The 144,179-nt window shown below is 42.2% G+C and overlaps 1 protein-coding gene, 1 long non-coding RNA gene and 1 other non-coding gene across 4 annotated transcripts; 1 reads left to right on the top strand and 2 right to left on the bottom strand.

Annotated features, from left to right (window-relative positions):
• Positions 1 to 6,496: 6,496 nt before the first annotated feature.
• LOC113911905 lies at positions 6,497 to 39,026 on the bottom strand. Of its 2 annotated transcripts, XR_003516628.2 has the most exons (6): positions 38,904 to 39,026; positions 38,225 to 38,278; positions 36,085 to 36,189; positions 33,878 to 33,937; positions 33,597 to 33,785; positions 6,497 to 6,856 (listed from the first exon to the last, which is right to left on the bottom strand). It is a non-coding gene; the product is annotated as an uncharacterized LOC113911905 (long non-coding RNA). The 2 variants fall into 2 exon arrangements; XR_003516627.2 differs by lacking the exon at positions 38,904 to 39,026 and having other exon boundaries at positions 38,225 to 38,632.
• Positions 39,027 to 62,220: 23,194 nt separating this feature from the next.
• Positions 62,221 to 129,034, bottom strand: SNX10 (sorting nexin 10). The gene is given in 9 exon segments (XM_035723358.1): positions 62,221 to 64,024; positions 64,481 to 64,693; positions 71,486 to 71,553; positions 71,555 to 71,585; positions 72,014 to 72,114; positions 76,091 to 76,177; positions 89,058 to 89,089; positions 91,320 to 91,366; positions 128,701 to 129,034. Coding segments are annotated over 9 exon segments (789 nt in total). The 5' UTR covers positions 128,829 to 129,034; the 3' UTR covers positions 62,221 to 63,942.
• LOC113912114 lies at positions 116,170 to 116,357 on the top strand. Its single transcript, XR_003516728.1, has one exon. It is a non-coding gene; the product is annotated as a U2 spliceosomal RNA (small nuclear RNA).
• Positions 129,035 to 144,179: the final 15,145 nt, after the last annotated feature.

Here is a 144,179-nt window from a genome sequence, read left to right as displayed (position 1 = left end):
ATTCCATGAGAGTGACAAGAAGTTGAAAGGGTGCTGTGAGATCCAGGCAGGGCCATGTCAAGCCAGAGCCACAGCAATGTGACATAGATGGGGACAAATGCCATGTAGCAGAAGCCAGTCAGCAGAGAGAGATAATGGAGCAAAGGCCCAGAGAGAAACAGAGATGCAAGGAAAGACAGAGCCTGTGACCCCATAGAAAGACAGGGATTCCCTGACCTGGGGCACCTTGTGTCCTGACGGTTCCTGTCCCCTGCTCCAGGTGGTAGCTCTGCCTCATTCTGGCCCAAGTTAGCCCTGAGGTCCCTTTTCCATTGTCTCCCCAGGTGAATCTTTGCCCCTGGATTCTTCCTTGCTTGAACCACGCTGAGGGGCGCGTCCATAGGATCCAAGCAGACAGTTTACTCAACTAGGTCACAACTTCTAGCTCTTTGGCATCACCCTTGGCACACAGGGCTTACACATGCTCGATATGTACCTGTTGGGAAAAAATTAAATGAATGAAATTTACATCCACAACAATGGCTGGTGTGGTAATTGGGAGATTGGTTTTCTCACTTATATCAGTTTTAATGGGCACATTCTGCACCATGGCTAAGAAATGGCATTTTCACAGTAGTGAGCCTGGAACAAAAAGTCATGGAGGAAGGGGGTGGAAGGGAGGCAGAACAGAGCAGGTAGAGAGGTCTGTAACACCAATTCGTATAGACCATTTACCTATAAGTAAATATCTACAGGTACCTGTCAATCACTAAATTTGAGGAAGATAGTAGCATAGCATATACAGAGCAATGTGTACCTGGCTTAAGAGTCTACATTTTCTCTATTTAGTTAGTGGTGCCCATTCCTTAGATAAAACTTCTCACTATAATGTATAATTACAATGGTCTGATATGCCATTGTTATTTTTTGTTATTACTATGTTAACTGTGTAGGCCCCAATCAGTGTCCCACTCCATCCTATGAGCACCCTCGGCTTGTAGCAGCCAGAGCTGGTCCCTAGACAGGGTAGAGCTATAATATCTTTAGATGAGACAGGTCCCTCTGCCTCCAATTCCAACTGTCATAGCCACAGAGCCAAATACTTGAACAGTGGCCAGTTAGAGCGCTGGGGTCTTGCCATTAACTGGAGAGAGGGTTCCAGCTGCAGAGAAAAGAATCCAGTGTGTGGTTAAAAAAAAAAAAGAAGAAGAAGGAGGAGGAGGAGGAGGAAGCAGTCTGGTTATCATTTTCTTATCTTATACAAATAACACAAAGCATCCTTCCCTGGCATTTTCTCGTGTTGAAATTGAGGAGGCATATGCATGTGGGGTGAGAAGCAGCTTCAACAAACATCATTTAGCTCTGTGTGACACAGATTCAGGCTCACCAAATATGCACATGCTCCCCTCCATATCTCAGCCTCCCTTGTGGTTGTGGGGCCATGTGACTAGTTCCAGCCTATGGACTGTGGGGAAAATTCTGTGGGCCGTTCCAAGGACAAGGCAGTCCAAAGCCAGCCAGCTACCTCCATCTCTCTCTTGCCCTGCTGGAGTCTCATGGAAGGCCACCTGCTCCCGAGAGCACAGCTGCAAGACAAAACAGGGATGCCTGACACACAACAGGAAATGGACTTTTGTTGCATTCAGTTGCTTAGATTTCATGGTTTATGTGTTAACACGGTTTATGTGTTCCAGCCTGTTCTGGGCCTTCCACTGTGAGATTTGAGGTAGGAAATCCCGACAGGTAAGAAACAGGCCTGCTTTTTGTTTTTTTCTTTTTTCTTTGAGAATGAGAGAGTGAGCACACATGTGCCAGTGTAGGAGAGGCACAGAGGGAGAGAGAGAATCTCAAGCAGACTCCTCGCTGAGCACGGAGCAAGAAGTGGGGCTCAACCTCATGACCAAGAGTTGGAGGTTTAACCAACTGAGCTATCCAGGTGCTCCTGAAACAGGCCTGCTTTCAAGCTGCTTACAGTCCAAATCAGGAGAGTGGGCAAGCAAACATTCCCACGTCAAACATTAAAGCTCAAGCCACAGATGGCAAAGAGATAGAGATATCTTTCAAACAGCCATATAACAGAAGCATGATTTGTCCATGTGAAGTAAAAGGCTGACAGGAAAACAGTTAAAGACCTATGAGATAAAATTCTGTTGAACAGTAGGTGTAAATGTGGTGACTGTGCAATCCTGAAGGGGCATGCTGACTTTTTCTAGCTTTGTAGTACAGAATATTTTATGACATATAGAAAAATAGAGAGCATAGTGCCATGAGCCTTTCTTCTGTTCATCACCCAGTTTGGATCACTGTCATCTACAGTGCGGATTTATCTATTCTGTACGTTTCTTTGCAAGTAGTATTTTTTTCCCCTGTAGAACTTTTTAAGTGATCTAATAACCAGTCCATAGTCAAAAGTCCCCAATTGTCTCAACAAAAAACCTTTTCACAGTTAGTTTGTTCAAATCAGGACCCAGACCAGTTCCAAGCACTGAATCTCATTGGTATGTCTTTAAAATCTGATTTCAGCCCTGATAGCTTACCATTGCACACATTTTTAAGTGCCATTTACACACATCGACTTCATCAATATGAAGTAGTGCATTTTCAAGGCCCTGCCTACTCTGCTGTCACATACAAGCAAAAAAAAAAAAAATGGTAAACATCAGATGAAATGTCATAGGCCACCTAATCATGTTGGGTTTGCAGAGGCCAGACAACAACATGTGGCCAGACCACATGCGGCAAACACACGACATGTGACCAAACAGGGGTCAGATCTGGGCCCAGAGGGGCCCTTCAGAAAGTGCCTACCGCAAGAAGAAAGGCCACACAGAGTGTGTATCCATCTCCTTAACCACTGGGATACACGGAGGCCCCATTCTAAGACTGGGGGAACTATGAGAAAGGTTGTATTTTATCAAAGTGGAAAGTGGCTGTGACTCTGGTCCCTATCTTTGGTTTTTCACCAAGAATAAGTGATTCCCGTGAGGCAGTGGCCAAGAAAGGTGGTCAGCTGAGAATTCTGGAAGGAAGTGACTGATGGTCAACCCAGGTTTGAGCCTGCACCTTTGGCATAATAACTGCAACACCATCAACCAGGAGAGGGAGTATGCCCCAAAGGTATCATGGCCAAATTCCAAACTCAGATGATTACTGTTTACTGTTAGTACAGAATCAGAGAGGATTTTAGAATCTGAGAGAGAGAGAGAGAGACAGAGAGACAAAGAGTGAGAGACAAAGAGAGACAGATAAAGAGGACAAGAGTAAGGAGCGCCCATCCATTCATCCATCCATCTGTCCATCCATCCACACAAAGAAGAAGCAAAGGCAGCAAAAGGGAGCCGAGAAAGGGATAGGCGAGAACAGATGTGAGGCAGAGAGAGGAACAGAGGGAGCCAAACACCATTTCTTCAGGTCTGACAGTTTGCTGAAGAACTCTGCTCCAAAAACTGCAAAAGAAATAAACAGGTAAGCGGCAGCCGGGGCTTTCACTTTCCTGCAGAGCCCGCTGCCCTGCCGGCTTTGTGGAACCCCCTCGCTGTGCTCCCTGCTCCCCTGACAGGGATGAACAACCTGCCTTTGTTCTGTTTTCCCGGCTACAGTGCAAAGGAACGGAGGCAGTCAACACAACAGCATATCAGATGTGGATTACTGGTTTCGAAGGGGACCCAGATCCCAGAAACCCCACCAAAGAGATAATGAAAAGGTCTGAAGAGAAAGCAGAAGGCTGCGGCCGGGGTGATGTGCCAATTAAGAGGGCTTGTTTGGAACCACTTCGAGTGGCAAGGCGAACAGTGCATGTAAATGATCAAAAGCAGGCGGGACCCTCTTCCATCAGTCACAAAAGATGCTTAAGGCCGGTTCCTTTGAATGCTGTTTTAGTAGTGGTCTCATACAATACATCTTAAGGAACATTTATACTGTGTTCACTGTGCATTCAACTGTGGCCACTTCAAAGGTTTAGCCAAGTATTTTATGGCCATGGTAAAGGGTTCTTATTGATTTAAATTACAAGCTTGGCTCCCGTCAGCTCCACTTGAGGGCAAAAATGCAATAAAATATCCCACAGCACAAGAGACAGACATATCGCATTGAAAATCTTAAGAGATCCTTTTCACTATAATCACTCTCAATGATATTTATTTATATGGGCAAGGTTATCAGAGAGATTTGTCTACAATCTTTAAGCTTTGGGGGTTTGTCTTGGTTTGAGGGTTTGCTTTTCAAAAAATGTAGTTCTGAGCCAAAGAAAGGTCATAAGTGCATTCCGCGTCCCCTGGTTTAGCTTTCCACCACTCCCTGACTACTACCCAAATGGTCGTTCCAAAAATAGTGACATTGACATACTGGCCATCACAGCTGAGGGATTATGGTTTTCAGTCCTCCATCATTTGCATATCCAGCAGGCCAGACTCAAATGAATGAGAGGTGTCAAGGCTTGAATGACAAGCCTATCAAGGCGATGGAAGGCTGTCCCAGGATTAACTGTCATGGAGACAAACTCCACTCTGGAGACAGACACGAGCATGCTATTGGAAGACTATAAAATTGAGAGGGGGTGCGAAGCTCTCAATATGAAACACTGTTGATGCTACTCACTAAGCCTTCCATGATCATCAGCACAAAGGAAGACCCCTTATGCTAAGAAAAAGAGAGAAAGCCAAGGCAGCAGGCTCTGGTCTGCTTCATTCCTGGTTCCTTTATAATAATTTGCCTGAAACATACCCAAGACGGAGCTAACCCCTGGACATACACAGAAAGTAGCAAATGACTATTATGTGTCTGACATTTGAAATAACATGTTTCTGGAGGGTTGGCATTACAAGAGTCATTTCACTTCAAAATGTTATTCCTAATGTAATTTTTTAAAATTCATAAGAGGCACTTGCTAGAATTCAGTGTAGCACTAAAGTCACTCAAAAGACAGAGGTCAAATTCATTTCATTTCTTTTATGTTTTCTTCTCTCTGCTAGATGAAATAAATGATTAAGCCTAGAACACTTGGCAGTTCAGCGAATGTGCTCCGTGGCACCATTACAAGATCGATTTTCTCAATACAGGAGTCTTTCTAGGGTGCACATTGCTTAGCTGACATCTGTCGCCGTTGTCATGGTAGCGCTCTCTCCAGCATAGTGAGAGGTCAGGCCTGACAGGGAAGGCCTCGCCAGCTCTACCCCAGTCACTTCAAGGTTAACAGCCAATGGACCAAAGAAATAGGCAATTATAGTACAGTCAATTCCGGTTAAGGAAATATCTGAGAAGTAAATATGTCTGATAAGTGAATGGAAATGAAACAGCCAATGCTATTGATGCAATCCCATAATATCAATATCATTTTGTGGTACAGTTTGGCTGTTCCTTGTAAACCATCCATGCTCAAAAAAATCTAGCAAGAGCGAGCATACGCAAAACTTCGTTATGCTGCCGTTAGCCTCTGTATTTGAAGAATAGAATTCCCACAAATGGACAGATGAGTAGCAGCAGAAGAGCAACTCTTCTTGAAGAAAAAAGTGCAAAGAGGATACCCTGGGTCTCCATCCCCTGTTGGTGTAGTCCTTTGATACTGCCCGCTGCACAGATGCCTGAATAAGATTCCCAGCATCTTAAAGGAAATCAACTTTAAAACAGTATTTCTCATTGCTACCTCGTATTTACCAAATTTATTATTTATCAAGATAAAAGTCTTTTCTACAGTTTCAACGACCTGAAAAAATGTCAAGATTTCCAAGTTACCAACAGGTTGGAATTAATAATTTCTAATGATATACATTTCTATGAAGCATAACTTTTGATAGACAAAGAAAAAGTATTATTATAATAGATATTCTTTGAATAGAATTAGAACAATGACAGGTGGAACTAAAATGTAAAGATTTTCAATTACAAGTTGCATAGCCCAGGAATTCAGTCACTGACAACCTCTGCAGGTTGCAATACTTGAAATTCATTATAGTACACACATTCACATTACCTACTGCTGATTAAATCCTGCGGTTAGTATAAAGAGATCTTCAGATTTCATCAGATGTCTGAAAGAATGGCAATGACTTCTCTTCAGCTGTGAGATTTTGTTACTCACAATGAAGAATGGAAAATTAAGGGTAAAACATATATATATATATATATACACACACACACATACATACACATATACATATATAGTCACTGCGGTTACTTGTCTCATATTTTTGTCAAAATATCCATGGCTACGATCGGTGTAGACCTTCTTCGTGACTGCTGAGGTCTTTGGTCAATCCTTGGTGCATTAAGAGGTGGGATCTCATCCAGCAAATGGTCAAGCCACACTTGCCAACTTGTCTCCCAGAGTCCTTGATAATACACTGAAGCCATTCATGTCTTCAGGGTGAAAGGTGACTTAGCACCTGCACTGGTAAGCTGATGATACTCCCTGCAGCCTGATGGTCTCCCAAGAACGAGTGGCTTCATTTGAAAATTCAGCATTATTTTAGAAGGGTTATGTGTGGGTGCACGAAAGAGTAACAACTCAACTTAGCTTAAGCATAGAGAATTTTATTGTAAAGATGCAACAGGCGATCCTAAAGAGAATGGGAAGCACAGACAGGAAACAAATGAGATATAGGCCAAGTTGGAATTAGAACTGAAACTGGAAAACCAGAAACCAGAGTTATTCCCTCTACATGCATTTCGTCTCAGTCATGTTCTTCTTTCTTCACCTCGCTCTTTCAGTAGGCTTCCCCTGCTTTCAACACGGTTTGCTTGGAACAAACTTTCAGTTCTGGCAGCTCCCTCATCTTACTGATGTCCAAATTTCAAATCCCCATAAGACAGAGCCTGATTAGCTCAGCCCAGGCAATGGATTGGTTCGCCCACAGTTACGTGCCGAGTTGGATTTCACCTGCTGGAGTGGGGGTAAGAGAAGGCAGGGTGACGCAGTTTAGACATGACTGCCCAGGTCCATTCTGTCAGCAAGGGCAAGGCACATACTCCAAACATGTCTCCTATGTCTTCTTCAAGGACCCAAAGTGACATATACATTGAAAATTCCCCACATGCCCAACAGCTTTACTGATGAGCAAGAGTTCTAAAACAAAATGATGCTGACATGGTTATTCAACAATAGGACCATGAATTTGTGTTAGTTGTAATGTTGTCAGAGTCATCCCCATCAGTATAAAATGACCAACCCTGGAAAATACACACACACACACACACACACACCCCTCCCTTGCCTAATCAGAGAAAAAAAACAGACACTCTTGAGCCTTGGCCTTCATGAAAGACTTTGCCAGCACTGCACCCCCTGTCCACTGTAGCCTGCATTTGCCCTGCAGTCCAGCTAACTTGAGCTGTTTTCTGTTCCCTCTGCCGGCCCCACCCTCTCCTTTCTCCATGGCTCCCCGCACACACTGTTTCCCTTACATCTTCTCTCTGGGCCACACCATAATTAAATATAACTAACACATCAAGGCTCTCAAAGAAAACCAGGAAGTAATGAATGGCCCCTGGAAGGGGGGTATTTTCTCAAGCAGGTGGTTTAAATAGACACTTGATGTCATTTGTTAAGAGAAAGCATACAGGGTCTGTCCTGGAGGGCCAGTTCAGATGCCAGCTCCCTCATAAAACCTTCCCTTGACTACCCAGATGAAAAATCAATAATCCCTCCTCCGAGGAAGCATTTATTGTCTCTATCACAGTTTTCCAAATGTAAGAACTTGTGGATCCTTAAACTTATAAGCCCACAGACCTCCATCTGAGAAACATTGCATTAGAAGTTAAACCCTATCACCTGCGGGGCCATTTGAGCCATGGTGAATCATGAACTTGAGACCTAAATTACATGGTGGGTTCTAAGTTGTTAGATTGACTTCCAGATAACCCAGAGTACTTTCCTACTAATGTCTAGATGATCATTAAAATAAAAACACAAATCATCATCATTGAATCTCAGTTTTAATACTCAATTTTCCAGGTCTGTGTAGGCTGGCATACCCAGAAAACTCTGCTTCCAAATCAGTGGGTCCACATGGAATTAACCAGATACCAGCTCTACCATTTGGATTTGACTTTGTAGCTCTGGCTTCTAAAAAACATCAAACATCCTCTATAGCTTAGTAAATTATGTACCTTCTATTTACACTTGATCAAAGCCATAAATCCAGAGCTTGTTTTGGATGGTGATAGATTTCCAACCTGTTCACCTATAAACCTAAAACACCAATCCTGGTCTTTTAAAGACCCTGTGATTTTAGACCCACCATCTGAGCAGAAATGTCTATCATTTGCCAAAACAAGAGAACTGTTTCATATGCTCACAAGCTATTAAAAAAAAATACAGTATTGACTTCATTTGAGGGTTTTCTGCTTTTTTATCATCTCTGGTCCAAACTGAGAATTACTGTGGTAGAGATAGAGATAACTCTTTTTTATCCTTTGTCTTATTCTCTGAGGGTTTTTTTCAGATTTGGGCTGAAGCTTTTTTTTAAAAATCTTTCATCTAATATATAAGATGCCAAGAACCATGCCAGACATCTGAGAATACAAGTATCTAATGCTTTATGAGGAAGACGGATATGTAAATAGATCATGCAATGGGATAAACTCTGCAAATCAAGTGTATATTAAAGGCTATGAGAAAGAAGAAAAATATTAAGACTTACTCAGGAATTTCAGAAGAGTAGTTTTTATAAAAGACCCTGTTTTCACTAACCAAAATTAGTACCTTTTTTCACTAACGTAAAGAAATCTGAAGAGGATTTTCACTTTTATGAAGAAAGCCATCAGTGTATTAATAGTCTTTCATAAAAGTGAAGTGACAAACTTTCAGAAAGCAGGGGATACCTGCATTGCTGCATAACAAATTATCCCCAAACATAGCAGCTTCAAGCCAATTTCTCACAATTTCTGTGGGTCGAGAATTTGAGAGCTAGCTCAAGGTTTCTCATTTGGTTGCAATCAAGATCACTCACATGGCTGTTGGCAGGAGGCCTCAGTTCGTCTTACTGGGCCTCTCTGTCAGGCTGTTTGAGTGTTCTCATAAAAAGGCAGCTAGATTTCCCAAGAATGAGTGAACTGAGAGACCGAGACAGAGACAGACAGATAGAGGGAGTCAGAGAGAGAGGCCCTAATCTTAGACATCATACACCATCACTTCCTGCATAGCCCACTTGTTTAAAAGTTACCCAGGTTAGCCCACACTTAAGGGCATGGCAATTAAGGCCCCATCTTTTGAAGGAAGAAGTATCAAAGACATATTTTGATATCACGAGTATTGAAGAATGAATAGGAGCTTTCTACAGAGAAGCTGAGAGACAGCAATTTGGGCCAAAGGAAGAGATGTACAGGTGTGGGAGAGCATGAACTCCAAGAAAGCAAGGAGTTCACGGGAGGTGTTCAAACTTATCTCAGACTTTTAATTGGACAAAATCTTACAAAGAAGCCCAGTATGCAAAACAAATAAAAGTAGCTCTGATGTGGCTGAAGCTAGGTGAAGAAGGGAGAGAGGGAAATCCCACTCCAAGACAGCCTTTACAAGAACTCCTTGGAGCCACTAGTACTTTATGGAGTTGTCTGAAAACCACTCCTGTGTGCAATAGCTAGTAGTGCTTAGCTACAAGTGCAAGGCATAGTCTCTGTTAATCTTTGTCTTATCAGGTAACAAACTGTGCCCTTGTCCTGTCAGTGACCTGTAACTGGATTTTAAAAATTCTCATTAAGAAGAGAATAATGATCTTGTTGCAGCACAGGAAAATTCCAATTTACTAATGGGTTATATTCCAAGAATTCATTTGAAGAGGATTCTTTAGAATTCTGTGTATCAGTTAGCTATTGCCACAAAGATGCTGTGTAACAAACCATCCCATAACTCAGTAACTTAAAACAACTAGCATTAATTCTCACATATCTGTAGGTCAGCTAGAGATCAGCTAATTTACGCTAGTGCTCAGTTCCATGGCTTTGCTTCAATTTGCAACTCAGCTAAATGGGTAGCAGCTATCCACGGAAAGCTCATCTCATAGAGCAGAAGTGCATAAGGCACAAGATGGCAAGCAGAAAAAGACAAAACCCCTAAAGCCCTAGAGTCAAAACTAGCACACTTTGCCCACATACGGTTGGCCAAAATCAAGTTCCACGGATGACCCCAAAGTCAAGGGATAGTAAAATGCACTCCTCCTACATAAGCCTAAAGCAAGGGAGTGAAGAATTAGAGCCAATCATTCAATCTATTAGCTTGTGAATGCATTTTTCCTTAAAAACAAAATTGTAAATTATAGTTTGTCATATTAGCTCACCAGAACTGATTTAATGCTAAGAGGAATAACATCAGTGGCCTGGAATCAAGTAGTTCTATGATGCAATCACATTTTTTCTTTCTTTTTTTTTTTTTTTTTAAGATTTTATGCATTTATTTTGAGAGAGAGAGAGAGAGCATGAGGGGAGGGCAGAGAGAGAGAGGGAGAGAGAGAATCTCAAGGAGACTCCCCATTGAGGGCAGAGCCTGAAGTGGGGCTCAACCCAGGACCCCGAGATCATGATCTGAGCCGAAATAAATGCTTAACTAACTGAGCCACCCAGGTGCCCCTACAGTCACATTTTTTAAGTAAGCCAAATCTGTCTTCCCAGCTCACTTTCTTTATCCCCTTAACATTGTTCCCATTTCTCCCCGTGCGCTCAGCATCCTCCTGGCTGTCCTAAACCCCTCACCTCTGTGCCTCCACTCATCCTTCATGTCCCTCCTCCCAATTATTTCAGCCACCAGTTTACTCTGAACCCCACACTGTAGACCCCTCCCAACTGGCTGCCAAAAGGAAAACCATCTGATTGATCCAATTCATAGTCACAAATGAGTGGCCCATTGTTTCCTAACAGTCCCCAAGACATTTGACTTTTTAAAGTGGCCTGTCCCAAAGCCCAGTGGTCCTCCCACAGGTGAGATTCAAGACAGTGAATACATCAGTAAAAGTCAAAAGGTCTGGGATATTTTCAGAAAAGGGGAGTATGTCTTAGGCCTTCCAGTTATTCTCATTTTGTGAAGGAAGTGTCATTCACACATGCAGAGCCTGCTGTATTCACTTTATTACTCTCAGTTCCAATATTTTCTTTTCCTCTCTATGCTGCTACAGGGAATTGAACTCACCAGGAGAAGATAAATGTCAGTGTTATGATTTACATCTCATTACAGGACCAGTGTTGTTTCCCATTTTGAAATTTACTCTATAGGCCAAATCTTTAAAGACCTTCTTTTTTATCTTTCAACATTAAAATGACATATTTCAACATGAAATATGCCTACTTTGACTTTGGAGGAGCTTAATGGTTTGGCCCTTGTACACGGTTTTCATACAAACATCCCTATTTTAAGCGAACAAACAAAAATAGAAATTATTGTCTTGACAACATTGCTGTTAATCATACATGAAATAATGTTTACTTTTAAAGATGGATCATAAAAAAGGATTCCAGGTGTTACATTTCAGTAACACCAGTTTTCTACCCTGTTCAAATGTCTGTGTACAGAAAAGGGAAGTGGAGATATCATGTAAAAGACTAATCTGAATAATTTGGATCAAAAAAAAATACAGCTTTATTGATCTTAAGGTATGAATTTATGTATGGTTCTTCATTTCTGCTGATGTTTTCATGACAAAAAATAACAATGCTTATATGCCATGTGACAGCATTATAATGTCATATTTTAGCCATTTGGGCAGCCTTTGTAATAGTCAATATCCTTCCCCTTCATTTTGCCATGCAAACTACAGTACCTAACATCAAACTACCTGAGGATGGGCCAGTAGCAACAATTATTTCTCTTCTTGTCCAGGCAAGTGTCAATAACCATAACATCAACTTCAGGTAGGCTACGCTAGGTTAGGATTTGGGGTGTTGGGTTCAAGAATTCCTTCTCACATTTTTTTTTCTTATACTAGCCAAAGAGGTCATCCAAATTCCATGCTACCCAAGAAAGAATGCTTTTCCTTGCTTTTTAACGATCAAATTCCAATGAAGTCTAAATACAGTCAAAGCTCTTGGTGAGGAGAACTGCAAAAGGCAATAAGGATTATGACTTGAAAGGTAAGCTCCACGCTGAATGGCAGAGTAGCCAATCACTTACCAGACGTGAAGCTGCCCTTATTACTGGCTCATCTAGAGTGAATTCATTGGTTAACGGCTAAAATTAGTTATGGGGTTCAGAGCAATGGTTCAAATTCCAGATCCTACATTTACCAGCCAAATTAATTAACCTTTCTGTGGTCCATTTTTTGTTTTTTGTTTTTTGTTTTTACCTGCAGGTGAGGATAATAGTGTATACCTCTTAGAGTAATTATAAAAATGAAATGAGTCCACATGTGTGAGGTGTTGAGAACAGTACCTGGCCAGCATCATGCCATTATCATCATTATCTGGGGATTCTTCTTAGCCATGCTGGCTCTCTTTCCTCTTAACTCAGATATTGGACAATAGTTGGATCAGCCCATAATTGATTCACATTCTTGAGTTCCTTCTTAAACAGTGCTATTGGGAGTGCAACTTGGACAACCACTCAGATCTTGGCATGATCTAATAAAGTTGAAGATGCTCATTCCCTATGAGCTAACAATGCTACTCGCAGGCATATACAATGGAGAAATTTTTAGACCGAGAGACTAGATTGGATTAGAATATTCACGGAAATATGGTTTGTAATAACAAAAAAATGGAGACACCCAGATGGTCATCAAGAAAAGGATGGATGAATAAGTCTTAGAGTATTCACACAATGGAATAACAAACGGTAATGAGTATGAATAAAGTATGTTACATGTATCAACTTAGACAAATCTCACAAATATAATATTGAGTGAAGAAAAGTAATTCATAGAAGAAGATAACAGTATGATTCCATTTACATACGGCTCAAACATGGAAAGCTTGTTTTTAAAAAGCAGGAGCATGAGAGGCATTCAAATAATCAGGACTTTAAATGAAGCCATAATAGAAAAAAATCACATCATCAACATACAAATAGATGCATATCAGGAGCATAACATGCATAAAATCAGGATAGGGGTTACCTCTGGGACTAAGAAGGGCATTATTGGAGTCTCAGTGGTGGTAATAATGTACTGTATTTCTTAATTTGGGTGGGTAAATGGCACAGACATTCATTTTATCACGAAGACTTCTAATGCATATATATTATGAATTTGTAAGCATTTTAACATTTTATTCAAAAGTTCTTCAATGAAGAAAAAATAAATATAGCCACTACCTTGCTTAGGGTCCCATCCCATTTCTCTCAGGTGGCTCACCCACACACATTCGTGGCAGCACATACTGAGAAGGCCCCAGGTCCCCCTCTTTGGTGCACCAGGGCACTATTCTGCAGATATTTCTAGTTAAGGATACGCAGTAAGGTCAGATCAGAGGGGCACTCTGCCTCTATTTACATATTTGTTTGTTTTCTTAATAGAAGAACGCAGTATCCTGCCAAAATGATATAACACCTCTTCTCACAGAGATTACTGTACCCAGCGCTTCTTAAGGCAGGAGATGGGTTTGCTTTCCCTATTTTGCAAAGAAGGAATGGAAGCACAAAACCACCGCGGTCTACTGGCCAACTGTTACCGTCACTCTCTTCCTTCCCACGGCTTCCATTCTGTTTTATCCCCAAAGGGGCCTTCATGCACTGTTCGCCTCTATATCATACATAAGTTCTTCTGGAAGTCAGAAGCTCTAACTCTTCAATGTAAGAACAACAAGGGAATGGCACCTCTGGGGTTAAAACCCAACTTTCCTGATTACAGGTTCCGCAACGGAACATCCTCTAAATGGGATTTCAATCCATACGTGGTGCTCATTATGCACCACCAGGCCAGATGGGAGCGGGAGAGAGAACAGAACCACGGACAGCTCCGGCCGGTGCTCACCTGCAGTAATGGGGACCAGTCCCTAGCCGCCGGCCCCTCCCTGCAGCCACCAGGGCTTCTCTTGGCATTATTTATTTATTTCTAAGACCTGGGGGTGGGAGAGGAAAGAGACGAAGAAAAGGAAGTGATTTTTCTTCTTAATAGGTTTGCTCTTCTCGCTCTGGGTAGAATCAATGTGAGCGAGTGGAGTTGAACACACTCCTTAACATCCCCTCCCCTTCAAACTGCTTCCTTCCATGGTAAATAATTCAGACAAAATAAAATAATCATGTGCTGGCAATTACCACCCCACCCCAAAAACGAAGGATTGCTGCAATGAGATCCCCCTGGATGCCGCAGGGGCCTTTCATGGTGTCCCTGCTGGTGGCAAGTCGAGGCCGGGATGCAAGGGCGGGTGAGAGTCTGAAGGTGAGGGCAGAAGGGCTGTTGGTTGTTATTCCTGAGCAGAAGGGCCATGAAATGACATCTCTGTGCTTCCATGAAATGGCTGACTTTCTGCTAAGGGGTCTGGAAACAGCACACATTTAAACAGGCTGCTCTAAACCAAATTCTTATTTTTCATTCTAATTTCCATCTTTCTGCATGAGACTAAAGCTTCTGGGAGAGGCTCCACGGCAGCCCCCCTCAAAAAAAAAAGTATGCCTTTTCACCCAGCCTCTCCTCTTCATAGAATTTTTATTTTGTGAGTTTATTTCTTCATGTAAACACCTTGCTCACCTGTGTGGGCCTCACTGATAAGAATTTTTAGGTGAAGAGAAAGTGGTTGTTTTGCTTCGGAACATCAAAAAAGTTCAGGCAGAGATGGCATCAGTTACAATGTGAAAATAACACTCTCGACCCCATAGAACAAAGTGATAGCAACTCATCACAAAAAACAAGTCTCCCCTAACACAACTGTGCATGTGAGCAGTACAAGATAAAGGACAGTGTGGTGGAAGACACCTTATTTGGACACCAGTAATTTACAGGAAAATCTCTACTTAATAATACTTATTCTCTGCAGATTCATCATCTTCATGGAGAATTAAAGAAGCTGTAAACAATAATTTTGAAAACATCATAGATAGGACTGTTATGATCCCAACTGATTATTGTTATGTGGCTGGCATGTGGCCTTTAAATAAAAAGCTGGACAAAGGTAACTGAATGCATAAACATGTAGACAGAATCCTGGCTCTTCTTGCTTGCTCTCATGCACTGCTCTGAAGCTGGTGGGGAAAGCCTTCTGGAGTGGAGGCAAGTGACCTTCGAAGCCTGAGTTTTCCCCAGGCTGCCCCAATACACTGGGAGTAGTAATGGATTCCTTCTCTCTGATACCTTTCTCAAGACTAAGGGTGACAAAGGCCACAAGACCCTAAATCTGACTTGTCCAATATAGTAGCCACTAGCCACGTGTGGCTATTTACACTTACACTAATTAATTTTAAATAATTTAAATAAAATTTAAAATTCAGTTCCTGAGTCACACTAGCACATTTCAAGTGCTCAGTGGCCACACATGGCTAGTGGTGCCACACATACTAGACAGTGCAGACATAGAACATTTCTATCATCTTAGAAAGTTCTATTGGACAAGGCTGTTCTAACATCAGCACACTGTGGTAGACAGATACACTCACTACATGGCGGGGGTGGGAAGGGTCTTTCAAAAGGGAAGGAACAGGATCTCTAACCCTAAGTCACTTCTATATTTGGTGCAACTGTTTAAATAAGTAAGTGTAAATATCCCTGAGAAACAAGTACAACACCCAGTGTTTTAAAAATCCTCTTTCTACCCAAATGAGCCTTAAGATATAACAGCAGTGCGCTTTCAGGTGCTTCGTAAAGTTATCCCTCAGTTTGGTTAATTTCCCTCTTCCATATGATGTTCTTAATAAGACAGTTTTTGGAGAGAGGGAAGAGCACACGTCTTGGGTGAAATGATTTTTTTTTCTATTCTAAAAAGAGAACAGTGATTCTGATGATAATATGACAATTTTGCATTAAAATACTTAGCAGGCTAGATAAGACATTCAGGCCTTTGCTCATTTGGTCATTTTCCCAAGCAGTGTTTACATTGAGGATTGTCATAAGCCCAGCACAAGGGTCAATTCTTTTAAGATTTTGCACTCACAAAGGAGAGAGAAACAAACACAAACATAAAGACAGTGCATGACAATGGCCATCAGAAAAGTGCTGGGAGAGAGAGGGCTTGGGGTTTTAGAAGTAGGGGAGCCCATTTCCTGCTGAGGAAACAGGGCAGCTTCCTGGAAGAAGTGGCCTTTGAGCTGGATCTTAGAGCAGAAAGTGACTGGAGGTGTGCAAATTCAGGGAGACAGGGGAAAGGAGGGGGACTGTGTTTGGAAAACCCTGGGTATCTCAGTTGAGCTGGGTGGTTAGCTAGGTAAAAGGAATTGGGGGAAGAAAGCACCAGAAGGTAGACGACAGATGTGACAGAGGACCTGAACGTTAGACTGGGCCAAAAACTGACCACCCTAACACCACCCCAGCTACCAGTGACATGCAGACTCCAGCACCTGCCTTCATTAATGAAGGATGGTCACTTTATCCGTACTTGTAATTGCTTAGGAGCCTCTGTCCATGACATTCACCCTGTGATTAGTGCTCCGTGTGATGGGAAGTCACTCTGTCGTCAGTTATAATGCCAGGGGCCACCAACACCAGAATCCACTCACATTCCAACTTAGCTCCTCTCCTTTCCTCAAATGTTTACCTGATAGCTCAGTTCATCTTCAGCATGATAGATCTTTTACAAAAGGTACACAGTGACCCCAGGAGAATGAAACAAAGGACGCAATCTCCAGGAGCTGCAAGGGTAGCGGACAGAACCCCGGCCCTGAACTCAGGCCTGGTGCTGTCCTGTAGCAGCCGGGACACTGGGCAAAGCATGTACACGCTGTGACCCTCCGTTCCTTATCTTCCTATAGAGTGGAGGTAACGAGTGATGTCTGCCCTCACTCAGTTACAAAATACTGGGGAAACAGAACCTATTATTTCATTTAGATAAGCGTTCGGAATTGTTAGTATTGATTCATCCTCTGACAAAAATAAATCCAGAATAACTTTTTCTTCATGAATAATGTCCTTTTTCTCTTCAAAGCAACAATTTTCCTTTTAATTGGAAGTTACCATTTCTTTTAAAATAGTTTATATCCACACTGAAGTTATTTTTTCGGATCTTTTTTGATTTGCTTTCTTTCTTAGCTTTTGTCTATTAATTTAGGAGAAAGCAAAGGATTTATTCTGTGATTTAAATTTTGAAACTGGTGGTGAACTTCTTAAAATCCTACTGTGTGCTTAAAGTCATCTTCCTGGCCAGGGAGGATACAGAAGCAGTATTTGGCGGCGGGGGGGGGGGGGGGGGGGGCGGCACTCAGGCCACAAAGACACTATAATCTAATTAGTTACTTAAGGTAATATATGTTGTTATATTTTGTATGCAATTACAAAAACAAAATTAAAGAATTACTAAAGGTCAAGTTGTAGTTGAAATTACATGTGCTTCAGAGCATAGAACAATGGAGAATTCGCCTAAAATGGAGCAGCATAGGAAAGTTTGATGCACTAGGTGAGTTCTGTGGGAGCCCTGAGGGACAGGCAGGATCCGCTTGGAGGGTGGGAGAGGGAGGGTACCCCGGGCACTGAGAAGTCTAGACAGTAGTTACAAGCAGCACTGTGACCTTGGAGCAATGAGGAAAGTGGCCAGATTGAGTGGATGGAAAACGTTGGAAAATCAAAGGAAATAAGGTTGGGTCAGGTTATGAAAGATTCAGAAGCTTAGCTTCTTTGAACAAATGCCTTTTGATAATTTAAGTTACGTGGGATCATATATGTAACTCACCACAATGGGTAGAAGACAAATAAGATGGTCTCTCTGGTTTGAGACACTAGAATTCTAGGACAGAGAACTAAGTCTGACAAATGACTATTTGCACCCACTGATCTAGGGGAGGCAAGGAACCTCCTGGGGAAACCCAAACAAATCAATAAACTTGAACTGTTTTTATAACTGTTGGTCAGACAATCTTGTGCCTGTCTTGAGAGGGGAGGGCATCAGAAGCCAGGTTGAGGAGAGGGTGGAGAGATAGGAACTTACTGTGTGGGCTGGGGTCTGGCAGGACAAGCCAGTCTGTGAAGAGGGCCAGAGAACCACATATGGGTGATGATCCCGGATAACCAACAGGGCCTGGTACCTGGAGCCACCTACCCCAGCAGACCTGATCATGTCTATGTACCTCTGTAGGGACTGAGAGGGGGACCTCAAGATGTTACTTTAACTCCACAGTGCTCAAACAACAATGCTCTGGGACCCCACTCTTACTGTAATGTAATGGAAGAAGCATTTTCACTTCCAAGAAACCACCAAGCAGTCACAGCACCCGTGGGAACGGATCATATCAGTGGGGCAGATCAGTCTTTCTATATTTGCACTTAAGCAAAGGGAAAAGGCTCTGTGGAGCAGGCCAGAAGTAGCCATGTGGGGAGGTAGCAAAGGCCAGAAATATTATGGTTGTATAGATATATGACCAAAAATATGTACTTTATCCCCCCAACCTCTATGCAAAGAGTGTAGCTCCCCACTCCTTGACTTTGGACATGGCCAAGTGAATAGCTCTGACCAAGAAGTGTTAGATTGGGACACAAGCTAAGGCTTAGAATGTGCTTGTGTGGTGGGCCTTGCACTCTAATGCTTCTGCCACCACTCTGAGAAGACTATGTTCCAATTAACCCTTGGTCCAAGTCAAAGCAGACCCAAACCCACAGGATGAAGCAGAGCCAACCCCAGCCAGCCTGCGATCCTTGAGAATAAACAGCGTAATATAAATCACACAAACTGGAAATCCAAATCATACAAATTTCAGAATACAACATTCCACAAACTGGGACTGTCCTTGCCTACCTTAGTGAATGCACCTTTCAATAAACAATAACCTTATTGTGTTATTCACAATAGGAATTGTGAAGAAGGGCCCACACAAAGAGTTTTGTTTTATTGTTTCCCATTGAAAGCACTGATTTACTCCAGCTATGGCTAAAATAAGGCACAAATGCGAACAAAGCCTAAAACCTGCCCAGGCTAGGTTTCACAGTGGCAGCTTTTGGAACTCACACCATTCTTTTTTTTTTTTTTTTAAGAATTTATTTATTGGGGCGCCTGGGTGGCTCAGTTGGTTAAGCGACTGCCTTCGGCTCAGGTCATGTTCCTGGAGTCCCGGGATCGAGTCCCACATCGGGCTTCCTGCTCAGCAGGGAGTCTGCTTCTCCCTCTGACCCTCTTCCCTCTCGTGCTCTCTATCTCTCATTCTCTCTCAAATAAATAAATAAAATCTTTAAAAAAAAGAATTTATTGGGGCGCCTGGGTGGCTCAGTTGGTTAAGCGACTGCCTTTGGCTCAGGTCATGATCCTGGAGTCCCGGGATCGAGTCCCACATCGGGCTCCCTACTCAGCGGGGAGTCTGCTTCTCCCTCTGACCCTCTTCCCTCTCGTGCTCTCTATCTCTCATTCTCTCTCTCTCAAATAAATAAATAAAATCTTTAAAAAAAAAAAAGAATTTATTTATTTATTTAGAGAGATTGCGGGGGGAGGGGCAGAGGGAGAGGAAGAGAAAGAATCTCAGGCAGACTTGGCGCTGAGTGCAGAGCCCGATGCTGGGCTTGATCTCACAACCCTGAGATCATGCCCTGAATTGAAATCAAGAGTCAGATGCTTAACCGACTGAGCCACCCAGGCACCCCCAGAACTCAAACATTCTTTTTTCATTCAGTGCATTTTTTTTTAGTTTTTATTTTGAAATAACTTTAGACTTAAAGAAAAGTTGCAAAAATACTACAGAGAGTTCCCATATTCCCTTCACCCAGTGCTAACATTTATTTGGATTTCATCAGTTTTTCTACTAATGTCCTTTTTCTGTTCGAAGATCCAATCCAGAATCCCACCATGTTTTGTCTCCTTAGTCCCTTCAAATCCATGACAATTCATTAGTCTTTCTTGACATTTCATGTCCTTGACACTTTTGAAGGCTGACAGTTATTTTTCAGAATAGATTTGTCTGATGTTTTCTCATAATTGGAGTGAGGTTATGCATTTTTAGTAAGAAAAAAAACGATGTTGGCTCCCTCTCAGTGTATCATGGGGACAGGGGAGTGGAGGAAATTGATAACTTGATCACTTGGTAAAGGGAGTATCTGCTGGGTTTCACCACTATAAAGTTACTGTTTTTCCTTTGTAATTAATAAAATCTTGAGAATGGTACTTTAAGATTATGCAAATATCCTGCTTCTCTTCAAACCTTCATCTCTGATTTTAGTGTCCATTGGTGGATCTTGCTTGCAACATTATTACTGTGGCATTTGCCAAATGGTAGCTCATCCACCTCAAGCTAAAAGGGAAGCAGCTAATGAACCGTCCCTTCACTTTCCAACCTCAACCCAACCAATAATGAGATTTGAACTAAATGTGCAAAGGGGTAGGAAAGGTCCCGTTCCTGAAACTGAGAAGTCTCAGCCACAATTTCTGGGCTGCTTTGCAGAGTCGACTGAACAGCAGTTGACAGATCTTGCTTAGAAGGCAAAGAGGAGAACAACCAGGGAGCACAGCCAACTTCCATGCTAATAGAACAGAAAACCACAGGATTCTGTTTAACACAACCAAGGACTCAACTTATTCAGCCAACTACCTTGTTTTCCATTTGTAATTAAAGTCACAAAGAAGCAGCTTCCTTGTGTGCTGCCCACAAGCAGAGCCCCAGACAACATCCTCATTTTCAATACTTCTTCCCCTTTATCTCACTCGGCCTGATGCCTAATAAGCTGATTGCTATTTACTTTGGACCAACAGCTAATCTGTTAATGATTGATTTTAAATTTTTACAGTCATTTGTCTCTGGCAGGACCTGAGACTGCAAAAGGCAGTCCTTCCCCACCTGATGAATTGGCTTTTTCTTAGAAAGAAAGAAAAAAAAAGGAAGGAAGGAAGGAAGGAAGGAAGGAAAGAAAGAAAGGAAAGGAAAGGAAAGGAAAGGAAAGGAAAGGAAAGGAAAGGAAAGGAAAGGAAGAAAGCAAAGAAAGCAAAGGAAAGCAAAGGAAAGGAAGCAAAGCAAAGAAGGAGAAAGGAAAGGAAGGAAAGGAAAGAAGGAAGGAAGGAAAAAGGAAGGAAGGAAGGAGAGAAAGAAAGAAAAAAGAAAGAAAGAAAGAAAGAAAGAAAGAAAGAAGAAAGAAAGAAAAGAAAGAAAGAAGGAAAAAAAAAAAAGAAAGAAAGAAAAAAAAAAAGAAGGAAGGAAGGAAGAAGAAGGAAAGAAAAAAAGAAAGAAAGAAAGAAAGAAAGAAAGAAAGAAAAAAGAAAGAAAGAAAAAAAAAAAAAAAAAAAGAAAAGAAAGAAAGAAAGATTGATTTAAGTCAAAAGTCTTCATGGTTGCATTCTGCTGACCAACAATTAACATTTAATGAGAAATTTCAATATAAAAGAACAAACAGTGACTCTTCCTCTAAAATTCATTTGCCTTTGAAATGGTCAGCAAATAATAAAAGTGGACATTTTGCTAATGGTGGCATGGGGTAAAGACCCTCTTCCATATGAAGTAAACTGTAATTGTACTATAAATTTAGAGAGTCTAAAATTCTTAATTAACAAAATCGATGCTCATTGCCCAGCTAGAATGGGCTAGCTAAACTAATACCATTACTGTCTTTTAAAAAGATCTGCATTGCACACCATATGATATATGTCTTTTTTGTAGGATATATGCAGAAAAGTGAATTTTGCTTTCCACACACACACACACACACACACAAACTGTTGAATAGACAATGGTTATTTTAATTGGTACCACATAGCAGTGCCCTGCAATTTAATCAGTGCTTCTAAAAATAAAACCATGGATCACCACGTTCTGTAAAGTAGAGCGAACCCGGTGCACAAGAGTACCACCCGCATTTATAAACCCTGCTTCTTCCAGAAAGTTAAGCCTGCCTCAGAGACGCCATCCCTAATTTTGTATATAAGAATGACCCCCAAGGCTAGTATTCCCATCAACTATTTATTAAAACGCACCCCAAGAGCTCTCATCTCAAAATGGAATTAAGCTCATCCAAGTGTCTCTGAAAAAGAAGAGTGATTTAAAATGTGAACCAGCACTTGCACAAAACGAAAAGGAAGGATCCTGGTACAAAGTGGTGTTTTGGTATGTCTGAGTGGTGGCAGGTCTTCCTGGAGAGACAGTGTTATAAATTAGCAGATTAGACATTTTTGCAGAGCCTCTAAAAGGAAAGGCTAAGCTGTTTGAAGGATAAAAGCCCTAATCTTATTAATATTTTAGATCCTGCAAGACATTGAGGCTCCATCTGCTGTCAGCACTACCTGAGAAAGAATTGAGGCAGCTAGGGGACAGAAACCACGGCCCCCCAAATGGTCTACTGACCTTCCTGAGAGGTAGATATCATGTGACAGCGATTGCCTATCTCAGCAGACATGCTGGAAACAGGAGAAAGTGTTAAATATAACCAGGTAGACAGTGATGAATTGACATACTGAAAAATCGAACACTTCAGTAATCAGCCTAAGGATCTGATATCAACAACATTTTTCAGTTTTGTCCAAATTCATTGAAAGGTGTACTTTAGCAAGTTCACTTCTCATTGGTAAGACCTTTCATCTTTACGCTGCTTTTCTGATTGGATTCTGTGTCATCATTGGTTTGGGTGGCTCTGTGTGCAGGAGGCAGACAGACTGTTTTCCCGGAGAGAAGAAGGCCAGGAATGAACACAAATATAAATGGGTTTTACTCCAACATTAATTTAAAAACTATTAAATATCTATCAAAATGGTTATTTAGAAAGAATTATTAAAGCCATGGTATATGAAAATGCATCAGGTACTGTGTTCTAACAGCACAGTAAACCTGCAATATTGAAATATTGCCCTCTATTTTGCAGTAGGAAGCTTCTATAACTATAATTCTAATTACAGAACTCTAATTAATGTCTACATGGCCTCAGATAATGTCATTAAATATTTGGAATATTTATATTATCCAAAGACAATCTCTATCCATTAGAATAAGGAAATCCTTTAACATAACTTTTTAAAATGCTACTGATATGCTTTTCTTTTTATGAGACACATAAGTCATGCAATTTATTTTAAGGTTTCATTCATCTCTACAGCAGTATTGCAAAAATTCTTTAACTAAAAACCACTTTTGTCCCTGTTACAGACAGAACAAGGCTTTCATCTGAGGTCACTACCTCCTTTGAGATTTAAATAAAAAACTGGCTCAAGTGTTCACCCCACATCCTGTGAGAAGTCTGATGCTCTCCCCTAGATTTCTGAGAATTCTGGAGAACTTGTATTTTCATAGTCACTTCTCTCTCCAGTGACTTTTCTGGGCTGGATTCTTGACCTCACTGACTCTCACATCCGATGGCTGCCCCAGGCCAACCGAGATTTTGAAGGTAACCCCTTTTACTTGATTTCTGCCAAAACACCACACAAAGACAGTATTCATGGACTCTTTATGTCCTTAAAAGTCTATCATCAGGTCCATCGTGTGTGCCACCATCTTGCTTTCTCCCTTACTTAGTCTCTCTCCCCTCTTCTTTCTGCTCTGCTCTCCCACATTCACAATTCCTGCAAGCTTCTTTCACGGAGCAATTTGCTCTCTCCTCCTCTAGCTCCAGACTGTTCAGGCTATCTCGGAGGCCTTATCTTCTTAGCCAAATGCTCCCATTATGGTGGTAGACAGTTTCCTCCCTGAAAGGAATTCCTGGCTAGCTCTTAAAATAACGGCATTTTCCTCTGGGCTGCTCACGTATTACCAGAAAGCTCTGACTCATTCCTGCAAACATTCAGAGAAAGAAATACAAAGGACAACTAATTTTGTGATAAGTACCATAGGAAAACATGGAAGGTCTATAACAGATAGGAATGTTGAATCAGAATTTGGGGGCACTATAATTTGGGGGAAGAACTTTGAGGAGATTCTGCTTTCAAATTCACCCTGGAAAGGGTCAATGAAAGGATTGATTCATAGACATCCAGAGAGTCATGTGGAGCTAGAGATGAACCTCCATGTCAGTATCTTCCTAAGGCCTTAAGCTCCTGGCTTTTCTTAAAAAGTTCCACATGGGAACGCCATAAATGGTGTTCTGTGTATGTCTGATTTCCCCTTGCAGACTAAGCTAGAACCTGAGATGAGACAATGCTTTGCTATATGGATGGGTAGAAAGAATTCCAGAAAGTGACAAGAAGTCAATTGCTTTCCCTTTACTCCCAGCTTGAATATGGGATACAAAGCATCTCTCTAATACCCATAAGCTTCAGGCCACTCAGAACTATATGGATAATAACATATGACTTACATGCCCACATTAGACCAACAGCCTTAGGAGAGTATTAAAGTCCCAGATCCATGAAGATAAACAGAGGATCACTCAATTCATTGGCAAATTCAGACACATCCTAAACCCTATCAGGGTAATTCATGTAGAAGAATTTCACTTTAAAATAGGTTGTTATTCAATTTTCTTTCTGGTTCTCTGGCAAACTAAGGGTAATTTCTAAGCAGATGACAAAAGTAAGTCAACTTGGTTCAAGCCTAAACGGTAATTTTTATCTTAGTTCAGTGCTGGAAGTGTATATTCAATGTTTACTATGTTTAACTCAATGGGCGGCAAAAGTGAGAATGTCCGTCACGATACATTGGAATAAAATCATTGCAAACTGCTTGGGAAGTAACTGAGTAGTTAATTTTATTAAACTCTGTTGCAGCCAATGTCATCCAGCTATAATATGACTGCCCTAACTGAGACATGCTGGACAAAATTTGCACATGCACTGAGGAAAATGTTGCATTTCAAGGGACCTAGAAAGAAAGTGACTTGTAACTGGTCAAATGTTGTTCTTTAAATCACAATAGATATGAATTGATCTATTCATATTGAATTCATATAGTTAAATATGATAATTAATAGAAAACATTTTTATAATACTTTCTGTAAACCAAGCACCATTATAAGAACTTTATATACTAACTCACGTATTCATCACCACAACACTCTAAGATAGGTACTACTATTATTCCCATTTTACAGATGGGGAAACCAAGACATGGAGAGATAGTATAACTCACCTGTGGACACACAGATAAGTAGCCAAACTGGCACCACAGGGGTGGTCTGGTTGCCCAGTCTTTTACACTTGGCTTCTGTGCCCTAAACAGCTTCCACCAAATGTGGACCTATAGCTGACCCTAAGCAACTTTCACAAGAGCAGCACCAGAAGCCAAAGCTAGCTTCCTTTAGTCTAATTACCACTTAGTACCTGAGGTTTGAAGACACAAGAAAAACCCACAAATCCAACCTAACTGCAGGGAGGGCAATGGCCAAATTAAGAGAATTTGCATTACAAAGTATCTTAGAATGTACTGGTTTGGTTAATTCCAAATGCATATAGTACCCTCAACCACAAGCCATTAAATGTGTCAAGTATAGGTTCCAGGGACCTGCTTAAATAAACCAATAAATATTATTTGCATACAAGGTTTCATATGCCAGAATATTAAGAATAATTTAACACATTCCCTATACTCCTACTTGGACTATTCATTTCCTTTGCGAACCATTTCTCCTTTCAAAATACCAGAGTAAATACTAGCTAGCCTGGCCAAGTGAACTAGTGCGTGCTTCGAATTCATTGAGGATGCATTAGTGAGATTATACCGCAGCAGGAAAAGTGGGTCCCAATCTCTAACAATCCATGAGACATTGCAACGCTGCAAAATATATCTTACTCTACTTCATCTTGTATTTAAGCACCCCCTTTGACATAACCAGTTGGCAACCCTAAACGTATTTGTACTTGAATCAAGAAGCTGGGTAGGGTACGTTCCTCTAACTCTCAAAATGCAATTCTCTCTTCACTTATTATCCCAGCCCTTAATTTGCATATAGCATAAACACTTGTTTGTTTGTACACTTGTTTAATTAATTTTTGCTTAATCATTCTTTTTCTTCCCCCTAAGCCTCCAAAGACCAAGTATATCCGACACAGTTGGCTGCCCTCTGTTCTTCCTTTTCGGCAAAGGCCAGAATCCATTCAGATCTCTACCCTTCCCACACATAACTCAGGATTAATCCTAACTGACCCAAGCCAGTGACTGGTTTAGGTGTATAAGTGAGCAAATGTCAGCTGAAGGGTTTCTGGGCTTCTGGACGAAAGGATATCCAAGGAAGAGAGAGGCTCTCTCCATTTCCATTGGATGTTACTGTGTCCAGATATGGTGCCTGGAATGGTAGCAGCCATTTATGACTATGAGATCAGCTAGCCTGAAAATAACAGAACAGAAAGATGAGGAGCTGGGCCAGGCATGATGTTAGTGAGCCATCAAATTAACCAAACACTGAACCTCTCTACATTCTAACTTCTAGCTGTAAGAAATAATAGATGTCCTCACTGGTTCAGCAGGTTGAGTCAGGGTTATCTGCTGCTCAGAGCTGAAAGTCTCCTAAAGGAGACAGCAGAAAACATGACTATATAATTCATTCTAATTAATTTGCTCAACATGTACTAATTGAATATCCACTAGCCCTAGGCGCTGTTCTAAAACTTGGGGATAGACCAATAAATAAAATAGACAAATCCCTGCCTTTATAAACATATGCTGTAGTGGGAAATTCACATTGTATGAGGCATTGCACACTTAGCACAGCACAAAGCAGGAAAAGAGAAGGCATCTCACCCTGGAAGGATGGGAGGAAAGTTGCTTTTATTATCCAGCAGAACACTTTTCAAAGGCTATCTCGTTCAGTTGCCACAGCTGCACACTGGGGTTGGTGTTATAGCCCCGTTTTGCAGATGAAGACGCTGAGGCTCAGAGATCATAAGTGGCAGAGTCAGGATAAAAATCCAGATCTTCAACATCAACCCTGACACTCTTTTGGCTCTTGTGCTACATTAAGCTTGCAGGGTAGCAAGCAGGTCAACAGTAGGAGCCGGACTAGAGACCCACCAGATCCTGGTGTGCTGGCATGGAGACACGTCTCCTATATGGGCTCAGACCGACACAGGGCCATTGTGTGCCCTGTGTTTGTAAACAGGACAAGGCAGTAAAATTCAAGACAATCCCAAACAGATGAACATCTGGCAATCGTGAGATAAGCACTCAGAGCTTTCGATGAATTGGTGACAGTGCAGGAAGGAGTGGAAATGAGGGTTCTGAAGGGTCTGAGATTTCCTGGCCTGTCAGCTCTGAGCCAGGTTGCCCGGCAGGGGATGTGGCCCCACTCTCTGTAGAAGATAAACACAAACAGCTCCGGGATCACTGTTAGGCATACAGAAAGGGAGAGTTCACTCAAGAGCTATATGTTTTGCAATTAATAAGGCATAAAGGAATCCTTCCCAAACTTCTGCTTGGGGTGCTGTTTAGTGACATAATGATGGTAGCTTCCATTTATTAAGCCTTTAATACATGGCAGGCAATGTTCGAAGTCGTTTCTCTGTAGGATCATATTACAAAGTTAATTCTACTCTTACTTTTACAGATGAGGAAACCAAGGCACAGAGCACTTTAGTAATTTTAGTAATTGCTAATTAGGAGGCAAAACTGGATGTGAACCAAGTCTGTCTTCTGATTATTGTCCTATCCTCCCACTGTGACGGTTTATGGAGCTTTCAAGACCCTGGGTGCTTGCATTCTCCACTCTGATCTAGGACAGTGCTTCTCAGCCTGTGCAAAGTGAAGAACTGGTTTGTTTGCTTGTTTGTTTTGTGCAATCTGCCATTAAACAGAGTTCAAATATGCCTATAGATTCCCACCACACAAGACTCAGAACCCAACCTGCTCAATATCCTGTAAGATAATCTTCTGACCACTTCTTGGATGGTGTAGTAAAGTCAAAACACTATGAAATTTTAAGATCTAAACACTTCCTCTCAATTTATGTGTTTTTCTCGTTGTGGACCAGTAACAAACAGTTCACAGACATGCACTGTCCACAGACCACACTTTGAACAGCAGTGATGTAGGACACTTTACGTGTAGCCCCCTAATCCTAAAAGGCAAGAGGGCCACTTAACAATGATTGGTGTTTGTATGTACAGGTACATCTCAGAGAAGGAAAGCCCAACATTAAAAAAAAAAAAAAAAAGCAAAGACATTTATAAAAAGGTAGTTCGCAGACCTAAAAGCATGTTTCATAATATAAATCAGTAAGATGCAATCGTCTAACAGTAGAAGAACAGAACAATAATTCTGGTGAAGCCATTCACTGGAATAGTACACAGTCATTGGAGAAACAGATACAATGCTAAATAGAAAACAAGAGTAAGATATATCCAGTATAATCTTATCCCTAACACACCAATATCTGCTATCAAGAAAGGACTCCAGGGGCGCCCGGGTGGCGCAGTTGGTTAAGCATCCAACCCTGGCTTTTGGCTCAGGTCATGATCTCAGGGTCATGGGATCAAGCCCCACGTTGGGCTCCGGACTTGGCACAGAGTCTGCTTGGGATTCTCTCTCCCTCTACAACTCTCCCCTACACACTTGTATGCACTCTCTCTCTCCAATAAATAAATAAATAAATAAATAAATAAATAAATCTTTTTTTAAAAAAAGGATTCTATAAACTATCTGGTTTTTAATTATAATTTGGTAGATGACTTTAGCTAGCATCAATTTTTTTCCTTAACATACTTATTAATATCTCCTTATTTTAAGAAAGCTGTTATAAATTCGGGGCACCTGGGTGGCTCAGTCAGTTAAGCATCTGCCTTCGGCTTGGGTCATGATCCCGGGGTCCTGGGATCAAGCCCCGCATCGGGCTCCCTGCTCAGCGGAGAGCCTGCTTCTCCCTCTCCCTCTGCCTGCCGCTCTGCCTACCTGTGCTCTCTCTATCGCTGTTAAATTAAAAAAAAAAAATCTTAAAAAAAGAAAACTGTTATAAATTCATTCTAAGTTGTAAATGACTAATAACTCATAATATTTTCCAGGGAGCGTTTGCCTTTTAATGGGAGACATAGTTAGCAAAAAGGCATTAATTGTCAAATTTCAATCAGCGATGCATTAGGAATATTACTTTGAAATCAGGCAACTGAAGAGGCCAACTGGAATCCCTAATATATATGGTATGTACCTCAGAAGCTTGGTCCCAGCGCTTCTCCTTCCAAATGAAAAAACAAGGGTCTTTGCCTACACCAACAAACTATGAGACCAAAATATAGACGGCTGCCTTGGTCACCCACTTAGGTCGTATATATAGGGAGGCTTTTGAAATATTTAGGATTTAAAGGTCACCTACTTCCCAAAAGATTTTTAAAACAATGGATGAAAATTTAAACAATTCAATTAGGGGCACCTGGCTGGCTTAGTAACAAGAGTGGGCAAATCTTGATCTCGGGGTTGTGATTTAGAGCCCCACACTGAGAGTAGAAATTACTTAAATAAAACTTAAAAAAATATATTTAAAAATTCAATTTAAAAAAAGCACAGAATAAAAACAGTTCATAGTGTCTGAAAAATAGATATAAAGATCATGAAGCAATGAATTTACATTTTCCTCCTAGAACACAGCATTATTTTTTACTCAACAAAAACGTACTGATTGTATCTCTCATAGCACTTCCCACAGTAGGTGTTTAAAATGAGCAAATTTGGGGCGCCTGGGTGGTTCAGATGGTTAAGTGTCTGCCTTCGGCTCAGGTCATGATCCCAGGGTCCAGGGATTGAGCTTCATGTCGGGGCTCCTGGTTCAGCGGGGAGCCTGCTTCTCCCTCTCCCTCTGCCTCTCTCCCTGCTCATGATCTCTCTCTCTCTCTGTATCTCTGTGTCTCAAATGAATAAAATCTTTAAAAAAAAAAAAAAACAAGCAAATTTAATCAAAGTACATCAACTTCAGGGTTTAACCATTTCTTCCTAAGAAACTTGTGGAAATCAGTACATAAAGTATGAAGTATTGGGCAAATTCCAAAGCAATAGTATATTCTGATAATTGTTTGATTTTTCCACTTAGCCATTTAAAGCATCTCAGACCTGAAGTACATTATGTACATTAAGTGTTATCGCTTTATAATGTATTTAGAACTCAACAGACTCCCTTTCCCCTCACCTCACCATCAGATGATCCACGTAGGTCGAATTTGGTGTCAAGCAAATTAAAAGTGTTATTTTATTATCCAAAGTAATTGTTTCAGTATTAACAGGCCATTATGCTGAATTGGTTATGCTGGTGATTATGCCATTAAGAATGTGGGGCTAACTACTGGTTTAGCTGAATGCCCATATTTGTGAAAGCCTTCTTTACGCTCTCCTATGGATGGCAAATCATTCTTAACTGGGTACTCCAAATGGTCTGTGTACCTCAGATGTATTTTTCTAAGCCATTAACACATTGAAGCCCCTCCCCCAATTCCCCAAGCAACCGTTAATTAACCGTGTAAGAAGAAAGAATCAGGCTTGCCATTGCGATGCGGCTGGGACCAAACCTTTCAGCAATGATCTTGCTCAGAACTAGACAGTCATTGGATGAGATCTCTTACTCACATCAAATATGCTATCATTGGGGGTGGCGATGTTGGGAGGGAAGGGTGTTAGAACAGTGCTTTTACTGAGCTTTTTTTTTAAAGAGATTTATTTATTTATTTATTTATTTATTTATTTAAGAGAGAGAGCAGGAGCAGGGGGAGGGGCAGAAGGAGAAGCAGACTTCCCACTGAGCAGGGAGCCTGACACGGGCAGGGCTCGATCCCAGGACCCTGGAATCATGACCTGAGCCAAAGGCAGACACTTAACCAATTGAGCCACCCAGGCACGCCATGAAGAGCAGTTTTTAAAAAATCTGCGGGCTATGGATGTTTTTGAAGGCTTCAAGGTATCTCAATCTTGTGAGGAATTTTGAAATGAACCGCTTAACCTGGCCCTCAAATAGTTCCCATATCTGAGGACTCACTAAGTGCTAAGCCCTATATAAGGTGATTCAGGTAGCATCACTGATGCTTACAGATTCTTTTTTTTTTAAAGATTTTATTTATTTATTTATTTGAGAGAGCGAGAATGAGAGAGAGAGCGCATGAGAGGGGGGAGGGTCAGAGGGAAAAGCAGACTCCCCGCCGAGCAGGGAGCCCGATGTGGGACTCCCTGTAACTCCAGGATCATGACCTGAGCTGAAGGCAGTCGCCCAACCAACTGAGCCACCCAGGCACCCCGATGCTTACAGATTCTTGCCACGTTTCCTGTTTTACAGATGGAGAAAAGAAGCTTAGAGAGGAGAATCTACCCAAAGCCTCATGGCAACCTGGAAGTTACGTGAAAGATCCACTTGGTAGGCTTCTATTGCATAGCGACTCCCTAAAACACCACAATCCAGCTCCAAGCTTACAGTCAGTGCCAGAGGGGTAGCACATACCTAAGAACCATATGATTAATCATAAAGCCAACAAAACCCACAAAAACACCCAGAAACAAACATCATGAGAAACAGGCAAAATCTGTGATACACACTCACAAAGGAACATTCTCACCTAAGACTCAGAATTGTGAAGAAACCAATTCTCCCCCCAAAGTAATCTATATATAAAATGCAATTCTAATGAAAATCCCAAAAGGATCTTCTTTGAACCCTTAAAAAATGATTCTAAAATCTATCTGGAAGAATAAAAACTCAAATAGCCAGAAAAATTCTAAAAATGAATAGTAATGAGATATTAAAATGTGTGGTCCTGGCACAGAATTGTACAGAGCCATCAAATGACCATGGTAGAGCCCAGAAAGTATATATGGACATTTAGTACATAATAAAAGCAGCATTTTATACCAGTGGGAATAAGATAAATTATTCAAGAAATGATCTTGCAAAACTAGCTAGCCATTTGGAAAAAATAAATAGAGCTGGATCCTAGTCTCATTCTCTATACTGAGTTAAATTCCAGAGGGATCAACAATTTAAATATAAAAATTGGAACTGTAAAATAGCGGAAAAAAGAATAAAGATTTTTATTATCCAGGAAAAATGGCAGTCTTTCTTATCATGAGTCAAAGGTCAGAAATGAAAAGGGAAAACCTGATACGTTTTATTTCATTAAAAAAAGGTAAAATCCCTGTAATAAAAAAAGCAAATGACGAACAGAAAAATAATTGCAACAAACATGATTTGCAAAGAGTTAATATCACTAATCTAAAGAGTGTATAAAATACTTTCTTTATATTTTCCAAAAAAATCACTTGTTTTTTTACAATGAACATATACCACATTTCTACCAAGAAAAATAATAAAACTGTTTTTATTTTTCAAATGAAATATTTGTTTAACCATGCCTATTTCCTCCAATATATAACTTCCAATATTTAAAGGAATGGAGCAACCACTTTAGATCACATTTTGCAACCCTAACCACAGGAGGTCTCAAAGTTGGATGTGCTTAAGAATCATCTGGGAAGGTTTTACTGCTGATAAAAGGGTAAAGGAATTTGCCCTTAAAATTTAACAAGCATCTTGATGTGTCTCACCTGTTAATCTCACTTCGAAAACTATCATAGTAGCATCTCCAATTACAGAACATTTTACCCTGCAAAAAAGTACACTGAAAGACTGTCTTGAATTCGGCAGGAGATGAAGGAAGATCTCGTGCTTCTTAAAGCAGCTCCATTGGCCATTGAAGAATTGCTTTCTCTGTCTCCTAGTTTTGGTGGCCTCTTAAGATCTGATGTTAAAATGTTGGTGCCAAATAAAACTTATTATCTAGGTTTTATCCTCAAGCTCTCGTACATTTTATGCCAGAAAACCAATTCTGTGTATGACACTGTATTCTCCATAGCTCTATGATGTGAAATATGGGCTCTGTCTTCTGCAGTTAAATGACCTTTGTAGGAATTCAATCTTCTGCGTATAGTCCGAATTCCATTTACTAAAGATGCCATATATGTCTCCTAAGGTGAAAAAAAAATTGGATTCCTTAATGGAACTTTCCTGCTTTATCTTGACAATCTGGGTTTTTTTTTTTTTTTCATAAATTTGGAATGACTTTTGCAAGTTTCTATTGGCTCTTCGTTCCCTCCTTAGTTTTAATTTCAGTGTTAGGAGCTTCACAGGCTTTAAGTGTTGAGACACTAGTACAGTTCACAAGGTATGTGTGATTTATTCAAATCTATTTTGTTGGAATAGAAACTTCAGATTTGAAGTCAATTGATGACATGTCTAGATTTAAATGAGGTCTACTCTGGGAGATCTTTCTATAATTAGGTTTTTCGAAGGATGTGATGGCCTTAGAAATTGATCACTGTTTCTGATTTTTTTTTCTCTTTTTTCATGTTTTAGTGACAAACAGTTAGGTCCTAGCGCACCTACATATTTGGGCTTGCAGTAATTTCTCTCTTTATAAGTAGGTATTGTCATACTAGGTAAAAACAATTGTTACCTTTTTATATTTTATCTAACATTGAGTCCTTCCTTCCTTCTTCATTCATCATTTGATTAGTTCCTATTGACAACCTAGACAGGATCTAGTTACTTTGCTAGATCATAAGCACATAAAAATTTTTGGACATCAATTCTAGGTGATATAATTTTGTTCTTTCCCAAACTTCCCCAAGAAGGAATCAAACTTCACAATCACAACAGAGTTTCAGAAATATCAACTATACAACTACTGTGAAGTTAATCTCAATAATCTTGGTAAATCATGGCCATGAAAAAATTCCAGGGTGATGTCTTACCAGTCAGGCCCTCACAACTAGCATTTACCTGTTGCTCATGACTCTCAGGTGCATACTTTTGGACCTTCTGGTCTTTGCTGGTATACAAATACATGAGCTCCAGACAGCTGATGAACATATGTCGTGCTCTGCCAGTTGCTCTATCTCATACTGGTTAAGGGACACACTCTTCCAAATGACCATTCCTTCAAAACAATGTTTACTCTCCTCCTGGAATCTGGGAGTAAATCATTATGAAAGACTGTTGTCTGAACAAGGATTGCATGTCCCCAAAATCCCAACAATGATTAGTGATTGCCACCTACTCACCTACACAGTAAGAATTCTCTTTCTTCATACTCTCAACAACCTTGTGCTTCTGTTTGATATCTGAGAAAATTAAAAATTTATTCTCATCACCCAGGCTTTGTTCCATGCCAATGAAAATAGCAAATTTGGTTTGTCAGGAGTTCCCCTTGGAGGTCATTGCCAAGATTTCCACATAGGAGGTGATCTCATGGGAAACTTTGTTGTAAATCCCCAACATCAACATGTGAGGCAGATGGCTCAACCCTGTGAGGTTTCAGCAGAGCCTCTCAGACCTCTTGCTTTCATTTGTAAAATTCAAGACACTGAACAGGGACCAGTAGGGCTGACAGGACATCCTTCTTCCATAATTCAATCATTTCATCTAACTTCCTAATTTTAGGCTAGTCACTGGTCACAAGAGATGTTATTGTGCCACATATTTGGTCCTAGGGGAAGTCTGCTTGTGTTTATTTTGTTTTCTTCTAGATAGCCTCAAATACAACATGGAAAACCCTGAGCCTAAAAATTAGGGGAATTACGTAAAGTTCATCTGGAAGTCAGCACAGACTTAAACCAAGTCTCTCATTCTTTTGGGCAAGATGAACTGGTTAATAATTCTCAAAGAGTACTGGTGTCAGCTTGGAGGGAGGTCTCTAATAAAAAAGCCACAGGGTTCTCTCTGTCTAAGGCAAGATGTTGCCTTAGTCGAAAGTTTCACCCTGCCACAGACAAGGACATGGATGGCATGCTTATCAAATCCTATGAAATTTATTCAGCATATGAATCCAAGAAACAGGACACTTGACATCCAACTCTGCAATATACTTCGGAGAAACAATTTAAGCAGCGTCTGTTCAACTTCCAGTAAAGATAAGATTTAGTTGCATCTGAAGAGTAATTATCAAAAGATTTACACTGCCTGCTGTTGTTTTGTTTTCTTCTTCATTCTCATTAGTATCTTTTGGGGGGGGCGGGACTACTAAAAAGTATATGCAGTCTTGAGATCACAGTAAGTGGCCATGGTAGTTAGTTCCAGCAAATTACAACGAGCCACTTCCTACCATCTTAAAGGAACACCCTGAAATATCACACAGTGCTCCTTGGCACACAGAACAAAAGATTAATAAAGTCCTTGCAGGTAAGTTCAAATCCTGTAGCTCAAAGGTCACAGAATTTTAGAAATATTTTAGAAATTACGTAGCCTACATGTTCCATTTTACAAATGCGACACTTTAAAGCTAGAGGATTTCCATGACTTTTGAATGCCCCACTGCAATTCAGACTTAGAGCCTGAGTGAGAACCTCACTTCTTCCTTATGCCTCACTCCCTTCATGCTCCAGAATGACTGACTCAATGCCTCCTCGGAAGTAGGCCGCGCTTTCCTTTCTGCATCCCTTCCTCTCCGCGAGCCATTCACACCAGCATTCCCACGACCTCAATTGTGGTTTCCCCTGTCTAGAAATCCTACCCTGTTGCTATGGAAACGGTTCCCTAATCATCCTCCAAGACCCAGCTCAAATAAACTTTGAGGAAACTATTTACTCCATCAGAGTTAGTTGCTTATTGTTCATTTTGCCCATATTATGTGAATTTTCAGACTGGTTTACATTTCCGTCTCTCCTTCTGGAGCTGCTAGGAGAAGAATTAAGTGTCAGCCATCTTGAATCCCCAGCCTCAGGTAGAGCCCGGTATATAGCCACGTATGTAGTGGACAATAAATGGCCAAATTAAAACAAGCAAATAAACAGTAACAACAATAAAAACAACCTGAGGCCAGGCCTCACTCCATAAATCTGTAGAAGCCACAAAGATAACACGACAAAACTTTTGCTCTCAAGGGGCTTACAATCCAGTGGAAAAGTCACTTACAACTTCTCAGCAAATATTCCTTGAATGATGAATTAACGTGATTTAATTCCAACTCTCCCATATTGATAGGCTATTATAAAATTCAACTGATCTTGGTGTGTTTTGTGGAGCAATCACTTTTTATCTTGACTAACAGGACTTCCTACTTTGTAGTCTGACTTCTGCATTTCACTGCATTTATCACAGCCCCCGGGCTGGGCTCTCACCATAAAGTTGTGCAGAAAACATGATGGGAAAATTCACTCACACACATTAGAAGTGTCCCCCATGATAAACCATTGTATTGGCCTGGAGTGGGAAAATAGGCACACATACTGTTAGATGGAGTATAAGACAGTATAATCTTTCTATGGGGTACCTGGGTGGCTCTGTCGGTTAGGCATCCAACTCTTGATCTCAGCTCAGATCTTGATCTCGGGGTCATGACTTCAAGCTCCGTATTGGGCTCCAGGCAGGGAGCCTACTTAAAAAAAAAAAAAAAGACAGTACAATCATTCTAGCGGCCAACTTGAAATATGCATCAACATTTTAAATGTACATCTCTTTTTCCTAGCATTTCCACTGCTAAAAATGTACCCTACGAACATATCTGCACAAATCTGCAAATGTATATTCGTTGCAGCAATGGTTGAAATAACATAAATTTTTAAATGGTTACATCCATACCCTGGAATTCCATGCAATCACTACAAAGAATACAAGAGATTAAATGTGCTGAGGAGAGACATTTGATATATTATTAATTCAAAATTCAAAGCACTGAAGGGTATTGTTTAGGATTATCCCATTTGTGTAAACAAACAAACGATACATATATTTGTATATGTATAAAAATTACTAAAAGGATATACCCAAAATATTAACAGAGATTATAACAATGGATGGTATAGAAGTCAGAAAGAAACCAGAGAATTTTATTTTTTAGTTCACACTCTGGCAGTGTTTGAATTATTTTACTATAAAATATATGATTTTTATGATTTCTAGAAGTGTCTTCCATCTTCTTACCACCTTTTGTTTTATCTATTTCAGTTTAGCCAACTAGATTTTCTCAGGACTGAAGTTATTTATTACATAGTAACTCTGAAAGTCATATGCATCTCCCAAACTTACTCTCTCTAAACCACTTTTACACTTTAAATATGACCTTTCAGAAGTCCTTAGCTTATTATTAAACAGATGAAACCATCAGTACACGGACTCCCCCCACCCAATCCAGGAATTGAATTACAAAAGTACATTAAAAAAAAAAAAAGCTAACTCAATCGCTGTCAGTGAAAACATCAACAAATGTTAGCAATGCCAGTGTCATGATGCAGGAGGTCAAAGACCCATGCACTCTGCACCAGGAGTCACAATGGGACTTAACTGGGCCAGTTCCGGTTCTGCCGTTAGGACCAGGAGCACTCCAACCTCAATGAAAGTGCATAAGACACCGCCATTATCCCCGGATCACTGCCATGGTAGCCCCAAACAACAGCAGTCTATCGTGTCAATGTGTATTTGGGGAGTCTTTAATGCACGGATCATTGGCAAGCTGCACCATCAAAGCCCTGTAGGAGCCACAGCCGAACGTGGAGTCAGTGCACACTCGGGGACGCCCCCATGCCTGGATCATTTGCAGTGCATCGTGTCAATGCATACTCAGGGAGCCCTTACTCTGCAGCCTGTGCATGCTGAGGGACAATGTACACCAAAAATCCTTATGAAATAGTAGTTACAGTGCATACACAGTATTCACTCTTCTAAACGGCATGTCAGCAAGTTTAGTGTGCGACAAATAACTCCTAAAAGGCACAAAACACTCCTAGAGGCCCAACTTCACACACAGACAGCTGGTCCACGGAATTGTGGCATGACTGGGGCGGGAGTGTGGGGCTCTCTTTACAGTGAACGAAGCGAGAGGGACAGCTAGTTCACGCAATCTAAGCCCCTGCTTCTACTCAGTGTTTTCAATAATAATCCCAACGATTTTCTAATTATTGTCCTGGGCGTCTGATACTTCCCTCTCTCCCTGCCCTGTTCCAAAGCACCTGCAGAGTCAGGTGAGAGGACATGGCTAGAGGAAATCTCCTTAGGGCTTAAGGCTCTAGCCCGGCACTGTCCAACAGAAACACAATGTGAGCCACAAATGGCATTTTACATGTTCTTTGTAGTCACACTTTTTAAAAAGGTAAAAAGAAACAGAATTAACAGATTTTAAATAATATATTTTACTTCACCCAAAATACTATCTTTTCAATATCCAAGCAATATTTTTAAATAATTGGGAGTTTACATTCTTTTTTTTCATAGAGGCTGTATTTTGCACTGACGGCACATCTCGGTTTAGACTAGCCACATTTCCAAGTGCTCGACAGCCACAGGCGGCCAGTGGCCGCCCCAGTGGACGGCACAGCTACAGAGGCCCAGGAAAATGAATCCCAGGAGCTTCAGTGTTCGCCGGCAACGACCTATCTCAAAGCAAGTGTGTGTGTCTTTCCACCTCATTTCCTTACCAGCGCTGCTGCACCAGCTGAATGGCCTCTTCTTAGCAGCCAGAGCGGGTGGCTCTGTTCCGCAAATATGCATTCGGAAAGGGGAGAAAAACTACTTTAGGCCAAAGTGATAGTGCCAACAGTAGGTCCTCCTTCTTGGAGATGAAGAGGACAGGGGGAGCTGCTAGGGGAAGGAAAAAGGAGCGGGCAAGGTGCCAAGTGTGAGGGTGGCGGCCTCACTGCCACTTCTTCCCCAAACGTGCTCTCCGCAGGGCAGCGGGCCGTGCGTCCTGGGGGCCTGTGGGGTCACCGACAGCCGGCCGGGTGGGGGGTCGCTGGTATCTAAGGCCGAGTCTTCCCAGAGACACAAAGGGGGAGCGAGGCGGAGACAAAGGCGCGGGGAAAGAAAGGGAAGAGGGCAAGGGCGGGGTGCGGGGTGCGGGGCTGCGGGCGGGGGGGGGGCGCGCTAGGCGCGGGGCTGCGGGGCTGCGGGGCTGCGGGCCGCCGAGCGGGGGGCGGGGGCCGCCGGGCAGACAAAGCGCCCGCGGCCGGCGGGAGGGGGCGGGCGGCGCGCGCTCATCCGGGGATTCGCGGGCCGGCCTGCGGCGGGGGGCGGGAGGTGGGAGGCTGGGCGAGGCGGGCAGGTCTATTTGAATATCAGGCTCTGCCACACTCCGGGCGCCGCTGACAACTTCATTACCTCCGCGTATAAAAATGACTGCCGGCGAATGCAAATGGCTCGCCCGTCTCAGCCCCCTGCCTCCGCTCTGCCGCCGGCTGCGGGCGGAGGCCCCAGGAGCCGCCGCCCGACCGGACGAACGGCCCGCGGCAGGGCCGGCTCCTCCTCCCGCGCCCCCGCGCCGCCGGGACCCGGGACCCCCGCCCGACGCCGGCTCCGAGGGCCGCGGGGGAGGCCAGTTTGGGAAGAGAAACGGGGGTGGGGGCGGCTGAGAACTGCTGATCTACTAAGATGTGCTCGTGAGTGTTAAGCAAATGCCCTGCCTCTTAACTGTCGTCTAATTAATGTATGGCAATGCCGGGAAGACAGTACTCGGTGGATGGGATTCGTAACCTTGAACCCTGATGGAAGAGGTTGGACCCCACTGGTCCCCGCCCGCCCTGCCTGGTGATTAATTTGGACGAAAGCATCCCTAATGCCCCCATTTGCGCCTACTGAGCCCCCAGGGAAGAGAGTGTGCGGCTCCCTGCTCCCCAGGCCTTAGGGTGCACCTGCCACCAGGACGAGGTCGCATCACTGTGCGCGGCCTCTCTCCCAATCCCGGTGGGAATAGAGGCAAGTCTTGGACAGAAGGAAAAACAGTCCTTACAGAGCCTCCCTCCCTCCTTTGGCATATAGAAGGAGAGGAGAACTCACTCCCTAGTAAGAAGTCAACTCCTGCCTTATGACAGCTTCAGTTATTACACGAGGACTCCTTGTGAGCTCCTTTAGGGCAGGAGCTAGGTCATTTTTATTGATAACATCAACGATAGTAAACATCTGCTGAGGACTTACTATGCGCAAAACATTATGCCTACTCCTTTATCTAAATTACTTTATTTTTGCCACAACAACCCTACTGCTCTCCTGAAAACGGAGGCTTATGGAAGCCTTACAAGGGGCCCAGGGGAACCAACAGGAAGGGATGGGAAAGTAGGCCTGCTCCCTCCACAGCCTGTGTTCTCAACCACTCTGCAATATTCATTTTATGTGTCTTTCTTGCAGCTGACACTGCTGTTCTGCACCCCCTTCCTTCAACTCCCCAACTTCTCCAAGACAGTCCTCTCCCTTGTGGCCCAGGAGTAAATCCCAAATCTGTTACAATCAACCCCTTCTCTTGTCAAGGGCTTGGTTGAGAAAAGAACATATGACCAGTCCTGGCCAATGTCATGGGAGGGGACATCTGCTGGGGCGTTCTGGGAAGTGCTTCCTTGCTCCAAAATAAGGGACACACAGAATCCATTCCCGTTTCTTCTGCTGGATGATATCTTGGTGCTGTGTATGGTTTGGTGGTGTCTACCACCTGGTAACCATGGAGTAGCCAGGCAGCAAAACTACTTTTTGTGGAGATAGATTTGCAAGATTCAGTGATGAGGGCAGGCTGAATCCAAGGGCCCCACAGGACCAGCCAAGAGGGTCCCTGGCTTCATACATGCTAGAAATCAAACGCAAGCCAGAGAAAGTGAAAGCAGTTTATTGACTAGTGTGAGTGACAGAGGGTAGCAGACAGAGTGTCTGGGAGGAAAAGGAGAAGTGAGTCTCGTCATCACTTGGGGTGAGGGGTTTATACTGGAGAGGGGGTCTAGGGTTACGTGTTCCTTCAGGAATCGAGGACAGGGTCCAGTTAAAGGCTAGTGTCAGGTGAACAATAGGTGTTATTCCCATAAATCACTGAAGGTAGGGGTGTTGATGCCAGCGTCAGCTGAGGGTTTGTTTGAAGCTAGTATCTGGGAACATGTTAGGGATCCGTCTCTTCTTCCATGTTTTGAAGCCTAAGACAAAGCTCGGAGAATGATTAACGGTCTTGCTTCCCCCTTGAAGTGGGAACATAGCTTCTTTGGCTTATTCAGAGGCAAAATATGGAACATGAGTAAGTAGGTCCTAGCAGAAAACCAGCAGAGATGGAGCCTTTCTAAAATGGAGTCCCGTCAGCTTCCTGACCTCCTCAGAACACTTAATAAGAGAGCTAAAGTTTAGGAAAGTCTCATTCTATTCCCATCTCTACCGGCAGTGAAATCATGCTGCCTCCTGTTTATTCAGGGCTATATTTAAGTTAATTCCTTTTTGGAATGAGAGAAAATATGAAGAAGTAAACAAATGAAAAACCCCAGAAATTTGGTCATGTCTCTTCCCTGTTCTTTTTCCCTTTCTTCATCAGTAAAATAACTGAAGAGGGTCTGCTCCAGACACTTAAAATGGAACCTCACACTTCCAACTCCTCTTCCTGGGCCCTCACCTCCAACCTCATTCAGTCTCAAGGCACTAAGCAGCTTTTCCCCAACTCCCTTTGCCTTTAAGGCAGTCCTTTGGCTACACAGACGAGGTATCTCTTCCCTCCCACAGCATCAGACCCTCCATCTAACTGTCCTGCACACACACATGCAGGGGTCTGAGCTTTGCAATGTTCTCTGCTGTCCTTCAAGCAGTCTCTTTAGGGAATTTGTATCTGGTTTTGGACATTTTCAAAAACAATGGCTACTTAACCAGTCACTTACTAGTTTCCTTAGGCAGCTGCTTTAAAACATAGAATCCAAATTAGAACAGAAAGTTGATTTTTATTGTTTGTTTCATTAAAACCATGCACACTTTTCATTAAAATATGCAAAAAATATACAAAATACATGCTATATGCTTTAACAATCCATCCAGAATCAAAATGGTGACTGGCTCCAATATCCCTCATATTTCCCTCCACTGAGGAAAAGAAGCCCTGACTCATTAGCAAGACATTCAAGATGTGCCACAGTCTGCACCTAACCAGCTCCAGCCTAATCTGTCTACCATCATATACTCCTAAATCATGCTCTTGCATTTCATCTTCCATGATATACACTTTAGTATGTTCATTGCACACGCTGTCTAGAATGCCCTTGAACCCCATCTCCAACTATTCAAATACCACTGCTCTTTCCGGGTCCAGATTAAATACCACCTCTTCCAAAAATCCTTTCCCATTCCTCACATTTAGTGACACAAAATTTTGTTACCTAGTGTTTGTTCTCAGTAATATTTAGCATATGTTCTGAGTGTATTGACACCCAGTGATATAATAAAGTTTCTTGCACCTCTTGTTTTCGTTAGGGTAACTTGGATATAAGTAATAGAAAACCTGTCCCTACTAGTTCAAGCAACAAGGAAAATGTAGTATCTCATGTAGGAAGTCTCAAGGTGACAGGTGCTGAGGCTGATTAATTCAGTGGCTTCATAATGTTAGTGTTGTCAGGGACCCAAGCCATCCTCGGCTTGTTGATCTTGTCCTTAGCTAGCTCTCCTCAGGGTCTCAAAATGGCTACTGTAGTTCCAGGCATCACCTCAAGACATGCTAAAACCAGCCAAAAAAGTGGGACTGTTCTTACCTTTAATTTCTTCTGAAGAGTAGGAAAATTATACCAGAATATTATCTCAGAAGATTTTTTTCTCATATGTCGTTAGCCAGAATTGGATCCCATGCCTATCTCTAAACTTTTACTGGCAAGGGAGATGGGATTACCATGACTGATGACTAACCGGGATTTATCCCTGAGTTATACTGGGGGGTGGGGAGAGGCAGGGGATAGAACAGGCAATATCAAAACAAAGGGTAAATTTTAGCTAGTCTCCCAGTCATCTGTCATGCATACAAATCCTCCAAAAGCTTATTGGCTTACAAAAACTATTTTTCACAAGATTCTGGACTGGGTGAGGAGAGGGGTAATTCCCAAGGAAGAAGGGAGGTTTGGTGGGTAGGCAACCGAAAGTATCTCTTTCATGCAACTTATGATTTATTTGAAAGTCAGAAATAGTCACATTTATATTATTCTTTTGGTTGTTCTTTCTACAAAATATGTGTTCAAAATGGTATATATTAATTTAGTCAGTAACAAGTTGATTGGCTGATTCAACTGATAATTTTCTTAGTGGGTGGTAAAATCGTGTTTGCTCTTTTGCTTTGTTTTTCCTTAAATAACAAACCATGTTATGGACTCCACATAGGGGTTTGCCTTTAATAACATTAATGCTTGACTGTATTAAGCCATTTGTGCCCTAAATTCTTTAGACTGTAGACATCTGAGAATTAAGGTCAGAAGGATAGCAAATAATTCCTTTGATAATTTGATAAGTGGATTATTTACCATCAGAATATTACCCTTTTGAAACGTTAAATCACAAGCTTTTGAGGATAAAATTATTAAGTAGGCATTCCCCCCTTTTAATCAGGGCAGGTAGGAAATCGCAACATAACAGTCTTTGTTTCGTAAAGTCACTTCCTTGCCCTAAACAGGCCTTCCAATTCTCTTTTAATTTTCATATGTGTGAGGCAAGAAATTCTTTAGTGGCGGCTATAGTTAGATTCCTATCATTTACTAAAATAATACATGGACTTCCTTTTGTGATGATATCTTCCATCTTCTAATAAATGTATAACTGCCTCTATAACAATACCCAGTCAGATGATGAATGTTCGTATAATAATTCTATCTTTCTCCCCCATTTTTTTTTCCAAGAAGCTCATGGAACTGCTTGCACAAAATCAGATGTATTTCAGCATCATCTCTGTGAATCGTAGACCATGAGGGTCAGAATCACAGCCCTCTAATCTGATAAGTGAAGAAAGTGAGGCCCTAGAGTTCAGAGAACTTTCTGGAAGTTGCCAGGCCAGTCAGTGGCAGAGAAGGATCTCATCATCGTGTTTTCTGGTTGATTGTCCTCTACACCACACTCTGCTATCAATGATTAACATTAGGACAGAACTAACTCTAACCAGGTTACAAGTCAAAGTCCTGAATAGAGTAGGCTCTGGGGCACCTGGGAAGCTCCGTGGGTTAAGCCTCTGACTCTTGATTTCGATCAGGTCATGATCTGATCTCAGGGTTGAGGGATAAGCTCCACATGGGGCTCTGCATTCAGTGGGAAGTCTGCTTCTCCCCTCCCATTCCCTCTGCCCCTCCCCCACCACTCCTACACGTCTCCACCCCCCAAATAAATAAATAAATCTTTAATGGAATAAGTGGCACCCACTCAGCCAGGTCCCTGCAGGGCAGGGTTTGGCTTATATCCTCCAGATGTACTCTCACCCCCAGCCGGGTACTGCCTACATCCCGACCCACAGGTACCTAAGGTCTCCTTAAGTCCCTGTTTCAATACCCACGTGAACCCAGGGTGCAAGGAATGTCCTTGACAAGGTGTTTCCCTGCTCCACTCCTTCTCAGCGTGAGAAGAAAGGGACAAACAGAAGAACGCATCTGTAATGCATTGCTTGCCGTCATAGTACCATCTCGGTGAAGTTAAAGCCAAATTTTAAGAATAGAATCTTTCAGTTCAATCATAAAAGTGGGTTTTTTACTTCTCAATGTTAGTTGTATTTTCCCCTTTCAATAATTGTTTGGATTTAGAAACCCTGGGCCTGTATTTTTTCAATATAGAATTATTCCACTGGTGGCATTCACTCAAACCCACAACTCATTTGTTCAAATCGTACATTTCTAAACAGCAGAAAGGAAAATGTGCTCCAATTCACTAATGTTCTTAAACAATCAAAGCACAACTAAGAAAATGAAGCCTAATTTCTCCTCTTCATCCCTTGCCTCCTCTGCTTCTTTGACCAACAATTGCTATAATCCACACTAATGAGGTAGACTGTGTTAAGAATTTTCTTCACTTAACATTTCTCATTATTAATAAATTTTACACTGACAACTATAAAGTGAACACTTTGGATTTATGCACCTAACCTAATTACATATGCTGCATGTACGCATTTCATTATTTACTTGACAGATTCATTCCTTGATATCATAAATAATTAAACAAGAATCAAATATTAACAATCAGATACATGTTAATTCTCCTCAAATCTGTAGAAACAAACTATATTTTTATCTTCAGTTCAACAAGCACTGATTAAAATTTCTTCATTAGGCAAATTTCATAAGCAAAGTTCTTGATCTACTTTTCTTACTTTCACTGAAAATTAAACCTGGAACAAATTATTCCAGGATTACTTCATGGGGAAAAAAATGAATATAACAGTATTTCTAACAAGCCATTGGATTCGTAATCTTTCTCAAGCACGGCTGTATCTTATATATGAAACATTAATCTGTGTGTTTGTTAGGAATTTTCAAATATGGGTTTTATTATAAGCCAGGAGACAGCACCATATTGGTTGCGGGTGGTGTATTACCAGAGCTTCTTGTCTAGTGAGATGATGGTTTTAACCAAACAATAATTTTATAACTTGTTTAAAGAATAATATCTAACCCTATGGATAACGGTAGAACTAAATTTATTGGGGCTGAAAATTTACCCTGAGGTCACAGTATAGCTGTTGCTTTTTCTGCTTTAATGAGCTAGGTTTAAAATTTTTTTATTCAAGTATATCAACATCTTCATTGATCAAAGTATTCTCACATTTTATCAAATTTGCTTTGGTAGAGCACACCATACAATTTCATCATTTAAAAAATATTAAAGATTCATAGATAGCCACATTATTCATAATACAAGATTAATGCCAGGCTGACAGGTTTTTGTAAAGATCTGACTCTTTTTTTCTAAGTGCATATACCATATCTATGTGGAATGTACCTCTGATGTTGCATATTGATTACTCCCTTCTCTTCTCTTCTGATGCTAAAGAGAGAATATTATGGAATGATTGTCAGGGTTAGTGTGTCTCTGACCTACACATGTACTATTAATAATTTATGAGCTGATTTAAAATACAGCACCAAGAAACCAACTGAGGACCACTGCCATTGCCTGGAATGACGTACACCCAGGGTTGACATCATTTGCCCCCAGATTTTGAGGTTCTGTTAAAATACACAAAGAGACAAAAATGCTCTAAGTGCCAGAGCTAACTGAATGGAAGGAAGCCATGCTTCTTTGTTAGAAATTTCAAGTAGCTACATTTATCTTGTTTCATCCTACCCTTTCTGTGACATTAGATTTCCTCTTTAAATTATTTAATTAGATTGTCAAGTGAGCTCATAGCGTCTAAAAACATTAGAGAATCTAAATTCAAGGAATAGGGAGGTATATAAAGCAAAAAGATCAGGGCTTTCTTCTTATTTCCCCCATGCTTTCACACCCAGAGGTTGTCTGATGAGTATCCTTCCAGACTGTTCTGGGCTCATTTAAAGATAGAGGAGATGGGGAGGAAGAGTTCCCCCTACCCTCAAAAACGGTATCACACTCTACATACTGTGATGCAATTTGCTTTTTTCACTCAACAATCTATCAAAGACATGCCCTGTATCAGCACATACATTTGTAGCTCACATTTTAAACAACAGTATAGTGCTCCATTTTATAGAGGTGACATGGTCCATTTATCCTTTCCCTCATTAACAGAGTGCTAAGCTGTCTCCGATTTTTCACGATTAAAAAACAGTGCCACATACACTGAACATACGTGCTTATGCACTTGCTCAACTGTTTCACTGAGAGCACCAAAAGTGGAATGGCTAGGTCAGTAACTGATTTTTACAATCTCCTTGATCCAGAGTTCCTGGCCAGCTCAGTCAGTAGGGCATGTGACTCTTGATCTCAGGGTCATGAGTTTGAGCCTTGCATTGGGTGTAGAGCTTACTTAAAAAATAATAATAATAATAAAACTAAAATCTCCTTAATCCATCAATTAGGCAAAGATAAATATTCCTCTTTAGGGTTTAAGTATAACAACATTGCATTAATAGGTTTGCACATAACATTTAAGTCCATTTTCTTAGAAGTATAGTTTTAAAACTTGAATAATATGAAATAATTTAGGAAAAGATCATCTAAAGTTTTAATTATATTAATTTCATGTGTGAGTAGCTTTATGCAAAAGCAAACTAAAGTCTAAGTTGTTCTTCGTGTTTTAGCAGTATGTCATCCAGCCACACGTCTGTCTGTATTATTTTTAAGATCAACACCCAAAGCAGCCAGTCTTCATTTTAGCAATGTTACATGTAATGAACACGTTTAAATTGTGTTTATGGAGATTGACAACTGTTAAACTACTGAATTTTTTTTTAAATATATCCAAAGGATTTTATGTGTGAAAACATTTCATCCACAAAATCTAATTAAAAACAGTATTGTTATGTTTATTTGAAACCATCACAAGTTAAGTATATTTGTAAAATTCTCTGCTTTTCCCCTAAATTGTTTGAAGTTTTCTTCAGTGTAATGGTTACCTAGTATGTCTGTCAAGTTCCATTATATGAAGCAGAATATGCTTTCAGAAAAGATGCCTTGCATCCGATGACAGGCACTTCCTATCTGCTAGGATTCATAAAAATTGGAACATTGATCATTTCATGTAGAGATTTTCTTTCACAAGAAGATAAAGGGAAACCTTGTTATGCCAAATGACTTACTAGTCAAAAGTATCCAGGACACTGAAACCTGGAAACTAGTTAATGGTTTGTAACAAGTCAGAAATAAAGATGTTCAACCAAGAAAATGACATTAAGCAGCACTGGCTACAAGAGAAAAGAGCAGCCTGTCAGAATCATGCAAGGGCTGTGGTGACAGGAAGACAATAAAATGGGATGACACCCGTTTCTCTCACTGGGGGTGTTTTCAACAGCTTTCTCTTGAGAGTTTCCATGTACTTCCTTTGCAGGCGACCTTCCCTCTAAAATGGCAGCGGACCCGTTGGAGGTCTTATTAAAATTCTCCTTCTGTGTTATAAAATATGTTATATAAGGCAGATGGCTGTAGCTGAAGAGTTAATTCTTCATTGCATAAAGGCAAGTGGGGACAACGGTCTTTCCAATAAGATAGCTCCTCAGCTGACATATCCCAGCAATACTGCACGGTAGGCATCATGAAACAGGAAATGAGTCAGGGGAAAGTCAGTCCACAGCACCACCTAAAATGGCGGACAGCACGAATCCAAACAGAAGCAGTATGGCACATAATTAATATTTCATACTCAGATTGGTAGCTATTATATCTGCAAATGAATTCCACATACTAGCTTAAATCTCCACAGTTTATAGTCCAACAGCACCATTAGGATGAACACTGTTTTCATTTTTAAGAGACATTTTCTTTCATTTACCCTCATCACAAAACCGCAATGGTAAGAGCATACCTCTACTGACCTCACTATGGGCTTGAAGGCTATGTCATCGAAGACCAGGAAGAAAGCAAAGCACCCAACTAGGTCCCCAATAAGTTCTTTAATACCAGCAATTTCAAGGAATGAATCTACCTGATCTAAAATAATACTACTGGTGTTTTTTACTTAACCCTGTCCAAGTGTAAAGTTATATCATTTCATATATGTCTATTTAAAGTGTTATAATACCCCTGAACTAATTTCCAATAAAGTAATAGCTATTAGAACAGTTTTCTAAACCATTTCTCTTTTTAAAATTCTATTTCCAACATATTTTTAAGTTGTATGACAAAATAAACACTTCATAACCCTTTGCAGCTAAGTTTTTTTCTACTAATGTCATTTCAACCGGTGGGAGGTCTATATTTTCCACACTGCAGTTCTACATCTAAAATTATTTCTGATATGGATTAGCTGTCCCTTAGTGAGCTATGAAAGACAAAATCTTAGTGTCTTTAACCCTGTCTTATTTGACAGCAAGCACATATTTACATGAAATAGAAAGCAAATATTTGTTCTTTTCATACAGCTGTCAGCGCAAACTTGGGTTGTTTGGAAACCTGTTCACACACACAGAATTGGTGTTTAATACATGACATATGGTAAAAGGTAAACGATAGGTAAAATCAGAGATTATTTAAAAGAGTTGACACGCATTTTTGGAACAGAAGGTGATGGTGTTATGCCATAAATTATATAGTCCATTGACAATGAGAACTTCATTGTGCATTCATTTGATTGTTTGTTTAAGAAAACATAGGTTTGATTTAGCTGCTCGCTTGCCAGAGTATCAACTTTGGGTCCACTCGCAGGGATAGGTATAAGAAAATGTTGTTTGTTACCCTAAAATATTTCCAATTAAAGTTCCTTTTCAGCTCTTTCCTCCAGGGGACTTTCTAATAGCTAATAGGAACATATTCTGAAGTCAGGCAAGCTGAGCATTCCTGTTATTACTGCCACCTAATCCCCCCCCCCAACCCTAGGCACACCACCCAACAAAGTCAAGCTTCTGCTTTAAGAAACTGGTGGCTCCTGAGTATGCAGGAGCAGTGATTGACCAAAAGATGCTTTCAGGGGTACATTTACTTTCCTCCTGCCTCCAGGATTCGCCCTATCCTGGGGCCAAACTTCACCTGCCCCTAGACGCACTCTGTTCTGAAGCCCCAAAGACAGAACTGTTCTGCTTCCTGTGGACAGCGTCCCATCTGCTGAACACACATTTTAATAAGTAAACTCTATTTCCAGGGAAATACCTATTGGTATTAACAAGAAAATAGCATCTCTCTACAAGATTCTCTGAAAAGAAATCCTGTCAATGCCACTCATTCTACCTTCAAAGACAAGTCCCTGTAATTACTTTCTCCTCTTCGTTTCCTTGTCTGGATAAAGCAACAAGATCAAGAGAGCCTATCCATTTTCCCCAGATACCTTCTAAAATGTGCGTCTGCTTTGCAGGCTGGGATCAGAAATTTCATTATCTGTATTTGTATTAGTAATTCACCGCACAAAGAGAACAGGGGGCAGAGGAGGAGAGCAAGCATGGAAGCAAACATCAGACAGACAATTGTATATATGCAAATGCTTGCAAATTTCCACCAGCATCTCCATATCTATAACCAAGCAACATGGAAGCCTATTCATCCCTCATCTTCTTTGCTGCCAAATATGGTTGTGGTTTTGGAGGAAAATATTGAGAAAACGTTGAACTTTCAGCCACCAGGGCTAAATCTAACTCAAAGCCTACTACATAAAAGGCCAAATATAAAATGCATAAATATAATCAGTGATTTTCTAGAAAGACATGAGATGTGCAACCTCCTGGCTACAGAGGGTGGGAAACAATATGCTCCGGCAGGGGGCAGGGGAAGGAAATCGGTGCTTGCAGCTCTCCAGCCCAATTGACAGGGAACTGAAATGTTGCCTCTTGGCTTGGGGTTGTGTATTTGCATAAGCAGCCTGAGCAAGAAGGGGCATGGAAAACCGGAATCAGGCATGATGAAGAAAATGCCCCAAATTTGAATGCATAATACACAATGTACTCCCTTTCAAGTGAGTATCCGTGGCGACTGAAAAATGACAGCAGGACTCATCATGTATTTTGTTTCGTCTTGAAATCAATCAGTCCCAAATAATAACGGTTCTAGACATTTTTGTGACTTTCTTTATTCTTATATATTTATTCTACTCACTGCAAATCAGTAATAAGAGTAATAATTCACACATACACATTCATTTCATATGCAGTAACTCAGCTCACTTTCACGATCATGCTCTGAGGTAGGATCGGTATTATACTCATTGTACAGGTAAAGAAAGCAAGGCTCAGATGTTCAGAGATTTTCATCACTAATAAATGACAGGACCGGAACTCAAATCCTCATGATCTCCGGAGCCCCAGGGGCTACCACATTATGCTTCCGAGCAACACTGTCAAAGAGAATTCATTGCAAATGTAATGGAAACGGCCATTTTTTTTTTTTTTTTTTTACCTCTCAGCAACATCTGACCCTGCTGCCCACTCCTGCCTTCTTGAAACCCTCTGCTTCCTTTATTCTTGGGAATTGTTCTTTATTGATTTGCCTTCTGCCTCATAGACTTTCTCAATCTCTTCCAAGATTTCCTCTTCCTTGGCCTTCTGTCCCCTTCTCTTAATTTCCACCATCAGTGAGCAATGTCGTCCACTTCTATTCTTTCGTTTATTCCTTCAACAAATATCTCTTAGGCACCTCCGGTGTGCGACGCACTAGTCTGGCCACAGAGGATAGCACAGTGAACGACAGTGAGCTCCCTGCACAAATAAAGTTTATATTGTTGGGTGGGTGCAGAAGAGACAGATAAAAACAAACAGATAAGTAACATGGATATCGGTGGTGAGCACTGTGGAAAATACAAAGCAAAGACGAGGAATAGGGAGGGACAGGGTAAGGGAGTCGAGAGGAGATTGCAATTTTGGGGTCAAGGCAGGCCTCACTGACTAGACATTTGTGCAGAGATGACCTCTGTTGATCTCCTCTCAGATGATTCCAAATTTCCACCTGTGACCTCTCTGCTGAGTCCAACCCCACACTGGCACTTCCAAACACGCCATCTCTTCCTGTACCCCCACCCCCAAGTCATCACCGCCACACTTGAATTCACCCGCCCCTCCTCTTCCTCTTGCACCTCTATGCCCCCAAATCTGATTAACAGCACTGCCCGCCCCTTACATCACACATACACCGTCAATAAATGTGTAAGGGGCATCTTCGAGGCGAGTGCACCATTCAAGGTGCTAAGAGAATAGATTGATCAATAAGAGCCATTTTCTTCTTAAGAGCAGTGTCTAGGGAAATCATATAGGGAAATGACTTAGGATTTATCAACAGACCTGTGTTCAATTCCAACTTTTCCATTAATTAGCAGTAGGTTCATCTCTACACTGGGGATAATGGTACCTACTCCTATTAATGTTATAGGGATTAAACTCAGCAATGCCAGGAAAGTGAGCCAGTGAGTGAATGAATGAATAAATCAATGAATGGTGTTCTTCCTGCAGTGCTTGAGGTGAGAAGTATTTAAGAGGTTTGCGATGATGCCATCAAGGCCCATTCTCTTATCTCTCAGCTCTGTTGTTTTTCGTGTGGCCTCATTCTCAGGCAGGCTCCCCTTACGGTGGCAAGATGGCATCCCAGAGTTCCAGGCTTGCACCCTCGCCCAGTCACTCCAGAGCATGAGAGTTTCTTTTCTTCATGAGTGCACAAAAATCATTGGTTCTGCTAGAGTCATGTATCCACTCCTGAGCCAATCACTTGGGCCAGGGAAATACCGTTGCTCTGACTGGCCAGGCATGGAGGCTGAATCAGCCCCACTCTGACCTGAGAGTGAAGAGGGGTGGCCCCTGAGGAAAAGCAGACAAGACATTCTGTCTTGGATTATGGTTAGATGTTTCCATGTGTATCTGCCCTCAGGTGGAAAGCCCCTGAGAACAAGGACTATCTGTTTGTTATCATTGTGTCCCCGAGACCCAGGACAATCCTTGAATATAGTACAAGCTCAATAAATGTTTCTTGGCATGAATTGATTCATTAAACTAGTTTAAATTAGTTCTTTTGCTCATTTTAAGATCTGTGGTGTCTCGTTCTTTTTATTACCTGAAGATACATAAGGTCTTAAACATACATACACCTTTTAACACCTTACAAGACAGGATTCCAACAGCAGAGGCAAATAAACCATCTTCATAATTTACATATATATTGACTCTCCTCCAAAATCATTATCTCAGCTAATTTCACACAGGTGAGACAGAAGCAAGATTCTGTGATGACTTTCTAAGCCACTGCATTTTCTGTTCTGTTTTTGTTCAGCAAATGTTGCATTTGCTAAAAATTCAAGAGCGTAAGACTCACTATAGCCTTTCACAGGGTATCAGTATCATCAGCAGTTGTCATCATTTGGATTTTACTGCAGCCTAGAAATGTCCTTAGTCTTCCCTTGAGCTATTTCACTTCAATCTCTGTGGCCTCTCTCAAGGACCCCCTCCCCCAAATCCTGTGATCTCAAGTGTGGCATTTTCTCCTCTGTCCAGGGCACACAGCCACCCCCTGGATGCTCTGCCCAGTCTTGCTTACAGCTAGATGTGGTCAGGTGACCGAGTTCTTACCAAGGGACACATGGTGACATCAGCAACTTTCAGATAGCTTCTTAAAGGGGTTTGAGATTTGATTTAAAATAATCCAGCAAAGGAGGAAGGCATATTTAGAGGATGTAAATGGTGTAAGTTCTACCACAGGAAGGGGACTTCGAGTGATGGGCACATGGGAGTGTATTATACTCCATTATCTTTATTTGTGTGTATGCTTCAGGATTTCTATTGACAAATAAATCAAAATAAATGAAAATGCAATGAATTAATTAAATAAATTAATTAAAAGGTGCTTTGCCCCAGCTGTTCTCACCTTTCCATCTTTAAGCTAGACATAGGAGTGAATGGGGCAATGTTGGAAAGCACTCGTTGAGGATGGCAGGGCCACACCACCAGCCTGGGTCCCTGAACGATTTCCTGGGGCAGGGCTTGCCTACCTGTGGTGGAGAATTCCCGAAAGAGACATCGATTTCTCGCTCAAGGCCACTGCTCCTTGGGCTCTCTTTATTATGATGATAGTGTTCTCTACATAACTCCAGCTCCTGATTTACTTACACTCTATATCAAAACAGTCTCCTTTCCTCTAACAGACAGTATAATTCACCTGCCTTCACCACTCTTTTACCTTTTTCTGGTTCCCTTCAGAGTCAGAAGTGTGACACAACTCAATACATGTTCACTATGGCTATGTTTTTGCTCCTCTGGGGGGGGGGGGGGGGGCGGCTCCACAAGCTCCACAAGAACCTCGACTGCACTAAGACAACCTGACATTAAATTGCTCACAATCCACCTCACTGTCGAAACTCTTGCAAAAATGCCATGTTTGCGCTCGGACGTCTACTATTTACCACAGTTATGGACAAACTTGATTCAGAAAAGGACCATAAATTATTACAGCAAAACTTAAGATGAAATAGTCACGTTGAGAACATTTCAACTAGAACATAAAAGGTTTTTTTGCCACCCCCCCCCCCATAAAATATGGTTGTATTCTATGGGGCGCCTGGATGCCTCAGTCAGTTAAGCGTCTGCCTTCGGCTCAGGTCATGATCCCGGGGTCCTGGAATCGAGCCCCGCGTCCGGCTCCCTGCTCAGCAGGGAGTCTGCTTCTCCCTCTTCCTTCGCCTGCCACTCCCCCTGCTTGTGCTTGCTCTCTCCTGCTATCTCTCTCACTCTGTCAAATAAATAAATCAAATCTAAAATATATATACACACACCCCGTAAGCTGCCCCCAACCCATTGACATGGCAGCCTTCCCCTGCGCAGATCCGGCTCAGTCCCACGCCGCTCGCACGACTTGGCAATTTGTGTGCTTGGAGGGCATACCCGCTCCAGAGGCAAAGTTTCGGCCCTTCCCTGGCCTCACCCAGGCTTCTGACACATTGACCCTGAGCTCAAGTGATCCAGCTGTAGACTGGGCCTCACGGGTAGCCTGAGGCACATGGATTTAAAATAATTTTCTAAAAAGAGCTGTTCATCCTTGTAGTGGATTACCAAAGGTCAGTCTCTTTCTCCGGTGGTCCTTAGAAATAAGGTTGATTTTCACATCGTGGCTTTAGGTAAATTCCCCGGAAGGTCAGAGGAGGAAATTGGTAGACCTATAGCTAGGAAAGTACAAAGGGGATGCAAACTACCGTTTCTTATTATTGAACCTAAAAAAATTAGGAGTTTCAAGCAGCTGTCTCAGCAGGGGTAGACTACGGGGTTCCTCTGCTCACTTCTGCGAAGGGAGAATGTTACCTCGTGAGTAGAGCCAGCCGGCTCCCACCTTTGTCCCCAGCATACCCACATCCACATGCCCACCCCCCACCCCCCACCATCACCCAGCCCCCGACTCCCCTGCCCCTGCTCCACAGAAGTCTGCCTTTGCCCGACCACATGAGCTCTGGCTGTGCAGGTTGGAATTAGCGTGGGCAGGAACCAAGAGGATCGGAGATTGTCCTCACCAATTTATACGAGAGAAGAGCAAGGGATGGATATGGCAGGACGGAGAAGGGGGGGAGCAAGCCAAGGGCCGGTGCGGGCTGGGATTGGGAAGTCTGCACAGTCACCAAAGCTGTCGGAACTTAAAACATCTGTGTGGGCTTCAGCTTAATCAGGGCGATATGACAGAACAGTAGCCAACCGGAGGAAATGTTAGCCCGTCCACGGAGTCAGATCTTCCCACTTGAAATCACCCACCAATTTTCAGAAGTCACGCTACTGCATACACCCTGCACTGGGCACAGTGTCTTATCAGAAACAAGTTGACCAAAAGAAATATTTGATCAAAATGTTTCATTGAATGGTCTCGTTGATCAAAGAAAAAAGTCATCTCAAGCAAAGCATTTCTTGACTGCCATGCAGAAGTTACGAATGGACAATCGTGTTACCATCTCAAGGCCCACTACAGTCGAGAAATGAGAAACAGAGGTGCCGTAACAGAGGGTTCTCATGCACCCTCAGGACGATCAAAGTTTCCAAGTTCAAGGAGGTAAAGAGCTCTGAATTACCTGCTCCCACTCCCCAAGCTCTTCTTCTTTTGCTGGTTCTGCCACAGGAAAGAGGCTTGAAGAGGGTCTGCAGGCCTTTCGCCCACCCCATGGCAGTAATTCATCATTGCCTCTAGAATGCGCTCTGTATCCAACTGTAGGCCGGTGGTGGGTGGTAGGGGGTAGGAGGCAGAGATGAAAGGCGGTCCTCACCCTCCAGGAGCTTCTGCCTGAACAGAGGAACGGACAGACGGGTGACCCACCATGCAGAGCAGGAGGGAGAAGTGCTACCAGAAAGGCACGTGGGGATATGAGGTTGGTCGTGGGTCTTGTTGCAGAAAGGGTGTGGTCAGAGTCAACATCAGTCATCAGCATATAGGAGACAGAACACGAGTCCTGAGTAAGTAGTAGGAATTAGCCAAGCAAAAAGGCATTGGGAGGGAAAACGGAAAAGACCCTTCCAAGCAGAGGGAAGTGACTTCCCTTCATCAGCACTTCATCAGCACTTCACACCTGGCCTCAGTTGTATCATTATCCTCATGCTATAAACGAAGAAACAAAGTCCATAAGGTTAAGTGACCTATTCCCCGGTCACTTATCTTGTAAGCAGTGAAACTAAGGTTTAAACTTAGTACCACACTCCCTGCCTCTTTATAGAACTTGCTCTCTGAAGGGGAATCCTTCTTATTTAGTGATACTCACATATTCCTCACACCCTACCTCAGGAACACCTAGGGTGAAAGCAAGTGCCCCTTATTCATTCTGGGAAGAGGTCCAAACTATTATAGGTTCAAAAAATCATAGCATTTTAGATTATCTTCTTCAAATCAGTTTAAGGAAACTTCATAAAGAAGCCCCCCACCCCCGGCCCCTCTCACACACAGATACTTAAGAGATTCACAGTGTATATTAATATATGAAAGGCACTGACAAGTCCTGCAGAAAAAATTAATGTTAAATTTTATTTAACACAATGTGCCTAAAATATAACTGACTATGGAAACCTTCAACCTACCTCCTCTTTTTTTTTTTTAAACAACACTTATTAACACCTTTAAAGACATTCTGCATTCTGTATCCAATCTTCTTATTGCAGTGATGAGGAAACTGCAGTCCAGAGGGCTTGGGAGCTACCTTTGAGTATGTGCTAGTAGCCGAGTCAGAACTCAATTCACCAGACTTCCTTCCAGTCAACACTCTCTCTGACAAATCATGCTTCAATATGTCCATTCCATACTTCCAATACATAAACAGTATGCAGAGCACATGAGTTGATAACCTTGTAATTGTCAACTTACAAATTACCCTTTACAAAAAAACACAAAGAAATCCGTAGGTGAGAGCTGAAATCATGTATACAAGTTGGAAGTGTGTTTATATACACCATTAATCGCCCTTGTCATGGTTTATATTAGTTATCCAAGTCTTGCTGATATCAACTGTTGATCTTCACAGCCTTCCCACTGAAATACTAATACCAACTACTAGCTCTCTCAATGAGAAGGATAACATTAACATATTGATGCCAATTTCTAGGGTTTATCTTTATGCATTCACTTAAATGGAACCAAACTGAAGAAATCAGTCGTTAACAAGATAATCACAAAACAAATCTTTGTACCAATACTGTGTTGCTAGATCAAATCCTATTATTACTAACTAAAAAGAAAATTCTTTACTTGGCAATTCAGTTGGAATCCAGACAGTACAAAAAAGGGAGGCGGGGAGGAGTGGAAATCTTTTTGTTTTGTGAAGATTTATGTTATGACAATATTTGTTATATAAAAATTTAAGTTTTGCTTGAATGAAAGTTTTTTAAAGGTAATATACAAGTGAAAAAAACGCATTTCAAGAGTAGTCAGTGCCCAACTTCGGAGAGTATTTATGAATAATAATGTATTGGGAAAGGTCAATTGGGCTTTCTGTCTAAAAAGTTAAATATTCAGTGCCTGCTTCTGCATTTGTTACCAAAGTCTTCTTTATCAGTACAAGGAGGCAAATGATACCCTGAAAATGTTTTAAATGTGCAACTTTGCTTATCTTCCTATATTAATGATCCCTAAGGCGGTTGTTATATTAACCTTCTCACACAGCACAGCAATGGGGGAAAAGTACTGTGAAAGGAAGGAAAAGAAAAGACATTTAGTTTAATCTTGAGCCCCTTTCTTCAACCTAGCCATTTTCTGATTGTCAAGGGGGAAAAATGAAAGTTAGGTTTTTAGTGGGTTTTCTTAAAATCTCAAAAAAGAAATTAGACATTTCCAAAGGGGTGATTCACTAGACATCATATACTGTGAGGGGACAGAGATTAGATGATCAAATGAAAGGCTCATTATGTGATTTCTGGGTTTCGTGAGGTCCATGAAAGAGCTCTGAGCAGTGAGTGGCTCCTGAGAAAGCCAGGCTCTCCTTCAAGTCTCTGAATTGCCCATTGGTGGCTACGACATTACAAGAAACACCATTTGCCCCTCAGAGGACTTCTGTATCCTTCCTCATACAGTCTCTGTGTTCACATAGAGGAAATTCAAAGGCTCAGTCTTCTCAGCCCTTTTAACTTTGACAACAATACCAAACCTGACCCTGAGACCCCTCTACCTTCTCATTCTTTCAAGGTGCTTGGGAAACCACCTAACTTTATGATTGAAATTAATGTTTCCATTCAACTGCAAATGCTGGAGCTCAACACACATGCCAGCAGAGTGAACACAAGCCCCTTCGGCTTCTTCAGCCAGGTAATACGGCTCTTCCTTTTTTTTTTTTTTTTTTCATTATCCCTTTAATGCAGAGCAGGGCTACTGATTACAAAGAGGCAGTTTGACTCCAGCAATAGGTCTTCTTCACTAATCCTCACTGTCACGGAAATTCCAGCTGCTACAAGAATAAGAGGTTCAATCCATATTTGCCAGCTCTAATATGAAATCTGTCAGAGCCCAAATTAATGAGTTCCAAATTCCTTACATCACGATAACAGGTTAAGACTGGTCAATTAATTACATAAATCCTTCCCGATTCATTGTGCGTTTGCAGGCCAGATTGTGTCTTACATTACTCCATGACACAAGGCCTTTTGGCTCCTGTTGTTCTGCAGAAAGGCCCCATTTAATTGGAGGCTGCCTGCCACGGCAAAATGTTAAATGTCACACGTTAAATTTGCACTTTTCTGTAATTGCTTTTGTTAAAAAAAAAATTAAATTAAAGCACAGGGCTCCCAGTACACCATGATGCAGAGGGCTGGGATGGTACTGAATGGATCCCCAGGCACGCAAGGAGCTACCTTTTACCTCCAACCGTTCACATGTCTCTGTGCCAGGTGCGTAGTAGGCAGTGGAACCCAGAACGTGCGTATTTGTGGAAATAAACCAAGTTTCCCCAGGATCTGTGGCAGCAAAAATATACATTTGGAAGATTCTTTTCTTTATGAAAGGATTAAAATACCATTCTTTACATTGCCAGATTCCCTTTTGTCTACCAACAAAAGTTAGATAAAACACTGTTGATCTAATCACCTGTTCAGGAACCTGCATTGTACAAGTGAGTGTGTGTTACACTTTTGTAGGTCTTTGCCTCCAAAAAGATGTTGCTGATGGCTTTGCTATTTGTATTTGTAACTGGTACACATCTACAGAGGGAAAATCATTGAACTCAAAGGAGTTCAAAAATCATCCAAGTCAAAAGTTTTCCTTTTTAAAACATCAAAATGAGCTTGGAATCACAGCTCATTGAACCTAGAACTGTGGACTTCAGCTTCCTAGGGCGGCCGGTCTTCACCCCAGTACCGCTCCTTGTGGAATGGACTTGCGTGGGCCTAAGGGCTCGGTATTGAATGGAACCAGTCCCCGGATGCTTCCTGCATCATCTCGTTGAGGGCTGGGGGATTCTGCGAATACACGAGCGAGCAGACGATACTCCTAAACATGGACTGAAATCTATGTGGGGCGCAGGTTCCTTCCACCTGGAACCCCTAACACCACTCCACCACGCGGACAACCAGCCCGACCCCAGGCGGCGCGTTCTCCGGCGGGCAGGTTGCCGCCACGGCGCTGCCCCGGCAGCGCCTCCCTCTGTCCTCCCGCGGCCTTGCACCGCGTTATGCCACCGGCCGCGCACCTCTTTTTTCCAGGCGAAGAACACCGCCCCGCTTCTGGGCCCGCAGCCTAAAGCGGTGGAGGACTTTTGTCTGCCCGCCTGTTCCTCACCCCCCTCCCCCGCACACACAGACATTAAACTCTGACCCACGGCCGTTCCTGGACCCGGAGGCACGCGCTTCTACCCCGGGGCCCAGTCCCGCCACCAAGCGCGACTGTCCCCTCCCTCTCCAGACGCGGGGAGGCGAGTTAAGGCGACGGTGCGTCCGCCCAGCAGGCTGTGAGGTCCTGGCGAGACTGGAGAGGAAAGAGGTTTAACTAATGAGTGCGGTGCGTGCTTAGATAACACATAGGGAGCGCAGGGGTTGTGCCCCAGCCTCGCCGCGACCCCGGGGCACTCGCGGGGCCCCGCCAGGTCTCGCCGCCTCCAGGCCCGGGCGGCACGCCGTCACACCCTCTCTCGAGCCGGCTGCCGGAGCCGGGGGGCCGCAGCGCCGCGAGCATCTGCAGAACAAAGACTCCGGTCTAGACCGCAACAACAACGCCGCCGCTGCCGCCGCCGCCTCCCCCGGCTCCGGCGCGGCCGACCCCGACCCAGCCGTCCCGAAACCCACCAGAGCGGCGGGGTCGCGGCTCCACGCGCGCTCACAAACCCAGCGGGGCCCCAGGAGACTACTGAGCCCGGAGGCCTGGGGCGGGGGGTGGGGGGGCATCGCTGTTCAAAGCACCAAAACCCCCCCCACCGAGGTCCCTCTGCATTCTCGTTTTCTTATTTTCCAAGCAGCCAGAGTTGTCATTTGCACATTGGGAAGGGGGCCTCGCGGTGCCCACGCCGGCGGCAGGTGGGGCAGGGGAGAGGGCGCTGCAGGTTTGTGCTGTAAATCGCTCTTTTTGCGGTCGTTGTTTCCACTCACCACCCACCGCCGCCCCCCCCCCGCCCCGCCCCGCGTTTTTTTTTTTCCTTTCTTTCCGCAGCGCAGTTGCTATGGGTTACCAGGGCGGTTGCCATGGGTTACCGGACGGAGGCCGGCTGGCTCGCTACCTGCCACCCAGTCGCCGCCGCAGCCCGGGCGGGAGGCGGCGGGAGCGCGCGTGTGCGGGACGCGGCGCGGGGGAGTGTGCGCGAGCCGCCGAGGCGCCGCAGCCAACAGGCGGCCGAGGGTGCAGCGGCGGGAGCGCCACCGCCAGTGGGGTGGGGGCAAAGCTATAAAGAAGACCCAGAGGTAAGAAACTAACATAAACACAACCACAAGTTATGCCCGTGCTGTGCCTCTACAGCAGCCAAGACAAGCGGTGTGGGGTTTGGGATGAATCTACACTTCTGTGGCGGGGCAGAAAGGGTATTTTCCTCCTTAGCAGAAGCCATTTGCATAGTGTCTTTAGACTAGAGTTTACATTCAGCAGATAACTGTGGCTTAATTTTTTTTCCCCCTATTCTCTTCTCTTCTCTATCTTTTGAAAAGAAGTCTTTGGAATTTTGGAGAAAGAGAAAAGGATCATTAACTACCAGGGTTTGCGCAGCTAAAATAGTGTCCAATTCAGTGTTCATAATAATGATCTAGAAAAGTTTGCAACAAGAGTGAAGAGCAATTCTGTCTGACTTCAAGGGACAATGGTGACTCATTTGTGAGATGCATATGGCAAAGAATGGAGGCAAAGTCCTTTCTAAATATTTCAAATTTTAAAGAAATTGTTGCTTGCTTCCATTCTTCTACAATTTTTGAACTCCCTCTATTATAGTGTATTAATGTCTTAGGACTTTTATTTGCAAAGAAAATTGTATCTATGCTTTGAATGTCACACTGCGGTAATTAATTTCAGACAGCATTTCTTTTTGAAAATGTGTTTATGTATAATAAAGTAAGAAAATGTCTATATTCTAAACAAAAAGAGAAAATTATGTTGAAATAAATGGTTTTCTCCATTGAAAAGATGCTACATTGAACTCATAGGACACTAAGCAATTTAAATATTAAGAGGAAAACTATTTAGAAACAGAATAAGCTTTTGTTTTGTTATTTTTGTCTTAAAACTGTAGGGGACTTTCGTGGAAAAGGGTCTTCTTGATAGCTGAAATACTGAAAACTGTATTTGTACCACAGTAGCTCAATAATGATGAACCCTTAAGGCACCAAAACAACAGAGTTCAAAACAGCATTCAATTTACTGTTGGATATAACGGTAATTGTGAGTAGGCTATGTAAATTTATGTTCTTAATAGCCATAAAAGAAATTTTATTCTTTTACCTTACTATAGTAAGGTTATGGCATATCTCGTTTGTATTTAATTATTCAATAAAATGTGCATTAGGCTTGAAAAGCTCCTGCAAGATACTTAATATCTTAAGGGACATTACTACTTAAAAATAAACATTTCTGTTTTTCCTTAGTAATTTTTAAAAACTTGAAATTTTAACTGGAATCCAGATCACTTTCTTCCAAGTGAGACTTTAAAGAAGTCTAAGTAACAGGTTGTTGACTTTCATTGTTGACACCTCTGGGTTATGTATAAAATCAGTTCTCAAACAAAACAGATAAAATGGCTTTACAGGTGAATCATTTACCCTTTCAGAATTAGCCAGGGAAATACAGTTTTGCTGTATGTAAATCATAAAGCATCCAAGATTAGAATTCTTTAAAATTAAGTTCCATTAAAGATAGTTTTAAATAAACATCTATTTAATTTAGTTACTTAGTAATTATGTTCTTTTCCTAGAGAAAGCTTTATAAAAATATGCCAGAGAAAAATAAGGGACTAGAACAAAGCCAGAAAGCCACTGGGGGCTGAAGTTCACCTCAATATCTCAGCTGCAGAAAATCAGTTTTAAGAAGCCAGTGCTTAGATATCACAACCACCAAATCAAGGCTAAAAGCCTCAAATGTGCACAACTATAGTGACTATTAAACCAGATCTTACCAAAGTTTCTCACTAAAATTTACTGCTTGTTCAAAAACACACTGAATTTAGGTGTAAGTCAGAAGAAATCTATCCTCTTCTATAAAATAAGTGAGCCAACAAACTGAACTTGATTTTTTCACGTTTAATGTGAAAACGATGATCTTATGAAGTTTACATACCACAGTAGTAGGCATACTTAATGTCAATTTTGATGGCTATGTTACATCATCTAAAAATAATATGATAATCGGTGGCACATTACATGCTTCTCAAAAACTGCTGTAAAACAGAAATGATGTGAATTCAAATACACATTGCCAGCAAGCTAAGGATCGCTCTTAAATGACTGGATGGCAAACTTCACACGTTAGCAAGATAAAAAGAAATTGCTAAATCTTTTTCCCCCTGTATTAAAATAATAAGTCTCAGATGATAAAGTAACAAGATCTGAGATACATTAAATCAAAATATTTACAAAAGCTCAATAATGTTTTGGACCAAACAAAAAACAAGAAGGAAAAATTAAGATCATTCTTATTCTAAATTTAATTTTTTTCTGTTCTTAGTTATGAGCATTTCAAAGACTTTTTAATAATACAGTAACTTTTAAATTCCCAGTTAAAATAAAACGAGGTGAGGTAACATTTAATTAAAGCAACAAGTCATTCCGGTTATGTAAAAATATCTTCCTGGTGGTTTCAGAGATATTTCATACCATTCAATGAAGAAGAAACTTGGATAATTATCTCAAGAAAATGCTGCCTCATCTGAAATTTGAAGTTCAGTGTAGTTTATCTAAGACCTTTTATCTTTGGGCCACTAAAAAAGAAGACATTTTATTAAATGATACCAATCCTCAGGCAGACACCTTGAAAGAAAGGGCTTTTTAAAAATGAATAATTCTTAAATTAGCAAGTTGACATTCTTTTCTAAATTACGGGAATATTTATTGATAAACTTACTAATTTTTATAAGATCCCACTTCTAACTTGAAAATAAGTGACAAAGAACCACCATTGACACTGAAAGTTACCTAGTGATAAGAAATTGCACATTTAGTCCGAAAATAGTTAACCCGTAAATTCTAATCACACAACGATAATGAAAACAAACTATTTGTTTCCAGAAACCATGTGTGAATCTAGACAATGAAAATGTATTTCTGAATCTATATATTGTAAATATAAGCAACATGACTATCACTATTTCTGTTATTGTCTAAGACATCAACTTTATTTTAACATGTCTCTATTCATAAGATACACTTTTCCATCTAAGTGTGACATAAAATACTGGAAAGGTGAAGCTTCTTAAAATATTTCAATCAAACACCCAAAAGCAAAAAGTGTCTTTCCCAGTGCAGGGGAGGTGCCCACAAAATATCAGCCACATGTCTGCAGAGGCGGCCTGCTCTATGCCGTCAGGCTCCACAGTGGTTAAGATCATACAAGCTGTGTTTATGCGAACACTGTACCACGGATACAAGAAGGAAAGCGCTATCTGGATTTTTAAATGCAGGCTACCTATATACCTATTTTTTAAAATTGAGTAAAACCAAGTAGGTTTTTCTAAACAGATCTATCATTTCATTCCAGGGCAGGATCTTGTTTTTGCCCATGTTTGCCTCTAAAGGGGACTTGCATTCACAGGCCTTTTAGCTTTTTACAGAAGCTGAGCCAGAAATAAGACAACATAAAAATAACTAATAAACAACGCAACATCTTTAAGAATTTAAATGCCTAATGTCATGACAGTGAGCTTTAGGTAAGGATATATTATTAGCAAGCTTTCTCCTCCATGAGTGGACATCATTTGCTCTTCCTAAGATGGTAACATGAGGATTATTTTTCAGGATTCCTGTGGAGTGGTGCTCATTTTATATCCGTGTGAACTGCTGTCATCACTACTGTGTCCAAACCCAGAGGATGAACTGGGAAAGAAGAGAGGGGGAAAATAATAAAAAGAGGAAATTGGTTTTCACAACACACTCAAAGCCTGAGTAACAGAGGAGAACTTTAATTATCTCCAGTCACAAAAGAGAGACAGGAAATTTGGACTTTTAATTAGCCATTTGGAGTGCAGTTGGATATTTTTTTAGCTAGATAATTTAAACGCGAATAATTCAAGTCTGACTAAATGAAAGTCACATAATCAGAATGCAGATAATTGAATTTCTACTGCATTCATTAATTCAGTGTGGAGGTGTGTGTGAAGACTGCTATGATGAGCTGTCACAGCTCAATAAAATCTCAGTCAATTAATTTTTTCATTATCTTAGTATTACATCAACAAAAAAGTGAAGTGTGTCTATATGTCTACACACACGCATATGTGCACTCTGTATTATACAAACACATGCGCATTACATAGAAATGCAAGGAAATACCTTTCTGAATCATAATCTATATCGTTTTCTTTTTTTCCTTCTTCGTCTTCTTCAGGGAAACGCCGGTTCATCAAGGCAAACTTGTGAATGGCGTCTTCTACGGAGTACTTAGTCTGCCCAGAAACGCAAGCCTCGATGTCTTCCGAATTCAGATGGCTCTGCAGGAACAGGTGGAGACAGCTATCTGAGAGCAGGAGTGCGTTCTGGAGGACCCTGTGAGAGGAAAAGGGAGAAATGATCAGTGGTCGGGGATGGACAATTAGAGGGTTAGGAGAGAGCAACACGTTAGAAGGGTGCCACTGAAGTCATCTCTCCACTGGGCAAACTTTGCATCAATTAAAGACTTTGCCTATTAAAAGGATGAAAGCATATGTTAACTTTTTATTCCATTATTTGGAAATTTAGGTGAGTAAAAACATGAAGCTAATAGTTAAGAACATCTGTTAAAAGAATAACTTCAAGGACGTTTCTTCAATTTAACCATCTGTTATGACCATGTGGATTAATTATGGAAAGATTTTGCTTATGGTCATAGAAATGTGTGCTACTCAAAAAAAAATGTTTTACTGCCAACCAGTAGGTCGGTTCTGTGATCTTTATTGGCAAAGCTGTCATGAAACATCAAAACTTTCAACGACTATTAAAAATTGTATTAAAAAGCCAATACGTCTCTCAGCATGTTTTACATCTTAAAACTTTACAAGTGTGCTTATGTACATGTTTACAAGGGCTGGGTTGAGAGCTGGCTTTTTTGGAAAACCTAAGATGGACTAGAAATCTCTCCATAATCTTCCATGGCACTGTGTTTCTAGTTGTTAAAATACGCCACCAAATAAAATTACTCCAATGATTTTACCATATATACACTTAAAATACGATAATTTTGTGCTAAGTACATACAAGGTCAAAGTTTACAAAGACAGTACAGATTTCAACCGGTGCATCAGAACTACATGGAAAACTAAAAAAACAACTCCAACAATTCTGTACCTGCTCAAATTCATATTATCACTGAATGTTGTTTGTTTGTTTTTTTCCCCTGAAATGCATGTTTCAGAACAGGAAATTAAGCCAAAGTACACCCTTACTTTTAAATAAAAACTGGTTTTACCATTTTAGGAAAGATCCTGATGTATGATAATTTCGTCTCTATGAATAGTTCAATAATGATATATTACGAGGCACTCAGACCCAACAGAGGGGACAAAACTAAAACACAAAAACCTGAGGATAATTTTGCCCAACATGGGATTTTGCACAGAGAGCTCTCTGAAACACAGATTATGTATTTCAGACCAAATGAACCTTCCCTTATATTCTGCATTTCTACACAAATAATTAGAAAAGTAAATCTTTTTTGGCCATTCATGTCAATTTTCTTAAAATCCAAGGTCATTAGAAGATTTCCTTTTCTCCAAAATAAAACAGAATTATTTCTTCAAGGCAAAAGTCTACACGTGTATAGCATCACGATGAAAATCTAGCTTCAACAGGCTTCCCAAATGTAGCTTGGGAAAATATTTTTACTGGCCTACTAAAAGGAAAAGTTAAACCTTTGTGCCTTTTAAAAGGGCAAATTCTCCAGCAAAGCAGCTAAGTACTTCCCCTCCCTCCCCATCCTCCGCCCTGGCTTCTCCCAGAAGATGACCATATCACATGATAAAGATTAATTTACCAAGTACAAGTAGTAAAGTAGTAAATCCCTTTACTACTCTTTGAGATTTATTTTCTACATTTACAAATGTTTACCACTCTTGTTTTAAATACTTCAAATCAAGAGAAGATTTATAGGGCAACAACCCATTAATATTAACTTGCATTCGCCGTGAAGTTTGCACAGAGTTTCCTGTGTCCTGTCGGTGGTTTTCCTGCCAGCCACGAACAAGTAACTGCTCATAGGATTAGGCTCACTGTTTTATTTCTGTTGGAAATGTGTTTTATTTTCTTTATAAAATAATAGGTAATCTTTAAAATTGATTTTAGATGGTTCGAGGTCTTACACCACAAAAGTAATGAGCACTAATGCCAATGATATTGGACACAAATTCATTTTAGCTTTATTTCATGTCTAAAGCAATTCTACTGAGCCTTGAACTGCTCACGCGCGGTTATTAACTTGCTAGTAACCTAACACATGGGTACAGCAAACAAAAGTGATCAGAGTCCAGGTTGATCGGGACCTCAAGGCTACTGTCCTTTTTCTTGAACTATAATTCAATTTCCAATTTTACTGTACATTAGACTCATTATTTCCCAGTGTTTTCTTTTCTGCTTACTACTGCCATCTGCAGGACATGCCCATGAAAAGCGAGAGGGAGCGCAGCCCACACACACCCTGCTCACAATTCTGAAGTGGGAGGATGTGGCCATGGTGGTGGGGAGGCGAGATCTGACCACACGGGCCTGAAGTTAAAAAAAAAACAGGGCCCCTGCTAGGCACGGTTTTGGTTGCTGGAAGGCCCTCTGACTGGCGGGCTAAATTTATGCTACCGTGCTCCATGGGGATGGGTTTTTAAATAAGCAAAATAACTTTTTAGCATATTCGTGATTTTTGCTCTCAGGTATTTCATCTCGCAATTGAGAATACCAAATTTTGGAAATATTTTCCCACCTGGTTCGCTGAGCATAGCTAGTTCATTTTAAGGAGTATCTGGTTTACTGTATTTCAGAGAATGTTGTGACTGCCATCATCATAATATTAAATCCTATTTTCACCTTAGTCATATTTGTGCCACATTTTCCACAAACAAATCAAATAGCAGAAAATCAACTTCAAGCTTGATACAAAGAGTACTTTGTAAAACGGTCAATAAAATGTCATCTTTATCAGGCTCCATAAAAATAAATGTATATAATTTTCAAGCCTTTATAAATGAACCAAAAAACAGCCTCTAGAATTTTAAAGAAATGTCTGAAAAGATATTTACAACATGAGCCCAAAGTTATTCCTTTTCTCAAAAACAACTTTAAACTAAACAAAGCAAATCCTGTTTTTCCCTTGAATTGGACACAGATGAAAATCTGGTTTTCCTCAACATGATTGTATTAGGTGTATTATATACTGGTTCAGTTGGGAACAATATACAGCTATGCAAAACCACTGAATCCTAACTAAGGATGCCCTGTCTACTGAACCCAATATAATGATATATACACATATGTACAGAGTGTGGAAGGTTAGCAGTGGGATGTAGGGAAAAAAAATTAATTCAGCCTGTTTACCTCTTTACCATGAGAAAAAAAAAAATAAGACCTACAAATCTTCACTGAAGACATTCATGATCTGTGCTATGGTGCCCTCTATTGAACGCAAAGATTTATAAAAAAAAGTGTGTGTGTGAGTGTGTGTGTAAAACTAGGGTTTCCGTGGTATCCTTTTGTAAAAAACTATAATATTCCTTAAATTTTTAAGAAATACAAAACTGTAATACAAAAGTCTACACTGTAAGGTGCATTTAGTTATAGTAACAGGATGAATTCAGTAAAGAAGGAAAAGCTGGCTCCCATTCGCGGTATGAATCAAACATAAATTAGTAGGACGGCCATGTTTATAGCTGGTGACTTACCAACAGTTTATTATTTTAACCCATAACTTTCTTTTTCCGTAACTATTAGTAGAAGTGACTTACAATTTATAATTAGCCGGGGGTGGAAAAATCCAAAAGTGTGATTATAGCCAAGATGGAGAGAAAATGAATACATTTGAAAAATGTCACAATCATACTGACCAAATTTAGCTAGCTTTAAGAGTTCTAGTAATTATGAACTTGCCAGTTCTGGGAATTAATATGATGCTTCCACCTTTCCTATAATTTCCTTGTGTATATAATCAAGATGATACCCAATTCCTAATAATACCGTAGGAACAGAGATAGAACATGTAAAAAGCTAAACACAGAGCAAGTGTTCAATAAATGGCATAACCTATTATTTGGCACTTAGTCAAAGAAACAAGTTCTCAGTTCCTTTATAAAGACTGGCCTGGATATGTACTTTGTTATTAAAGATGTATAATTTCACCTCAAGGTGAAAAAACAAATTCTAAACTTCTAAGTTTATACTTATAAACACACATATGTGCAGAGACAGCAGCATTTTGGTTTCAAAGAGTTTGAACATACATAGTGTTCTCGGTTCGAAACTTCAAAACCTCCATAAAAAAACAGATTTTAGAAATACATGCTAAAAACCTACAGCACAAGCATATTTCACATTTTAATGCTGGGGTGTCTTCTGTCTCAAGTTCCTAAAAGTGCTCTACAAAAAAAAAAAAAAGAAGTGCAGGCTATTGATAATGATAATGACCTTCCTTACCGGGCAGCCAGTGGGGCCTCGGGGGGTGTCACGCTGGGATTAGGACCCAGCGCCGAGCCAGGCTGAGCTGCAATGCCGCGTCCAGCCTCCCCAAGTGGGCTTGGGTTGAGGGGATGCCAGGGGCAAAGACCTGCGAGGTTGTTACTTCTACACAAACTGGGCAAAGAACAGGAGCGCCATGCACCAGAATGTGAGGGGCACAGAATGGAGGGTGAGGAGGATCCGGAGGGGCCACAGTGTTTAGGCCATTTAGGCCAGGCCTGAATCCAACCGTGTGGTAGGATAGACTCCTTGCTTCCTTCAGGTTCAAACCATGCGGAAGCACCAGCTGTCATCTTTACTGTGAAACCCATCAGCTTGGAGACTGATGTTCACATACTATAGTGGGACAAATGAAAATACAAGGGAACTCGGTGTCTGCTGCGTGAGTGGACTTCTAGGTGATCATCCAGGTCCAATTTCAACAAACTTAGCTATCCCCTGATATGGACAGAGTACTTTCCCACGAGAATGGAAGCTTCAAGAGGGTAAGGATGTGTGTCCATTGCGTGCAGTCCTATTTCCCCAGGACCCAGCCTGGCCCGGAGTAGACACTTAACAAATAGGTTTGCAGAGTCCTTTCCAATGCATCGTCTTAATGACACAACCAATGAGGTCAAGCAGTGCCTGTGTTACATGATCGCACTCTTTATAGCAAACTGAGACACACAAGAATTAAGGGACTTTTCCAAGGTCAGATCGCCAGAAAAAATTTAGGAGCTGTGATTCCTGGGAGACCCGGAACCTAGCTCCTCAAGCTTCATCTCCAGGATCCCTTCCGCTAGGTTGTCCGCATCAGATGCAATCAGCAAGCAGCCAAATGGCACAGTATGCAGAAATAACGGAGCACCAGCCTGCCTGCCCTGCAGCCGAGCGACCTCACTCAGTCATGAACTTGGTAGATCAACTGTGGAAGGAAAGGTCGTTTTCAAAACAGTGAAGTGATTCCTGGTCAAAAACACACGCCCCATGCCGAACTCCCGATATAAATACAGAGACACATGCCGTCCTTCGACCTCCAATAAAGAGACATCTCTACAGAAGAAAAGCAGCTTCCCAGGGCTGACAGGGACTGTAGGATTTGGCTGTCCCCGTCCAGGCCTCACTGCCAACGGCCAGTCTGTGGCTTCCCCGAGCTGCATCTGCACTGACAGGCCGCTCAGCAAACTTGGACTCATGGGCCACATCTTAAGGGAGACACCATCAGCCACCTGGGTCTCGGAGAGACAACAATTAAGATCAGAGCTGTCTCCAAAGGGAATGGGCAGAAAAAACCTGACCAGGCCTTTGTTCTGTCACGCCTGTGAGATCCAAAAGAATACCACTGTAACAGTCCCTGAGGCCTTGGCTCACATAATGGGTGCTTCTGGTCTCTTGTCATTTTTATTCCTCTGGCTTTTTTCCTTTCTGGCCCTCCCTCAATTTATAATCTTGGATGTTTCGGATGTCTCCATGACCCCTTCCCAGGAAAGACACTATATCAACCTAATGGAAATAAATATTAATATTCATGTGCATACTTAATATCCAAACCCTTTATGAGTGAGCCATATGGGGAGAAGGCAGTATATTATTTCAGGCTAGCTGTAAGGGCCCACGTAGTGAACTCCAAGGGAGATTACTTCAGATCCTGAAGTCAGTAGAAAAAGAAAGGGAGCTTAGGAAACTGGGCCCTGCCACTAACTAGTAGTCCCATGACTCGGCCTATTTCCTAATCTATAAAATAGGAAGTTGGAAAAATTAGCTCAAAGCTATTTCATGTCTAAGTGGATTAAAATAATAATGGCCAAGACCACACATTACATGCCAGACTGATGTGAGTGCTTTACCTTCATTAACTCACTTAATCCTCTCAACAACTTTACAAAGTTCCTACCATTATTAACCCCATTTAATGGACGGTAAAATGCAAGCACAGAGGACGTTTAAGACTTGCCCAAGCCCCCAGCCAATAAGTAGCAGAGCCAAGATGTGGCCTCAGTGTCTGAGTACAAACAATGTGCTGTTTCATGGGATGGGTATTCTAGCATTCCAGAGTGGAAAAAAAGAAATTACAGTAGTGCAAATTCAAGTCACTTTAACTGCAGTATGCCATCACCAAGCAATCCAGAGTTAATAACCCAAACTATTCAAACACCAATAACTACTCCCTTATAAACAAACATGCCCTCCAGAGAGTACAGTTAAACTCTTTCTTTAGAAGAGCCCAGGAAAGTATTCACTAGCAGCCCATCGTGGAGCTGATTTGGGTCTGTCAGTCCTAAATGTTGTAAATAAAGACAGTTTTTAAGAAGTACCTTTTTAATAAAGCACATTTGCCTCCTGGCAAATTTTACTTTTGTCAGCTCAACTCCCAGGTAATTTGGCTCTGCTTTATAGCTTCAGGGACTGTGCGCAGATTTATTATCTGACTCAATTAGCTCATTGTTTTCCTTCTAGAAGATGTGGTCCCGGATGTGCACCATATGATGTGAGCCACAAGATGGAGCTCTTATATAGGAAATGAACTACTGAGCCCGGCACCTCCAAGATTATCATCATCAGCACTTCAGAATGGTGATCTTCTCCCCGACATAATTATAGGACATTCGACTCTTGCAAAGCACTTTGCTCACAACTCCTGTCTGGCCACAAGAGTTTCTGTGCACTTACTTTCTCAGGAAATCTTCCAAACCCTGACGACGCTGATCTACATGCTGGCGATTATTCATGTTGAAAAAACAGGTTTTTAGATGGAAGTTCTGGCAGTTGTCTTATGAGAAAGAAAAAAAAAATTTTTTTAATCATCAAATCAAGGTGGTTTAGTGACAGAAATCCCTCAAAGTGAAAGCAAATTATGTGTGAGAGTTATCGTGTAACTATCACATAGTTGTATGTGTATTATATGGCATATATATTATAGTTATATAATAAGGCTATGAGAAAATTCATTAACTTAAAGAAAAACACATTTTTAAACATTTTTGAGGCCTTTCACGGTCAATACTCATCGAGTTGGGGAAATTCAAGTGGTAAATTTTGAATTCAGATGCAGTAGCCAGAAAACTAAAGCTGTATATTGCAATCAAGAAGAAAGCCTACAAAATCCTTCATATATTATGTATCTTAATGCACAACAAATTTTAAAATGTTGAATGTAATAATAAAGTCTCCTCCATATCACTTATTTAAATCACTTACACCAGCAATGCATTACTTTGGAGTCTCTGCCTCAGCCACACAAATTCTCTGTATCTTCTTCGCACACAGGATGTTTTCATGGTAAAACACATGCTATTGGTCTGTTTAAAGAAAAAGAAACATTTAAGCCTCACTTAGGGGAAAAAAATTGTTTTTTCTTACATCTCTAACTCACTATATGTACCCATATGCATTTTAAAAACCAAAAATACATCTGCATTTATGCTAGACTCCCATCTTGCACAAAACCCACCAGCAGAATATCCCTGAAGGCAGATGGGATGACATCAATGAGCAGTGTTGTCCTGGGGCAAGGCATTACCCCGCCCTTCCCTGAGTCCTGAGGTAGACTCTTCCTCACCTGTTAGTGCTGCTTTCAAAGATGAATCATAAAAATGAAACAAATCCTGAAGTCTAAATGACCAATAAAAACTCAGGGTTATCCCTTCCATTTTAACACCATCCATCCATCCGTGTAGCTGCAGAAGCCTTTGGGAATTAGAGACCCCCTTCTTACAGCCCTTGATAAGACACCACAAGAAGCCATCATATCCTTGATATGGCTGTCAGTACAGATCACACAAATCACCAGGCATCCTGAAATCACTTTTTTGGGGGTAGAGGGAAGGGAAATTACCACAGTTCAATTGCAAAAGAGCTGCTACCAGCATCAACCCAGACATTTTCCTGCACCCAAACCATGTTTATACGCTGAACATTCTCATCAGACTGTTTCCCCATCTTACGCCCAGATTTTCTTCCAGAACCTATTGGTGTCATCAGTTTTACTTCCAATGTTCTAACTCACTGAATGGTGGGTCTTCTCTCTCTTAACGTTTATCTCCTGTCTGCATCTTGATGGGGGGTCTTCTCTGACTCTGCTGAGCCGGAAGCAGCAACACCCCAAGAACCATTAGGATCAAGGCAGACATGCCCACCCAGATGCGATTCTCCACTGTGTAATCTTGGTTGTTTGAGGCTGTGATCAGGATGTCCCAGGGAGGGTGAGGCGTGGAGTGGGGGCTGGGGGCCAACCATGTGGAGGAAAGGTTGTGTCCACCACAGCATCCGTACCAGCCCCCATGGGGGGGGCCCACACTGCCCAGGGGGAAGTTGGGGCTGGGCTGTCTGTCTAGATGCTGGGGAGCTCTTCATCCTGCGACCTCCAGGTGCAGAGAGTCACTGGGGTGTCCTGAACTCACTTTTAAACAAGAGAACAGCATCCTCCTCTACTGGATGTGCAAGGTAGAGTGAGGCATGTGGTGCAGAGGGACAAGCATCTGCGTGGGGAACCACATGCCAGTCCCGGATCTGCCATTGAGAGGGTCATTCGAACTCCAGTTTGCTGAACGATAAAATGGGGATGAAGGAGTACGTACCTATTTCATAAGTACCTAGCAAATGTTTTCTATTAACATTATTATTAGATAGGAGATGTTGGTTTCCTTCCAGCTACCTTAAGGCAGACTTCGAAAAAGCCACCTATGACAGAGTCCCCATCCTAAGCAAAACAGCAATGATTCTCCTTCAGGTAAACCCAAGACTGGTAAATATGGGTGTTTCTCCCTTCTCCTTTGTGTAAACAAGACTGGCAAAAATTTGTCTATTGGTTTTGTAAGGAGATCTCTATTCTATTTCAAAATTGTATTTCATAACCTTTACATTGCCAAATGACAAAATTGTTTGCCCCAAGGTTTATATTCTTTCAAAATTGTTATTATTCTGCCACTTAATAAGCACCCAGCAGTACTTTTCCTCGGCAAATGTAAGTGATTTTGTGCCCAGGTTCTTAAACTCTTCCTGTGAAACGTGTGGCACAGTTCCTGCTACTCCTGAGCTTGATAAAGTTCAGAAAACCTCAGGAGGCAGAGAGGTTAAGACATCTGCCTCCAAAGTAGCTATTGGTCTAAACCCCATCACCTTTGACAATATGGCAGCAAAAAGCACCAGATGGAGTTTGTGGCACAATAACATTCCGTGTGTGGATTTCAAAGCACACCAGGGCCTCACCCTACCGTGACCCTCGGGGACTAAGACAGCAGGCCATTTACACCAGAACGATGCCCTAACAAGCCTGGGCAGACATCTTCTTGGTGCTCTCTCCCCAGAGGCGACCAGGCCACTGCAGGGACTCCTGACACCTCAGGTACAGACTCAGTCCATTTCAACTCCCTTTCATTTCTCTGTTCCCAATTACTGTCGATGTCAATAACATGGATGTCAACTGGCAATCCATCTGGCCCATCTGTAAGTCCTTCCTTTATAGGACAAGGTCAGGAGAGTATATACTGTCCACTAATTTAAAATTCCAAATAAATGCTAAGATTTCAGAGTCATCTGGTATCATTTCTCCTTGAGGTTAGTTTAAATGGGTTAACCACCAGCTTCTCTACCTGCAAAGCTCTATGGGTCTAGAATCTGAGTGAGGCTGACGAAAGCTCTCCAGTAGCCCCCCTCCACATCCACTCCTAATCATAAACGGGTATGGACAGTTAGGACCAGACTATGCTGAGATCACTAACTTATTAAGCTCCTCTAAATCTATTTGCTTATTTCTGCTATCTACCAAGCCCAGAAGATTTATACATTGTCAATTTATTAGCATTTCAGAGAAATGCCACAACACCGTCAAATAATTTTGTGGAACCCATCATTTCTGGCTCGAGATAGACATTTCTGAATTCACCTCATGCTATTTATGTAGCAGAGAAAAATCTATGCTTTCATTAACTCCCTGAGGATAATTAAATTTCACATCTACCATAAAGTGTGATAACAGCCCACACATTTTTTGGAGGAATTTAAAAAGGTAACTAAATTTCATTTCATTTTCAAATGCTTAGTCTTACATACTCATGTTATAGTTTTCCACACAGAATGCGTATCTGGTGTGACTTTATGAGTAAAACCAAAGCAAAATCAAAATACAAGGCATACTCTGGCAGTGGCCTTCAACACAATCAACAAAAAAGCAGTTCTTAAAAAAAAAAAAAAAAAGCAGTTCTGAGTTTTTAGTTTATTTTCTAAGCCAGGGAACTTGGAAAGAAAAAAAGGGAAGAAAGGGGGGAAAAGTTTTATGGCTGATGCTTGGGTTCCAATATACCAATTTAACTATTACAATGGAAAATTAAAGGTGGCTAAATTTTACTTCATTTGACCTATATACTCACAGATAAAATCTGAGTCTATTTCTATGCTCCCAAGAGAATTCTGGACTAAATCAGATGGGAAAAGTGACTATCTTCATGATCAGGGGCCAATAAACCATAACCTGTGGGCCACATCCAGCCTGACACGTGTCTTTGCAAATAAAGTTTTAAAGTTTTATTGGAACACAGTTACATGTATTCATGTACATGTATGGCTACTTTTCACCCTACCACAGAGGAATTGAATAATTTCAAGAGAGAATGTATGCCCCAGAAACCTGAAGACATTTACTACCTGGCTCTTTACAAAAGTTTGCTGACCCTTGTTCCAGATGATCACAGAAGGCCACACACCACACAGCATAACTCAAAAGATTATAATAAAGTATTATTTCCAGATAAAGTACATCATTTCTAGTTGCTTACTTACATTAATTACTCAGAATCTGGACTAAGACAAAATAATTGCACATGTTCATTTCCTACTTTCTTATTCTACATATAAAACCACCGCATATCAGTTTTCCAGAGAGCTCTATATCCTCTCAAAACCTAAGATTTATCAGGTAATATATTACCCAGAAATATGCTATAACAGATCATAAAGAAATACCATTAATGAGCTATAAATACTCTTTAACTGGGAATTTTAGATGTATTCACACCTTCATACATGAAGGCAATAAACATTAAAATATTAATATTAGCAAAGGTACAATAAGGAACGCAAATGAGTAATTTTCCAGCTTTAGGAGCCATCTGACCACTTCGTTTGAGATACAGGCATTACTTGTAATCATTCAAATTCAGTTCTCCGAGTTAGGAAAATTTTTACAAATTTAAATTTTAGGTAGAACAGAGCGTCCCATCAGATGTACACCATCTAAAAATCACTACGATCTACGTAGACTATTGACTGTATACTTACATGAATACATATCTCATAGTCAATATAAGAATGCCAAAAGTCCTCTTTTTGAATCCGAGGATCTCGAACCCAGACGCTTACAAACTCCTGTAAGGGCATCACAAACAAAGAGAAGTGTTTCAGAATCACAAGCAGGGCTGGAAAGAGCAGAGGGGAGCGATGGTACCAAAGCAAAACTGAAATGAGCTGCGGTCGTGAATTCTTTAAAAAACAAGAAGTAAATCTAATGAATCAGGCACCACAGGAAGTCCAAAAGCACTGTGCCACAAATGGAATTTTTAAAATAATGCAAAACCAAGCTGGGTGCCCTTCTCAGTAGTCTTACAGGTTATAGGAGAGTAAGAAAGTGTACTCAAAAACTGAGTTTTCCATTTTTAATCATGAAAAATATGTTCAGATTTTCTCAAATCTTAAAAGCAGCCATTTCTTACTTTCTTTATCTCTCTACAGGAAAACTAAATCACTTCCTAGAACAAAATATAAGAGTAACAAAGGTCCTATGAAAAGCAAGCAATGGGAGATGAAAACGACTTTGTGTAGGCAGCCAAGCTTCATGAGAATAAGCAGCAATAACTTATTAATAGGAAGATGAACACCTTTTACCCAATACTTTTCCATTTTTAAAATATATTTTTCTATATAGTAAATCATTTCCTTTTCATAATAACCTCCTGTTATGGGTAAAAGTTAGCAATATTAAAAAAAATTCATGGCAGATAATCTTGTTCCTTTTTAAAGATAATAAGAATTGGAAATACAGGATAAAGTTTAAAACACAATACTTTCCAAAAAGTGCTCTTTACTAAACAAGCTTAGTTTAAAAATATGAAAGCATGTACAACAATGATCATGTTTGGCATAATAAATTTTAAAGTATAATTTATTCACGTGGTGATCATAAATTTGCTAAATGAATTTAATTATTTTATTTAAAGATTTTATTTATTTGAGAGAGAGAGTGTGCGAGAGAAAGCAAGCATGAGCGGGGGCGGGGAGGGAGGAACACAGGGGGAGGGAGAAGCAGACTCCCTGCTGAGTGCAGAGAGCCTCCCTCCACCCCCCCAGGGCTCAGTCTTCCCCCACCCCACCCTGAGATCATGACCTGAGCCAAAATCAAGAGTCAGACACTTAACCAACTGAGCCACCCAGGTGCCCCTAAAGATTTTATTTTTAAGTAACCTCTATACTCAGCATGGGCCTCAAACCCAATACCCCAAGATCGAGAGTTGCATGCTCTACCCACTGGACCAGCCAGGCACCCTGATTTTTTTTTAAAGATTTTATTTTTAAATAATCACTATACCCAACATGGGGCTCAAACTCACAACCCCAAGATCAAGAGTTGCATGCTCTACCGGACTGAGCCAGCCAGGTGCCCCTAATTGAATTTAATTGTAAACATTTAAACTTTTTGTCTAAAAAATGGGGCATCAAAGTTGAAATTTTAGGCATTTTTTACTGCCCTGTTTTGGCACATCTGAGAGGCAGGCTATGAACGCTCTAGAGCAGAAACAGAAGAGAGATTATGGTGTTTTCTGGACAGAGCACCTCCCATTCTGTTACACAGATCATAAAATGAGAATTTTTCAGAGGATTTTTTTTAAAGTAAAAAAGAAAAATAGTTCACGTTCCCTTCTGCCACCTATCAAGTGTCACCTTCTAAGGCAACATGCACTTTGTTCTTGAATTTGAGATTTCTGCCCTACTGCCCGCCTCAGTCTCCAGGGATTATGAGTTAATCTTTCCCAAAGTCTTACTTTAAAAATCTTTTCATTACGTATTTTTAAAGTCATTTAGAAGATGGATAATAAAAACAAGATAACAATATAATGATGCTCTAAACATGTTTGGCCATTATTTCTCAAAAGCACATTAAAGTCTAAGAGAAGCCGCTCAGAGATGGAAACCGGAAGAAAATCCAGGCACGATGCCTTACTCATTCTACCTCGGCCTCCTGTCGGCGCGCGCGTGTGTGTGTGTGTGTGTAACTCATTTCTCCAGAGTACTCTGCACACACCCAGAGTTCTTAGAAGGAATGAACCAGACATCAGCGAATCAATGAACAGAAGGGCAAAAAGGTTAGGAAGACAAGACCAGAGTTCAGAGAAGACCACATTTATCCTTCCAAATCCCCCACCCACACATACACTCAGGGCTGCCTTCTGACTTTCCTGGGCCCTGGGTACTTTTGCCTTTATGCGCTCTTTCTGCCACACACAAAAACATTAAAAATCATACTTTATGACTACACTGACATGAAGATGAATATATTAATGTTATGTAATAAAACCTTTCCTTTGATCTCAAAGTGCATTTTGTTTTTCCGATTTTAAAAGAAATTAAAACATTTTCCCGGACTCCTAAAAGCCATGTGGGCCCTGGTCACCATATGCCTAATGGAGAAGTCAGCGGGGCCCACACTGAGCAAGGCAGAAGGCTGGTAACAGCGGCCAAGGTTATCCCGCACCACCCTTCCTCACCCCGCGAGCCAGAGCACCTAGTCATCGGGTCACATGGAAGCCATGCGCCCTCACAGGGTGCTGGCTGCTCCATTTTTCCGCTGGAGAGACAGGAGTTCTTGAATATACCAAAAGGGAAATTAAATATTTCCGACGGCTGAATGTTCTATATTAACAGCACAAGACAAGTACCCGTTACTGAAATAGCGGGCCTTTACACAGATGAGACAAGAGTGAAAAGGAAACCCACTTGTCAACGTGCCGCAAACTTGTGATTAAAAAAAAAAAAAAAGAAAGATTCTGAACTAAAACTATAAAACCCACAATTTCTACAGTGTCACAAACCCCCTGGCCACTCGACATACCTTTCATTGGTGATGGTAGCAATGACAAATAGTTCTGAAAAACATCAAGGCTTTTTCCCCCCCATTTGCTTGCTACTGCTCAACTGTGAACATGTAAGCTTTGAGTGACATGTCCCTCTTCACGGACAGAGCTCTGACTTATGGTCACAAGACTAGGGATAAATGCTGGTTTACCACTTTCTAAATTACGAACTTATTCATTGAGCCTCTGTTTCCACATCTGGAAAATGGGGATAATACCTGTTCCAACCTATCTCAGCTGTTTGTTAGGAATATCAAATTATAAAACACTGGTGAAAATGCTGAGAAGTTGTTCATTAAGTGCTATGTGAATGTAGGGGCACCTGGGTGGCTCAGTCAATCGTCATACTCTTGATTTCCACTCAGGTCACGATCTCAGGGTGGTGAGATCAAGCCCTGTGTCAGGCTCCTCCCTGGGCAAGGAGTCTGCTTAACTTGCTTAAGATATTCTCTCTCTCTTCTTCTGCCCCTCCCCGCCACCCCCACCCCCCGCCCGTGCTCTCCCTAAATATATATATTTATATGTGTGTGTGTGTGTGTGTGTGTTTAAGTGCTACATAAATGAAAAGTATTATTACACAGAAAGGAAAATGCTTATAAACTCAAAGCATTGAGACCTTCCCACAGACACTGGCAATAAGCAATTAAACTAAACCAACTGTATGTATTTTTTAAAGTACAAACTATTAAGAACCCAGCAGCAAACACTCTAACTGTAATTTTTCAGCAAAATATAGACTGACCTAAAGATTTCATAGCACTTGCTCAGAGCAAGCCCCTCATAATATTTGTAGAAGGAATGGACAGCGTAATGACAAATTACAGTAAAAAAAGTCTTTTCTTTATCTCAGTGGCCTGGAATTCTCAGACTCTACTATTATTATTACTCATTAAGTCTAATCTTTATGTAGGGAAGGGTCTGTTGAATACATATTCTAAAACCTTGCTGGGGAAAAAAACAGTCTTCTAAGAACAGCAATGCATTTTAAATGAGCACTCAAAGTCAACTATGGTGCTAAGACTCCAAATATTTTTTTCAATCTTGAAAATCTTGAACTTGGTAGGAGCGCTAAACGTCACTATTCTTTGGTGGATGATGAGCTTTTCCTTTCTCACTCTCTTCAACACTGCTGTGGCCCGAGGGCCATCCCTGGCTGCTATTCTTCACACCCTATTGCACTTCCAGGAGGATCTCACCCAAACATGTGGCTTCAAGCACCCAGCATGGGCTGAGGATTCCCTCTCTGTCCCAGTCCAGGCATCTCTCCACATACACATCCAGCCTCTTGCCTAGAGGGCCCAGGAGCACAGAGTCCACACCCTTGCCACACCATCCTGCTCCCCATCTCATTTCCAGCAAACCCGCCAGAAATCCAGTTACCCCTGACTTCTCTCTTTGACTCACCTCCCAAATCCACACTGACCAAGTTCTCAAGATTCACCCCCCTTTGAACTCCCACAACCCTATTCCCCCTGCTACTGCTTTGGTTCAAGGCCCACTTTTCCAACATTAATGCATATGGGCTGCTGGTGGATCTCTGGGCCTGTACCCAATTCATCCCCCACACTAAGATAAGAATGACCCCAAAGCAAACCTCTGGTGATGTCATTTTCCTGCTAAGAGTCCTTCAAAACCTGCCCCCTAAGCTTCAAGATCAAGTTCAGACTCCTTAGCTAGCACAATAGCCTTTCATGATTTTTACTCTACTCATCTCCAAAGGCTAAACAAAAGTCCCCCTACACGACATGCCAGTTTGCGCCTCCGTGCCTTTGAACATATTGTTCCCTCTGCCTGGACTGCTGTCCCTACCCCCCTATGCACTTTCTTCTTCGTCATCATTTCCTCTTGCCTTCATTTTCTGCTAACTCCAATTCATTTTTCAAAAGGCAGCTCAGTCTCTGGCAATCCTCTGATTCACCCAGTCTGATTCACCTGATCCTCCTCCGAGCCCCTCATGCCTCTGGGCACACCTGGGCCCTGTCCCTACTCACCACAACTTACTGGGCTGTCTAATGCCCACAGGCCTCCTCTACCGGATGCTGAGCTCCTTCAGGGGAGCGAAGGACGTGAGTGCCTGGCACAGCCAATGCATTCCATTAATATCACTTAATGAATAAATGAATGCCTGCAGGAATGAATGAACTGCCTTCAGGAAAAAAAAAAGAGATCAAACTTCGATTGAAATAAAATCCTCATCCACTTGGGTTCTTGGACTCCGTGAATTAACGGTAAGTTATTTAGCAGCTGGTCTAAAGTTTATCTTAATTTAACAAACCCCCTTCCTCTAAGGGTGTGCCAATTAACAGCATATGGCTACATGAGCAATGTTTAAGATCTATGAGAACAAACTGTTTTCGAGTACCCTAAAGAACTCCAGAAGCACCTATTTACATAGAAATAATTGAAAATCATTCTGATAGCTTCAATAACTTGGGTCCCCTAAGACCTGTACCAGACAACAATTTGTTTGCCTAGTTGGAGTTAAAATATGTACTTGAAAGTAGTAAAAGTACATTTATTTTTAAAATATTCTGTAATTCAGATGGGCCTCCCCTCCCCCATCCCACAATTAGTAGGAATTAGTGAAGTTTCATCGCGCTTCCAGCTATGAATAGCACACCCAGGAAGCCAAGGTTCACCTATAATCTCTTAATTAGACGCATCCCTCACGATGCTGCCCACCATCCTTCAAAGGAATGTTGACAGCCTGTCAGCCACAGAGGACAGCTCCGAGTTCCATACCTAGAATCATATGGATTTCCTATGAAAATTGCTTCAGCAGCAGCAGTTAGTCAATTTAATAACCTTATTAAACACTTTAATGACTTCTTGGGCCTAATGACTATATCTAGTACGAAGGAAGAAGCCAGGCAGAGTAGAATTAAAAATTTAAACTAACTGATCCCTACTGTTCTCCATGTGGAAAAAGGCTTCTGAAGAGAGACTGCTAGACTCTTTGAAAAATCTAATTCCCTGTGTTCTCTTATAATAATTGCTCTTTGATTTCAGTACACCCTGTTTCCCCCCCTCCCCCACCACCACCCCAGGTTCAACCTTTGTCCATTTATCCATCTACCTTGTCTTCTTTCTTTTCCTTAGCCTGGACATGAGATGAAATTAACAATAAAAATAAGTGTATTGTATAGGGCACTGTGACAAGTGTTTTACATGTTTCTCTTTAATCTTTATAACAATCCTAACGGGTCAATAATATTATCATCCCATTATTCAAATAAGGAAAGTAAGGCTTCTAAAGCTTAAGCAACTGGCCCAAAGTCAAATGGCCAAAAGGCTGAGCTAGGTTTCAAACTCAAACTTTGCTCCAAAATCTGTGCTCTCAAACATACTATATCTCGCAGTTCTTTTAGCAATGATAAATCTCAGATAATTTCCATTTTCACTGTATTGTATTATTTTGGAGGGGAAAAATTATCATCTTTGCTATTAGCTAAAAGATCAGTTCAAAAAACATGCACTTCTCAAAGGCTTTCTATTCCATCTTTATATTTCTAGCCCCAAGCACAGTGTTAGCACATAGTCAGTCCTCATGAAATGTTTAAGAATTAACAACCAATTGATTACAAAGATGTTTCAAAAACAAAGGGTGTGCGCAGATGCTGTATGCTGAAAATCACAAGATGCAGTTGAAAGAAATCAAAGAAGCATATACTTTGTCTATATCTATGTAAGTCTATGTCTATACTGTGTTCATGAACTGAAAGACTCAACACAGTAAAGAGATCAATTCTCCCCAAATTGATCTATATAGGTTTAATGCAATTCCTGTATAAATCCCAGTTAGATGGTCTGAAGACACAGATGAGCTTATTCTAAGATTTACATGGAAAGGGACCCTAGAATAGCCAAAACAATATTGAAAAAGAACTAAGTGAAAAGAATCCCTCTTCCTGATGACAAGGCTCACTAGATAGCTACAGTAATCAAGATCATATGGTACTGGAAGAGGTATGCAGACCAATGGAATAGAGCAGAAAACCCAGAAGTAGACCCATACATTGGGGCGCCTGGGTGGCTCAGTCAGTTAAGCGTCTGCCTTCAGCTCAGGTCATGATCCTGGGGTCCTGGGATCAGGCCCTGCATTGGGCTCTCTGCTCAGTGGGGAGCCTGCTTCTCCCTCTCCCTCTCCCTCTGCCTGCCGCTCCCCCTGCTTGTGCGTTCTCTCTCTGTCAAATAAATAAAATCTTTAAAAAGAAAAAAAAAACAGACCCATATAGATATGCCCAACTGATTATTGACAAACGTGTAAAAACAATTCAATGAAGGACAGACAGCTTTTCAACAAGTGGTTCTGCAGCAATTGGACATCTATAGGCCCAAGATGACCTTAAACCTGAGCCTTGCACCTTCTACAAAAATTAACTCAAAATGGATCATAGATTTAAATGTAAACATAAAACTATCAGGAAAAAAATATAAGAGAAGATGTTTGGGACCTAGGCCTAGACAAAGAGTTCAAAGACTTGATGCCAAAAGGATAATCCACATAATGAAATGGTGATATATGGGACCTCACCAAAACCAAAAGTCTCCCCTGCAAAAGACCCCACAAAGAAGTTGAAAAGACAAATGACAGACTGGAAGAAAATATGAACAAATCCCACATCCTCAAAGGACTTGTACCTAGAACCTATATAGAACTTTCAAAACTCAACATTTTTTAAAAAATTTTATTTATTTATTTGAGAGAGAGAGAGAGAGAGAGAAAGAAAACACAAGCAGGGGGGAGGGGTAGAGGGAGAAGGAGGAGCAGGCTCCCCACTGAGCAGGGAGCCCCATGCAGGGCTCGGTCCTGAGCCGAAGGCAGATGCTTAACCGACTGAGTCACCGAGGCACCCCTCAAAATTCAACATTTAAAGAAAAAAACGAATTCAATTAGAAAACAGATAAAACACCCAAAGAGCCGTTTCACCAAGGAGGACACACAGATGGCAAGCAAGCACATGGAAAGTGGCGCCACGTCGTTAGCCCTCAAGGAAATGCGGCTCGCCACCATCGGGTGATACCACTGGGCCCACCACAGTTGCTGGTGGTGGTATTAGCCATTTTGATAGGTGTGTGTTTTTCTTTAATTTTCACTGTAGCCCAGCTTTATAGTACAGTAAACATAACTATGCGCTCATCGTGAGAATATTTACTCAGATTACAGAAATATGAGTGGGGGGACAAGGGCTAATGAATCAGACCCTCTAGGTGTTAATGAGTATTAATTGTTCAGAGCCTTGATGAGAATATTCTACCACACAAATGAAGACTTGTTTCATTTTGTGTTCACTTTCTTAGGACGTTTATTTTCCCCTATTCCAAAGTATGTTTTACATGCTTATGTATTTAAACTAAGGACTCATTCATTCATTCAATTAAACAGCACTGAGTCTGTGCTAGGCATGGTTCTAAATTGGAGAATTTAACCAATGGCTTATTCACCAGGGTTCTGTTCAGGACTCCCACATAACAATCTTAAAACTAAAATTTAGCCCATTTTACACACTACATTCTTTACAAATAACAAGCTTGAAAGGCAGAAAGAATGTATCAAGTAAGCTTCCTACTTCCTAATAATAGTTATGACAAATCACCTAAAAGACATACTACAAAGGATGTTACTTGCCACTTTATAGCCTGGAGGGTATTTAAATGCCATGCTCTGGCAGTTTTGAATGATGATTTTTAAGAAAGCTTTTACTACTTCAGGAGTAACTATGGATGAGATTCACTTAGACCTGCCTTTTATATGACTTACAACAGTTGATGATGTTGCAAGCTTTTTTACACAAGTAGCATCCAAAATTAAGTAGTAACTTTTGTATCTCATAACACATTAGGAAAAGTACAGTGGGAAAAACTCATCTTTTGCAATAAGAATTAATTGCTAACCTATGTTAAACTACACCACAAGGACACAATCAGCAAAATCCAGTTTGTGAAAACATAGCTCTATAAACAAAAGATGCAGTTTCTTCAACAAATTGCAAAGGGGGAAAAAAGCAGAATAACAGACGTTAAGCAATATATTAACCCAATGCAATGTGTGGTCTATATTTGGATCATGATTAGAACAACAAAATATATATACTTCCCCCCCAAAAGAATCAGAAAAACTTGAACACTGAATATTTGATGTTATGAAAGAATTAACGCTAATTATTTAAGGTGTGATAATATAGTTTATTCCTAAGAAGGGTCATTTGCTAGACAAGCATACTGAAATATTTACAGATAAAAATACACAATGTCTAGAATTTGTTTCAAAATAATTCACTCTCTGAGACCAGGAGGAAATGGATTGTGGTGGGGGGATAATTTGGTCATGAATTAATAATGTGTTAATTGTTGAATTCTTAGGTACATAAGGGTTCATTATATTATTCTCTCTGCTTTGTGTATGTTTAAAATTTCATAAATGAGGGCGCCTGGGTGGCTCAGTTGGTTAAGCGACTGCCTTCGGCTCAGGTCATGATCCTGGAGTCCCGGGATCGAGTCCCACATCAGGTTCCCTGCTCAGCAGGGAGTCTGCTTCTCCCTTTGACCCTCTTCCCTCTCGTGCTTTCTATCTCTCATTCTCTCTCTCTCAAATAAATAAATAAAATCTTTAAAAAAATTTCATAAATGAAAAGTTAAAAACAGAGAAAGTAAAAGGAAAGAAGGGAGGGAAGTAGGGCAGAGGGGTCATCCCAAGCAGACTGCTTTATGAAAGGGAAAAAAATGTGGGACTCGAAAGTGAAAGCAAGTCAGAAACATAGATCTGAAATGTTAGCCATTTGTTCAACATTGACTGATGCCATGAACATAACACTAACCTTATCAACCTTAAAAAATATGATTTTTTCATTATTATAAAAATAAAACATGTATGTAATTAAGAAAGAGAGATATATATAAAAATTTCAAAAACAGATGAGTACACCATGAAAATGAAGCCCCCTACCTACTGGACTCCCAGTGTTTTGCCCATCTAAGCCAGGACTTTTATATATTTTTTATATTATACATATATATTATATGATATATATTTTATATTATATATACATATTATTACATGTGCTATATATTATATATTATACATACCTTATTATGTTACATATACCATTATATATAACATATTATATATATTATATTGTTATATATTATATATATACTTTTTAACACAAATGGGAGCATAATTTAAATACAGTTTTCTACCTTGCTTTATTTACTGCACAATCTTTTAGAAACCTCTATATGTGAGCAGATATAATTCAGTGTAGTTTGTTTTAAAAGTGTTCATTTTAGAACAGATGGAGATATACAGAACAATCTCCATATACCCTACATCTAGTTTCCCCTATTATAATATCACATCACATAGGCAAGGAAGGAAGGAGGAAGGAATAACAAAACAATTCATTGTAGGGAGTAGGAGACTGCTCTGTCTTGTTACGTCCTTCCAAGTCCCCAGCATCACAGGACCCAGGGGGAAGGCTTGCTTATGGGATATTCTTTAATGATATTCATTGGTTCCAGCCCAGTCAGTTTCCAATCAGTTTCCCAATAACAAAACCATGCTTTCCTAGAGTGAGCCCAAAAGGTTACCATGGGTCAGCACAAGTGTATCCCGAACATGCAACTGTTAAGTTTCCCTCATGTCCGTCCTTGCAGGGCCCTGTCTCCTCCCTGGGCGACCGGGTCCTCAGGGTGCCTGGAATTCCCCTGGGCCCCCCCTGCGTCGGCTCCAGTCAGGATATCTGCTGCCACAGAGCTGAGGGATTTACTGCCACTAAGGTGTCAATAACCGGTCGTTGCTGTCCAGTGTGAAGTATGTATACACGGAAGAAAAACCCTTACCCTAAAGGTATAAATTTCTCAAGGCAGAATGCGGCCATTGTGATCCAGGACAGCAAGGGAGATATACATCCCACCCCCAAGAGCCACACACACAAAAGGGGTTTCAGCCCACCCTCGCAGTCATATCACATAGGCAGGGCCACCCCGTTCATGCCACAGGAGCCCGGGGCAGAGGAACAAACCCAGTGCCTTGGAGGGACCAGAGTGTAGGAGCCCATGAAACACGGTCCAGCAGGAGCGAACTATTTATTCACACATCACAGAAGAGGAGCTCAACGTGGCAGCAAGCAAGGGTCTTTAGCAACGCAGAAAAAAATCAAACTGCTTGCTCCGGACATTGGAATATAAAGAGGATGAAAATGCCTGACTCCACGAAAGACAGCCTGAAACGTGTTTCCTGACACAGCCACCTGCCTTTTCATTAGGATTCTGGGTTCTGACTCATTAAACAGAAGAGTTGATTCAGTTGGGTCCATCTAATTATTCTTATTAAAATATGTAACCATAATATTTTAATTGTAAATTAAAGTTGCATGCATGAATGAATCTGAATTCATTTTAATTTTACAATGGCCCAATGCCAAGGCCTTTTTATGGGGAAGATCCATCAGCTTGGATACTGCTCTCCTGGGAATCCAAGCCAATGTGCAAATGGAACGTGTTTAACTAACAAGGGAGACTCTCACTCCCTGTTCTCTTCTCTCTAGATTTATTGCAATAATAAAGCTATTTTAGCAAGAGAGACTCCATTTGGTTACCCACCCCCCACATCTATTAAAAAAAAAAAAATTTACCAAACTTCTAGGCTGGAGCTACCAGTTAGGTGGAACCAACACGTCACTCCTAAGCTGTCTGAATTTTAAGCAAGGATGGTAAATAGGTCTCAATTCATGTACCAATGTCAAGATTAATTAGTAAAGTCTGCTAATTAAGTGGAAAGTGCTTTACACACATTGCGTCCTCGGTCTAGATGCTAGAACAATCAGTGATAGTACATTCTGCCCTTACATATGCAGTCAGGTGGGACCTGAGCTATTTCCACTAAACATCAACCAAGCACTAGGATATTTAAAGGCTTAACCAAAACCTCCTCCACTTCTAACTGCACTGACTACAGGGTAGGTGGTGAGATAAAAATACCTTGTGAAATTGATTCTTTAGAAAAGCCTCTTCTTGGCTTCTAAGCGGAGGCCTGAGGATAAGGAGGAGTTAGCCAGTCAACATGGAGTGAAGTCTGGGGGAAGAGAGATTATTCCAAGCAGTGGGAGAAACATCTGTGAAAGCCCAGGGGCCCAGGGTGCACAAAGCATTCAAATCTGCAGAACAAGCTCCAGAATAAGAAGTGAGAAGCACATCGGGGGAGAGGGAGAGGCAGAAGGCGAGCCTGGGGAAAGAAGCAGGGTCCGATCATACAGGGCCTTAGAAACCACATTTAGGAGTTTTGACTTCGTTCTCAGAGCAATGTGTTAGACGCCAGAAGATCACTCTGGCCACGGGTAAACAATGGGCTGATATGTGCTGAAAAGCACTATATTACAATACATCCAGAACCTAGCCTGACTATGCTTGTTCTTGCTGACAGAGTTCTAAACTTCCAAACATTTAATCTCTTTCTTCTCTTTTTTTCCTTTTCAGTTGAAGGACTTTCTAGTTTAAAATTCCTTAATGTTATAATATTATCATATAATTATTTATAATAAAGGACTTTGGGGGGGCACTTGGATGGCTCCAGTCAGTGAAGTGTCTGAATCTTGATTTCGGCTCAGGTCATGATCTCAGAGTCGTGAGATCAAGCCCTGGGTCGGGTTCCACACTGAGCACAGAGGCGGCTTAAGATTCTCTCCTTTCCCTCCGCCCCTCTCCCCACTTAAGCTCCCCCGATCAAATAAATAAATAAATAATCTTTAAAGGACTTTTGCAAGGTCAATAAAATAATTTATGTAGTTGGTTAAAATTTGTATAGTTTTTAATTGAAGTGAGTTTGTAATAAAAATCCAGTGATTAAGCCAACTAAGCAAAAACTTTAGAAAATTAAAAATTTTTAAAATTTTAAATAAACGTTCTTCTAATTGGAAAAAAAAAGTCTTTGTTGCTTTCATTGGCAGTCTTTTCCCCCTAAGAGAACAACTTTTAAAATGTGCCTTTGGATGCGGCACCTGGCTGGCTCAGTGGGTTAGGCATCTGCCTTCGGCTCAGGTCATGATTTCAGGGTCCTAGAATTGAGCCCTGCGTCAGGCTCCCTGCTCCATGGGAAGCCTGCTTCTCCCTCGCCCACTCACCCTGCTTGTGTTCCCTCTTGCTGTGTCTCTCTCTGTCAAATAAATAAATAAAATCTTAAAAAAAAAAAAATGTGCCTTTGGAATGTGCCGGCGATCACACACCTTCACTCTCGTCAGGCCGATGTAGGTGTGTAGTAAAGAATTCACCTCACCCAGAGGGAGGTCTGGTCTCTGCCCTTGGCTCCTGGGAGGTGATCTCTAGGCCCCTGGCATGTCCTGCCTGACAAGGGTAACTTTGCTAGCCTGGGCTTTGGCCAACAATGCAAATATGATGGGGTTTTAGGACCACACTGTACCAACTGCAACCTTTGGAGGAACTGGAAACTAACGATATTAGCCTGACCCCAGGAGGACTGGAGACTAAAAGTCAGCCACACAGGCAGTTTGTGACTGGGCCCCAGTAAAAACTGGATACCAAAGGCCCTGCTGAGCTCCCCTATGCATATCATTACACATCAATGGCGGCAGCTTAACTCCAGGAACTCCATAAGGAGAAGACGAGCTGGAGCTCCACATTTGGACTTGGACCCCTCCCCAACTCTAACTTCTGCATCCCTTCTTTTGGCTGGTTCTAATTTGTGTCCTTTCCCTGTAATAAACCATAACTGTGAGTCTAACAGCTGTCTCCATGAGTTCTGTGAGTCTTTCTTGTAAATTATTAAAACTGAGGATGGTTTGAGGAACCCTTGAAATTGTAATTAGTGTCAGCAGTGAGAGAAGTCATGTGGGGACCTGCAGTTTGGCCAACTTCACAGAGAAGGAAGGCATTTCCTGAAAGAAACAGCTTGATCCCAGTATTATTTAATACAGAGACAGGAGAAAAGTCTTGTATCGTATGGGGTTAGCGCTATAGGGAAAATAGGGGGACTGACTAGAAAGGGATGCACAGTACCTTCTGGGGTGCTGGAAACATCTGCACCTCAGTCTGAGTGTGGTCACACAGGTGTACACATAAGAGATAATCTGCTGAGCTATACACGTAAGATTAGGGCATTTGATGCATTTTACTGTATATATGTTATACCCAAAAAGTTAAAAAACAAATAAACCAAAACACTGTCTTTGAAAATGGGGGAGTCCAAAAAATAATAAAAAAGAAAATGCAGAGCCCAACATGGAATTAAACAGTGGAAGTGGGTTAGATTAATGAGAAGAATCTGAACCCAAAGACAGGGCTGAAAGAAAGGATGTGAGATCTAGCAAAGAAGCTTCTGGAAGGATTCCCTGAAATGGATTTTTTGGGGTATATAGTGCTTTAAAGTTGGGCAAGGCAAACGAAGGACCATGTGGCCACGTGTGTGTGTGTGTGTGTGTGTGTGTGTGTGTGTGTGTGTGTGTATACTCCCTAAAAAGTTCCTCTGCCACTATGCAGTTTCATTAGGCTCACCTAGTGACAATGTGCGTGGAACAGTAGGCAGAGTAGGACAAACGGGTACTTTCAAGGAGCATCTGGGTGGCTCAGTTGGTTAAGCTTCAGACTCTTGATTTCCGCTCAGGTCATGATCTCAGGGTCGTGAGATAGAGCTCTGTGTCAGGCTCCTCGCTGAGCATGGAGCCTACTTAACCTGCTTAAGATTCTCTCGCTCCCTCTGCCCGCCCCCCACCTCTCTCTCTCCCTCTAAAAACAAACAAACAAACAAAACTTTCAAGAGAGGGTCACTTAGCAAAGGGTTGGTGTGGTGATTGTCCTACCCTCTTCCCAGTTAGATGAAGCTCCAGAAGCTGAGATTGGAGACCTGGGAGATCAATCAGGCTGGGTTCAGGAAAGGACAGTGTTCTCTGAACTGTGTGAAACCAAGCCAAAAGATCTAAGAAGCAATAAGCAAGGTAAAACTGAAACTAAGGGCGGATAGTTCCCCTGGGTTGTTACGAGAGGTAGGGGGATTCACGTATGAGGCAACAGAGGAGAAAACCAAGAAAGCCAGAGGGAGACTGTTCAAAGCGAAGGGTGGGAGTCAGAGCCTGGAGAAATCTGAGTCATGGAACAAGATACATTTATAAGGAGCGGGTGGGAGTGAGCCAAGAGCCAGCTCAGTCACTGGAACCGAGGAATGAGGGCCGAGGACACACCAATGCTGGGGAATGGGGGGCATGGGGGCGGTGGGGGCAGGGGGGCAGGTGTTTTACTTTTGTTAGCCCTCCTCTAGGATGCCCTGAAGTATCTTGACTCTCTACCACAGACTGATGGTTAGTGAATGAAGAGCTAACCTGCAGTGAGTCAAAATGCATTGATTATTTATTTTCAGATTTGTGATGACATACCTCTTTCTGTTGTTCTGGAAACATCTTCAGCACAGGACACAATCAATCTGAAAAATAAGATACCAACACTCAGTGATTTGGAAGTTCCATACTGGAACAGATATGTCTCTCATGGCCTCGCACCCAAATCCTCTGAGAGCAAATCTCTCTGGCTATCCACAGTCTCTGAAAGATGAACCTGTGCTCCTCCTTCCCTCCTGTCCATTGCTGAGCAGACCAAGGTGAACATCAGTCTGCACTGGGGATTGGGAGTTTGAGACATGGCAAATCCAAGGTAGCTGGATGATGACAGGTACTCAAACTGGAAGGCCAGGCAGAGTCTGGCAAGAGTTGGAGCCCTGGTGAGTCAGATGCTGGGGGTGGGGGGAAGCAGAGTAGCCATGACGGGCCGGAGGGGGATGCTGGTTGGCAGTGAGATGGAGAGAATGGAGATGCCCAGAGAGATCCACCACTGAGAACAGCTCTGATGGATTTAAAATACAAAATGTCTGTGAAACAAAGAATTCTATAGAGTGGGGCGTGGCAAATTTTTTCTGTGAAGGGTCAGGTAGTATATATTTGAGGTTTTGCAGGCCAAACGGCGTCTGTTACAACTTCAAGTCTGCAATTTATAGTGAGAAAGCCCACAGATGCTAAGTAATCTAACGCAGATGGCTATGTTCCAGCAAAACTTTATCTGCAAAAACAGGCGGCAGTAGTTGGCAGACCCTACCTATGGAGCAATCAAATGTTGTGTGTTCAATTCTATACATTAATAAAGCTCTCTCTTAGATCAGCAGGAAAAAAATTTCATAATGTTAAGCTTGGTCTGCATACCTATAGGCAGTCTCCTCTCTGACAAGCAAACTACTGGCTGAGAGTCTGTGGACTATACACGTGGGTAGAAAGAGAAGGGATTACGTACTTTTCCTAATGGTGAAATAAGGAATACAAGTATAGTTTACATCATTCTCGAGTTTTCTCAGAGATCTCAGAGAATTCTCTAAAATGAAAATGGGGGTGGGGGGGGGCTTTCAGTAGCATAGTTTCGGGTTTCCTCACCACCCCGTGTCAAAGGCTGATTAACACAACAAACTTGTTAATCATGAACTAGACTGGAATTTATATCAAAGCCACAAGGACATCCTAAACAGAATAAAACTGGTTTTATCGAAGATCTAGAGTTATTGACTCACTGTAACAATATACAATTTCATAAACCAAATAGATATGTCTTTCCATATTTCCCACACAAAAGCCAAGAGAAATCTCATGTGCTCCTAGAAGAACGTGCAGGAAGATCTTTAACTAACCTCACAGTGGGCAGAGCCTTTGTAACAGGAAGGGGACAGGAGTGTATTTTTATTAGAAAACAACTGCTATAGCTTTCTTGGGTTTTTTTGTTTGTATATTTGTTTGGGTTTTTTTGCTATGTTAGAAGAAGTGGTCAACCCTCAAACAAAATACATCTAACCTCTTCTCCCTTCTGGAGATGTGGCCAGATTCCAGGAGCTGGGGCTTGAGCCCGGAGACAGGCCCGCAAGCTGTATGCGGAGGAAGCAAATAAGTAAAAAAGATGCCACCTTTCCATTAGGTGTCGCCATGTCTCACCATCTCAGCTGGACACCTGGCCTCTTCTGATGCCTTTCACCTTCATCTTCGAGCCTTCACAACAATACACTACCGTTTTAATGTTGAAGAGACTCCGCTCTGGGTCAACTGTGTTTGAGGAAAGGCATCAGTCCCCATTTCCTTTCCTTTTTTTTTTTTTTTTAATATTTTATTTATTTATTTGAGAGAGTGAGCAAGACAGAGAACACAAGCAGGAGGAGGGGCAGAGAGAGAAGGAGAAGCAGGCTCCCCGGGGAGCCCGATGCAGGACTTGATCCCAGAACCCTGGGATCATGACCTGAGCCGAAGGCAGATGCTTAACCGACTGAGCCACCCAGGCGCTCCATCCCCATTTCCTTTCCTGTTAGGATTCTGCCTCCAGAGAGGGCTTTTATAAGAAGGTTAGACCCAAGCCCTGGTACTGAAAGGGTGTAGGGTAGGAATCCCAGTGAGCACTCGAGGAGAGGGCCCACAGAAGGAGTTGGCTGAACAGCCTGGGTCAGTTTCAGAGGTCTCCAAGAAGGTGGGAGGAGAGAGAAGGATGGCTACTTTCAGGAGTATCCAAGAACATGTCAATTTGGGGTTCGAAAAAGCTTACTGCCCACCCTTCAAGAGGAGAATCTCCTCCCACCTATACACAGTCCCCTGCAGTGTGCACAGAGGAAGGAGTGATGTTCTGTCTACACCTGTGTCTCACGAGCTCACTGCCTAGCAGAGGAAAGGCTCACCATGCCAGGGGATTTATGCTGTGGCCATTGTGCTGCCCTGCGAAATGCCCTAGGGTGCTGAAGGCCCCAAAGAGCCCTCTAGGAACCCCAGAGGAAGTGGTCCTAGTACTACAGTTAGTAAACACCTCTCCACCCTCATATACACATAAAAATAGAAAAAAATTTGAGAAAAGTGATAGACATGACCATATGAAAATTTAAACCTGTTGTATGTTTCAAAGGGATATAAAGACAAATATTATATGATAATAATATTTGTACATGACAAAGGATTAATATTTAATTTATGGAAAGGTCTTATAAATCCATACCAAAGAATATTTCTGTAGAAAAATAAGCAAAGTTATAATAATTCACAAAACAAAAACAATAAAGGTCAAACTCAACAACAAAAAACAAACAACCTGATTAAAAACTGGACAAAGGACCCAAACAGACCTTTCTCCAAAGATGATATACAAATAGCCAAAAAGCACATGAAAAGATCGTATCACTAATCATTAGGGAAATGCAAATCAGAACCACAATGAGTTATTACCTCACCTCCACTAGGAAGGCTACTATCAAAAAGACAGAAAACAAGTACTGGTGAGGATATGGAGAAATTGGAATCTTTGTGCCAATGGGAATGTAAAATCGTGTCGCTCCTGTAGAAAACAGTATGGAGGTTCCTTAAAAAATTAAAAATAGGGGTGCCTGACTGGCTCAGTTGGAAGAGCATGAGATTCTTGATCTCAGGGTCGTGAGTTCAAACCCCACATTGGGGATAGAGATTACTTAAATAAATTTTTAAAGATTAAAAATAAAACTACTATATATATAGTCCAGCAATTCTACTTCTGGGTATACATCCAAAAGAATTGAAAGCAGGATTTCGAAGAGATATTTGCACACCTGTGTTCATAGAAGCATTATTCCTAAAGCCAAGAAGGGTAAGCAACCCAAGTGTCTGCTGACAAACGAATGAGCAAGATGTGGTATGTATACACAATGGAATACTATTCAGCTTTTAAAAGGAAGGAAACTGTGACACATGCTACAACATGGATGAACCCTGAGGACATTAATCTAAATGAAATGATCAGTCACATACACAAAAACCAGATACTTTATGATTCTACTTACTTACCTGAGGTTTCTAAACTAGTCAAATTCACAGAAACAGAAGGTAGGATGGTGGTTGCCAAGGGGAAATGGAGAGCTCTCGTAAATGGGTGCAGAGTTTCAGTTTGGCCAGATGAAACCAATCTGGAGATGTTACACATCACTGTGAATATACATACTAGTGAACTGTACACGTAAAATGGGGAAATGCTAAATTTTATATATTCTTACCACATTTAAAAAGTTTTGGAAAAAAGGTCAAGATCTATTTAAAATGTTTAACCTTGCTATAAACAGAAATGCAAATAAAAAATAAGATACCATATTTGCACCTATTAAATCAGAATGTTTTTTTGATGATAATATCCACACTGGCAAAGATCATGAGAAATGGGACTGATTGCTGCTGGTAGGGATGAGAGCTATTTCAATATTCCTGAAAGACGATTTGGCCATATGTTTCAAAAGAATTTTTAAATTGCTCATGTTCTTTGACTCAATTATTCCACATCTGGGAACTCAACCTAAAAAAAATCAATTAGACATATGCAAAAAAAAATTCTGTATGAAAGAATGTTCCCAATGCAGTGTTTTTAAAAAATAGATCAAATAAAATGGAAACCTAAATGTCCATCAGTAGATTAGAAAAAATGAATGATGGTACTGCTGTGTAACAGACCAGCTTATACCACTACAAATTAGGTTATAGAAGAATATTAAATGATAGGGACTGTTCAAGAAGTATTGTCAAGTGATTTTTCTAAGTATGTTTTTCTTTTTTTCTTTTTTAAAGATTTTATTTATTTGTTTGTCAGAGAGAGAGAGAGAGAGAGAGAATGAGCAGGGGAAGCGGCAGAGGCAGAAGGAGAGGCAGGCTCCCTGTGAACAAGGAGCCTGATGCGGGACTCGATCCCAGGACCGTGGGATCACCACCCGAGCTGATGGCAGATGCTTAACCAACTGAGCCACCCAGGTGTCCCATTATGTTTCTATTTCTTTACTTATTTACTTGAGAACTGGAGCCTACACATAGCAAGTTAGCGGTGGTCATTTCTAATCGCTTTTTTCTGTATTTTTCTAAAAGTTTACAATGCATTTGTTACTTTTAAAGTCTGAAAAGGCTATGTTATTTTTTTAAAAAGTAAAACCCTATGTGCTCAGTTACTTTTATATTCCCCCTTCCAAGAAAACAAACAACTACATTAATTTTACTGTCTTACTTCCTTCTCCAATGTTCAGCAATTTTTCTATATAAATGAAAAATTACTGACTTCTTACTTTCATCTCATAAAGATATGCCGTCAGTGAGGTTGTTTTAGAGTCAAAGTTTAATTCCGTACCAGTTTTTCTCATATCTGTTCTCAGTACCACCTATGTCCTTCCCGCTGCATTGGGCAGATCTGGGAGTGGGGCCATGGCCTCCCCAAATCTCCTCTAGGCGGAAACTGTCAGCCAAGGTCCTGCTGGAGGGGCATCTCTACAGGTAGCCCTACTCTGTATCACGAGGCGGGGGGGGATGGTGAGGCGGGGGGACTGTTCCTAGACACAGGTGATGGCATCCGTGATAAGCATCAGATGCCAGTGAAGTCAGTCCACAGGTTAGTCAGGCCCCTGAGGCACAGCCTGGCACCGAAGGAAGGGCTGGCACTCCCTCCCATATTTGGCCCAGGATGCACTGGGAGACTTGCCAGTTCCCTGGGACCTGAAGTTGGGAAATGATGAAAGAGAAAGGGAGGGGTAATGACATCACAGCTGGAGTTCTGAGGGACCAGAGCTTGCACTTAAACAGAAGCCACGATGAAGATAAAAGTTCTCATAAGAGGGGGCGCCTGGGTGGCTCAGTCGGTTGAGCCTCTGCCTTCGGCTCAGGTCATGGTCCCGGGGTCCTGGGATCGAGCCCTATGTCGGGCTCCCTGCTCAGTGGGGAGCCTGCTTCTCCCTCTCCCCACTCGTGCTCTCTTTCACTATCTCTCTCTTTCTGAAATAAATAAAAATCTTCAAAAAGTTCTCATGAGATATTAAAGAAACTGGCCACCAGAAAAGCTGAATTATGGAGCTGGCTTCAGCTGCTGACATCCACAGAGCCGCCTGGAGCCAGTACCCAGACTGGCCAGTGGCTTAAGGCTGCAGCGTCTCCTGACTTCCCACGCACCCCTTTCCTCAAGGTAGCTTGAGGTAGATCCCAATGTGGGCAATCAAAAGAGCGCATCCAAAAAGAAAAAGGAAAACAAGCTGTATCCTTGAGAGAGCACGGCTGTTCCACCTCAGTTCAGTTTCCATGTTTTCGTACAGCTTGTGCAGAACGCCCTGTAAAGCCCGCCCAAGGTCTTCCTCAGTCTGATCTTAGAACTTAAAAAGGACAAACTAAGGGGAGCCTGGGTGGCTCAGTCAGTTAAGCATCCAATTCTTGATCTCAGTTCAGGTCTTGATCTCAGAATCATGAGTTCAAGCCCCACATTGGGCCCCAGGCTGGGTGTGGAGCCTACCTAAAAAAAAAAAAAAGACAAACCAAAATGGAAAAACTAGAAGAAATCTGAAGTTCAGTTAAAGTTGGAAGCACAAATAAAATTATCATTTAAGTTTTCCACCATTTATCACAAAAGAAAAAAATTAAAGAGGAGAACACATGCCTTTTTAAGGTTTATTAGCAGTCAAAAACTACTGGTTCATAGTCCAAAAAACAATGAAACCACTAACATGCTAACCTCAACAACATATGGGTTCCATTAATGGTGGAGAAGATGACATCAGGCCAAATTGGGGGGTTTAAAATTCAGGAACAAAAAAAAATACATCAAATTTTAATCTCACAACTATTTAGGTAGTATTTAGGAAAAGGACTACCTTAGACTTAGCCACTCTGGACACATAGGCATGTATGTTGTGGGTCTGACCTCTACTTCCCATCATATACACACTAAGGACAGCCCCTGAGGGATAGCGGGGCGGCGGGGGGGGGGGGGGGGGGGGGAGAACATGACCAGAAGAAAGAGAATTGAAGAAAAGAAGCCATAAAAAGCAGATGTAAGACAGAAAAGCTGACACCAGAGCAGACACACAGGTAATACTAGACTTCCTAACTTGTGACATCCTCTCTCCCCAAAACCACCCTACCCTCCCAGATCAAACCCAAGAACATTTTTCACATTATCTCAATGGTCTCCTTCCTTTTTTATGCTATTAAGGTTCTCCTACCTAGTAATGTGTCTGGGCTACTCCTTTTCCTCTTCTAGAAAAGCAGATAAATCTTGAGGTTGGGGGAAGGGTATTAGTAATTTAAATATTAGTGTGAATTCACCCAATCAGATTGCATTCCTAGTAACCAAAGGCTATCTACAACTATTCCCTCCCCTCCCCCACCCCCATCACCACACAGCTTTTGGATTAGGATGGAAAAGAGGGGAAACCATTGGTACTTGGGGGTGTGGGGTTCTTTGGAGGTCGATGTATCCCTCAGTGCCCTGCCACAGAATCATGAAGGACATGAGAACACAGCCCCCTGAAGAACAGCAGGAAATGCCCTGCTCTTCTTTCCTGCCAACAACTGGGAAGATTTTTTTCAATTTACTCTAGCCCTTCACCCGGTAAGGGGGCTTTGCAGAAGTTCTACCACAACTTCCCATCAAAATACTACCTGAACAATAGCATCAAAAGGGTAAAATACCTAGGATTAAATTAACAAAAGAAGTACAAAGCATATACTCTGAAAATTACCGAAGATCACTGAAAGAAATTAGAGAAGATCTAAATAAATGGAAAAACATTCCATGTTCATGGACTGGAAGACAACATTGTTAGGACAGCAATTCTGCTCAAACTGATCTATAGATTCAATGCAATCTTTAACAGAATCTCAGCTGACTTCTCTGTACAAACTGAGATTCTAAAACTCCTCTCTAATTGCAGGGGACCCAGATTAGTCAAAACAATCCTGAAAAAGAACATAGTAGGAAGACTTCCACTTCCTGATTTCAAAACTTACTACAAAGCAACAGTACTTAAGACAGTGTGCAAGTGGCACAAGGATAAACAAACAGATTAACAGCATAGAATTAACAGTCCAGAAATAAATCCATACCTTTATGGTCAACTGATTTTCAACAGGGTGCCAAAACAATTCAGTGGGGGAAAAAAGTCTTCAACAAATGGTTCTGGGACAAGTGGATAACCACAAGCAAAAGAATAAAGTTAGAGGTCTACCTACTTTATACCATCTATAGAAATTAACTTGAAATGGATCAAAGAGGAGCACCTGGGTGGCTCAGATGGTTAAGCGGCTGCCTTCGGCTCAGGTCATGATCCCAGGGTCCTGGGATCGAGCCCCACGTCTGGCTCCTGGCTCAGCGGGGAGCCTGCTTCTCCCTCTCCCTCTGCCCCTACTCATTCTCTCTCTCTCTCCTCTCTCTGTATCTCTGTGTCTCAAATGAATAAATAAAAAATCCTTAAAAAAAAAAGAAATGGATCAAAGACGTAAATGTAAGAAGAAAACACAGAGGTAAATCTTCATGGCCCAGGATTTAGCAAAGGATTCTTAGATATACCAAAAGCATGAGCAACAAAAGAAAAAAAGTCTTTAGACTTCATGAAAATTAAAACTTTCTGTGCTTCAAAGGGCACCATCAAGAAAGTGAAAAGACAATGCACAGAATGGGAGAAAATATTTGCAAATCATGTATCTGATAAGGGACTTGTAGCTAGAATATATAAAGAGCTCATCCAACTCAGTAATAAAAAAAAATTTAAGGACATAACATATAACATGGTGACTATGGTTGATAATACTGTATTGTATAATTGAAATTTTTAAAAGAGTAAAATATTCTCACCAAAAAAAAAAAAAAAGAAAGAAATAGGGTAAAAGGAAGGTGATGGATGCATTAAGAAACTTGATGGGGGAATCCTTTTACAATGGATATGTAGGATGTATATTATCAAATCTTCACATCGTACATTTTAAATATCTTACAATTTTATTGGTCAACTATGCCTCAATAAAGCTGGAAAAAATAAAATAAATGTATATATTAGATATATAAATATAATAATAAAAAGATCATTGATAACTAATAAAGATAACAGATAACTGACAACTCATTTCAAAAACAGGCAAAGGATCCTCCATAGACATTCCTCCAGGGAAAATAGAGAAACGGCCAATAAGTACATGAAAAGATGTTCAATATCATGAGTCATGAGAGGAAAGCAAATCAAAACCACAGTGAGACACCACTTCACTCCCATTAGGCTGGCTAGAATCATAAAGTCCGATAATAACAAATTTGGGCAAGGATATAGAGAAATTGGAACCCTCATACACTGCTGGTGGATTCGTAAAGTTGTGCGGCCACCTCATCTAACAATCCGGCATCTTCTCAAACCATTAAACATAGACTCACCATTTGACCCAGCAATTCTCCTAAGTGTACACCCAAGAGAAAGGAAAATTTCCACAGAGAAACTAATATATAAATATCAGCATTATTCATAATAGCCAAAAGGTGGAAATAACCCAAATGTCCATCAATGGATGAATGGATAAACAAACTGTGGTACATCCATACAACAGAATGTTATTTGACAATAAAAAGGAATGAAGTATTGATACAGGCTACAACTTGGATGAACCTTGAAAACATGTTAGAAATGATCCACAAATTAGTCCACATATTACACAAGACCATTCACATGAAAGTCCAGAATCAGGAACTCTTTTATAAAAATAGAAAATAAATTACTGGTTGCTTATGGTTACTGGGTGGGGTGGGTAGAAAGTAGAGGGGTGGAGTTTAGGGGTTCAGGGAAGTGATAGCTAAAGGGCAATGAAATCAGATAATAAAAACTTTCTAAAATTGACTGTGGCTGGGACACCTGGGTGGCTCAGTGGTTTAAGCTGTCTGCCTTTGGCTCAGGTCATGGTCCCAGGGTCCTAGGATCATGTCCCGCATCAGGCTCCTTTGCTCAGCCGGAAGGCCTGCTTCTCCCTCTCCCTCTGCCTGCCGCTCCCCTTGCTTGTGCTCTCAATATCTCTCTCTCTCTCTCTCTGATAAAATAAATAAAATCTTTAAAAATTTTTTTAAAATTAAAAAAAATAAAATGGTGGTGATGGTTGTGTATATCTGCAAATATACTAAAACCAGTGAATAGTACACTTAATTGGGTAAGTTGTGTAGTATGTAGATATTTCAATAAAGCTGTTTTTTTTTTTAAGTGTTACCTGAAACTCTGAGCTTGACCCATTTTATTCATGGCCCCAGTGTCCCTCATCCCGCAAACTACAATGTCTGCCAAGCTGAACGCCCTCCAGGCATCATTCACCCCCGGGGTTCTCTCATCCCTACTCGGCTCTGACCCCAGCCTTGCTCTCCCATCCCCTCTTGCAACCCTTCCTCCCACTATGCCTTGGGAACCCTCCTCCTAGAGCCAGCAAGTGCCCCACACTCACACCCATCTCAACAGCTCTATCTTGGCTACGCCCTGGCTTCTCCACTCTTCCCTTCCCTTGTGACCCTTACAAGTCCAAGCTGCTCATGTCCTCAGCACTTCCATTTCTTTTTTTTTTTTAAGATTTTATTTATTTATTTATAAGAGACAGAGAGAGAGAGAGACAGAGGGAGAAGCAGGCTCCCCACTGAGCAGGGAGCCCGATGCGGGACTCGATCCCAGGACCCCAGGATCATGACCTGAGCGAAAGGCAGATGCTTAACCATCTGAGCCACCCAGGCGCCCTCAGCACTTCCATTTCTAAGGACCAGGAGAAAACCAAAGTCCCCTGGTCGCTACAGTCTCCAGACAATAACCTACCAACAAGCACCTGTAACCTAGGAATTCGTGACCAACTCCCTCCTCCTCACTTCTTGGAATGCCTTCCTTCTCTCCGGTTTCCTGCTTCTCCTTTCCACATTTTTAGGAACCTCCTCTGTGTTCTTTCCCACTTTTTCCGGATCCATCCAAGAAGGACCTCATTCATGGGTAATGACCTACCATGCCCTGGCCTTGCCGTAGGCTGTTCGTTCCTGTGACCTAATCTCTTACCAACAAGTGCTCACTCTGTGACCAGATCCCAATCCAGGAACTGCTCTTTAAAATGGAAAACTAGAAGTCTCCTCTGATTACCACAGCCCACCCTTCCTTTTCTCACTTCCTCATTCTTACCCAATGTGCTCTTCCACCCGATGAAAAACCACCAGAACTTTGATCCTACCCTTCCTATTCTCCCTCTAGACTTCACTTCTTTGAACCTTTCAAAAACTCTACCTCCAGCACCCCTCATTTCCTGTTCCACTGACACACTTCTAACTGTCAACCTCCAAACACAGATCAACTTAACCTGTCACCTCCATTTCTTCTTGCCTCACCTACCACTGAAGAAAAATCCCATCGTTTCTGTGACTGGTTCCATCACCAGGTTATGAGTTCCAGCTTTGGCGGAGTTCTACAGGGTTCAGGAATCTTCCACTCATGCCATCATCTTCAGACCTTCACCTCTCACCTCCAGCCACCTACTTCCTCCCAGTCTGCTACCCCTCTGTCATCTGATAACTCTTACCTCCTACTTCATCAAAACAGTAAGACCACCAGGTTTACATTCTTCCTCTTGGTTCTCTGCCCCCTTGAAATCTACCCATATATTCATCCACTTCCCTCAGTCTCAAAGAAAAGGATCACACTCTCCTGTCTTCATGATCTTATTTCTCCTACCTCCTCCAAGACATTGGTTCAATTGCCCCTCACCCTTACTAACTCCAACTGCTTCCTTCCCCAACAAACAAGCTCAACTTCCTCTCATTCCAGTGTAAACAGGCAACCCTGCTTAATTCATTCAACCTATTAAGGACCAGGCCCTGCCGCAGACATCAGAGATGGGGCAATGAACGAGACACCAGGTCCCCCGTTTCACTGACATCATGGTGGGAAGAGACAGGAAACAAACATGTGAGCAAATAAATGGACAAGGTAATGAGCAAGCATAATGAAGAAAACAACAGAATGATGTAATCAAGAGTGACTACAGGTCTTTGGTGGGGACTACTTCACATTCAGGTGATCAGGGAAGGCTTCTATGAGGAAGTGACATTTGAACTGAAACCTGAGAAGCAAGAGAGAGCCAGTGACAAGGCAGTCTTGGGAAAGCGCACTCCACGGTGAGGCTCACAACTGGGGGAATGGGTCTTCTCCCTTCCTCTGCACTGATACCCCCAGGGCTGGCCCTGGAGCACACAGTGAATAGTATGCCTGGTGGCGGACACGAGTAGTTTCTCTGGTGAGGCACTGCACATGGCTTCTCGGCAGAAGCCACAGACTCACTGTCACCTTCCACTTGAATCAGGAGAGTTCCCCAATGGGCTACTGGCAGCCCTCCTCTCTTCCACTCTGCACTCATTCTGTTTAGGCTATCACTCCCATATCACATGCAAAGGAATCCAGAATCAGAACTGCCTTTGAAGACAGCCTGGCCACCTCCCAGTGGACATTTCCATCCAGACATCCGTCGGCACCTCTAACTTACTGTATCCAATCCAGGCTGGCTGTCACATGACACCTTTTCCCTGTGCGCTTCTGGGGCCTTGCCAATTCTCCCACCTCCTATGTTGCCCATTTTAATAATTAATCGTGTCAACATCCACACAGTACCTCAAACGGGAATCCCAGAAACTGTCTTTGATTCCTTCCTTTCCCTCACTTTCCAAATCCAATTGGTCAACAAGCCTGGCCAAGCCTCTCTCTGAAGGCCTCCTAAATCCACTCCCTTCTCTTGGCCTCCAATGTCACTGGACTAGTTCAGGATCTCATCATTTCTCTCCTGAACTCTAGCTGGAATAACGTAGATTCCCAGGGCCCAACACACTTAGCAGATGCTCAGTAAATGATTTTTGAATAAACAAACGAGAGGGAACATGCATGAATGAATAAAATGATTGAACAAATGAGTGAGTAAGAAAATCATTGAATAAATAAAAGAAGAAATGCATGCTATGTACAAAGAAAACTAAGGAATATATAGTTTAATGGAGGAGATGCAACCAAGCAAGTACAGGGCATCAGGTGATAAACAGAATGTTGGGGGCTGTGGTGCCGGGGGTGGAGGGGAGATGGAAACTAACACTCATCGAGTCTTCCGGTTGTCAAGTACTAAACCAGGCATTTCACACACAGTTCACACATGACTCACCCAGAAACTATATGATATACTGTGCTTCTGATGGGGAAAATGACATTCAAAGGAGTTAAATAACCATCTAAAGTCACCCAACTCACACGTGGCAGGGTTCAGATTCAAACCTAGGTCTGCAGGCCCCAAATCCCATCATGGTTAACATTCATAGGCTTACAGGATAGACTGGACCTCAAAAGATGATAATAATAATAGCCAAAACACAGAGTACTTCTGACAGAGTCACCATTCTAAGAACTTTGCATACATCCTCAAAAAAATCCTATGAGGGGCGCCTGGGCGGCTCAGTCAGTTAAGCGTCTGCCTTTGGCTCAGGTCATGATCCCAGAGTCCTGGGATCGAGTCCCATGTCGGGCTCCCTGCTCAGCAGGGAGTCTGCTTCTCCCTCTCCCTCTGCCCCTCCCCTGGCTCCTGCTCTCTCTCCCTCGCTCACTCTCTCTCTCAAATAAATAAAGTCTTTAAAGAAAAAAATCCTATGAGGTAAGCATGAATGTCATCCCCATTTTACAGTTAAGAAAACAGAGACACCAAGAAATTAACAAGTAATTTGTCAAAGGTCATAAAGCTACTAAGTGACAGAATTGGGATCTGAACCCAGTCTGGCTCCAGTGTCTGTGTTGGCCGTGCCATTAACCTTCCGTGCCTTCATGACGGAGGCAAGATGGCAGAGGGTGGTTCCAAGTGGAGAGAAGTATAACAGGCCGTGAGGCCCAAAGGTGGGAACAGGAAGTGGTTCACTGTGACTGGGACTGAGGGGGTGGTCGAAAGTAAAGCCCCAGAGGAAAGATAGGGTCAGACACGCAGCTTCCTGTTACCTGGTCCAGGGCCACTGGCCTGTCTTGTTTGATATGTAAAGTGCCTCCATCTTTCACAAGGTAGTGAACAGTTAGAGGAGAACGTTCACTCTGTTTTCTTAACCAACGTATTTAGTTCTCCTGAATTGGAAGGTGGAAAAGCTAAAAGGCAAAGGAATCACTGGTGTTGTCACAGTCTTACTGTGAACTAGCTGGTACACCTCCCCCACACTCCATGGAAATAAGTATCGGCACCCTAACCCACTGGCACGTATTTTTGATACAGTATTAGTTTGAAAAGATTATACATATTTTTTAAATCTCTCTCTTTTCTTTTGTTTTTTAGAGAGAGAGAGCGAGAGCAGGTGAGTGTGGGGAGGGACAGAGGAAGAGAGAGAATTCTTAAGCAGGCTCCACGCCCAGCGCGAGTGAGACATGGGGCTCAATCTCACAACCCTGAGATCATGATCTGAGCCGAAAACAAGAGTTGGACGCTGAACTGACTGAGCCACCCAGGCACCCCAAAATCTCTAATTTTGTTTCATAATACTTCAAATGTGAGCCAATAAATTGCCATCTTTATGGCTCACTACTGTGGAGTTATACACAAGTCAGTCAGATCTAAATTTTTCTTAGGAAAACTTCCATAGAAACAAATTAAAAGGCAGACCCCAAAACTCACCTCTTGCTCTAACATGGCTTTGGGAAGGAAAAGGAGAACAGGACTCACAAGCCATCCAAACAAGCCCTTAAGTCATTCTGATTCAGACTCCTCATCAGTCATTGGAAAAGATCATCTCGGAGGAAACTGAAAGTGCTACTCTGGTTCCTTCCTTCATGAGAATCTAGGAGGTTAAACAATAATCACTTCAGCCTCAAGGCCTCCCAACTTGTAGGAGACCAACGTGGTCATTCCTCACGGTCAAGGGGAGAGACCTAAGGACTAAGTGAAAGAACCCAATGAAATGTCCTCTGACCTCCAAAAGTAAATATTCTAAAGGGTTTGTTTGGCTCCATGGGAAAGGGGCAGGATCAGATCACCCAGTGCCCTCTGCCATGGGGGTGCCAAGCAGGGAGAAGATGGGAGATAAAGCAGAGTGACGTGAGCAATGCATCAGACAGAAATAACCTCTGCCCTAAGCCTCGTCAGAGCCCCATGTAAATCTGGTAAGTTACAAGTAAACAATTAAAGTGACTTGTTCAGCCCCTTATTCAGCCCCTTAACGTAAGTTGTTGCTGAACACAGAGAAGTAGAGGACAGCGAAGTCACTAGGGTGCCCAGCGCTCAGCTGGCCTCACTTATTACTCCCGGTACGTGATTCATTCCCTGCCCCGGCATAACCTGGACCAGCTGTCACTGCTGGATCCGTGACCTCATGGGTCTGAGGTCCACCTGGAAAGGAGCCCTGGCCCGGGGAGTCTGGCTAGGAAAGGACTCAGGGGCAAGACCTCACAAAACTGACCAAATTAAAGCCAGAGGGAGTGTTTTTCAGACAACACTAATCTTGTGATCTTGTCAGCTATTTCAAGTCCAAAGATTAACAAAATACTAGAAGGGCAAACAGATGCAGGTGGTTGGGGAGTGGGAAAGAAAACCCAGACTGGCTTTGTTCTAGGAGCAGACTTGACAGATTCAAGTTCTCCGGGAATACATCTGGATTGAAGCAAAAGTCAAGATTTCAACACGGCTAAATTGTTACCTTCATACATTTGAAAAGGGTAAGCTCGCTGGGAAAATCATCTTGTCCATTAACTAGCTCTGTCCCATGGCTCTGGGCTGGATACTGCTCTGCCTGCCTCATGGTCACATAAGACGCAACTCTATGTGAGTCAGAGCAGTGCTCACACCTCGAGCCTGACCTGAATACAGGCTTACTGACTCCGAAGTCTAGAACTCACACCTCCTTCAACCCAGCGTCCCCACTTCTAAGAAGGGATCCCTAAGAAAGATGAGCACCCAGGTGCAAAGCCACATCTATGAGGCTGCTCACCTGCGGCCATGTTTATAACTAGAGAAACTGAGACAACCTAAACGCCCACTAGTAAGGGAACAATTAAAGTAAGACACATTCGTGGAATACCTTGCAGTTGTTCAAAAGGGGGGGGGCGGGGCGGGCAGAAGAAGTACTATCCATGATGCACAAAGTGGGAACGACTTGCAGAACAATATGTGGTGTGATTCCATTGTTGGAGTATGTACATTGTCCAAAAGAAAATGAAAGGCCCAAAATGGAGTCAAGTATGCTAGACCACGCCACCAAACCAGGGCTTCATACCTAACCTAAATGCGGTTTGAATCTCCCTCAGAAATGAAGTCTTTATGGGTCAGTCAGGAATTTTCTGGTCAGCACCAATAAGATAATCTGTCACATGGGCCCTCACTCCCCCCACCAAAAGGAAGGTGAGGTAATCTTCATGGTCATACCCCCTACTCTTCCCAAGGGAAAACAACCTTGCCTGAAGATTTTGGTTTTGTTTTTTTTTTTTTTTTGCTGATAACTTCCCTGTCCCATCCTCCTTCCTATAAAAACCTTCTACTTTGTACAGTTCCTGAGAGCATCTCTCTACTTGCTAGATGGGATGCTGACCAGTTGAATTTTGTTTTTTAACAACATACATGTGTATACATTTATATGCACTGAAAAAGATTCCAGAACATGTGTGCCAAAGTGAATGCAACTGAAGTGTATGGCGGGGGGCACTTCCTTTTTTCTGCTTTAGACACTCCTGGATTACCAACAACTCTTATTTTTTAAAGTACATTACTTTTGTGATTTGAAAATACAGATAAAAATAAATGCGTAAATACACAGAGCATATACAAATATGTAAAATAAACTGGAGCCCCCAGACATCTTTATTCCTCCTCTGCTGAATCAGGAAAAGCCAATTACTAGGAAAGGAAACGAAGCCTGGGGAAGAGACCACTACCCTTCCTCCCCCCAGCAGTGTTTTGACATTTCTCCCTCCCCTGGCCAACACATCAGGCTGTATTTGTATCCAGTTCTGATCCATCAAAAACCACACTTAATTTTTGAGGCAGGATTCACATTAGCAGACAAATAAAACAGGAACCTTGGAGCAAATGCAGCGGGGGTCTGGAAGCCAGTTCAGCCCGGCCCAGACAGGCCCCATCAAAGTCGGTGGCGGTATCAGGCACTGACAGCCAGCAGCATCGTTGGCCAAAGGTCCCCTGGATATGTCTTTCCAACTCCACCCATATTGTCTACACCCACTTTTGAATACATTATTTACATCGAATTCATCCTTCCCTTGCATCTGAATGGATGGGAAGCAGTTCCCAAAGAGTTTTAAGGCAGCAAATCATGGTTGACCTGAAGACACAAAAGCTATTAACACAGGAATTGTGATACAGAGAGGGTCAGAAGGAGGAAGAAGCAAAAATGTTATTTTAAGTATAAACTCCTAATACTCATCCGCATCTTTAATTTTTGGTTAATATACACTAGTGCTCCTTAAGACCCGTACTGTAAAACCAAGGCTTATAATGATCAGGAAACTAATCCAGAAGGACATCACTGCAATATCCACTTCCACTGACTTAGTGGATAAATGTAAATTCAACAAGCTTCCCCATGCCCTTCAGAGGCCATGGACATTTTTCATAAGCCTTTCTCCTGACTGGGTAAGTCTAATCAATCTTCTGACATGTATCTATCCTGCTGACACAGTGGTTTGATAATCTTCGATAACTAGCTCAAAAGGCATGGAAGTGTTTAGAGCTCAGATTTGGAGCCATTCACATCTGGGTTCAAATCCCAACTATGCAACTCATGGCTGTGTGAACTTGGACAAGTGACCTAACTTCTCTGGTCCTCCGTTTTCTTGCAGGGGGAATATAGGATTCTTAATAGTGCCTGTTTCGTAGGATGAGGATTAAATCAGATAATGTAATGTACTTAAAGCACTTACCAAGTGTGCAATAAAAATTAAGTGTGACCACTGGCTGAATCTTTGGTACCTTTTCCTTCAAAATCTAAGAACAATGAAAGATGCAAAAAATTATTGTTGCAGTAAAAAGCTGGACTGTATACATATACCTGTGTATGTATGTATATGTCCCAGAGCAGAGAGAGAAAAGCAAAACTTGCCATTCTCAAAGGATGCACAGGAACCACTACACCTTTAGCTATAAAAAATATCCATGCAAAACTACACTGTAGCAAAAATCACTGGGCAAACACAATATGGTATTGGTACAGAAAATAAGCATTAGCCTGGCTACTCAAGATTGACTGCCATGAGAAATAGAAATGTAGGAGATGTGATCTAACAATACTGGGTCTTAAAGTCTCAGCACATTACAGTTGCTTCCAAGGCAGCCCCATTCTGAATTTGACTTCACAGCAGTACGGCTTTGTATGAGCCTGCCCCACGTCCTAGATGCCAAGGACACTTGGCCTCGTTGAAGACCATCAATAAATCTCCCCTTAGACTTCCATTTTCCAAGTTAAGTATCCTCAGATATTTAGTGGCTCTTGCTAACCAGGGGAAAAAAAAATTTTAACAAGTATCTTTTCAAAGTTTCCAAATGAACAGAAAACAGGGACAATAATAAAAACAGCTACTATTTCGGAGTGTCAGCTATGTGCCGGCATTGTGCAGAGTATATTATGTGTACTGCCTCACTGGATTCCCACAACCACCCATTTTATAGATGAAGACACTAAAGCTTTGAGAGGTGAAGTAGCTTACTCAAGGTCATCACAAGGTCACCAATTCGTCCAAGAGCAATGCTGGAATTCAAACCCACCTGTCTAGTTAACCTCTACTCACTTCTCCGATCTTGGTCCCCATCTCACTAACCCAGAGGAGCTTCCCTAACTCCCTCCAGCAAATTCAAACCCCCCTAGTTACACTTCCTTTGCACCATCATCTTCCTCTGTAGTTCTGGTCACATTGATATTTTTACCCTTACTTGCGTCAATACTGAATTAATGTCTGTCTCCCCACTAAACTGTAAGCTCAGAGACAGCTCAGGTCCTCACTGTGCTTGTTTACTTAGGATCTGACCTCTTACCACAGTACCAGGCACATAACGGGTTCTCCATACACATTTGCACCAATTGCATGAACATAAATATAATAAAAATAAATATAAATATAAATAAAAAATAAACAGTACTCAGAAATCAGCCAGCCACTTGGGCACTGCACCATGCACAGGTAGCCCAGTGGACATCCATGTGTGGCCACCACAACGCTACCTGCCCATTCTCAGGGACAAGGTAACAATCTTGGCAGAACTGGAAGAGGACCTTAAACACAAAACCTCCCAGTGGTGAGACACAGTATCATCTTCCCATCTGAAAGATGGCAGTACAAGAGCTGGACACTTCATCCACCCAATCAATACATCACTCATAATAAATCATGTTTCTGATTCCCTCTGATGAGGGAATCATGTTTCTGATTCTTTCCACTACATATGGCTTATTTCTACTTTGATTCTTTTTTTTAATTAAATAATTTTTTCTAAAGATTTTATTTTTAAGTAATCTCTACACCCAGTGTGTGGCTTGAACTCACAACCTCAAGATCAAGAGTCGCATGCTCCACCGTCTGAGCCAGCGAGGCGCCCCCCACCCTTGCTGTTCTGATTCTTTTTCCTGCTATTTTAATCTGCTTTCTAAGTCCCTTCCTTGAATATCTGTTTTCTCAAAACACTTGAAGCAGAATCACATGACGTTCACAGGCTATTTTCTTAACACTCAGCTACAAAACTGAAAGCAACTGGAAATAAAGGAAACTATATTCACAACAAAAAATAGTTATTAAATCTCAGCACTTCTTCACAAGTCACTGTCACAAGGAAAATTCCAAGGGTTTCAGAGTAAAATCTTTTTGTCTTTTTGGCCCAGCATGGGGCCCAAACTCACAACCCCGAGATCAAGAGTTGCATGCTCCACCAACTGAGTCAGTCAAGCGCCCCTGAATTTTTTTTTTTAAGATTTTTAAGTAATTTCTACTGCCAATGTGGGGCTTGAACTCACAACCCCGACATCAAGAGACATGCTTGAATGACTGAGCCAGCCAGGCGACCCTAAGCAAAATCTTTTAAGCAAGCCCTAGCACCATCCCATGTTATAGTCACTCAGAATATTAAAATGTAAAACAGTAAAAGCATTGAGTCCTTCACGAGAATGGACTATATTTTGGGGTGCCTGGCTGGCTCAGTCAGCAGAGCTTCATCCAACTCTTGATCCCAAGGTCATTAGTTCAAGCCCCATGTTGGGCATGGGGCCAACTTAAAAAAAAACAAAACCAAACAAAAAAGATAGTATTTGAGAAAGGACTATATTTTGAAAACATATCCACAGCAAGCGATTTTAGTCCAACAAGACAAAAAAGGAGTAACTTTTTTAAAAAGAAAACTGCATTTGCTACCTGTCAAAAAATTGGGTTTTTAAAGGGCTCAGGGTCTGATTAGCAGTCTGATGACAGCTACAACTTTGCAATGTTTTTTATTTTATTTTATTTATTTATTTATTTTTGTTTTTTGTTTTTTATTTTTATACCACAGGTGAACACTGGGCTCTGAGAGGAGAGAGGAGGTGGAGATAATCTGGAGAGGGGGTCTTGTTACACAAATGCTCAGGATAGGGGAAAAAAACAAACTTAACCACACTGATTTGGTAGAGCCCCAAATTCATGAAAGCCCTACACAATCTAACCCTTTTTTAACATGCAATCTTTATAGGTATAGAATTCCTCTGAATATTCTTTTCAGAGCGTCACAGATACGGCAGGTCTCCCCGGCCGGGAAGAACAATCCTGGAGAACCCAGCTATGCAACCTCTTAGCCAAGAAAAGTACTGCAGGTGAGTGAAACAATAGCCTTGGGGAGGAAAGACATCAGCTTACAGGTTCTAACACGATCAAGTATCTGCTAGAAGAACCAATCTAGATAGCTGCTGTTCAATATGGTACTCATTGGTAACAATACCACACCGCATACTTAAAAACTTGTTAAGGGGCGCCTGGGTGGCTCAGTCGGTTAAGCATCTGACTCTTGATCCCAGCCCAGGTCTTGAGCTCCAGGTTATGAGTTCAAGCCCTGCGTTGGGCTCCATGCTGGCCGTGGAGCCTACTTAAAAGAAAAAAAAGAAAAAAGAAAAAAAAGCTGGTAAGAGGGTAGATCTCATATTAAGTGTTCTTACTACAATAAGAAAAAAATTTTTTAAATGATCATATATCTGCTAAGTGGTATTCTAGTTAGCCCACAGGAAGGACTGAGAAAGAGAAACTGCAGGATTCCCAAAATGTTGCAAAGATGTCCCTTTATGCCTCTTCTGTGAACGTACACACACACACACACACACACACACACACACACACACACACACACACACACAACTAGCATCTTCCTCCTTTTCCCAGTTAACTTCTAAATCTTGATTCCTATGTGTGCTTCATGTATCTTCTTCATATAAACCCTTGGCCCTTTTGCAAGAGGCAGCACCGTGTATAAAAGAAAAAGAGGTTCTGTTCCCCAAGTCGGCTACCACCTGCGGGTGGAGTCACTCCAAGCCTGTTCCCTCAGGAAGAAGAAGGGTTGTGAAGCTACGGTCATGATCTCAAGGGCCCTGCATGAGCCCTCACGTGAAAGTTTTCAGAACTACATTCTTAAGAACTAGCCTCCACTTTGAATGAAGTGACCCACAGCCAGCCCTACGTGCAAACCATGAGCACCTTGAGCTTCCTCAGAATATAATTGTAAGCAACTCAAACTGCTTTATCACAATGGTCCTAAATCTCCAGTTACTCCTCCTGGCAACTATAATAAAGTCAAGAGGGACCAAAGCTTCCATCATTTGCTTCCCACAGGACTGGGAAGGAGGCAGCCCTGTGTCCAGGGAACACACCTCGCGCGCTCCCCTGTCAGGAGGACCATTCCTCCTGGCCTCGTTCTGAGAAGGCAGTGACAGGAAAGGCCAGGCGCCCGTCCAAACACCACCCAGATGCCAGCTGAGAGCCCCGGCAGAGGAAAAGAGAACCTCCACTGTGGGGTAGAGAAAGGAAAAGCAAAGCACTTGCAGATGTTTCCCCACCCACCACCCAGAAACCCAGGAGACCGGGAGCCCAGACTGCTGCTTCACCAGAAGGCCTCTGTCTGGCTCACCCGAAGGCCACCATGTACAATGACGACCTGGCCCTGTCACAGACATTACCTCGTACCCATATGCTGTCAACACACATGTTACTGTCTCTTGTTTGGGATCTGTCTCCCCGAGAGCAGGGGGGGCACTGTGCCAGTTTTATCACTAGTTTACACCAGCCACCATGTAGGTACTCGAGGACTACGAAACGGATGAGTGAACGAATACATGAATGAGTGATATCCTAGTCACAACAACCCAGTGAAGCGGGGAAAGTACTATGGTCTCTGTTTCTCAGGTAAGAAGAGACACCTAATGGAGGCGATGACTTGTCCAAGGACAGACAGGTCTGGGCGTTTCCTCACATGATCATAATAAATACACTCATTAGCACCTACCTGTCCCTTTGCACAAGTTCACTTCTCAGATAATGTAGGAGAGAAGAGGCCTTGAAAGACTGACACTCTAACATCTAAATTTTTAGGGGGTGAAAGTGAAAGTGAGAAGGAGGGGCAGAAGGATGAGATGGGTCAAGAGCATGGAGTTCTCGGGGAATGGGAAGGAAGGATGCACTGAGGACCCCCTATTTCAGAGACAGCTCCCTGAGAGGCCCTGGGCATCACAGAGTCTGCAGGAGGAATCTGAGCTGTGAGGAAAGAGGCATTTCCAAAAAGCAGAGGGGGAACACACAGGGACCAGGCAGCTGGTCTGGAAAATTCAGATTCCCATTTCTGCTTCCAATGCCCCACCTCAGGATCATTCTCTCCAAGAACTCCGAAGGTTCTGGTGGTTCATCTGCTCAAGAACCAGCTCTACATGTTGAGAGGACACAGACCCCAAATGGCCAGAAGGGAGCTGACTTCTGAAAGACAACGGGGATAGGCCCAGCCATTAGCCTGTGGGGAGCTGCTGAAGCCACATAGGTCAGGTTTCTGCTCCTCGATCTATGGGGACACAGAAGAGGCTGAAAGCTGGCTTTGAAGAAGTAGGTGACTATGAGTATCCACACAGAAGAGCCAACTATCGATACCAGAGTGTTCTCTAGAGACCCTGAACCCTGATTATCTAGTACTGATAAGATCCTAGATGGTGGCTCCTGAATCCAAATCCTGCAGGGTGGCAGAGGGAGCACCGAGGGTAATGAAGATGATCATCTTGGTTAGAGGTCAGGCCGCTCATTGTGAGGAGACAGAAAAGACAAGGGAAGTGGGAAGAAGACTCTGGAGTTCAGGCTCAGAAACCAAACCCGCCTCCCCACTTAAAGAAATCTGATCAGCACCCTTGCTCTACTCATTGTCAGCCTACCTGCTGAATCCTCCAGGGCACTAAGTGGATGCTCTGTAGGCCAGGTCCCCAGGCCACCATCATCTGGTTCCATGCTCCTAAACAGGCTTTCCACTCCTTTTCCCCACCGGGGCTCCCACCACTCAACTGAGAGCGGTGGGCGTGCTGTCCCCAGATGCTCCACCACTGCCCTCTGCCTGCCTTTGCCTTACCCATCCATTAGGGCAAAATACCAACAGCAAACACTCCCACGCCCTTGGAATGGCCAGGAACCACTCCAGGCACCTGACACACACTAACATACTGACTCTGCACAACAGCCCTTTGAAGAGGCATTATTAGTATCCCCACTTTACAGATTAGAAAACTGAGGCACAGAGAGATTGACTTTCTCCAGGCCCCATAAGCTAGGAAGAGGCAGCGACAAGATTCAAGCCACAGTCAGCACCAGAGTCCTTCCCAACCAGCAAGCTGCACTGCCTCTCATGGCACAAGCCAGCCAGCCCCTCCTCCCCAAGCCTTCCCCAGCCCCTTCATGGACAGCTCCTTGCAAATCTTCATGCCACTTTCCACATTGGCGTGGCATGATTATTGATTAGATTCTTGTCATCGCTTCCCTCCTAAATTAAAAAACCTAGGAGAGCAAGGCTTCGGGGTTATTTCTACATCATCTTTGTATTCATATCCTATAGCTGCTGTAACAAATTGTCATCAATTTTGTGGCTTAAAACAACACAGATTTATTATCGTGCAGCTCTGTAGCTCAGAAATCCAACACCAATCTCTCTTGGCTAAAATCAAGGCATATGCCAGGCTGGGGGCTCTAAAGAAGAGATTGTTCCCTTGCCTTTTCCAGCTTCTAGAGGCTGCTAGCATTCCCTGGCTCCTGACCCCTTTCTCCATCTTCCAAACCAGCCACATATCATCTCTCTGACTCTTCTTCTGTGGGCACATCTCCCTCTGACCACAGCCAGAAAGGTTCTCTGCTTTTAAGGACCCATGTGATTAGACTGGGCCCACCTAGAAAACCCAGGATAATCTCATCTCGAGACCCTTAACTTAATCACATCCATCCTCGAATGCAAGGAAACATTCACAGGTTCTGGGGATTCGAACATGGACATCTTTGGGGCCATTACTCTACCACAATCTTTGTATGAATGTCTTGAACACAGTGCTCCCCTGACCAATATGGAACTGAACTGAATCCCCATCAGACTTCAGCTGCACCAGCTCCTGAATGCTTGATTATATGATCCTTCCACTGGCCTCTGATTGTAGTGTACATCAGTCTTGTGTGCCCAAAATGGCCAATAGCTCTTTGAAAGAATGTCTCCCCTTTTCATAGCCCCAAACTGTGATACTGGTGGACACATAAAGATGTTTAATAATCTGGGGATCAAACACAATGCTAATGAACCTATAGGTAGGTTCAGTCCCTATCTCAACAACTGTTTTATTTTCTATTTTTTGTTTCATATTTAATATTTATTAATTCTTAAAATATAACACTTATTTCAAAATGTAAAAAATACAAAATATATTATTCTATAATAATAAAAACTCTCCCTCTTTCTCCTCTTAGTCATTTTTTAGTATCTTTACAGAGCTATTTTACGCATATGCAAACACATACACATATTTATTATTCCCCCCTTCCCTTCCTGTAAATGGTAGACTCACTTACGGCCCTTTCTACACCTCGCTCTTTACTTAACCATGTAGACTGCTCCACAGCTGTCCACAGAGCATCCCTGTTCTCTTTTAGTGGCCGTGTCCTCCTCTGCTGTGCAAATGTAACGTAACTCATGTTCACCAGCTCCCACGGATAGACCCTCTTGCCACGTAAACAGTGAATCCTGTGACTTTATCTCAAGGACAAATTTCTTTAAGTGGAATTTCTGAGTCAAGCCAGACCATGTGAATCATTAACTCTGACAGATACTGGCCATGTGGCCCCTATAGGAAACTAATACACATTCACCACACATGTATGTGTGAGTTTTGTTTTCCCATTAACTCCCTAACATGGATGGTTTTCAAAATGTTTTTATCTTTATCGCTTCTCGGCCTTTTGGCTAAGATCAAGTGCAAAATGTTTTTATCTTTGTCAATCCCAGATAGGTGAAATGTGTTAATATTTCAGGGCAATCTAATCAGAATTTTAAAAATTACATGTGAGGTCAAGCATTTTTTATGTGTTTAGGAGCCACTAAATTATTTTCTATGGATTGTTTCTTCATATCCTTTGACCATTTTCCTATGGTATGTTTGTTCTTTTCCTTATTGATTCGTAGGAGTTTTTTACATATTAGGAAAAATAATCCTTAATACATGATATAAAATGCAAATATGTTTTTCTGATTTGTAATCTTTTACTTTGCTCATGGGGGTTCTGCTATGCCAACTGTTTTTAGGTAATGAATTCTATCAAACATTTCCTTATGGCTTCTAATTTTGTACCATACTTAGAAAGCCCATTCCTACTGTAAAGTTATAAAAATATTCTCCTTTGGATTATTCCAGAAACCAAACATCTATAAGCAGTGAAAAGTTATTTTCTATGGTGATGAATTACATCCTGGCCATAAATGCTATTAGCCATAATGCACACACATGGAATTTAAGGTTTTTAAAGTAACTTTTATTTTCTAACGTTCTGCAGTTTAGAAAGCACTGTCCCATGACAGTTGGTGAGGCAATCAACTTATCTGTCTCATTTTACAGAAGAGAATACCAAAACCCAGAGAGGATAAATGACCACCGAAAGCCACACCTTGTGGTCCAGACTCAAACCGAGGGCTCCTAAATGCCGGAAACTGCTCTCCTCTCCCCTGTACCTCTTCTCTTAACAAAAGGACAACATCCACATGCATTAAAATCTTAAAGGACATCTCCAAAGTCATTTCTAAATAATTTCAAAAGAAAGCGAATAATAACTTTTCTATTCAAAAAACAGTATTTATTTAAGTGGGTCACACAGTGATCCAATTAAACAGTGACTCATCCTCAAATGCCCATGCCAATGTTCTCACCAATTGACAGAATTCCATGTTCTACAGTGTGCCTATATGACCTCACAAATTTAATTGAAAATTCAGAGATGTAAAAGTTCCCAAGAGGGGCGCCTGGGTGGCTCAGTCGGTTAAGTGTCTGCCTTCAGCTCAGGTCATGATGATCTCAGGGTCCTGGGATGGAGCCCCATGCAGGGCTCCCTGCTCAGCAAGGAGTCTGCTTCTCCCTCTCCCTCTGTTCCTAATGCCTGCTTGTGCGCTCTCTCTCTCAAATAAATAAAATCTTAATAAATAAATAAATAAAATAAAAGTTCCCAAGATTCCATGGCTTCAGAGTGGATCAGGATGAGCAGGGCTTATTTTGAGGAAGGGGAGAAAGTGAGGTGTATCCAAATCATGGAGGGTTCTTTTCAAATCTCACATACCACAGCATTCTCCATCACCAACCCCTCAACAGTCCCACCCCAGAAGGTCACTGCACGCCCCCTCAAATGTATTGATGAAAGAAACTTTTTGAAAACCACTGTTTCAGAGGACATGGTCTATATTTGTACAACCCCTACAAAGCACACTCCTCTGGTTCTCCAACCAACACCTTGTCTCAACTCCTCTGCACACTCATGGTGACTAATTGCCATATAGGTCAGTTCTGAAACTCCCACCTCAGGCCTCTTATTTTCTCTGATGGCCCCTCCCACCTTCCCACCCAACCGACCATGGTGGCTCCTTCCCATCCTGCAGGTCTTGGTTTAAATGCCACCTCCTAGGGCACCTGGGTGGCTCAGTCGGTTAAGCATCTGCCTTCAGCTCAGGTCATGATTCTGGAGTCCCAGGATCGAGCCCCGCATCAGGCTCCCTGCAGCAGGGAATCTGCTTCTCCTTCTCCCTCTGCTCCTTCCCCTGCTCATGCTCTCTCTCTCTCTCTCTCTCTTACTCTCTCAAATAAATAAATAAAATCTTTAAAAAAAGTAATAATAAATAAATAAATGCCACCTCCTCGGAGGGGCCTCCCCTGATCACCCACTAAAGCAAACTCCCCCAGTAATGCTCTGCCTTTTTATTTTCTCCTTAGGATTTATCACAGTCTGTATTATTTTATCTATTAATCTATAGATTGTTGTTTATTATCTGTCCTCTCAAAGGTCCCATGAGGGCAGGGACCTTGTCCAAATCATTCACGCTTTATAACCCAAGCACTTAGCAGAGTGCCTGCCATATAGTAAGTGCCCAATACATATTGGGTCAATTAAATTTGATTGAATTAGTCCCAACTAATTTTCTCCACATCTGCATCACCATCAAGTTTCAAAGCAGCACAACCACATGGGCTGGGAGGCGGGGCAGAAGAACAGGGGGCCTACCTCCCCTGCCAGCCCTCTGTTCGTCACTCACCTTGGGAGAAAAGAAAGCTTCTAGCCAGCAACAGCCCAGAGGGGAATGTCTTCAAGACCACACGTCTTCCTCTATTGTTTTCTATCTTTCCTCCTGACCTACCTCCACTGGATGGTGAAGGATGAGAATGGGAAGTAACGTTAGTTATGCCACTAATAATCAAAAATAGTAATCAAAGTAAAAACAGCAGATTGCTAACTATGTGCCAGACACTGTGAGGGGCCTGTAACGTGAATTATCTCATCTAATCCTCGAGATACTTGTACTTCAATTTTACAAATAAGGAGACCGTGCCCAGGGTCATGTGGCTAAGGAAGTGAAGGAGCCAGGATCGGAAGCCAGGTAACTAGCCGCCCTCCTTACCACAGGGACCCCCTATGCCCAGCATGGCATCCGTGCTACATCCTTAGAAATAAATGCATGAAAGATAGCAACCAATAAAATGAGTTATTAATGTCTCAAATGCTTTAGGGAGGTGAGGTGGGGGCAGAGTTCTATCTGTATCTGAGCCTGGGAGAGCCAGCAGCCGAACATCTAGACATGCCTTTCTCATCCTCAGAAAGGAGTAATACTGAGAGAAGGGTAGGACCCTCCCATGAGAGACCTCTTTAGTGTCAGGGGCTCTAAAGGACCCTCTAAGAATAGGAGACAATGACAATTCAGTTCAATAAGTAATCACTGAGCACCTACTGTGTGACATTCTAGGTCTGGTCTTGGTGAGGAGCATGTTTTTTTTTTTTTTTTTAATGGTTAAGTTACACTCTCTGAGTTCTATGACCTAAAGATGCCCAGACACAGATATGAAACAGTTCACTCGTCATGCAAAGCTCACTGTATGTGGGGAAAAAAAAGACAGCACTGATAACAAGGCTACCGGCAAGAATGGAGAGGGAGAGGCTTCATGGACAAGGTGGGGCTTGATGAGGCCTTGACACTTGCATTAGGACAAGCACAGAAAACAGGACCAGGTGATTAAGAAGCAGTACCACTTTTGGAGATCTAGAGATCCAGCGCCCCAGGAGTGGAGGAGCTATGTTGGTAGAATATTGCAAGGAAATAAGTCTAGAAGGCTTCCTATGGGCATCTAGGATGGGAAAGTCCCCTGAAGGATAAGAGGAGGAATTTGAACAGTCCTGCTGGAAGGCAGGGATGAGTGAGTTTCCATGACATGATGGCAGTGACTCATCTGGGGATGGGGTGGAGGATGGACTGACAGGGAGAGAAATTATAGGCTGGGGACCTCACCAGGGGGTTGCTAGGATGCTCTGGCCTGCGGGAGAGATCACGGACCCAAGGTGAGCAGCGGGGGGATGGAAAACTACTTGAAAGTAACAAGAAGCAGGACACAGAGGGTGTTGGGGGCAGTGAAACTATTCTATAGGCCACTAGAATAGTGGACACATGTCAGACCCTTGTCAAAACCCATAGGGTGTACAGCGCAGTGAGTGAACCTTGATGTAAAGTGTGCACTTTGGGGGATGATGGGGGAGGGAAGGCTGGCAGTACATAGCATCTCTCTGCGCTCTCCCCCACGTCTGCTGTGAACCTAAAACTGCTCTTAAAAAAAAAAAAAAAAAAGGAAAACAGTATGGAGTTCCTCAAAAAGTTGAAAATAGAGCTGCCCTACGACCCAGCAATTGCACTACTGAGTATTTACCCCAAAGATACAAAGGGTGATACAAAGGGTATAGCGGTCTGAAGGGGTACGTGCACCCTGATGTTTATAGCAGCAATGTCCACAATAGCCAAACTATGGAAAGAGCCAAGATGTCCATCGACAGATGAATGCATAAAGAAGATGTGGTATATATATATATATATATATATATATATATATATACACACACACACACACACACACACACACACACACACACACACACACTGGAATATTCTGCAGCCATCAAAAGGAATGAAATCTTGCCATTTGCAACGACATGGATGGAACTGGAGGGTATTATGCTGAGCGAAATAAGTCAATCAGAGAAAGACATGTATCATATGACCTCACTGATATGAGGAATTCTTAATCTCAGGAAACAAACTGAGGGTTGCTGGAGTGGGGGGGGTGGAAGGGATGGGGTGGCTGGGTGATAGACATTGGGGAGGGTATGTGCTATGGTGAGCGCTGTGAATTGTGCAAGACTGTTGAATCACAGAAACAAATAATACATTATATGTTAAAAAAAAAGATAGTAGGAAGGGAAAAATGAAGGGGGGAAATCGGAGGGGGAGACGAACCATGAGAGACTATGGACTCTGAGAAACAAACTGAGGGTTCTAGAGGGGAGGGGGATGGGGGGGTGGGTTAGCCTGGTGATGGGTATTAAAGAGGGCACGTTCTGCGTGGAGCACTGGGTGTTATGCACAAACAATGAATCATGGAACACTACATCACAAACTAATGATGTAATGTATGGTGATTAACATAACATAATAAAATTTAAAAATGTAAAATAAAAAAAGTCTACTTAAAAATACGTACATAATGAGAAAAACTTGGACAAGAGCATGATGGGGAAAAGGGAGTCAAGGATGACTCAGCAGGCAGGTGACTGGAAAAAGACTGGTCACCGGCAGAAAGCAGTTGGAAAGGGGACGCCTGTTTTCAGAGCTGAGCGAGAAAGATGAGGTCAGGTGGGAACATGCTGAGACGATGTAGGATATCCACACAAAACCACCTTCAGGCACTTGGAGAACAGTTGGGACTGAGAGAAGAACAGGGGACGGGTAGGCAAATTCGAGACAAAAGTGAGCATTACATGTTCCTCTTCCAAACCGAGTGACAGATTCCCTTTCAGAAAGGAAAAGCATTGCAACACACTGGAAATAACAAGCGTCCCACCGAGCTGGCCGCCTCTGTCACAAAGAAGTGCTACTTAGGTTTGTTCATTTGTGAGAAACTTGGTTGCTTTTGAGAAGAGCGACATCGGGAATTGTGATCTACTGGTCAAGTTCAAATCTGCCCGAAGTTACATCAGTCCAGATATGAAGGACTGGCAAGTAAGGTGAGGGCCAACCGAAAAGGGAGATTTTACCTTTGATTCCCCCTAAGAGGAGCCGGAAGGCCCAGCGAACCGGAAAGCAGAGAAGCTGTCCAGCACCAAGCAGCCTGGCTGTGAATTTCCACTCTGCCCTTTGCCAAAGGACAGTATTTAACCTTTTTGTGCCTCAGTTTCCTCACCTGTAAAAAGGGGGACACCTGCCTACTTTGTGGATCTGTTGCAAAGAGCAAACGTGGAGGTGTGTGCCTAGGGCTTGCTGTGTCAGCCACTGTCACTGTTCACTACCAGCCATCCTAGATTTTTCCAAGACCTTGGAGGTAAAAATGCTGAGGTCTCTTCCTCGGGATCACAGAGCACTTGCTCCTTTAAAAAAAAAATGTCCTCTTCAAGTATCTGTTTTGTCAGATGGAATAGTAGTATTTTCAGAAGCAGAAAATTTTAGATCTCTATGCTCTGAAACTCTTGGCCATTGCCTGCAGCAAATCATTCCCCCAGGGATGTCCAACGCCTGACCTTGATCCAAGACGGTGAAGATAAGCCAGATAGAAAGTTCTTTTTAAAGTGGGTGAAATACCCTTAATAAGTGAAAAAAAATCTCTTATGATTTATAAATAATAAACATAAATGAATCTTGAATGAATGAATGAATAAAGTAAGTAAGAAAGTAAATAAGTAAGTAAAATACCAAAGTTATTATTCCTTAAATTATTTGCCAAAGCGCTGACTGTAATCCAAGGGCGTTTGACACGTGTTTGTTTACAGACTTGGTTTAGCAAAGTTCTCAAAACAGAGGTCACAGTTTTTCAAGGTTTCTCAGCTGTCAGGGAAATGAGCTGACTAGAAAAAACCAGCATCCGGTCTGCACCTTCTTGTAAATCACTGCACTGATTACCTGGCATAGGAATTTTCATGTGTGTTCAAGCAGAAGGAGGCCAGATTCTCGGGGTCTGTTCATCCATAGGTGGCTGATAAAAAGGTTCTGCCTCCTGCTCTGAGATACCAGAACCCAGAGCTATGATAATACCACCCCCCAACCCAGCTGGGAACCCAGAGCTGCTGCAAGGACAACTGTCTTCTCCCCTTTTTTCCTTTCTCTCCAGCTCTTCCAAATGCCACTTTACAATAAGGACAGCTGCTATGTCAGTAAGGGAAGAAAATTATCAGGTAATAGAAAACTCTTCTTTGCGTGTTTGTATTTCTAAGTCCTAAGGAGCACAGGTTCCTAACACACAAAGCGCCTACACTTTGAACTGTTTGGGTCTGTAAGTTTGAGGAAGGAACTGGGGAGTAGCCATAGTCATAGAGGGAAAAGCCTGCAGCTCAGACGAAAGTGAGGAGGGAGGGACAGGGCTCAGAGGCAGAGAGAGGGTAGGTCAGGAGCCGCACGGGCCGACTTCTCCCTAACCTAGGTAAGTCCACTGAATGGTAGCACAGATTCCTTCACCAGTATGTCAGGGCTGACACCAAGGTAAAACCGAGAGAGCAGGGGAGCCCTCTCCCACTCGCACCCTAGGGAATTAGCAGAAACCCTGGGAGGATCTGGAATTCCCCAGGCCATGGGCTTGTGGGTTCTCACCAAGGTTTATTAGTTCTCTAAGGAACAGGAGGACCCAGATGCCACCTGGCTTAAAAGAGAATGTGCCTTTCCTCCCCAAAACTAGTTAAACAGTCTGATTTTACTACCTAACATCAAAACACCACAGGAACGCATCCAAAAGCAAAGCATGAAGGGACATCCACCCCATTTCGCTTGCACTCCACAGGTTTCACCTGGCACCCAGGTTCTCTCAGTGAAAGGTGGTAAACTGGGACAGAACCAAACAAGCAGTAGTGGACAAGGTGGGTGTGCCTCTCCAGATGCACCCCCACTTCTTTGAAACCAGTCTCCAAAAGGTCAAGCTCGTATAGTGTGACCCCCACCCCAACCCTCTGCCATCCACCCCACACTCAGGGCCCTGCCACCGGTTTCGGCCATTTGCAGGGACCATCCAGTCCACACTGTGGGGCTGGCAAATCAAGGGGATGACAGGTTCCAATGTATGTTCTAAAAAAGATTACTCTGGGGGCGCCTGGGTGGCTCAGTCCGTTAAGCATCCAACTCTTGGATTCGGCTCAGGTCATGATCTCATGGTTCCTCCGGCTCCATGCTCAGCAGCAGTCTGCTTGGATATTCTCTCCCTCTGCCCCTTCCCTCGCTCTCTCTCTCTCTCAAATAAATAAATAAATAAATAAATCTTTAAAAAAAAAAAAGATTACTCTGGGGGCGCCTGGGTGGTTCAGTCCCTTAAGCGTCTGCCTTGGACTCAGGTCATGATCCCACAGTCCTGGGATAGAGCCCCACATAGGGCTCTCCTCTCAGTAGGAAGCCTGCTTCTCCCTCTCCCTCTGCCCCTCCCCCTGCTCGTGCTGTGTCTCTCTCCCTCTCAAATAAATAAAATCTTAAAAAAAAAAAAGATTACTCTGGCTGATATGGGAAATTGGATTGGAGGGGAGCAGAGTGGAACGAGAGATGGGGTCAGAAGCTGATTAAGGGGGAGCTGGGGCAGGGAGCAGAGCAGACAGATGGGAAAATCAGCCAAGACCTTGAGCTGGCTTGGGGGGGGTGGGATGGAGAAATGGCTCCAGGGTGCTAGCCTGGACAAACAGGCAGATGGCACTAATAATTTCTTCAGATGGGCAAGGGAGGAGGATGAGAGTGGGGAGCAGAGGAGGAATGACCAAGAAGTTAAAGAAGCTCCAGCTTCCGAGGCCACAGTCTACACAGACACCTCTGTGGTCCTGTACTGCATTTTGCATTCACAATGCTGTGTTCTTTTTCTTAAAGAGGGCCCCCAAATTGCCTAGGTGTTCGGCCCTACAAAACTGGGGAGGGAATGATCAATAGTGTTGGGCAAATTAATTAAAATGTCTGAGACACATCCAAGGAGTCAGATTCAATGTGAACTACATAATCCTGGAGCTCCCAAGAGAGCCAGACATCAGCATCCAGGAATTGATGGTTTGAAGTCACAGAAATGAATAAAACCGCTGGTCCAGTGTTTGTCATTGCACCTGGATCATGTGCGAATCAAGATACAGATTCCCAGGTCTTATTCCAGACCTACTGAATTAGACTATTTGGAAGAAAGGCGCAGAAATCTGCTTTAACAAGTTTCCCAGATAATTCGTACGCACAAAAACATCTCAGGAGAAAGCGTGGAGAAACAAAAGAGGACCCAGGATGGGCCGAGGAGCTACCAACTGGAGGGGTCAGTGGGGCAGTGGAAGAACATGCAAGGGAACAGATCACTGATCTGGTCATTAATAAAGTTAAACATTTTTATATACACATGTGAATTACCTACTAATAGCCTTTGCCCATATTTCTATTGTTTTTTTTTTCTATTGATTTCTAAGACTCCATTCCTGTTATATATTTTGCAACTATTTGCTTTACTAATTTGTCATCTGCCTTTCAACTTCATGACATCTTTTTTCTTACAGAAGTGTAATGTTTCATAAAGTTAAATCAATATTTTCCTTCATGGTTTCTGAGTTTTATTAAAGTTGGCAAACTCCAATAAATAAATAACTCCAAAGTTATTTTTAAAAGCCATCTATGTATATATTTTGATATCTATAATTTGGTTTTGACATTTAATCTTTACTCTAAATGGAATGTGTTTTTATGAATGGTGTGAGGCAACCGTCTCAACAGACTTTACTGAAGACTTTACCTTCAGTTCCCGTCTTCACAACAGAACCATTTCTGGACTCCCCATCCCTGGACCTACGGGATATATTTTGAAATCTGGCTGAACAATACATTTCAAAATGTATTGCCTATCAGTACACAGCTACTTCTCCAGGTAAACTTTATCAGTTTGTAAAAATTAAAGGAAGTTACAGGGCTGGCTTAAACTCATAAAGATCTCATGACGTTGGGGCGCCTAGGTGGCTCAGTCGTTAGGCGTCTGCCTTCGGCTCGGATCATCCCAGGGTCCTGGGATCGAGCCCTGTGAACCCTGCTTCTCCTTCCCCTAGTCCCCCTGCTTGTGTTCCCTCTCGCTGTCTCTCTCTCTCTCTGTCAAATAAATAAATAAAATATTTAAAAAAAAAAAAAAGATCTCATGACCTTTTAGTCTTGCTTAGTCATTGGAGCATCAGCCTTTGGCCAGGAGGTGGCCTTACTTCCTAGTGACACACACTACACAGAAATCTCAGACTTCATGGAATTTTGAATTTACAAACCTCTCAGCAAAAACGTTTTAACGCTACAATTCTGCCAAGAGGCCCGCATGGCCTCTTTGTGACTCAACCAATGCATGCTCTGAATCTCTCTCCATCTTCTCCTCAATTTTTATGCTCCTGGCTCATACCTTTACAGAGTTGCCGATGCCCATTCTGAATCACAGTAAAGTGGTTCAGTTAATAATGTGACATGCCAAAGGATGCTCTATTTTAAGAGGCACTTCCAGGAAGCTTTGCTGGCCTCAAACACTGTGGCAGCCTTATAGGAGAGGAGGGAGTCTTTTGGCATCTCATAATTTATTCACCTGGCACCACTTATTCCAAAGGGAGATAAGGGAATGTGATGGAAAGAAGAGGAGACCAGGGAACCTGAGTTTTAGCCCCCTTTCTACTTCTAATGAGCTGTGTAGTTCAGATTAAGTTATTCTGCCTCTCCACTGGGCCTCCGCTGCCTCATTTGTAAAATGAGATTATTGGAACAGAATGGGCATTTCTAACTTTGCTTTCCACCACAGGTGACCCTTTAAAAATCGGAAGTAAGCTATAGATTCTCTCCCCCAGAATAATGCACCTTTGCACATGAGTATAAAATCAGACATTTTCAGGGGGTTCACAGATCCCCTAAAGCCTATCTTTGTATTCCTAGGATCAAGATCACAGAGACCTACCACAAGCTATTAAAAATAACAGAGAATACAACAAATATACACAGAATCACAAAACCTTAAGCTAAGTTGAATCACTTGCAGAACTAAGAGCATCTCCCCTGCAGATCCTAGGAGTAGGGAGTAGTTATTTAGGGAAAAATAAATGAAAGTGCCAATAAGACTTGCCCTTGATTGAGGCCTGGCTCAGCCCTTTCCCTACATTCACAGGGGACTGGGTGAGACCTCCCATTCCAGAGCCAGGCTGCCCAGTTCAAGTCTTGGCTCCATCATCTACTGGTTGTCTGCCCTGGGCTCTGTGACAGTTTCTTCATCTATAACAAAAAAAGGAGGGTAAGGGAGTAGAAATAGTACCAATCTCAAGGACTGTTAATAATATACATAGGGTATTTGAAGCAGGGCCTGGCCTACAGTAAGCCCTAAATGATTATCAGCTACTCTAGAAAGGTGGAACACATTTACTGAGTGGTTAAAATTGTGAGCTGTGAAGTTTAGGGAAGTCTTAAATACCTTGATGCCTTAGTTTTCCCAGATGTAAATAGGATCTGCTTCATCAGTTTGTGGTGGGGATTAATGAGATTGTCACATAAAAACTCTCACAATGCCTACCACATAGTAAGAGCTCAATAAATGTCAGCTGTTGCTATTAACAATTCTGGGGGGAAGGATTATCACTACCTTTTTTTTTAATTTCCGAATAAAGGATAAGTTATCGTGCCCTGCTGATAGTACCTCAGCTAGCAAATGACTGTGTCAAGACTTCAACTGTGATGAGTCTGAAACCAGAATCTGTGAGCACTACCCTGTACTATCTCTTATTTGAACAGGGCTAAGAGAGCAGAAATGCTGACTCATACCTACTACCTTACCAAGAGAAAGAGGTGGGTGATAACAGTCTAAAATTTGGGGTATTCTCCATGGGGGTCAACCCGGACTTTGGCAAAAAGCCCCTCTTTGCCACTCTTAGAAATGAAAGACTACAGAGGCTGGAACCCTGTCTCTACCAGTTCTAAGCCTTTCACAAGCGGTTGCTAAACCACAGCAATGACACCGAAAGAGGAAAAAAGAAGCCATTTCCCATAATAGCTTAACTAACAAAGTGAACCCTTTAAAATGAAAGTAGAGACCCTAAGGCTGAAAAAAGATATCAAGAGTGCTCCAAAGCCACGTAAAAAACTGCGGTCTAGAACACAAACGAGAGTCTTTAATTAACACATTTTTATTTAGAAAAGAATGACAGTTTATATCTATTTTTTGGGATCTCAAGCTCCAGGAGGCCTTCCCCTAAGTAAAAGAAGAGGAAGTTCCCAGCACAACCCACAGTGGCGGAGAGAGAAGTGGAGTGCCAATCAAGAGACCCCTTGGTGAGGCGCAGGTCCCCACTCTTTCGACACCAATTTCCTCCCCATTGAAACGGTACAGTGGGCACTGAGAACTTGCGAAACGGGCCACCGGAAGAAACAGGATGATCAGTTCAATAGAAGTCGGTGCTAATCACGTTGCTTCACATCTTCATATACTGACTACTAAATGTATTTTGTGTACCTTTATCCAAAACATGCCCAGGGGTCGATCTTCAATCTACCATTGCTTAGAACAAAAGAGGCCTGAGGGATAGCCACCAAAGAGGCCTGAGGGATAGCCACCCCTGGAAGCGACGGCCCGAAGCGGCAGGAGCCCTCCCCCACGTAACTGGTACCCCGCTTCTGGGGCTGAGGTCGGTCCTCGCTGGCTCTCTCCCGCGTCCACCTCACCCCGCGGCGGCGCTCAGCCCCAGGGGAGGACCGCGAGGTCGCCATTCCAAGCCCGCCCCCCGCCCCGAGGATGGGAGTCAGAAGCCCCCTGGAATCTAGACCTGTTTCTGCTTCCATCTGGCTGAAGGGCTCCCCTCCCCGGGCCTTAGTTTCCCCGTCCTTAGAAGGAGATCACGTGAAAGCCTCGTTCCTGCTCTAAATTTCTAATTCCATCACTCTTACAAGTAAACGTGTCTCGCAGAAATAGACGCCCTTCCCCTCAAGCAGGACAGCTGCCTGCGTCCCCGTGACCATTCCCCTCAACAACCCGTGCAATCTCACAGAAGTATGATGCATCGGAACTGAAAAACAGGCTGTTGCTTTCCCGAGGCACCAAACCTGGTCATCATCATCATCAGTCAACATGGATTTTCTCTCGGGTCTCTTCCCTCGATCCCGCAATCCCACGAAAACCCCTGCCTACCCTTCCCAGTTTCTAAACTCAAAGCTACCCCTTTCATGGGTTAAAAAAAAAAAAAAAAATACCCACCCAAAGCCGGCCTGGTGTAAGGTGCCACACCACTTTTTCTGGCATCCAGGGTTCCACCTCCGCCCCACCCTCTCCCCGGGGTGTCTTTTTAGCCGTGAACCCCTGGATCGGGACGTAATACTCCCCATGCCCTCCCCTGGCAAACGGGCCGACCCCTTCTTCCTCCCCTGCACATCCCGGCTGGGAAGGTGGCAGCTCCCCGGCTTCAATCCCGGGAGACCCAAGCTCTTCCCAGCCCGCAGGCAGCGGCACCTGGGGGCAGCGGGCCCTCTGGAAAGAAAAGGGCAGCCCTCGGCCGCGGCCCCCACCCGGGCGGTGCGCGGGCAGGCCTCCCCGCAGGGCTCCTGTCACTTACGGACGGCTCCTCCGGGCAGGGCCAAGCCGGCGGGCTGGCAGGCGGCGGAGTTTGCTGACTCAAAGGCACGGCGGCGGCGGCGGCGAGCGCCCAAGAGCGCACCCGAGCGCAGCCCCGCGCGCCCCGCGCACGTAGCGGCCCCGCGCCCGCGCTCAGCGCCCGCAGACCTCGTGGGGCCGCCCGGCCTCCCGCTTCCGCCGCCCCGACCGCCGCCGCCGCCGCCGCCGCCGCCGCCGCCGCCTGCCGCCGCACCACCCAGTCCAGGTACGGCTCCGCGCCGCCCGCAAGCCCCGCCCCCCTGCCCGAGGAAGATGAGGCGCACCCTCGGCCCGCTGGGCTGCGGCGGGCAGTGCAGCCGCCGGGGGGCGCGGCGGAGCCCCGATTCCGCCTTCTGCGTCCGCCAAATCGGGAGGGAATACCGGCGCTTGCCGGCACACTAAAACTGAAGGTATGCAAGGGGCATCCTCTGGAATCACCACTTGAAAGCCACCTGCAGTTTGCTAATCCCGCCCCCTTAGTGAGGGGGAGGATTGATGAACCGGGAGAGAGATGGATAGATAACGTGACCAACAAGGAAGGTTGAATGTTAATGGTAGAATCTAGGTGGTGGACATATGGGGTGTTTACTGTAAAGGTCTTTCAACTTTGCTGTATATTTGAATTTTTTCGTAATAAAACTTCTAGGGAAAAGAAATGAGATCTGCCAAGGGGCCTGAATCAGGAAACCATTTCCCAAATGGCACGTTGGCCTGAGTGTGACCCACCTGTTTGCATGGAAAACCCCAAGAATCACTTAAACAGCTCCTGGATGCCTACGGGCCAGAATAATAACGTAGCCTTATACTTCATTTTTCAAGCACAAATTTTCCCATTAGACAGCCGGCTGCAGATTATCATTCAGGGCCATTCCAGGCCCATCTGAAAATGTGCCTATCTATCCTCCACACCTACTGACTTTGCCTAACAAAACTTCTAAATCTATAAAGTAGTGTCTTAACGTCTTGGGTGCTGAACGTGCAGCTCTGGATCTTGAAGCTCTGGTGTAAAAAAAAAAAAAAATTAACAGTAAATTTAAAGATCTTATTGGCTTTATTCACCGATACACGAATCTGGAGGCATCCCAACTAGCAGATAGAAAGCTCTGAGGAACTGTACAATATGGAAGAGTTTATAGGCAGAAGGAAGCAGGACAAGTTATAGGAACAAAAAGCGGGTTGGTTGCGGTCAGGTTATTTTCCTTTAGGGTTTAGCCGGGGCCTATCAGGCAGATTCCCTAGCCAGTGCGGACCAGGTTATTCCTGATTGACTGGTTTAAGATTCCATTTCTGGGAGACACTAAAACTAAGGAAGTCTCAGTTTGGTGATGTGGGGCTTAGCATAACTGACTCCATTTGGGGCCTGTTGTCTTGTTTTTAACATTGCTATTTAATTTCTAAAATCGCACGCAAGTCATATTACACAAGTAACTGTAAACATGATCGCTTTTGAAAATCAAATTAAAGTGTATTTTTTAAATTCTTGTTCCTTCGCTCCACAAAGAAAAGCATTGACTGGAAAACAAAATAAAGCGTATGTCTAAGATCCCAAGAGATTCTGGAAAATTAAAATCTTTCTGAATGTATTATTGTCAAAGCACAACCTTACAGCTGTAGACAGAGTAGCAAAAAACCTTTGGAGAGTCTATAGGAAGTCGTTTAAATATCTGTTAGAATTATGACCCTAACAGAGAGGAAGAATATGAAAAGAATTCAGAATAGAATGAAGCAATAATGGAGTATTTTAATCCACTCCATGGGTTTCGCAGCTGGATGGCGTTACAGGCTTGAAAATTGTAATGTGCAGCCTGAATCCAGGGAATGGAGCTAAGTGACCACCACCTTTTTAGGTTCTGACTTTGCTATACCATCGGTGGGCAGGTAAAAAACTAGGACTTTCTGGTGCTTAAGAAATCCTAGCCAGCTGAGAAAATCACCATAAAATTGCTTTTAAGAAGAGATTCTTTTAACTGCCAAATCCTGCCTGACAGTGGCTGCTGGTATCCAGTTAACTGAGTTTAAACCCTAGCTTTACCACCTTTCATTATATGATTTGGGGAAAATAACTTAAACTTTTGTGCCTCATTTTCCCATATGAAAAAGGATGGTAAGAGGGGCGCCTGAGTGGCTCAGTCGTTAAGCGTCTGCCTTCGACTCAGGTCATGATCCCAGGGTCCTGGGATCGAGCCCCGCATCGAGCCCCGCATCGAGCCCCGCATCGAGCCCCACATTGGGCTCCCTGCTCCGCGGGAAGCCTGCTTCTCCCTCTCCCAGTCCCCCTGCTTGTGTTCCCTCTCTCGCTGCCTCTGTCTGAAATAAACAAATGAAATCTTAAAAAGAAAAGAAAAAGTATAGTAAGAATAGCACCAGCCACCTAGGGTTGTTGTGGCCGTTAAGTGAAATAATCTAGGTATGGGGCGCCTCACTGGCCCAGTTAGTAGAGCATGTAACTCTTGGTCTTGGGGTCATGAGTTTGAGCCCCTTGTTGAGTGTAGAGATTGCTTTAGAAAAAAAGGTAAAATACTTCAAAAAAAATTTTTTTAATAATGCAGGTAAAGTTCTTGGAACTGTGCTGGGTAATAAATATATTTATTATTATAATTTTATTATAACTGTTATTATAATTTGAACCTCTTTTCTAATCTCTTCCATCTCCAACCTACCCTTAGTAGAAATATTAAGGAAAGCCACCTCCAGTACCCTAGCTCAAAAGAACACTGAGTTCTTCCTCCATCCCCTGGGAAGATTGCAAAATCCACAGGCAGTAAAAATGGACGTGGCCTGGACCCAGTGTTCAGAAATTATAACTAGCCGATACTATACAGAACATTACATCAAAAACTCTTTTTTTAAAAAAGACTTGATTTATTTATTTGAGAGAGAGCATAGATGGAGAAGCAGACTCCCCACTGGGCAGATCGAACTCGGGGTTCGATCCCAGGATCCCGGGATCATGACCTCAGCTGAAGGCAGATGCCTAACTGAGCCACCCGGGTGCCCACATTAAAAACCCATTATCTTTAAATTTACATAAATGGTCCTGCCTTCTTGAGAAACATTGTCATGGTAGATATAATGTACAGAAGATGGCTTTTCTCACTCATCAATAAGGGATATGAGCCAAAAACTTAAACAAAACTGCACATAATTTGGATTTTGACTTCTGATCTTACAATCATAATCTTTTTTGAATAGTATGAGGACAGATTAACATGAATAAAAATAACCACTCCTGACCATTACCGTAACATGTTTTTTTCAAAATACCTCTCTTACGCACCCCTGCCAAACAATGAATAAAGAAAACTTTTGAGCCTGATTACCTATTTGTAAGATAAAGGGATTTAGACTTCTCATCCATCTATCCACCACCCCGTCTTCCTTATTTTTGTTGGCGGACTACTTTCTCTCAGTTAAAGGCCACAATCCTACCAACTTAGGCACTGCCTTTGACCTGCTCCCTTCCCGAATCCACAGATCCAAGTCCCATGCATTTCACTGTGGTCAGATCTTGGTGTTTCCTCACCTTCAGCTTTTTATTCTCTTATCCAGCTCTCCGCTCTCTCAGAATCCTACAATAACCTCTTCACTGTGGTCCAAGTTAGTGGTTTTCAAATGTTTTTAGCAGGGCGCCTGGGTGGCTCAGTCGTTAAGCGTCTGCCTTCGGCTCAGGTCATGATCCCAGGGTCTTGGGATCGAGCCCCGCATCGGGCTCCCTGCTCCGCGGGAAGCCTGCTTCTCCCTCTCCCACTCCCCCTGCTTGTGTTCCCTTTCTCGCTGTCTCTCTCTCCGTCAAATAAATAAAAATCAAGTGTTTTTAGCAAGGGCTAAAAATGAACCCCCTTTATAAAACCTACATAAACAGTATTGCATTACTATACAATTTATTTGAAAACTTTGATTTTGTCACATTTGTATATCGTGAAGAAATGCAAGGGGCGCCTGCATGGCTCAGTTGGTTAAGCGTCTGCCTTCAGCTCAGGTCGTGATCCTGGGGTCCTGGGATCGAGCCCCGCATCAGGCTCAGCGGAGAGCCTGCTTCTCCCTTCCCTCTGCTGCTCCCCCCTGCTTGTTCTCTCTCTCTCTGTCAAATAAATAAAATCTTGGAAGGAAGGAAGGAAGAAAAAGTAAAAAAGAAAAGAAAGAAAGAAATCCAAGACCACCGGAAGCTGCTTTGTTGAACACCAACATTTGAAATCAGGGATTTGTGAATGATTATTGGAATCTCCTATCAGGATCAACATCTGATTTATTTCTGTATTTGATTGCTCAATATTGAAAAGAATCCCAATCTACTTAGAGAGGTGTTTGTAAATAGTCACAGTTTGTAAACAGTTTTTTTTTCAATCTATTCAGAAGTTTGAACAAGGAGTAGTTGAAATTTTTGTTTGAAAGATGAAGCACTAAGTATAACACATCCTTGTGTTTTATTGCAAATAGAAAATGCAGGTCAGGGGGCGCCTGGCTGGCTCAGTCAGAGGAGCATGCCACTCTTGATCTCTGGGTTGTGAGTTCGAGCCCCACATTGGGTGTAGAGATTACTAAAAATAAATAAATAGATAAACTTTAAGAAAAAAAAAAAAAGAAAATACAGGTCAGAAGACCAGTATTTACAGTAGGTGCTAGCATACATATAATGGGAATTATTGCCACACGATATGCTGGTTTTCCAAGCAACACCAGATGGATGTCCTATGAGTCACTTCCATCCTGACACTGTCCCCCTGGAGTTAGTGTCAGATCCCATAGGTTAAGTGCTCAGTCCCATAAGGCTGCCTGCACTTCGACGCCAATTCAAGTTCCAAGCTATCACCTGTACAGACGGTTCCTGACTTAAGATGGTTCCATTTAGAATTTTTTGACTTAACGATGCTGTGAAAGTGATATATATCTTCACTAGAAACTATATTTCAGATTTTGAATTTTGATCTTCTCCCGGGCTGTGATATGTGGTATGATCTTCTCTTGTGACACTGGTCCTTCCCCCCTTCCTAAAGGATAGGAAGTGGAGTGGAAAGTTCCAAGCTTCTAGCAATGGTTGGGTCTTTCTGGCGACCAGCCTCCCTCTTGAAGCTATCCAGGATCCCACCCAGATTTGCCTCATTAGAGCAAAAGGCATGCAAAGGATCTTGGAAATTCCAAGGGATTTAGGAGCTCTGTGTCATGAATCAAGGTCAAAACCAAATATTGGAACAAAAGATCTCCCAATGTTCTTACCACTTAGGAAATTACAAGAATCTTAGGAGCCCTATGCCAGGAACCTAGGGCAGATATATATTATAATTATATATATATATATATATATATATATATATATAATTTTTTGTATTATTTCACAACAACCAACAGAGCACACACCAAGCAGAGAGGTGGGTACCTTGCCTAGTATTCCACAAGACCCACCCATGGATGTATGCTACAGTGATGTACTGTCATTCTGCTCTATCAAAATAGTTAACAGCTTCGTTCCCTAAGAAAGGAAGAACCAAAGAAAGCTTTGCATTATTAAGAACTTTATTTTATATTTTATTCATTTTTTTAAGATTTTATTTATTTACTTGAGAGAGAGAGCAAGCGAAAGAGAGAGCACAAGCAGCAGGGAGGGGCAGAGGGAGAAGCAGAATCCCCACTAAGCAGAGAGTCCGACGTGGGACTCGATCCCAGGACCCCAGGACCATGACCTGAGCTGAAGGCAGACGCTTAACCGACTGAGCCACCCACGTGCCCCAAGAACTCCATTTTTAAAGCATTGGTTTTACTAGTAGATTTTTACAAACTAAAATAATAAATGGTTGGTTGGAACTGACCAAAAACAAGCAACAAAACTTAGCATTACTGAGCATATCTTGAACATAAATCCAGTCCTAAGACATCTAATTTCTAGGCCTTTGATACAAATTGCAGTATTGTATAATTAGCACCAACAGTCAACCAAAGAGCAAGAGAACAATGGAGAAGCCACTCTCTTGAATGGAGGAGCTAGTAGATGTTCCTGCTCTGCAAATGCTGTAGCCTTTATTTTATTCACATGGTACTAGTTCTAGATTATGAGTGCATTACAGCCAATAGCCATGTGGAGGTAGTAGAGTGCATTGGTTAGGGTTCCGGAGCCAAAAATCTGCTCTAATCCCAAAGCTTTTACTTAGTAGCCATGTGGCCTGGCAAATCACTCCAAGTCTCAATTTTCTTATCTATAAAATAGTGTCTACGCAAGGGTTGGAATTAAGGGATAATATATATAAATGACTTAGCCTGATACTGCAACAGAGTAAAAAGGAGCTTCATAAGCATTACTTAGATATTATTGCTTCTAATGCACACCTCAACTTTCTTAAATAAATGGTTGCCTAATATCTAAATCTCATTGTGATAAATCTTGCAGAAGAGGATATGCTTACACTCATGTATACGATTTTCTGTGAATGGACACACACACGCCTACATTTTTAAAGATAACCAGTCTATGCATATGTATGAAATATCTCTGAAAGGCTACACTTTGGTGAGGACAAACAGGGAGTTGGGGCAAAGGTGGGAGGGAGATTACTTTTCCCTCTATATCCTTCTGAACCTTTCAAATATTAAAGAGCACATTCAAAAATATGTAAACAAAGTAAAAGGCAAGCACTAAAGACATGAACTGACAAAAGAAGTTCCAGTAGCTAATAAACCATAAAAGGAGAATCCATTTTTCAACAGTTAGCTGAGTTTAAAAAAAAAAAATTGTAATTGCAAGTATTACATGTTGACCATGCTCTATTCATGAGAGCGTAAATTGGAAAAACAATTCCGGAGATCAATTTGGTAGTGTCCTATCAAGTTCCACTTACCCTGTAGGCCAGCAATCCCACTTCTCAGCCTCTCCTACAGAAACCCTTACTCATGTGAGTGAAAATATGTATGTGCACGGGTGGGCATTGCAGCATTGTTGGTAACAGCAAAAAACTGGAAGCAAGTTCAACATCTCCCGATAAGGGAATGTTTAAAAATTCTATGGTACATGCATAGCAATGTCTGTATGCATTGACATCGAAAGATCTTTAAGCCATTTTAAGTGAAAAAAGAAAAGTGGAAAATAATATAGTATGCTACTATTTATATAAAAGTTTTAAGCTTATAAAACTTGTTCTGTTGTGTGTGTGTGTGTGTGTGTGTGTGTGTGTGAATAGATGGTTTAGGAGAACTTTAAACATTTATAGAGGTTTCCTCTGGGGAAAAGAATGACCCAACACTGCTGCAAGCCCTTTGTGAGAATTTGTTAAAAGCTCTCTTTCATCGGGACACTTTATGGCCATGTGCTGCAAAACTATCATTTAAAATATGTGAAAACTTACTACCCCGTGAAGAGCGCCCCCTAGGGTTGTTCAAGGGTACAACCCACACAATCCTGCTCTGTGGCCTTAGAGAACATGCCCTTTATGTGTAACAACTGAACTTTTTTGCAGTGAGAGGAGATCAAGTTTCATTCTGAGTTCTATACAAAATAAGTCAACAGTTAACCTAGCCACACGGATAAACAGGTAATGTTCAATGTGTTAAAATTTAGCATGAAACACATTTCAGTGTGTGAAGGCAGCTAAATGGCAATGTGGTGAGGTCTGTGGGTTATGTCATTGCCAACATCAGAGACTTACTGCTTCCAGGGCGCCTGGGTGGCCCAGTCAGTTAAGCGTCTGCCTTCGGCTCAGGTCCTGGGGTCCTGGGATGGAGCCCCAACATTGGGCTACCTGCTCAGAGGGGAGTCTGCTTCTCCCTTTCCCTCTGACCCTACCCCTTGTCTTGTGCTCACACACACACACACACACACTCTCTCTCTCTCTCTCTTTTTCTCTCTCTCAAATAAATAAATAAAATCTTAAAAAAAGAAAGAGAGAGAGACTTAATGCTTCCAAGTACAGGGAGGATTTGAGCAAGCAGCAACTTTGGGTATCAGACCAGACAAATTAATTACCTCTCAAATCCTTCCTTTTAGATGATAGGAATGTAATAAATCCTGCATAACAAGTTATCATTTCTCAGTAGCAGCAGGTATCCATTTTCTTGCTTCTCTTTATATTTCAAACCATGTTTTGGAGACACCAGGAATTGGTGCAGTATTTGCAGCAATTGCTCATGGCAGCTTAGAGTGTTTTTGCAGTACTAAGCAATTCAAATTGATATGTGGGTTTAGATAAACAAGGGTAAAATGTGATATTGATTATTTATAGTAGCAATTAAGTTGGCATTGAGCATTAAAATTGTGAAGAATTTTGTTTGTATGAAAATATTAAATAATATTTCATTGTTTTTCCAAAAAAATCAAATAAAAAAGTATTGTATTTAAATAATTTAATTAACAAATTTTATGTTTAGTAAGTACACTTTATTTTTGCTTTTTTGGTTTCTCATGTGTGTTTTTTGCTTTGGGGTGGTTTTTTTTGTTTTTTGGGGTTTTTTTTGCCCATGGTTCTGTAGGTCAGGAATTCGGGTAGGACATAGCTAGGTGGCCCTTTCTCCATGTGTGTTGCCTGGGGCCGTTCACTTGGTTGTATTTGGCTGATGACTTGGCTGGCCTCTCTGACACGTCAGTCTCAAGTTACTTAGCCTCTCTAGGCTGGTTCCTTTTCTTCCTATCTCAGGTCTCTCTGTCGCCAGCAGTCCATGTGTGGCCCAGGGGAGTCTGCTTGGGCCCATTTCCAGGAGAAACCATGGAGTCTCCCAGGCAGAAGTGTCTTTGATGTACGACAGGCAGGGCATAAGGCAGTCAATGTGCATCTCTGCAGCCGGGACCCGTCTGCCCATCCACGGGAGCTCAGCTTCACAACCTGTGGTAGGCATCTCTGGCCACTCCTGCCACTGATTCCACCAGCCTCTCAAGGTCTATTTTTGCTTTTTAATTTTAACAGGGGATAGTGAATGTTTTGGAAGGAAAAAGAACTTTTGGAAAACACCTGAAACTTTCTATTCAAATTTTGGTCATTTTGACTATAATTACATTTTTGTTTGTTTGGTTGGTTTTTGTTTTTTTGTTTTGTTTTTCTTTTTTTCTTTTTGCTTTATTTTTTTTGGCTATAGTTCCATCTTATTTTTCATTCTTTAGATCATTACTGTCAATAGAAGGCAAATTACGTGAAAAATCTTCATTATAGTAATAAAATTAATGATTTAGCCAAAATAAAGAAAAATAACTTTATGGGATAAATATGTAATAATTTATGATTTGTGAATATTTATTTTATCCCTCCCATACAAACATCACCATTCCATCAACAGAACACCAGACGTGCCCAATAATAATTAAATATAGTCATCTTGGATATTTTATCAAACGTCAATCACATAAAAACATGACTATGAACATATTTTTCAATTTTGACACTATAAAGGTAGATCTGTCAAAGTAGAAGAATTGTATTTCATTTAACAGTTTGTCAGCTTGACTTATAACTTGTAAGTGTTTAGACATACGCTATGTATATCTCCATTATACACTTGGCCTGGGACCTATGAATGTTAGGGGCATATTTATGAAAAAATGTATATATTTACATTGTATGTATGTAAAATATACATAAAATGCATAATCAAATTAACATCACACCATATAGAAATACTATTTCAAGATGCATCATAGACCTAAATGTCAAAGGTAAAACTATTAAGCTTGATGATGATTGAGCTAGATGAACAGTTAGTATACTATTTGTTGGACTTAAAACAGGACATAAAAAAGCACTAATATCAAGAACAATTGACAAATTGCACAAACTTAAGAAGTTCTGTTTATTTATTTAAATAAAAATTATTTTAAAAAAGCAGAATGAAGATGAGAGAAAAAGAGGAAAACAAAAATCCAATTTCTAGTTACAAATTTTATTGCGATTTGAGATAAATTTCACATCATTAAAAGAAGTCTGGATTTGAGAAATAAGACTGTTTTAGGGAAAGAGCTTTTTCCTAAAAAAAAAAAAAAAAGAAGTTCTGTTCATCAAAGGATACCACTAAAAGAGTGGAAAAGTTAACCAGAATAGAAGATAGTTGAATATGTGAAATCTAACAAAGAACTTATATCCAGAATATATAAACAACCCCTTAAAATCAATTTTTTAAAAACCAGACAGCCCAGTAGGAAAATAGGCAAAGTCTTGAACTTCCCAGAAGATGATATTCAAATACACAATTAACATATAAACATATAACAAGGTGTTCAGCCTCATAAGTTTTCAGAGGAATATACACCAAAACTACCAACCAGAATAAGACTAAAAATACTAAATTTTGCTGAGGATGAAGAGCAACTGCAATTCTCATGATCCATTTTGGAAAATCCTTTGGTATAAGGTAGTAAAACTGAACATATACATACCATATGGCCTAGTAAATGCACTCCTGGCTATATGCTCAACACAAATGCACATATATGTTCACTAAATATGAATAGGAATGCTCAGAGCAACACTATTCATAATACCCCCAAACTGTCAACAACCAAATGACCATCAACATCGGGAAAGGTAAATTGCAGTGTGTTCGTACGACACTGACAGCAAATGCACCTATTGCTATGCACAACGATGTGGATGACTCGTACAGCATAATGTTCCATGAAGGAAGCCAAATACAAAAGAGTATATAAAAATCAGTCAAAAGTCACCTGCAGCATTATTAGTCATAGCAGTGGGAAGTTGTGGCCAGAAGGGACATGATGACATAATAGTCTATTTCTTGATCTGGCTAGTGTTCACACAGGGGCAGATGAAGAATGGACGAATACAGGGAGATGCAGTGTCTAATGTGATCCCCCTCACACATCTTGCGGCTTAGCCCCTGCCCAGCCGAGACTATTTCATATAATCTCCCTCCTGTAAACTCTTCATACTCTCTATAAAGGTTCTGTCTAGGATCCCCTCTTGGGAATGGGAGACTGCTGGCTCCTAGTGAAGCGCTTTGGTAATTCTCTAGGACTAGGTCCCCAGGGAGGATCACATGCCACACAGCGCCGCACTATGTGGGATGTCTTCCCCTTGTATTGCATCGCATCCCAGAAACAGTGCTGAAGTTGAGACTCTGGTTTTGCTGGACCTGCAGTGGTCCCAGCCTCTCCTTCATGAGAGTCTGTTTTCATTACTTCAGTGTTTGGCAATTTTCTTTTCACTGCCTCTCAAGTGTTCCGCTAAAGCATCACTGGAAGATACAGATGGAGCTTCAAGAATCTCCCTGCTCAGCGTTTACATAAGCATGAACTGCAATAATAAAAACTTGAGCAGTAGGACTTCCATGAAGGTCTTCATTCACCACAGGTAGAATTTTCCCTAGGCCAACATAGCCTGGCTTTAAAACAGCCCCGTGAAGCATGCTGGAGCCAAAAATGAATGATTTCATTTGGTTGAATCCCTCAAAGTGGAATAAATGGCTTTTGTGAGCAAACGTTCTGCAATCCCAACTAGATGTGACTGTTGCATTAATCCCTGCACAGTGATGCATTTTTTTCTCATTGAATATACCCTATATGCAGCTTCCTGGATGCCACCAAGCCACCCTGCCCTCTTGACCCAGAGACACAAATGATAACCTACCACAGACCATGGTGACATCACTATCATTATTACTGAAGGCAGAAGCAAGAACAGCATCCTTGAGCAGATCGAAAGGAAAAGAGTGTAGGATGGAGCAAGGCTCAGGGATGGGATGGGTTAGAGTGTAGCGTATTTTGTGTATAGGACTCACTAGTTTTTTAAAAAGAAAGCTCAAATTTAATGGTTTGTTATTTTGTCTGTGTGAAAGTATGTTATGTCAAAACATCAGCTTCAACAAGTTTGCATCAAGATAATTAGGTCAACAAGGTCACATACTATAATAAGAACTGATTGTTTTTTTAATATATTCTGATAACTTTTAAGTCTTACACCTTCCTGGGCGCCTGGGTGGCTCAGATGGTTAAGCGTCTGCCTTCGGCTCAGGTCATGATCCCAGGGTCCTGGGATCGAGTCCCGCTTCGGGCTCCCTGCTAGGCGGGGAGCCTGCTTCTCCCTCTGCCTCTGCCTCTCTCTCTCCGACTCTCATGAATAAATAAATAAAACATTAAAAAAAAAAAGTCTTACACCTTCCTCTTTCCCTTGTATCCCACGTCTTGGCAAGCTGGTAAGAAAGTGTGGTGCTCCCCCCTTCGGCACCAGCAGGAAGTTGAAACACACACCAGGACTCCTTACCTGGACTTACCCCAAACATAATAAAAATACCCTCAAGCCAGTCTCTTTTCCCTGCTCTCTCAAACCGTTTTGAGACCTGCGTGGGAGACACCCTGCTCTCCCCAGTGAGTAGTAAACCTTTTCATACCCTTTCTGGGATATGTGTGCCATAATCAGTCTCAACATCCCAACCAAATGCTTAGGCAAATAATTTGGACAGATGTGCTACAGATGCACTAGGGTTTAAAATAACCACTGATGAAGGCCCCCAAATGAGCTCCATCTGTAAGTATAAAAAATGGTACACCTACATTAATGCCCAAATCATAACGCTTTGAGTTGTCACCTACTTGAGAGCAGAGCTTCAGCTTCTGTCTTCCCAGACCCCACCCCTCCTTGTCTTTGGAAGCCCCCAAACAGGCCCTCATGTCCTACATGCCAATCTTCGTCTTCACCTGGAATCACCAATTCTTCCTCTCCTGCTCCAACACTCACACGCTGCTGTCCACTTTCCATGAGGTTCCTTCAAGGAAGTTCCCATTCATTGCTGTGGTAGAGGCAAACTGAAGAGAAGCTTTGTCTCTTCTCATGCGAGCTTCTGCCCCGACCCAGCCCAGATGTTCTCCCATGTTGCTGTCCACCTCATGAGACAGATGACCCCAACCAAATCCACCTGCTGCCATGTCACTGCATGGGTGAAGTCCCCTTCCTCACTACAGGCAGGCCTGGAGGAGCATTTCAGGAACTCAGACAACTGGACAGCTTCAGAATGGTTTCCTGTGAGCTTCCCCCCCACCATGGCTTCCTCTCCATACCCTGGCTGGCACTATCACTATTTGACAGAACTTAACCCCAGCAGCACCTAGTCTCTGTCTCTATGGCGACCAGCAGGCCTGAAGGAGCACACTTGCCAGCTTCCCTCCGGAGGACAAAATTAGGGTGCTCACACATAAGCTCACTACAGAAACAAAGACAATTAGATCAATCAGAAAATGGAGTAAATGGAGGAGCAATTCATCTGAACAATGACCAAGATGAAGTTAACAAAAGTAAGAGAATATTATGTAAGGATGGAAGGAAGTTCGTGATATAATATCTAGTGGAAAAGAGACAGGTTATAAAAGGTATGTAAATTATACTTTCATGTTTGTTTCTTAAAGGAGGCACATATAGGTAAGTATAAAGTGGCAACCGCTACCTTGTTTTTTCAAGAAATGACCCATTTCTATATTTTGCTTATGAAAATAAATTAGGCTCTAAATTCTACTGGGAAAGTCTATTTCAGGCATCAGGTCGCTTATTGCCCTTCCCCACAAGCCAATACCTGCCTCCACGACAGGCTGAAAAGGAAGCAGAGGTCTTACTCAGAGCTAAATATTTAAAGAAGCTTCAGGTCTTCAGTCTCCGCTGGTTGCCACCAAGATGTCCATTGTCCAAACTCTCATGGTCCTGTAATGTTACCTCCATGCCATGGGAACTTGATGAAGCTCTCTGGAAAAGGCATTGTATGTACTTAGGATGTTAAAAGAGACAAACAATATCCACTAAAGGGAAAAAATTATAAATCCAAAATAGGCAGAAGGGAAACAAAAACAATTAGATATACAAAAGTACCAATTGAAACTCTTAGGAAGGAAAACTGTAGTCAGTGAAGTTTAAAACTCAACATATGGGGCACGTGGGTGGCTCAGTCGTTAAGCGTCAGCCTCCAGCTCAGGTCATGATCCTAGGGTCCTGGGATCAAGCCCCGCATAGGGCTCCCTGCTCGGCGGGGACCCTGTTTCTCCCTCTCCCTCTCCCTCTGCTGCTCCCCCTGCTTGTGCTTGCTCTCTCGCTGTCAAATAAATAAAATCTTTAAAAAAAAAATAAATAAAACTCAACGTATGAGATAAGCTCTAGGCTGACACAAGTGAAGAGAGAATTACTACATCGGAAACATAATTGCAGCATTTGCCCAGAATGCATCCCAGAGACAGGTAAGAGATGTGGATAATAGGTCAAAAGACTCCAAAACACATACAAGTGCTGTTCCAGAAGAAGTCATTGGGTTGAATGGTAGAGAAGCAATGTTTCAGGCAATGACAATTGGAAATTATCCAGCATTGATAAAAGGCATGATTCTTCAGATAGAAATTGTACTTCAAAATACAAGAAGGAAAGATAAAACTAAACCTACACTTAGACTTATAAAAAGCGATACCGCAGAACATCAAGGGTGAAGAAAATCTATGAAGCTTCCGGAGAGAAGAAGCAGATTGCAGGAATGATCTATAATGGCCGTAGGCGTCTCAGCAGCAGCAACAGGTGCTGAAAATGCTTAGGGAAAACAACCGATAACCTCAACTTTTTTATTCAGCTAAGCCCTCATTCAAGAATGAAGTCAAAATTTGAGGCACACAAAGATTAAGAGAATTTACTCCCCCAGAACAAAAATATCAGCGCTCCTGAGGCAACCCCAGGAGGTCCACAATGAGATTAGGCGTTTCTGAGAAAGTGCACTGGTTCTGAAAACAGCTGCCATAAATCAGTGTCCCAGGGGCCAGCATTCTTGTATACCATCTTACTTAGTCCTCTAACACCCTTGCCATGCGAGTAGTCAAAGTACACGAATGTCAAAGATGGGGAAATATCAGTATTCCCTGTTATATGTTCCTTTGCCTCTGTAATAACTCCTTTGCTTGACATCTTACAAAAATAAAGTGTTACACATTTTCCAGATGAGATGGAGTCAGGAAGAATAACACCCCTCTCACCTAGAGGATTCTGGCCCCACAGTTGTCTGCAACAAAGCTCCATGGTTATTATACGGGATGTACAAGCCTCATTACTAAAGCCCAACACCTCACAGGTAGGAGACCCTTAATACTTAGTCAGACCCCTTTTCCTTTTATTAACTGCAATTCTTGAGTAAACAGTAGCCCA

Source organism: Zalophus californianus, chromosome 12 (genome assembly GCF_009762305.2).
Source record: "Zalophus californianus isolate mZalCal1 chromosome 12, mZalCal1.pri.v2, whole genome shotgun sequence".
Taxonomy (NCBI): Eukaryota; Metazoa; Chordata; class Mammalia; order Carnivora; family Otariidae; genus Zalophus; species Zalophus californianus.
Note: the sequence above shows the minus strand (reverse complement) of the source record. Positions and strands in the feature narration are given on the sequence as shown.